Source organism: Dasypus novemcinctus, chromosome 11 (assembly GCF_030445035.2).
Source record: "Dasypus novemcinctus isolate mDasNov1 chromosome 11, mDasNov1.1.hap2, whole genome shotgun sequence".
Lineage (NCBI taxonomy): Eukaryota > Metazoa > Chordata > Mammalia > Cingulata > Dasypodidae > Dasypus > Dasypus novemcinctus.
The window spans coordinates 13455842-13597371 of NC_080683.1; the positions used below are offsets into that span (position 1 = coordinate 13455842).

General features: G+C 47.2%; 6 protein-coding genes and 2 pseudogenes across 8 annotated transcripts in view; 1 reads left to right on the plus strand and 7 right to left on the minus strand.

Moving 5' to 3' along the window:
- Nucleotides 1–3260: 3260 nt before the first annotated feature.
- TREML1 (triggering receptor expressed on myeloid cells like 1) lies at nucleotides 3261–13373 on the minus strand. The gene is made up of 6 exons (XM_004462858.5): nucleotides 8386–13373; nucleotides 7873–8205; nucleotides 5149–5233; nucleotides 4703–4788; nucleotides 4127–4179; nucleotides 3261–3778 (listed from the first exon to the last, which is right to left on the minus strand). Exons 1-6 carry the CDS (start codon nucleotides 8426–8428, stop codon nucleotides 3479–3481), a joined length of 900 nt encoding a protein of 299 aa, XP_004462915.2. The 5' UTR covers nucleotides 8429–13373; the 3' UTR covers nucleotides 3261–3478.
- Nucleotides 13374–17970: 4597 nt separating this feature from the next.
- On the minus strand, nucleotides 17971–22505 carry TREM2 (triggering receptor expressed on myeloid cells 2). The gene is made up of 5 exons (XM_004462857.4): nucleotides 22377–22505; nucleotides 20499–20849; nucleotides 19114–19204; nucleotides 18288–18481; nucleotides 17971–18193 (listed from the first exon to the last, which is right to left on the minus strand). The coding sequence occupies exons 1-5, from the start codon at nucleotides 22486–22488 to the stop codon at nucleotides 18177–18179; spliced, it is 765 nt and encodes a 254-aa protein (XP_004462914.2). The 5' UTR covers nucleotides 22489–22505; the 3' UTR covers nucleotides 17971–18176.
- An 8951-nt stretch (nucleotides 22506–31456) lies between these two features.
- Nucleotides 31457–37625, minus strand: LOC101416001 (mitogen-activated protein kinase 6 pseudogene; annotated as a pseudogene).
- Nucleotides 37626–43053: 5428 nt separating this feature from the next.
- On the plus strand, nucleotides 43054–47504 carry LOC101415566 (malate dehydrogenase, mitochondrial pseudogene; annotated as a pseudogene).
- Nucleotides 47505–51307: 3803 nt separating this feature from the next.
- Nucleotides 51308–62598, minus strand: LOC101415138 (CMRF35-like molecule 7). Its single transcript, XM_058306700.2, has 6 exons — nucleotides 61041–62598; nucleotides 60500–60832; nucleotides 59102–59177; nucleotides 57554–57672; nucleotides 55925–55977; nucleotides 51308–55053 (listed from the first exon to the last, which is right to left on the minus strand). The coding sequence occupies exons 1-6, from the start codon at nucleotides 61096–61098 to the stop codon at nucleotides 54829–54831; spliced, it is 864 nt and encodes a 287-aa protein (XP_058162683.1). The 5' UTR covers nucleotides 61099–62598; the 3' UTR covers nucleotides 51308–54828.
- Nucleotides 62599–65153: 2555 nt separating this feature from the next.
- Nucleotides 65154–75985, minus strand: TREML2 (triggering receptor expressed on myeloid cells like 2). Its single transcript, XM_004462855.4, has 5 exons — nucleotides 75829–75985; nucleotides 73416–73736; nucleotides 69691–70123; nucleotides 68523–68629; nucleotides 65154–68291 (listed from the first exon to the last, which is right to left on the minus strand). Exons 1-5 carry the CDS (start codon nucleotides 75893–75895, stop codon nucleotides 68197–68199), a joined length of 1023 nt encoding a protein of 340 aa, XP_004462912.2. The 5' UTR covers nucleotides 75896–75985; the 3' UTR covers nucleotides 65154–68196.
- A 46317-nt stretch (nucleotides 75986–122302) lies between these two features.
- On the minus strand, nucleotides 122303–127951 carry LOC101434746 (triggering receptor expressed on myeloid cells 3-like). Of its 3 annotated transcripts, none has more exons than XM_004462853.4 (4): nucleotides 127806–127951; nucleotides 126158–126511; nucleotides 122752–122871; nucleotides 122303–122428 (listed from the first exon to the last, which is right to left on the minus strand). In XM_004462853.4, exons 1-4 carry the CDS (start codon nucleotides 127909–127911, stop codon nucleotides 122412–122414), a joined length of 597 nt encoding a protein of 198 aa, XP_004462910.2. In that variant the 5' UTR covers nucleotides 127912–127951; the 3' UTR covers nucleotides 122303–122411. The 3 variants fall into 3 exon arrangements, with proteins under 3 accessions (XP_004462910.2, XP_004462909.2, XP_004462911.2); XM_004462852.4 differs by having other exon boundaries at nucleotides 122752–122928; XM_004462854.4 differs by lacking the exon at nucleotides 122752–122871.
- Nucleotides 127952–134037: 6086 nt separating this feature from the next.
- TREM1 (triggering receptor expressed on myeloid cells 1) overlaps nucleotides 134038–141530 on the minus strand; it is a 21319-nt gene continuing 13826 nt past the window's right edge. The window contains exon 4 of the mRNA XM_058306701.2: nucleotides 134038–139935. Within this exon, the coding sequence (XP_058162684.1) occupies nucleotides 139851–139935 (85 nt within the window). The 3' untranslated portion in view covers nucleotides 134038–139850. The remainder of the gene's footprint in view (nucleotides 139936–141530) is intronic.

Here is a 141530-nt window from a genome sequence, read left to right on the forward strand (position 1 = left end):
CTTTTTACCAGTTTCCTCCATGCTTTTATGGAGAAGAGGATTTTCAGAGGTCCTTACTCTGTCATTGTTACCATTCACTCTCAATGTAATTTTCTTTTTTTTAGGAGGTACCAGGGATTGAACCCAGGACCTCATACATGGGAAGGTGCTCAGTCACTGAGCTACAGCCACTTCCCAGTCAGTTGTTTTGTTTTTCATTTGTTTTGTTTTTAGGAGGTGCCCGAAATCAAACCTGGAACCTCAAACATGGGAAGCAGGCACTCAACCACTTCAGCTACATCTGCTCCCCTCAATGTACTTTTATTTGCATTTCCCTTAGATCAAGTGAAGCCTCTTTACTATGTTAAATTTCTGTTTTTGTGAGGTATGTGTATATGTCCTATGACCATATTTCTATTAAGTGTGTGTTTACTACTTGATTTGTAAGGGTTAGGAAAATTATCATATGAGTTGTATAATAATTCCTAATTTTGTTTTGTCTATTATTTATGATGATTTTGCCATGGAGAAAAATGTATCGGTCTTTTCCTAAAGTATGTTAATATATCCATCTTAATGTATCCATGAATCTTGTCTCTAGTGGCTTCTGAGTTTTCTATCATGAAAGGCTTTGAGATTACTTTAACTATTTCCCATGGTTTTTTCAAGTATTTTTAAAAATTAACTTTATCAAAATATAATTTACAGGGAAGCAGGTGTGACTCAGTGGTTGAGTGCCTGCTTTGCATGTACAAGGTCCCAGGTTTAATCCCTGGTACCTCCTGAAAAAAAAAATGTATATAAATATATATAATTTACCTACAAGAAAATTCACCCATTTAAATGATGGGTTTTGACCCCATGGACCCACAGCCACAATTATGGTAGAGAAATTTCAATTTCCTAAAAAGTTATTTCAGGCCCCTTTATAATCATTCTCATTCTCCAGCCCTAGCACAATAATATTACATTATTTTCATTTTCTTTGTGTCTATGGTTATTTCCCTCTTGTCATTTCTATTTTACCCTTCTTCTTGACTAAGTTAGTTAACTGTGGGTCTCTTTTTAGTTCATTTCATTTCAAAGAATCAATTCTTTTGTTTATGTATCTTTTTTTCCTTGTAAATTAAATTATTTGGAAATGATGCTTAATTCTTGTTGTTAAAGATATGAATTTTCCTCTGAGCACTTCTTTAACTGAATTCCAAAGGTCCTGATATGAAACAGTTTGTCTTCTTTTGCCCATCTTTGTACTTTCAGTCTTTAAAAATCACTTTGCATTAGGTGTGTCTCTTGAATACAGGCCACCACTGCATTTAATAGCTGAGTTATAGCCCACTGAGGTTTGCTGATATTACAAACATTTGGTCTTGGTTCTAGCATATTTTATGTTTTCACACCAACTGTGTCATCATGTTGTCTGCACTTTCTTTGCATTGTTTTGTGTGTGTGTTTCTTAAGATAATTTAGATGGTTGGTGTTTTCATTTTAGAAGTTATTTTTATAACTATGACTTTGGTTGGTATTCAGACTTTTTACAAGGAGTGGGATGGAATTAATATATTTCCCCTTTCTCCCTTTCCTCTATCACCCAATTGATTATATTATCTTCCTTCATATTTTCTTTTGTATATACTTTTACTTCTATCATTTTCTTAACAAGTTTTAAGTAAATTCAGTCCACACTAACTTTTTTCCCAGTGACTTCTATTTAGACACTACTCTGCACTTCTGCATCCTACCCCCTTCCAACCAGGCAGTCAATCCCTAGTCATATTAGCCAGGGAAAATGAGTTGATAAGTGGGCAGCCTGACAACTGCTGCCTCTGCAGAGGGTCAGAAGTCAAACGTAAGTTCTATCAAAGCCCGAGACTCTATCAAAAGAAGCTCAGAACATCCTGCCAGAGCTCCCTAAAAATAGAATCACCAGGCTTATATAGCTGGGAGCCCCGGGCACTGCCCCTTTTCCTTATGCTGAGGTACCTTGGCCAAGCTTGGGGCCCCTCCAGATTATGAACCTGGCTTCCCATGATTGTAAGACTAGATCTCTGAGTGCCTCGTTCCCTCCACTTAAGTCCCCTATCACCCTCTGTAGCAGTTTGATATTATTGATGAATTCCAAAAAGAAATATTGGATTATGTTTGTAAACTGATCTTTTTCTCTGGGCATATTAGATTATATTGGATTCACAGGTTTACTTGATTAAGTAATTATGTAACCTTCTTGTGCCAATAGGGGGCAAGTTCCTGCCAAAGAGTGGGGACTCACAGATAAAAGGCATGGCAAAGGACAGAGTTAAGGTTTTTGGTGTTTGAGTTTTGATATTGGAGTTTGATGCTGAAGCATTAAACTGGAGCCCTGGGAAGAGAGGCACCCAGGAAGCGTGAATCCTCAAAGCCATCTTGTTCCAACATATGAAAATAGACTCTAGTGAAGGAAGTAACTTGTGCTTTGTGGCCTGGTATCTATAAGCTCCTACCCCAAATAAATACCCTTTATAAAAACCAACCAATTTCTGGTATTTTGCATCAATGCCCTTTGGCTGACTAATACTCCCTCCACTTAAGTCTCCCATCACAATATGGACAAATATTTTCAAGTTGAACAGTTTCAGAGGAAATCCTAGTGGGGACATGAGATTCCACCCCCCACCCTCAGCCTGGACTAGCTTTTATACTTGACCATAGCCACACCCTTTCCATGTGACCCCCCTCTCCTCACTTACACCTGTCTGCCTTTTTCCCTATTGTGCTCTTCCCAGTCTCCAGAGTTCAAACCAAAGGGAACAGTACTGTCAGGGGGTCATCGAGTTGAAAGAGACATCTCTTATAAAACTGATATCTGCAAAGGTCTTTTATCTTTTTTTTCCTTTTCTGTCCTTACTCCTGTTTCTTTTCAGCCCCATCTCAAAAGCCCATTCCATCGTGGGCCTCCCTTAACTAGTTATTACACTCCCCCACCATCACAAGATCTCATCACTTGTTTACAAGGTATAGAGCAAAACATAGAAGAGTTTTCTAGACTCAAGCAAATGAAACTATACTTCAGGCATCATGAGAGAGGCAGGAAATACTTTTTGAAGAAGCCTCCTTGGTGCCCTTTGAATCGAATTATATTGTAGTATTCTGAGCAGGGAACAAAACCACTTCCCCATTGGTGGGACATGCAGGAGATCGTGCAGCACGCTCTGGACCAGTCTTTCCAGGTCACAGGCTATGGGAATAGTCAAACTTGAAGTCATTCCTTCTTCCCTCAGTCATCAAGAACTCATACATCATCATCATTTAGGGTTTATTTACTCCAGTGGTGAAATTATAGAGGAACCAGCATGGGGGCACTTCCCCAAGACACCCCAGTTATATCTGAGCCTTACTTTCCTGGACAGTAAAGTCAGGACGTCAGATTAGATCCTAAAGGTGCTGTGACATCTTAAGGATCTAAGCCCTGGGCTGTATGGATGAATGCACAGAACTGTGAGCATGCCGTATGTTGAGTAGCTTAGCTGGGTGGAGTCTGGCTATTAGGTGGATCCTGGACTGGCTCACAGGAGACCTCTCCACCCTTGTCCCCTCTGGGAAAGACATCTGTGACAGGTGTCACAGGGTTGGAGTAGCTCAGGACCTTAGGAGGTAGAGGGGATGAGGGTGGGGGTTTCCCTGATGAGGGATCAAGAGGTAGGCTGGTATAGGTGGTATCGTCAAAGGAGGGTGGTGAGTTGAGCCTAGCATATGGTACATCCAGTGGCACATCAGCAGCCAGTCCAGAGTCACTAATGCGGTGACCCACTGAGGAGGGGTCCTGTAACAAAAAGCAGGCAAATTAGGAAAAGAGGAATGCTTCCCTATGTTCAGTCCCCTTTGGTGTGAAGCCTGGGAACCCACTGGATCTGTCTTTCTCAAATTCTGAGTCTATCAGTGGGCAAGAGGGCTTCACCAGGCTGCCTTGGAAGATTTTTTAGCACAGAATTTTTCCCCAAGTCTAGGGAGGTGGAAGACCATTGGTATCAAGTTTACAGCATTTAGGAAGAAGGTTTGCACCTTTACTGGGTCTCAGTCCTTTCTTTACCAAATTCTGGAACCTGTCAGCGAGTGGGACAGATGGAAGATCTGGGGGATTTGGTGCTTGGGGTCTGCAGAGGCCTCTTACCGTTCCTGAAACTCTGCTATTCTGGAATCTGCCACAAACATCAAGTCTGTTCCCTGGCAGGACAGAGGACAATCAGCAATCTGCTTCCTGCGCTGGCTCACAGCGCATCCCTCTGTTCTTCTCAGAGCCCATTGGAACCTTTTTCCTGGTCCAGCCTGACCTTCCACCTTCCCACTACCAAGCCTTTACCCGCTCAGTGCCCTCGGTCTCCCCAACCCTCCCAGCCTCCCCGAACTTTCCTCACCCACTTACTGCTTCCACAGCTTCTTTCAACCTGCTTCAATACTCAACCCACCTCCCTAAACCCTGTCTCCCACCTCCTCCAGTCACCTGTCCTCCAATCCCACTGCCCCATCCTTTCCAATTCTTGTCTTTCCCAGGCCTCTGCCTACTGAATCTCCCCTCTTCTCCCCTCCATCCATCAGCCTGTGAATTCTGGGGTATGGAGGCCTTTACTAAAGCCCAGACAATCCTATTTGTAGGGGGAACAGACCTAAACTCCTGACCTGGTCTGCAAAACCAGTTGATAGAGGACCACGGCGCCCAGCTGTGATAGGTGGAGAAACAGCTGCCTACCTTTCCTTCTGACCATCACAACGAGCAGCACCACCGCCGCCACCAGCAGGCCCAGTAGGAGCACAGCACCCCAGATCAAGAGGATGCTGAGAGACAAAAAGGAACAGGCAGGCTTAGCCCTGACCCCTGAAGGGACCTGTGTGTCAGGCGCCCTGGAACATAGCAGAAGGGCTCACATTCTTGGTGATCCATGGCTGGGAGGAGATTTTTGGAATGGAATGGGGAGGGCAGACTCAGCCAGGGCAGAGGACATATCAGGCTATCCTGGCTGAAGACCCACCAGGGTGAAGGGAGCATTGCTGATCTGGGATGAGGTAAGTCTGCCTGGTCAAGTTCCCCAGGGAGGAAGGAACCATAAGGTTTCCCCTTTGAGTTAGTCCAGGGCTCTTAAATAAGTCATATCTTCATCCTTCCCCTGGCCACCCAAATGCAGCTCTCCTCAGTACCTCTTCTCATCCTGGCTGGGAGCGGAAGGGTCGTCAGCCAGACTGCCAGGGTCTTCCTCGTCCTCTTTCAGGTCAGAAGCTGAGTCTTAAGGAAACATTGAATGAGCACATACCCATTATAAGCAGACTTCTGAGGTTTGAGGGGCTGGAAATGTGGAGCTGAGGAAGGAGAGGTCCTGAGTAAGAGGCATGGTAGAAGAAGCTTGGGGAAGTCCTCATTCTGAGGGCCGGGGAATAGCACTGGCTCTTGATGACTTTACCTAGTTGTAAAAACACCCTCTTCCCCTCGACTGCCTTGCCCCCTCCCCTTCCCTGCATTTCTTCTTCATCTGTTCACCACACATCCCTCTGGTCTGATCAGGCTGCTCTGACTGTGTAGAAACATTCTAGGTCAGGGGTTCTTAACCAGGGGTCCAGGAGCTTGAATTGAAATTCAGAAAAAACACTGTACTTGTGGGGATGTGTCAGTGCAGGTGTGATAGATTTATTAAATAATACACAGGATAGTGTGGGCTTAGTAAGGGGTCCGCAGTTTTGACCTGACTGGCAAAGGCGCCAGTGGAGCAAAAAAGGTTAAGAAACACTGCTCTACGTAATGTGTCCACCCCTTCCTCCCCCAGAGCAGGTTCTTCAGCTCTCATCGTCAGTGGTGCCTCACTCCCAGTCATCGACCTCCTAAGCTTCTCCACATGCCTTTAACCCTGGGACCCCACCTGCAGGCTGGCCAAGCACCATTCTGAGCTCTGACCTCAGGACTTAAGGAACTCTGGGTCAGCCCTCATATGATGTGACACCAATTGACCCTTGCTTGGGCCCTGAGACTTGGTTTTGTGACAGGACTTCTGTCGTTCCTACAGTGTACTTGACTTCTGGCTTTGGGACTCAGTTGGTGTCTCAGGGCTTGAGAATCGGTCTTTGATACCTGGCCAGTCCTTCCAGACCTTCTGGAATGGGCTCCTTGACTCGCTCTTGAGAGATTCACATTCCTGCTCCCCACCCCATGCCAAATTAAGACCTGGACAATTCTGTAGCCCAAAATCTCACTGCACATGTCCTTCCCTCCTGGTGCCTCTGAAGCTAAATGCTCACTTGAGCTACTGCCCACACCCTCCCTGGACACAGCTCCACCTGCCTGCCTGAACATCCTTCCTCTATCGCCAGATGGGATCCCCAGCACCTGCCTTGTTGCAGTGGGGGGAGGGCTCCAGGGGCCTGCCTCCCTGTCCCCTTTTCCTAGTTTGTCTCATGATAGCGAAATTTACCTTTTAGGTAATTATGACCCTGAATTATCAGACCCCAAAGTGACAATAAGGAAAACAAAGGATTGTCAGGAGTAGTTTTATAATAAAAATAATAATCGTGGACTCAAAATGAGAGGGATTTCAATGACAACTTAGTCCAACCCTTTTGTTTAACAGATGTTAGGGAAAAAAACAACAAGAAAATGGAAAAGAACTTTCTTAATTTCATTATTTGGGGATTGAACACAATTTACTTGAGAAAAGAAAGACCTAAGAATGAAAAATAAAAAAATCAATATCCATAAGAAAAAGGTAGTAGCAGTCTCCAGTTCAAATAGCCATTTTCCCTCCAGAACATCTTTTACAGCAGCCCTCAATTTTTATGAAAAACGTTTTTAATACTTAAAAATATTCTCTTAATAAAGGCTTAGATATTAGAAAGGTATAGGCAGTAAAAATGAAACCTACAAAATATTTTCTATACGGAAAATAGGGTTGAGAATATTGGCTTAAACATGGATGACACCTTTTCCATTTTTAAAACTGAATACGGGTGGCGGACTTGGCCCAGTGGTTAGGGCGTCCGCCTACCACATGGGAGGTCCGCGGTTCAAGCCCCGGGCCTCCTTGACCCGTGTGGAGCTGGCCCACGCACAGTGCTAATGCGCGCAAGGAGTGCCCTGCTACTCAGGGGTGTCCCCCGCGTAGGGGAGCCCCACGCGCAAGGAGTGCGCCCCGTAAGGAGAGCCGCCCAGCGTGAAAGAAAGTGCAGCCTGCCCAGGAATGGCGCTGCACACACAGAGAGCTGACACAACAAGATGACTCAACAAAAAGAAACACAGATTCCCGTGCCGCTGACAACAACAGAAGCGGACAAAGAAGACGCAGCAAATAGACACAGAGAACAGACAACCGGAGTGGGGGGGAAGGGGAGAGAAATAAATAAATAAATAAATCTTAAAAACAAAAAACAAAAAAAAAAACTGAATATGTTTAAGTAATTCAGGAATTGAATGTACCCTGCCTATGGGTGAGGTGCATACTGGATGCTCAATGTAGACTTATAAAATTAAGTGAAGTAAAAAAATCCAGCAACTTAGCATTGAGCCCCATGAGACAGGAGTAAAAAACTGGAAGCTGTCCAGTTTATACGCCCAAATTAAACTTTGCTTTAAAACATTTCTAAGTAAAACCCGGTTTTATATTGAAAGTACTGAAAGAGGCCAAGGCCATGCGATCGGGAGGAGAACAGGCCATCTGTGGGAGACGTCCCAGCTTGGTGGGAGAGGAAAGAGGGCACTGCTGGCTGATTTATCTCAGACTTCCCAACCAGTACGGTTTCCGTTCCCTGCAGAGCAGGGAGAAGACGGTCTCTTCCCAGTTCCTTCACCCCTCAGGGACCCAAAAGCCCTGGCAGCGGTTGTGGGGGAGGGGTGGGATTGGGAGGGAAGGGGAGGGGAAGAGGTGGTCAAAGGTAACTCACCTGGGGGGAGCACTTGCAAAGCGATTCTGTGCACGGTCTGCGGCCCCATGGCTCCCTCCACCACGCAGCCATACTCCCCGGCATCCTCTTTCTCCAGGGCGACCATTTCCACCTGGAGCAGGCCCCCACCTAGGTCAGTGAGAAACGTTCGCCCGCCCTCCGGGGCTCTGCGATCCACGGCTGATGTCACCACGGGCTGGCACCCCTCTGCCAGGAACCGGCACCACACCTTCCGAGCCTTGACATCCTGGAGTCGATAGTGGCACTGCACCTGAATGGCGCTCCCCACGGGCGCCTGCAGCGCCTCAGGGAGACTGCCGACCGAGCCCTGGCCTAGGGAGGAGGGGGTGGGAAAGTTGGGCAGGAGCTGGGCACCCCTCCCAGCCCACCCACTACATAGAGGCCCTGGGACCTCGAGGACCTTCTGGGTGTGCGGCATCCCCCATAACGCGTTACTCCTGGGCACGTGGCTGAGTACAAGGGCGCACGAGTGCAGCTCCTTCTGAACCTTACCTGCCAGTCCCAGGAGCAGCAGCAGGAGCAAGCTGAAGCCCATGGCTCGGCGGTGAGGTGTCAGCTCTGGGGCTTGCCTGGTCAGTGACACAGCATTGGGCTAGGACAGGAAACATCTGCCTAGACAGTCACATGGGCCTCTCTGTGACCAGGGGGCGGGAGGCTGGGACTGGTGGGCACCTCTAAGGGTGGAGATAAGGAATGACTTCTAAGCCCTGGTCTGCTAAAGGCTCCGGAACTGACCCTGGGGGTAGGGTTGGGCAAGGCAGAATGGAAGATCAGAGGAAAGGCCTGGGGGCGGGGCCCAGCTAAGGGAAGCAGTGGGCGGAGGATAGTGGCCATCGGATGGCCATAGAGAGAGAGAAAAGACGATGGATTGTCAGGATCTTCCAAAAATAGGATGCAGCACTGCAAAGTAGGAAGGCAAAGTAACCTAGCTATGGTCCAAAGCCATTCTGATTGTTATTTTTTCCTGAGTGAAAGCCACCCCAAGCTTTCAGGAGATTGTCTTTCTCCCTGCTATACAACCTCACAGCTGGAAGTTACACCACGGTGGTGTGCCCTGGGCACATTTATTGTGCTGGGCACATCTCTGTGCTGTTTCAATCTGGATCCACATTCTTCAGTTCTGAATTATGCATTTCTAACAACCATATTTCTTTGATAATTATGCTTCCATTTACTTTTCTCCCCTTCTGTTTTGTGGTGCTCCTTAATTAGGATACTGAACCTCATCTCAATTTCATGTATTTTCATATTATTTCATGTATGTCAGCTATTTTCTCCCTCATTTTCCATCTTTTTCGTCCGTTTTGTCCTGCTTTCTGAGAAATTTCCTCAATTTCTTCTTCCAACCCTTCTATTGTCTTTTTAAAATGTATTCTTTAGTATTTCTAATTGACAAGCTCTCTTTCTTATTCTCCAAGTATTTACTTATAGCATTCTATTTTTGTTTCATGAATGCGCTGTCTTCTTTGTTGGGAGACAGTTCTCCATGAATATTTTTTTCACGTTTCTGCATGATCTGGGGCTTCTGAGCAGTGGCCAAGCTTTGTTCGAGGATGACTGAATAGCAAACCTGCCTTGAAGTGTGGATAGTGTATTGCTCCAGAGAGCTCTGCTTCCATCCTTCCGCCTCCTCCCTCCCCTGGAGATTTGTAAACTTTCTCTTTCTTCAAAGAGGCTGGGTCAGATTCCCTATGTAAGGTCCAAGTCTCATAATGTAAGGGCTCCTTCCTTGTGATGCAGCCCACCACCGGCACAGGTGTTATCTGGCCCTCATTCAGGTCATACTCTGGGGAATTGGGGTATGGAAAACCGGCAGAATGTGAGTGATGAAGTGTGTCCTAGCCCAGGGGTTTGGTGTAGGTATGAGGAACTGTGATAGGCTAACGCATTAGCTTGCACGTAGGGTAGAGTCTCAGGCTCTTCACAGTTTCTCAACATCTACTTCTCTAAATATTTCTTAATTGTAGTATTTTATTCTTATTTCACAAATGCACCATCTTCTCAGTTCTTTGAAAATTTTAATTAAAAAAATTTTATTCTCCCTGACATTATCCTGTTCCCTCCAAATATATGTATATGTATGTATACATATAGACACACACACACATATATTTGTTCTGATCTGTTTTTCTGGTTATAAGCTTTTCTTGGGTGCCTCTTGATTCTCGGTTGCCCATTTATGTTTAAGAGTCAGGCACTTAAAAGCTCTATGTTGGGGAGACTTGTTGACAGATGGGCTTCACCATACGGTGACCAGGTAAGGTCTTGGCCTTTTGGGAGGGGAAGTTGTGGAATCCGCATATATTACTGTCTGTAAAACTTTTCTTCTGGGTTGGCAAATTTCCCAGAGCTCTCTAGTCTGGTAGGGTGGTGGCTCAGTTTGGCCTCACCATTTTTATTTATTTTATTTTTTTTAGGAGGTACTGGGAATTGATCCTAGGACTTCATACATGGGAAGAAGGCGCTCAACCACTGAGCTATATCCGCTTCCCTGGCCTCATATTAATAGAATCTTCAAACCCATGTTTACAAATGGGTTCACAGCCACAGGACGAGAGTTAGGGCTTGAACATGTTTTCATGGGGAGCATGATTCAATCCATAATAAAACCACAGTTAATTTTACCAACCCCCTATTGATAAACACTGAGGCTCTTTCCAATCTTTTCTACTACAAACAAGGCTGCAATGATGGATGTCATCCATAGTATCATTCTGATCATTTCTGAGTTTATCTACAGGACAATTTCCTAGAAGTAGAATAGCTGAGAAAGAGGGTATGGAGTGTTTGTGATTTTGATAGATACCAACGATGTTCGTGAACACTTCTTTCATCTGCGCTCTTACCAAGAGGGTGCACTATCAAACTTTTTAATACCCATCCAATAGGGGAAAATGGCATTTCAGTGTAGGTTTTTGTTGTTGTTTTTTAGGAAGTTGTTAGAGGTTTGCGATAATTAACAAGCTGTAGCTCAGTTTCCCCTGATATGCACTGGGGAAAGGCTAACCCCATCCCCCATGAGCCTACGTGTCCAAGGGCACGGCACTTCCCCACAGGTTAAACAAATGGAAACCTTCCCTACCTGCATATCAGAGGGAGATAAAATCCCTACAGATTAAAGAAACATCTGCTCCTGCAGCATTCCAAGAAACCATCACTGGCTAACCCACTATCCTCTAGTTGTTATCAGGGAAAATTTTCACCTCTAGGGCTTCCTATTTGTCCTTGCACTTCACTCAGACCCTCAACTCCCTCCCACCAACTATCATTTCCCTGTCTGGGAAAGTTCTATAAATTCAAATCCCCCCTTCCAGGCATGGGCTGAAGTCTGTTCTTCAGACCCCCTCTGTTGGGAGAGCTTCTCAATAAATTCTTTCTCTGCCTGTGGCCATAGCAGTCTCCATGTCCCAGTAAGCACCATTTTTCTCCACCATATGGAGCTGAAACCCGGGACTGGGGTCATGCTGAGACTGACTAGGGAGGATTCTCCCCTCTGCCATGGCTGAATGTCCATCCAACCCCAGACATGGAATCTTGGCTGGGTGAGTTAAGGATTTCTCCGCTGGAGGAGCCTGCTGTCTCTCTCTCCTTTTCCGTTGTCCAGGACAACCCACTGGGAAAACCTAGCACCAGGGCAGGATCCTCACTGTTCCCCGAGGGTCATGGCGGGAGGTATGCCTGCGTCCTCGTGGGAAGAAACCCCTTGGCTCCAGAGACGTCTGGCTCCAAGAGCGGTTTCCCATTTCCTTGGAGATATCAGACCGATTCGGGGATGGCTGTCTCACTCAGAATCTCCCCTGTTCTAGAGATCCTTAGTCTCACCCCACCCACCTAAAATGGGGATTCAATTTCGGCCCCCCCAAAATCCACATCTCTGAGCTGTCTCCTTCACAACCTTAAACTCTGTACCTGAAAGGAAACATCAGACCCAAAAATCTCATTTTCTATTCGACCTCTGTGTGGCCGCAATGCCAATTGGACAATGAAAGTCAATGGCCAAAAAATGGTACTTTCGATTTCCAAATTCTCCAAGACTTAGAGAACTTTATCCAGTGCAATGGCAGATGGTCAAAGATCCCTTACATTCAGGCATTCCTTTTCCTTCTTTCCCTCCCTCCACCAATCCTGTTCTTCCTACCAAACTCTTCTTTCACACCAGAAACCTCCTCAAAAATCTTTCTCCTCATCACTTCCACCCCCTAAAACTACTGAAAACTCCCATTTTGATCCCTCAGATCACCACCCCAGTACCTCCTCCATATAATCCTCCGGGGTTATCTCTGGACTCGCCCTGCACCCCTTCTTCCTACCCCCCTTCGTCGCTGCTGCCTTCTCCCCTCCTCATAGGCGCTTGCAGAGACTTCCCCCGCTCCTGCTTTGCAGCCCTCCACCTCCCTCAGCATGCAGGCGCCTAACCCCACACAGACGCCAGCTCCCCTCTCAGCCCTCTGTGGGCTGAAAGAATAGCCAGAGTACACGTTCCTTTCTCACTCTCAGATTTAAGCCAGATAGAGAACTGGCTAATATCTTTCTCTTGCAGCCACTACATCATTCTTTCCACCTGTCTATCTCCAGAAGAAAAAGAACATATTTGGTTTGCAGCCCAAACCCTTGAAAATATCCTAAACCAACAAAACGCTGCCAGCAGCCCTGTCAGAGCCACAGCAGTCCCCCCAAAATCCTAGCTGTAAATCCTCCACCTTCCGGAGTTCCCAGCAGACACTCCACTCCAGGCAAGTACAAAAAAACCCACCAAGGCCACACTTCAAAAGCAAAAAGTCTGGGCACTGAGCCAAGCAGTGCCCGAACCCACAGCCTCCTCCAAGGCCATCACTGCTGTGCAAGCAAGAACTCCACTGGAAGCCTGACCGTCCCAGGCTTCTCAAGGCAAAAGGGCATCAGTCACCCAGTCACACCCAACCCCTGCTTCAACCTCCCAGGCCTTCTGGAAACAGCAACAGATGATTAAAGGTACCCCAGAAATTGTGCAGACCCCACACCCATCTCCACAGCGGAACCACAGGTAACTCTGACGGTAGCAGGTAAGCCAATTTCATTTCTTATTCATATGAAAACCACTTACTCTGCCCTTCCCCAAATCCTTAAACCTTTAACTCACTCCTCAGTCTCAATGGTCAAAGTCAATAGTTTCACAACCCATCTTTTACTGTACCCAGTAAAAAGCCACCTGTTCACCCACTTAATCCCTCCTCTGCTCCCCCTTTTTCCATCAAACTCTGTCAGCCCTAAAATCTAAAATACTAAAGTTCCTATGATTGCCGCCCATCACAAACCAGTCACAGTTCAACACAAAAATCCTACCCACATCCCATTCAAACCCCAATATTCTGACCCTCATGATACCCTACAAAGTATCAAACCTACAATACTCACCTCTTACAAATAAACCTTTAGCTTACTCCTGAACTTTAAATCTAAGTATACTCCTAAAAAAGTAACAATTCAAAATACACGTGTTAAATATTTGTCTATTTAAACTGCTAAGTTGAAGCTTAACTGCATTTATATTGCTCAGTGTTCCTAACTGGTTGTTGATTACTAAAAAAAAAATTTTCACACTGAAACCTGCTGCAAAACAGGTGCTTTAACTCATATTTGTCCAGTTCACATTGAGAGCTGCCAAGGGGTGATATATTACGGTAAGCTATCATAAATTAAAGTAACGCCACTGCTCCACGCAGTCGCCCTTAAAATTGTTAGTTTATTACAGAAATTAATATCCAATTATATCACTATCACTTTGTTTTCAAACTTGCTAAAGCTTTCTCTAGTATCTCCTTAGGCAAATTAAGTGAGCCTGCATTCACCTTCCTGTGAAAAAGCCAACAGTAAATCTTGCAGTGCTTTCCCAAAGCTGTGTGCATAACCAAATCGTCTATTCTGGCCTGGTGACAAAAATCTGACTGTGTGAAAAACCTGTAGCTATAATCCTATTTCATTAGATTGATAATATTGTGTTAACCAGGAATTCTTTTTACAAAATTGGGAAAAGTATCTTAAACAATAGCATCTATCTTAAAAGCCTGAAATGGGTAAACAATACAAAGTCCTGTCTATCACATTCTTAAAATGGTGTTTAGTCATGTAAAAGACGCCCCCCCCCCCCCCAGCAGGCTGATTTTAAAACAGTAACACAGGCTCAAGCAGTAAGGGGGTGGACCTTAACTTACCCTGTGAATTGGATGTTGCCGTTACCAATATTGGCTTTGGGTGGAGTTTGTGGCAGAAGCAACATTCTAAACAAATACTCTTTGGGTTGTAATCACAATTGTAAAAGAAACCAAATTACAATATAGCCCCTTAATAAAGTAAAAATTTTTTAAATTGTGTGCAGCATCCCACACCCTTTTGTAAGTAAAAGGCTTAACCTGTTAGTGTTTGGTCACTCTGAAGACTGCCACCTCTGTCTAAAGGTGAATTGCAGATAGAAAAAACAAGACAGGAACAATGGACTGCCATAAAACACCCTCTGTGGAGAAAAATAAATCTGTGAAAGAACATCTGGAGCACCTGCCAGCAGTGACAGGGAACTGTCTATCATGCCCCTGCCCCCTCCTCTAACATCTCTTGGGACTGTTAAGGCAGATGCCCTCACGAAAATCCAGAGCCACACCACTGAAACCCAAAAAGCAGCAGAGTGGCTCCACCAAAAAAGCAAATATCATGGGTACCAAACCTTGCAGTGCCTAGGTCAGCAGTTCCAACTGCCTGTCAGTCACCAGCAGCTCATGAACATCACCCACCAGCGTCCATCGTGCTCACTCCAACGACTGTGACAATTACCTCACTGGATGAAACATACTGGCCGAGCACAGACTCCAGTAGCACGATGGCAAGTGGATGACATCAGTCCCCTCCCTCTCTCCGAAGGGGCAAGGTATGCTGCAGACACTGCAAAGGGACTCTTGTAACCTTGTTACCGAATCCTTATAACAATGGACTAAGTCTAAATTACAAGTTAAAGTACCAGTTGCCCCAAGCCCAAAAAGGGAAGTAATAATAATTTGTTGTTACCTATGTTTCAAATTATGTAAACTGGGGGAAATGTGGTCATTTTGATCACTGTAACTATTCTATGCAGCTCTGCTGGTTGGGAATCTTAAATCCATGAAGAATCACTCAAAAACACTGTTATGAAACCACAGTTAATAATCTAAAATCTCTTATTCCAGTAAAACTCTGTGTGTATAAACCCATCAAATCATGTAATTTCACTGTCAACCATTAATGTCATCAATGTTCAATGCTGAGTGTATAATCTTATTATTCCTTCTCCTCAAACTCCTAGAAGTGATAACCTCACAGCCCACCCTAAATTTCATGGTTAATTCCTATCCTTACCACAACTATAACTCTCCTTCTCCTCCTATCAGCAGTCCACACATCTTCCATGCAATAACTCAGTTTATCCAGACAGTCATCCAAGTTGTTACCCATGATCATGCTTCTCCTGCTACAAAAAATACAGTGCCAGCCACCGAGCCAGAAGCCAAGATATTTCAACGTCAAAAGAGGAACAATAACTGAATCCCACAACACCTTCCTGCTCTCCCTCTCCATCCATATCAAAAAAAGTTGGGAATTTTAAGTCTCCCCTGCCCCAATAACAGATAACAGATGGCCCCAAACCCCCACCCCTGTCCTTAGTCCAACAGGATGTACTAAGCCCCTGTGCAATCATAAATGAAACTTGTTTTATGTTAACAAAACTGGACAGGTAAAAAAAAAAAACTCAAAACTTTAAAGGAAAATGTAAAAATCATTCAGATAGACCAAGACAACGCTACAGAAATCAATCATGATTATCCTCATTTCCCTCTTTTTTCTCCTCACCCCTAAATTCAATCCTTTTATCCATTATAATACCATTACTGATAGTAGTCTGCTTCTTCTTTTTAGTCTTTGTCTCTTACAGCTTCTTGTCTGATTCATACACTGAATCATACAGTCAACAACCCAAGAATACGTAAATGGTGTCTTTCTGCTGCGTGAACAAGATCAACCCCTGCGGGACCTGAAACCACAGCCCACTGCACAGGATGGAAGGGAACTTCTTTTCTCCGCCCTTTGACAGCAGGAAGTAGCCACATCAAGCCAACACCCCAAATCCCCTCACCCTCCCATCCTGCCCAGTACCATATACTCCAATACCCAGGGCCCCCTATATATACATATATAAACAAAGAGTTAGGAATGTTAGAGGTTTGCAGTAGTTAACAAGCTGTAGCTCAGTTTCCCGTGATATGCACTGGGGAAAGGCTAACCCCACCCCCCATGAGCCTACGTGTCCAAGGGCAGTACTTCCCCACAGGTTAAACAAAGAAACCACATAGAGACAGGGTAAAGGGAGACGGAAACCTTCCCTACTTGCATATCAGAGGGAGATAAAGAACCCCTTTAATCTCTACAGGGCAAAGAAACATCTGCTCCTGCAGCATTCCAAGAAACCATAACTCCCTAACCCACTACCCTCCAGCTGTTATCAGGGAATGTTTTCCCCTCTAGGGCTTCCTATTGGTCCCTGCACCTCACTCGGACCCTCAACCTCCTCCCACCAATTATCAGTTCCCCCCTTGGGAAAGTTCTATATAAATTCAAATCCCCCCTTCCAGGAGTGGGCTGAAGTCTCTCTTCAGACACCCTCCATTGGGAGAGCTTCTCAATAAATTCTTTCTCTGCCTGTGGTCATATCAGTCTCCATGTCCCAGTAAGTGCCGTTCTTCTCCAACAGAAGTACTGGGGAGTGAACCCAGGACCTCATACGTGGGAAACAGGCACTTCGCCACTGAGCTACATCCACTCCCCAGTAAAAGTTGGCTTTCTCATTTGTTTTTTTGTTTTTAGGAGTATCAGCAATTGAACCCGGGCCCTTGCACATGGGTAGCAGGCACTCGACCACTTGAGCTATATCTGCTCCTTCAGTGTAGTTTTAATTTACACTTTATTTTATTCTGAATGAGAATATGCATCTTTTTTCATTTTTTTTAGAGTAAAGAGCTATGCTCTCTTTACTCTAGACCAGTGATTCTCAACCTTGGTAGCATATTAGAATTATCTGGAAGACTTGAAAAAAGTCCTGAGGCCCAGACATTTTAAATCAGAATCTCTGCGGAGTGGAGCCCAGGCATTAGAACTTTTAAAAACTTTTCTGGATTCCAATGTGAAGCCACATTGTATCTGCTACCCTCAACCTGATGAATAAAGTGCCACTGTCCTGGGGAATGGGGACTCCTGAGTGCACAAGGCAACCTGAGTAATTTTGGAGTAGGGATGGGGGAAACACCTTTCATTTAAATCTCCAAATATGACACCATTTGTTAGTTAGAGCTCTTATTTATAACAAAGTTAAGCAGAAAAAGAGACTATGGAAAAGGATCTTGGGCATGGCACAGAAGCTCCAGGATGGCGAGAAATCCAGGTCTGGAAAACAAGGGACAAAGGGAAGCTGCAGAGGCAGAGCCAAAGCCACACCAGCCGGGCAAGGCCCGCGAAGCTGCAGCTACCACGGCTGACTCTGATGCACGAGAAACCCTCCGGGGTCACTCTTTACAGTATCCTCGGCTCCCAAATCACAAGGTGGGAGGCAGACCTGACTGCGGTTCTCCTTTCTGAAGTGCTGCACTCTATGTTTCGAGTTCTTTTCATTTCTCAGGAGGGGAAGGAACATGATGAATGCAAAGCTTTGGGGAATTGAACAGTTGAGTCACCTGGGAATTGGCTGAGGGGGAGGCAGAGTGGGGTGACCTGGGGCAAGAGGCCAGCGATAATCCAAGGGAAGGTGAAGGATGGGAGAAGGCAGGAGGGATGGAGAAGACCAGGTACTGGAGAAATTGCAGAGGAGAAGGAGGCAGGACTTGGTGATTACATCTAGGGAAGGCGAGAGAGAGAGAGAGGAATAAAAAAAAGGACTGCCCAGTTTGGAGCCCTTGAGAAAGGGGGAATTTGGTATCCTAAGACCCTAGGAGTGAGTGCTTCTGTCTTTTCCTCATCCAAAATGATTCTCCTGGCCCTGGAGCAGGAGACAAAACCATCCAGTTAAGCATGGAAGTCTTGGACTTACTTTTGAGAGTGTTTAATATCCAAGGCCCAGAAGTTGACAGACACCCTTGCCACCTCCCACCACCCACAAGCCCCAGGGTCCAGGGTAAGCGGGGTGCAGGCAGAGGGGCCTCTTGCCAGAGCACGGCGAGGAGGCGAGGTGCAGGCTGGAGCCATCCCGGGCTTGACGTCTGAGTCTCTCACCCGTCTGGGGCCCTCTCCGCTCAGGTGCCTCTCAGCTCTGCAACAGAATGAGTGCTCACAGGGCGCTTACTCGGCACCCCGCGCTCCCTGCCCGGCCCGCCACCCAGCGACCCTGCGTGCCGCAGGCTCACCTGTCAGGGTTAGGAGCTGAAGCCCCGGGGCACTGCCACAGTCGCGCCCCCCCGCCGGGGGTGTCCCCAGCTTCTGCCCATGCCGGGACACAGCCCAGAGGATGCTGGCTGCCAGAAGCTTGCTGAGAAAGATGCAGGCCAAGAGGAAGAGGAGGGAAGTGGCCGAGAAGGGGATTTGCTCTTCAGAGACGCTCCTTGGAGACACAAGGAGGACACACAGGAGGGCTTGAGGTGAATACAGACCTGAACAGACCCTCACAGAGGCGCCTCTAGGGGCTCTGAATCCCTAGTGTTGCGCTTTGGGAGACTCGGGGGAGCCCAAAGTCAGATGTGCCACGAACCTGCCAAGTGCTCTTAAACACACAGCCTTCCCTCTCTGAGCAGTTTTCTGCTGTGCACCATGGCATGGGGTGTGTGTGTGCACTTAGTGGCTCTATTTATATTTAATCACCAATGCACAGACATGGGTCAATCAGAACTGATTCCGATCCCAACCAAGAAGCAGGATTCCTGGGTCCCGGGTTTGCGTGCCCCTGACGCTTTGGCTATTGCCGCGTCGCGGCTGTGTCTCGGGCCGCGGGCGGGGCGGCAGGAGCCGGTTCAGGGCTCTCAGAGCAGCAGCGATTCACTAACTTCCGGCAGCATTTCATCGTTTCAACAGCCGACCCAGGCGTACCGCACGCACCGGCTGCTCGAGGGATATCCAGACCAGCCCGCACTCGGCCCTTTCACGCTCTAATTGGTTTGGGGTTTGTAGTTCTAGGACCCCCGCCCATCCGCCACCCCCCCCCCCCCCCAGAGGTCTTAGGAAGGACCCGCAGGGTACCTGGAGACGCTGTGCTCCACCTGGATTTCCTCAAAGTCCTCGGACTCCTTAGAGGCCCAGAGATCGCCTGGGTCCCGGGGGCCAAGGGCGTCTGCGGGGGAGAGCGTGCGTGAGCTCCGCGCCCCTCCCCTTGCGGCCCCCTGCGTGGGGGCAGGCTCCAGGTCCTGTGCGGGCCGGGGCGCTCAAGCTCTCCGAGCCCCCCTGTCCTCCCCCGGAGAGCGGGGCGAGCAGCGAGGCCTCCTAACGACGCTGTGGCCGGGGCTCGGCGCCGGAGCGGCTCAGCACCCCACGCCCATCCTCCCGGCCCGACTCCGGGTCAGGATCCGATGGAATAACGGGTGTGTCTCCACGTCCTAGGAAGCTCAGTCTGTCTACTCAACCTATGGGCGAGGGGAGGAGGATGGATTTCCTGACGCTCCTGGAAGTTGGCTGAACTTAGACCCTGAACGGACTAAAAATTCCTGCCCTTGCCCCGTGCCCGCGTGCTTTCTAGAGACGCGGTGGAGCTGTGGGCGAGGCAGTGCCGTCCCCCCAGCCAGGCGAGCTCTACGCTTGGCCTCGTTTCCAAGACGAGGAACCGTGCCGGGACCAGCATTTGGGAGAGGGGCGTGTCAGAAAAGGGACGGCTAAGCCCAGATCTCTTCTCCTGTGCGATGCATTCGGGTTCAGGGGACACGGGCAGACCTTTCCTGGAAGGGGTTCCCCGTGCAAAGCTCACGCGTGGGGAAGAGCCACCCTGTTTGGCTCCAGTCAAGCCCGGAATGAGGATCTTAAGATAGTTCAAGGGCAGAAGTTCAGCCTCAGGCATTGCTTACCCCGAACTCTTTGAACTCTCATACTCATGTGAGCCTCCTGGGAACACTGGGTCAGCAGGACATTGTCATCTCCACTTAAAGATGAAGACATGGAGGCCCAGAGAAATGAAGCAAATCACCCAATGTAACCAGCGAGTGGGCCTTTCTAGGGTTGTTTGTTGTTGTTGTTGTTTGGTTTGGGTTTTTTTGCACCAAGTTGTTACTTAATTTGTGATGGTGGGTTTGTTGGTTGGTTGGATGAGGGATAAATTCATCTCCATCTCCTATTTACAGGCCAACTACACTGTTCACATATTAGCCCCACGTCAAATGGATAAAACTGTTGGAGGAAGTAGAGCAGGCCATGGCTAGCTCATACAGGGCCTCGTACCAACCAGAGAAAGGTGTCCTTCCTGCAGGCAATGCAGTCCTGCCCAGGCAGCACAGCCTTGTGCCATGAGCAACCTGCACAACTGTCCATGGTGGTCCTGCGGGGGGGGGGGGCGGATAAGAATTCCCGAAAGCCGGAGGATTCCACAAATGCCAAAGACAGGAGCCCTGGCCCCGAGGTGCAGCCAGCTGCTCACTCACCGGCCAGCACCTCCACCACGACCTTCCTGAGGGTGTCGGCCTCACTGCCGTGGAGACTCTGGCACTGGTAGAGGCCCGCGTCGTCGGCTTGAAGGTTCTGCAGCGTGACGGTGAGGAGGCCGCCCAGGGCGTCGTCTGCAATGGCCGTGCTCCCATTGCGCCTCTTCAGGAAGGACAGCAGCCAGGGGCGGTGTGTGCTGACCACCCGCTGGCACGGGCCCTTCTCACCCAGCTGGCGGCACCAGGCCTTGCTCCTCCACCAATGCTTCGTGGAGTCGTAGGGGCAGGAGACGCGCAGGGACTGTCCCGCCACCCCCTGGAACAGCGTGATGTTGTGGGCACAGGAGAGTTCTGGGGAGGAGACACTCATTCAGTCCTTCACTCATTTACCAGGTATTTGTTGAACACCTACTATGCATAGTGAACAAAAGACAAAAATTCTGTGCTTTAGGAGTTTAAGTTCTTATTCAAACTGAGACACAACCCAGGAATAAACACAGGGGAAATGGGAAACAAGAAACAATCCTGAGTCCGGCTTGATCAATGTTGGATTTGCTGTGTATCTTTGGAGAAGTCACTGACCGTCTCTGGGCCCACGGCCAGAGACACTTGGTCTTGAAGTCCCCACCAGGTCTATTCTGCACACCTTCTCCCTATCGTGTGGGACTAAGACCTCCTGTCTCCTCTCTCCTCAAGAGAGCAGGGCGAGGACTCTTGCCCTCAAGCCTGGTGCTGACCCCACAGGGGGCTGGGCTGGCACCCCCTCCCCGGCCCTGGCGGGGCTTGCTTACTCTGCAGCTGCCCACGCTGATACTGGCTCCGCATTCTCTTCTTTCCTGGCCTTCGGCTTCCAGCTTCCCTATTTCGGGGGCTTTGTTCCCCTTTCAGGAGGGACTTGTCTTAGTGCTATTTTGGGGAGAACATGAGGCTGCTATTTTGGGGACTCTCCCCGGTGTGGGGGAGATGGGCTTAGAGTGACAGTCATTGCCAGTGCAGGGGCTGCAGGGGAGTCGCCCAGAGCCCTGTGCCTCAACTTCCCTTCTCCATTTCCTCCCTTCACCCCATCTCCAACTTTATGGTAACAGAAACTTGAAAGATGGGGTTGGGGAGTTTTTGCAGCTGCTTTATGGAACCGGAGAGAGCTGGTGGACGGTGTCCCTGTCTGCATGTCAGTCCATCCATCCCTCTGTCTCCAGGCAGGTCAACATACCCCACACACCCCTCTCCACCGCCAGCTAAGAAGCTGCAGGAGCAAAACGCCTCCGTGGTCATCTCTCCTACCACCAGATCTGCCCATTGCTCTGGGGGGAGCAGTGGGAAGAAGCACCCAAGAATCTGGGTGCCAATCGTTCCCCCTCAATGACGTAAGTCCTCAGCCTGTCACTTCTCATCAAGGGTTTGGGGCAATATGGACAAGAAGACCTTCAGAGCATGGGAGGGGGCTCCCCAAAGACACAGATTGCCACTCCCCACTTCCCTTCCTCCCTCCCCTGTCCCTCTCACCCTGCCATTCCTCTGGGCTAGCACTATGCTTTAGCAATGTGCCATTTTAGGGGCTCTTACCAGAGCCCCCCACAACTTCCTCCAACTGCAGTGAGTGCCGGAGATGCCACCAGCAGGGCTCCATCCCTATCGACAGGGGCCCCAGCCCTTACACCCCACGCGTGCAGGAAGAGTCTGACAGCAGGTCTGACACCAGGCAGGAGGGAGAGCATCAAGTATAGGGGGTAACGGGGGAGCAGAGGCGGGCAGGACAGGGAGCTCGGCAGGCTGAGGATTGCCCCCCTCATAATTTCCCTGAGCCCCCCCTCCCCATGACCATGTCAGTGCAAGGAAGGAGAGGGAAAGGAGGCGCCCGATGAGGGAGGGGGGTCCTACCTGTGACGCAGAGCAGGACGAGCAGCCTGAGGAGCTCCATGCCCCCCTTCTCCGGTGGAGGGTGCCCCGGGCCGGAGCTCGCTTTGCCCTTCAGTCGCAGAAAGGACTGCATCAGGCGCTGCCACAGGAACTGGGCTCCCGGGGTTGAGCAATAGCCAGGCCTGGGGTATGGCTTTGTGATTCAGGGAGGGAGGGCTGGCCGAGGGGAGGGGGGGAGAGGAGGCGCCGGCCACAGCTGCCCTGGCCAAAGGAGGCCAGAGGAGGCCGGACCTCAGAGGGGCCTCCGTGCCCTCCTGCCAGTGCGGGGGTGGCCTCCGCCCGGGCCCCTCGGGCATGCCGGGGCTCTCGATGCCCCTGCAGTGCCTAGCCCAGGGATCAGACCCTGCCCCAGCTGCCGTGCCGCCCAGCCTCGCGGGGACAGACCCCCTTAACGGGTCAGACCCCTTACCCAGCCCCTCCGAGTCCTTCCCGCTGAAGCTCAGTGCCCGTGGTGGGGCAGCCACTAAGAGCACGTCTCTGGAGCCAGACAGCCTGGCCTGAATCTTTCCTTCCGCACTTCTGTGTGTGTGGCCACATGCCCGTGGCCCTTCTGTTTCTCAGTTCTTAAATCCATAAAATGGGAAGAATGATAGTATATAGGGCTGGGAGGGGGGATAAAATAATTTTTGACATTGTGAAGTACTTTATTTTTTCAAAATACCCTTTTTTATTTTTCATTTTTTAAAGAAACTTAGATTACATGAATGTTACACAAAACATATAGGGGATTCCCATCTGCCCCACTCCCTAGCTCTCCTGCATTTTCCCACATCCGCAGCAACCTTCATTAGTGTGATACATTTGTCACAATTGATGAACACATCTTGGAGCAGTGCTACTAAGCATGGGTTATAGTTTACATTGTAGTTTACAGTCTCTCCAGCACATCTTTGCAAGTTATTACGTGACATACAATGACCTGTATCTGTCATTGCAATGCCATTCAGGACAATTCCCAAGTCCTGAAAACAGCCCTATATTACACCTATTTTTCCCTCTCCCTCCCTTTAGAACCTCCAGTGGCCACTGCCTCCACATCCATGATAAACGTTCTTCCATTGTTAGGATCACAACAAGTCTACAGCAGAACCACTGTAAGTCTATTCTAGTCCATCGTCCATTCCCCAATCCTGAGGGTTCTGTGATGGTGATGCCTTCTCTACCTCTAATTGAGAGGGGGCTTAAGTGCCATGGGGCAGATGGATGGGACTTTCTTGCTTGCCGTTGCAGACCCCCTCTATTGCTTGGGATGGTCATTGTCAGGCCTCTTCTCCTTCTCCTTTCAGCAAGCACTCAACATATACCAACCATTGCTATCATTATCCTAGGTAGCAAGTAAAAGGGAGAATGGACTGGCGGAGAGAGAGAGAAGCTCCCTTGCACAGTTGTGTCTTCTGTGAGCACATTGCTATTTTGTGCGCATGCACACACACACACCTTGAACTCCTGACCATCCCCTGGGACAGGACAGGGCATGACAGGGCAGGGCCCCATGAAGGCTGCTCCACGGGTGCAAAGGCACGGAGGTATGAAATGGCCCCGTGCGACAAGGTCGGGTGGACTTGGGGCAATTCCCTGGGGGCAGGCAATCGAGTTGTACTGGGATAGTAGCAGGAGAGACTTGAGAAGCCCCCAGATTCTCAGGGTCTACTTCTGTCTTCTCCAAGCACTTATTTCTTTCTTGTTTTATTCACTGACTTACTCCCTGTTGCTGTGCATCTGTCATCTGGACAGTGTGCTTGGAGATGGGGAACTCATGGCCAGCGTAAGACTGTTCTTCCCTTAGTCTACCTGAGGGTCTGGGGAGTGAGGGTCTCGTACCCCAGGAAGATCCTTCAGTAGGGGCCTTTCTACGGTCTTTTCTAAAAGTTAAGTTTATTGGAATACAGTTTACATCTGGTAAAATTCACTCCTTTTGGGTGTCAAGCTCTATGAGTTTTTTCTTTTTTTTTTACATTTAATCTAATTTTATGTATCCATGCTTGTCTTAGGACAGGGAATAGATCACTCAGTAAAAGCACATAATAAAAACAATATATATCTTATCATGTACAACTTTTTTTTTCACTTTTGCAGAGTTTATTTTAAAGATAGTTGGATTACATTAATGTTACACAAAAAATCACGTACAGCTTTTAAACTATAATAGTGTTGTACTTTAATTATTTCCATGCACACTAGTCTAACATTACAGTTTTCTTTTTAAAAAATAAACACAATCAAGACTTCTAGGAGCATTTTATATAAAGTAATTCTTAATTTTTCTTTGTAGATAGATCAAGCACCTTCAAAGTACAAATTCCTATATATAGGGAGCACTTTACTTAAAATGAACACTTAAGTAAATTAAGTATGTGGACAGCCTTAGAATAAGCTAACATTATATATTCAGCTAGGTAGGCAACAAACCATAGTGCCAAATGGAAAAAGTGTATTTGCAAATAAATTTTAAAAACAAATGTAACTTTCTATAATTAAATATAGAAAATATACTGATTTGCTAAAACAAATAAGATGGCATGTATTAACATTTCACTATAAAGAATGCATACCAGAATATTTATAAACAGTGAATGAATCTTAAGCATAGTTTCTATAATAAACGCTGGCTAAATTGAAGTGCATATTGTGAAGCACTATGGGTGGTATATGTTTTTTTAATGAATCAGTTTTATTGATACATATTAATAAAGCATAAATCCATCCAAAGTGTACAATCATAGGTACTTGATATAATCACATAGTTGTGCATTCATCACTTAAATCATTACTAAAGCAGTTTCATTATTCCAATAATAATAGTAATAAACAAAAAACAGACAAACAGAATTCTGATCACTTCTCAATCTCTCTATGCTTCCCCTGCCATACACAGTTGTTATTCTGTTTCCATCTCTCTAGTTTGTGTTTATATTTTGTAAAAACAGTCTTATATATGCAATATCACCCATATTTGTATGTTCCAATATGTCATACAGTGTTACATTTTTTAGCTTTCCTTCTAAGAGTATACTGTCCTTAGACTTTTCCTTTCAACCACTGTCATACCCATGTAATAGCTCTGCTGTCACAAACACCATGATGTGCTTTCACCATTTCCATTCATTTCCTAAGATTTACAACCTTTTTACCAATTCTGCACAGATTAACTCTCAGATTTCCATTTTCTACCTACATTCTATTTTCCAGTGACCTATATTCTAATTATTAACTCCATGAGTTTACATAATATATTTAGTTCATAACAGCACAATCATACAGTATTTGTCCTTTTGTGTCTGGCTTGTTTTACTCAGCATAATGTCCTCCAGGTTCATCCATGTCATCACATGCTTCATGACTTCATTTCTCCTTACAGCTGCATAATATTCCATTGTGTGAATACACCACAGTTTGTTTATCCATTCATTGGTTGATGGACACCTGAGTTGTTTCCATCTTTGGCAATTGTGAATAATGTCGCTGTGAACATCAGGGTGCAGATGTCTGTTGGTGTCACTGCTCTCAGCTCTTCTGGGTATATACCCAGTAGTGGTATTGCTGGGTCACAGGGCAAGTCTATATTCAACTTTTTTAGGAACTGCCAAGCAGTCCTCCACAGTGGCTGTACCATTCTGCATGCCCACCAAAAGTGAGTAAGTGTTCCTATCTCTCCACATCCTCTCCAACACTTGTAGTGTGAAATGATATCTCATTGTAGTTTTTTTTTAAGATTTTTAAAAACTTATTTCTCTCCCCTTCCCCTCCTAACCACCTCCCCCCTCCATTGTCTGCTCTCTGTGTCCATTTTGCTGTGTGTTCTTCTTTGTCCACTTCTGTTGCTGTCAGTGGCACAGAAATCTGTGTTTCTTTTTGTTGTCATCTTGTGTGTCAGCTCTCCGTGTGTGTGGCGCCATTCCTGGGCAGGCTGCACTTTCTTTCGCGCTGGGCAGCTCTCCTTACGGGGCGCACTCCTTGCGCGTGGGGCTCCCCTACGCGGGGACACCCCCGTGTGGCACGGCATTCCTTGCACGCATCAGCACTACGCGTGGGCCAGCTCCACACGGGTCAAGGAGGCCCGGGGTTTGAACCACGGACCTCCCAGGTGGTAGACAGACGCCCTAACCATTGGGCCAAGTCTGCTTCTCTCATTGTAGTTTTGATTTGCATTTCCCTAATGTCTAGTGATGTTGAACATTTTTTCATGTGTTTCTCTTTTTTCACCATTTGTATTTCTTCTTTGAACAAATGTCTATTCAAGTCTTTTACCCAATTTTTAATTGGGTAGTTTGTCCTTTTTATTGTTGAGTTGCAGGATCATTTTATATATCATAGATATGTGATTTCCAAATAGTTTCTCCCATTGAATCAGCTCCCTTTTCACACTTTCGACAGTCTTTTGAGGTGCAAAAGTGTTTAATTTTGATAAGGTTCCATTTATCTATTTTTTCTTTTGTTACTCGTGCTTTGGGTATAAGGTTTAAGAAACTACTGCCTGCCACAAAATCTTGAAGATGTTTTCCTACGTTTTCCTCCAGGAGTTTTATGGTTGTCACTTTTATATTTAGGTCCTTGATTCATCTTGAGTTAATTTTTGTATAAGGTGTGAGATAGGGACCCTCTTTCTTTCTTTTGGATAAGAATATCCAGTTCTTCCAGAACAATTTGTCGAATAGACTATTCTGGCTCATCGAGGTGGGCTTAACAACGTTGTCAAAAATCACTTGACTGTAGATGTGAGACTCTATTTCTGAGTTCTGAACTCACTTCCATTGGTCAATCTGTCTGTCCTTATGCCAGTACCATGCTGTTTTTACCACTGTAGCCAAGTAATATGCTTTAAAGTCAGAAAGTGAGAGTCCTCCAATTTCATTCTTCTTTTTAAAGACATTTTTGGCTATTTGGGCCCAAATAAATTTGATAATTGGCTTTTCCATTTCTGCAAAAAGGCTGTTGGGATTTTTATTGGGATTGCATTGAATCTGTAAATCAGTTTGTGTAGAATTGACATCTTAACCATATTTAGTCTTTCAGTACATGACCACTGAGTGTCCTTCCACTTATTTGAGCCTTCTTCAATTTCTTTTAAACAATTTTTGTAGTTTTCTGAATACAGGTCCTTTATGTCCTTGGTTAAGTTTATTCCTAAATATTTGATTCTTTTAGTTGCTATTAAAAGTGGAATTTTTTTCTGATTTCCTCCCCAGATTCTCAGCAGTAATGTAAGAAACACTTTTGATTTGGGTGTATTAATCATGAATCCATCATTCCAGGGTCCACAGGATAGAGGAATAAAATATGGATTAGAGTGGACTTACTGGTATTCTACTATAGAATTATTGTAACTGTAGCAATGGCAGAAATTATATCATTGATGTGGAGACAGTGGCCATGGGAGTTGCTGAGGGTAGGGAGAGGGAAAAAGAGGAGTGATATGGGGGCATTTTCTGGACTTGGAATTGTCCTGAATGATATTGCAGGGACAGATGCAGGACATTATATATCCTGCCATAACCCACTGAATGAACTGGGGGAGAATGGAAACTACAATGTAAACTATAATCCATGCAGTGCCGCAGTGCTCCAAAATGTATTCACCAAATGCAATGAATGTGCCACACTGATGAGAAAAGTAGTTGATGTTGGAGGAGTGGGATGGAGTAGGGTGTGGAGTATATGGGAACCTCTTATATTTCTTAATGTAACATTTTGTGTGATCTATGTCTCTTTTAAAAAAGACAACTAAATAAAAATTAAAAATAAAAAAATACATTAAAAAATTGTGTATCCTGCCCCTTTGCTGAAGCCGTCTATTAGTTGTGGATTTTTCAGAATTTTCTAGATCTAGGATCCTATTATCAGCGAATAGTGAAAGTTTTACTCCTTCCCGTTCTATTTGGGTACCTTTATTTCTTTATCTAGCCTAATTGCTCTAGCTAGAACCTCTAGCAAAATTGTGAATAACAAAGATGATAGGGGGCATCTTTGCCTTGTTTCTAATCTTAGCGGGAAATCTTTCAACCTTTCACCGGCTGAGTACAATGCTAGCTGTAGGTTGAGAGAGCTTCCTTCTAGTCGAAACTTTTGGAGTTTTTTTTTTAATAAAGAAAGGATGCTGTATTTTGCCAAACACCTTTCCTGCATCAATTAAAAGAATCGTGTGATTTTTCTTTTTCAATTTATTAATGTGGTTTATTACACTAATTGATTTTCTTGTGTTGTACCACCCTTGCATACCTGGGAGAAAACCCATTTGATCGTGGCATATAATCTTTTAATGTGCTTTTGGATTCGATTTGCAAGTATTTCATTGAGGATTTTTGCATCTATATTCATTAGAGATTTGGTCTGTAATTTTCCTTTTTTTTGTAGTAAGGTTTTTGATGGCCGTTTCAATCTCTTTACTTATGATTAGTTTGTTGAGGTCTTTTATTTCTTCTGAGGTCAGTGTAGGTCGTTCCTGTGTTTCTAGGAATTTGTCCCTCTCATCTACATTGTCTAGTTTTTTGATATATAGCTGTTCATAGAATCCTCTTATGATCTCTCTTATTTCTGCAGTCTGGTTATGGCCCCCTCTCATTTCTGATTTTATTTATTTACATCTTCTCTCTTTTTTTTCTTTGCCAGTCTAGCTAAGGGTTTGTCAATTTTGTTGATCTTCTCAAAGAAACAACTTTTGTTTTTGTTGATTTAAGAGTATGTTTTTAATCTCCATATATTTATGAATTTTCCCCTTTTCTGTCCATTATTGATTTCCAGCTTCATTCTGTTATGATCAGAGAAAGCGTTTTGTATAATTTCAACGTTTTTAAATTTATTGAGACCTGTCTTGTTGCCAACATATGGTCTATCCTGGAGAAGGATCCATGAGCACTGTCCTGGTCTACTGACGCCTAAAGCAGGTCCCTTGGACAGCTTTTGGCCCTTTCCCCATTGTTTTTGTGACAGAGTTGAGTCCTGCCTGCCTACTCCAATGCCATCTTCCCAGAACTCCCCTGGGTGGCCACATACTTTTGTTACCTTGAGGTAGATAACACATGTATACCAAATTTGGCACTCATTTCCAGCTCCTGCTTTTACCGTGTGTTTTAAGAAATGGGTACAGTATTAAAACTTGAAAATACTCATGACTGAAAAATGTTTGGGGAAGAAAATAGATGTTCTCCTGCAATTATATACAATCTCACTGTGTAAATTTCAAGGCAAGGCTTTTATTTCCTGTAAAACAGATCATTTTTATGAGAATGTTTTTCCTTGTCTTAGTGCATTTCTTTTGTCTCCTCTGGCTTTGCCTTATTTTACTCTATTTTCTTATTTATGTGTGTAAATGACATGGCAGTTAAAATGAAAATTATCTCACCTGTAGAAAATAAGTTTGGATTTTAAAAACCAAGAACTAATGAAATCCTTACTAAAACGACACCATCTGATTCAAGTAAAAAAAAATTACTTAAACACTAATAATAAAAAAGATAAAACACATTTCATGAAGAATACAAAGAGAAGTGTTTGCTGAGTGTTTTACTTCAGATGTTTCAGAATGCTGCTGTACTTTTATGAGGAAATTGAGGGGAAGATTTCATAGCAAAAGTTGTTAATGTGGCCTACATTGACTGAAGTGGTGACCCAGCTGGACTGTGAAACTGTGGGATGCCTGTGCATTCAAGCTGCTTGTTGTTTAGAAACCCTTCCTCATTTCCTCTCTCCTCAGGCTTCCCATTCTCTACCGCCTCAGTTTCTAGATTTCAGCATCTTCTTTCATGCTAAAGAACCTGTCCAAGTAACTGGTATAGGTGTTTTCCTTCTCAGTTTGTTCATCCTTCCTTACCTTATAACAAAACTGACTTATGAGAAAACAGTCCTCCCCACCACTCACAAACTGTCTGTCCCAAGAAGACTAGTACAAGGCTCTGAGCTAAATTTCCCATTCCTTTTTCTTCTTTTTCTTGGCTACTGACTTCGATATTATATTGGTTTTTATAAAGGGTATTTATCTGGGGTAGGAGCTTACAGATACCAGGTCATAAGGTATAAGTTACTTCCCTCACCAGTCTATTTCCACGTGTTGGAGCAAGATGGCTGCTGACATCTGCGAGGGCTCAGGCTTCCTGGGTTCCTCTGGGCTCAGCTCCTGTTTTCTTCACAAGGTCAGCTGTAGACTATGAGGCTCTCTAGGCTTTGCCACTCTCCACAAGGTCAGCGTAGACTATCAGGCAAATGGCTCTGTCTCTTTCACTAGGGCTCCAGCTTAAAACTTCAGCATCAAAACTCCTACATTAAGAACCCCCAACTCTGTCCTTTGCCATGCCTTTTATCTGTGAATCCCCACTCCAAGGGACAGGGACTCAATGCCCTAATAATGTGGCCCATTTAAAGCCCTAATCATAACTCAATCAGGCCCAGGAACAGATCAGATTACAAACATAACTCAGTATCTGTTTTGGGAATTCATAACCACATTAAACTGCTACAGATATATCAACCTTTTCAATTCTGGTTGAGACACTGAGGTATTCAAGTCATTTAAGTTATCAACATCAATAGGCTCATGTTGTGAACTAAGCTGAATAGTTCCTACAATAATAGAATCAAAGTCAAATCCCTGATTCTTTTCTTTCTTTTTCAGCTCATCGTTGTGATACTTCCTCTAGAGCTATCTAGGCTTTAACCAATTGATTTCTTTCACATTTTGACTTGCCTTTCTTATCAGATTATTTCTCTTTGCTTTGCTCTATCCAATTGGAAAGATCTTTATTATGAAAGCTTGGTTCATAATAGTGATTAACTTCACTCTTTTTCCAAAATAAGCTATCTAAATATGATGATGACCTCATTTTGTCATTACAAGTATGGTTACACTCCAGATCACAATATTTGTTTTCATGATGATCTTGGTACTGCCAACAAGGCTCAGTAGAGTAATTAGCATCAAAAGCAGGATCTTCCAGATACGTTTCATGATATCCATCAAAATACTCTCAAGGATTAACTTGTACTTTTTCTTCATCAGTGACATCATACAGAGTTCTTGGCTCAAGCTAACTTCCTCAATATCAAATTTGTTATGATAGGCCAATCATGCTCTGAAAACTGGCAATCATGGTGACTTTCCCACTTATAAATGTGACTGTGAGCTTCTCCATAAGGAAAATATCATCAATTTCATCTTCAATATGACAAGTATGACTTGAAATTGTCTCATCTATTGGAAAAGAATATATGAGCATGTAAGGATGGGAGAGAGCTCTTACTGCTGTCAACCAATCCATAGATCTAAATGTCAAAATCTGTTTCAGGAAAGAACTAACACCAATCCTGCTTAAACTCTTCCGAAAAATAGAATTGAAGAGAGCATTGCCTAACTTATTCTATGATGTCAACATCACCCTAATACCAAAGTCACATAAAGATTCCACAAGAAAATAAAACTACAGACCAATCTTGCTAATGAAACTGGATGCTAAAATCCTCAACAAAACACTTGGTAATCATATTCAACACCACAGCAAATGAATTATACACCGTGACCAAGTGGATCTCATCCCTAGCATGCAAGGATGGTTCAGCATAAGAAAATTAATCATGTAATATACCACATTAACAGATTGGAGGGGAAAATCGCATGATCATCTCTATTGATGCAGAAAAAGCATTTGATAAAATACAGCATCCTTTCTTGATTAAAGAACATTACAAAAAATAGGAATAGAAGGAAACTTCCTCAACATGATAAAGGGTATATATGAAAAACCCATAGCTAACATCATATTTGATGATGAAATGCTAAAAGCTTTCCCTCTAATATCTGGAACAAGACAAGGATGCGCACTGTCACCATTCTTATTTAACCTTGTGTTAGAAGTATTACTTGCTCAAGCACTTGGGCAAGAAAAAGATATAAAAGGCATCCAAAATGGAAAGGAAGAAATAAAAATTTCACTATATGCAGATGACATGATCTTATACATAGAAAGCCCTGAGAAATCTACAAATCTAGAGCTGATAAACAAGTTCAGTAAAGTGGCAGCATATAAGATCAACATGCAAAAATCAGTAGCATTTCCATACACCAATAATGAACAATCTGAAGAGGAAATCAAGAAAAAATGTTCATTTACAATAGCAACTAAAAGGATAAAATACCTAAGAATAAATATAGCTGAAGATGTAAAGGACTTGTATACAGAATACTACAGAACATTGTTAAGGGGAATCAAGGAAGACCTAAACAAATGGAAGAATATTCCATGTTCATAGGTTGGACAACTAAACATCATTAAGATGTCTGTCCTATCCATATTGATTTACAGATTTAATGCAATCCCAATAAAAATTACAACAGCATTTTTTAATGAATTGAAAAAGCTAATTATGAAATTTATTTGGTACTTATTTGGTAGGGCAAGGGGCCCCAAATAGCCAAAAACATATTGAAAAAGAAAAATAAAATTGGAGGAATCACACTACCTGACTTTAAAACATGCTATAAAGCTACAGTGGTCAAAACTGCATGGAATTAGCACAAGGATAGACATACTGACCAACAGAACTGAATTGAAAGTTATAATATAGATCCTTGCATATATGGTCAACTTATATTTAAAAAGGCCACCAAGCCCACTCAACTGGGATAGAATGGCCTCTTCAGCAAATGGTACTTGGAGAACTGGATATCCTTATCCAAAAGAATGAGGGAGGAGCATCATGTCATGACCTATATAAAAATTAACTCAAGATGGATCAAGACCATAAAGTTCCTAGAAGATAAAGTAGGGAAGCATCTACGAGATCTTGTAGTAGAAAATGGTTTCATAAACTTTACACCCAAAGCATGTAATGTAAGATAAAACAGATAAATGGGGCCTCCTCAAAATTAAAAACTTTTGTACTTCAAAGGAGTTTTTCAAGAAAGTGAGAAGGCAACCTACTCAATGGGGGAAAATATTAATATTTGGTAACCATTTCTCCGATAAAAGTCTAATATCCAGAAGATATAAAGAGAGCCTACATCTTGAAAAGAAAAAGAAAAACAACCCATTTTAAAAATGGGCAAAAGATTTGAATATACACTTCTCCAAAAGAAGAAATACAAATGGCTAAAAAGCACATGAAAAGATGGTCAGCATCACTAGCTATTAGGGACATGAGAATCAAAACTACAATGAGATTTTATCTTACATCTATGAGACTGGCAGCTATTAAAAACTACAAATGTTGGAGAGGATGTGGAGGAAAGGAAACACTCATCTACTGCTGGTGGTAATGTAGAATGATGCAGCCATTGTGAAGGACATTTCCTCAGAAAGCTAACTATAGAACTGCCATATGATCCAGCACACCTGCTTATGGATATATATACAGAAGAATTGCAAGCAGGGACATGAACAGATATATGCATACCAATATTCATTGTGGCATTATTCACTATTGCCAAAAGTCTGGAAGCAACCCAAGTGTCTATCAGTAAGTGGATGTGTAAGCAAATTATGTATATACATAAATGGCATCTTACTCAGCTGTAGGAAGGACTGCAGTATTCACACACAGGACAACAGGGATGGATCTTGAAGATCCTATGTTGAGTGAAGTAAGCCAGGTGCTGAAGGACAAATATTGCATGACCTCACTGATATGACTTAAGTAAATTGAGCAAATTGAAACTAGCAGTTTCACAGAGCTAGTGTCTGGGTTGTCAGGAGACAGAAAGAGAGTAGAGGGTGGTGAGCCTATGCTCAATATGGACAAAACCTATGACAAGGTGGAAGGGGGTGGTTGGGCGGTGGATGGGGTGACGGTGCAGTGGTGTGATTGGGTTCAGTGGCGCTGGAGTGGGAGAGTGAGTAAGGTTGGGGGGGATAGACTATTCATGGAACCGCGAGGATGGATGGAGGAAGGAACAGGTAAACTCTGGGGGATTTGCGGGTCTGTGGTTAAAACTACAACAGTGAGAATTTTCCTTTGGCAGTTATGGCAGGGGAAAGTTACTGGTGCGGGGGATATGCGAGACAGGATGCACCTGGGGCATGCTTCAGTAGAATAGGAAAGTGTACATCTTGTCATAGTCTGTTATCTCGCTGGGTGGAGACCCACACAATAAATAAGAAAATATTAAACTCCGATCCTGGAGAGTCCTGCTATGTTCTCAATTAGAAGGGCAAGACTCTCTCTAGAACACAGACAGTGCCTAATAAAAGAAAACAGACCAATATGTCAAGCCCTCAGTATTATTGCAAGTAACTATGAACCTTGTTCTTCAAAAATTGAAACTTAGTGTTTACCACAGGTTCCAGTGATGGGGGGTGGGTGGAAAATAGAATAGATGGAGCATGGGGCATTTTCCGGGCATTGGAATTGTTCTGCATGATCTTGCAATGACAGCTACAGTCCATTTTAAATTTCCTCAAAACTTATAAAAGTATATGGTACAAAATGTAAACCACTGGCCATGATTAGTAGCAGTGCTTCAATATTCGTACATCAATTGTAACAAATGTACTATACACGTTTAAAATGTTATTAATACGTGAGAGCGGGAGAGGGGAAGGGGGGTGGGTATACGGGAATCCCCTATATTTTCTGTGTGACTGTTCTGCAACCTAAAGCTTCTTTGAAGATAAAGCAAAAAAAAATAAGACACTGGGGGAATATACGGAAGAAATCATCACTGTACATAAAAGATAACATGATGATGACACAATGAAGAAAATATTTATTTTATTTTTTATTTTTTTATTTTTTTGGTATTTATTATTATTCTTTTATTATTTTGATTTTATTTTTTTGGCCTTGTTTTTGGTGAGCTTTTGGATCACAAAAAGGTCACAACTATGGCAGGGGAGGATCACTGGTGCGAGGTGTCCGTGATGGGGGAGTGTAGGAGGAGGGGCGCGCCTGGGGTGTGCCTCTAAGGCATACGAGTATGTTCAGGTGTTCATGGGGTGTGGTCTCCGTAGGTGGAGACCCACACAGTAACTGAAAGAACACTGAACTCCCATCCTGGGGAGTCCTGCTACATTCTCTCATAGAGCAGCAAGAGCCCCCTGAGTACACGGGCAGGGGCTCTTGATATCGATGACTGTACTTAGGAACCTTGTTCTTGTGAAATTGAAACTTGGCCTAGTGTTATATATTGCCTAAGAGCTACCTCCTGAAAGCCTCCTTGTGGCTCGAATTGGCCTCTTTCTAAGCCAAACTCAGCATATAAACGCAGTACCTTACCCTGGTGTGGGACATGACTCCTGGGGATGGGCTTCCTTGATTATTCCCAAGCACCAACTAGGGATGCTTTTGGAAAAAGAACTTGACAAAAAGGGTAAAATATTAAATACAAACGAGTTTGTATGGCCAAGAGATTTCAAAGTGAGTCAGGAGGTCATTCCAGAGGTGATGCTTAGGCACATCTCAGCAGGATCTCATTGACTGCCGTGGTAAACTGCCCCAAACAGCGGGACGCCTGAGGGCTTCAGAGACGTGAGACACTGTAGGCGGGGTAGACAATTTCAGGGATTTGGCACTCTGTCAGTGGGCCTGACTTTGGAATATATGCTCCCCAATGTAACAGAGTTGGACTTATTTATAATTTTCCTACACAGGGCTCCTCTGCCCCTTTTATTTGAACCTATAATTAGCACTATACTTGTTAAATAGATGTCCCAGAGTCTTAAATCTTTGATCTGTTCATGTGCCAGTTGAGCCCTGAATCTCGGTAGAGTTGCAACACCTACTCTCCAGTCCATCAGACTCACCCAGAACAACTAACAAGGAGATGATGATGGACAAAACCTATCCCAAAAAAACAGAGTATCTACACCTTCATTCAAGACAATTTCATCCATCTGCCCCATGGGATCTAAGCCCTTTCTCATTCAGAATCAGAGTAGGCATCATCATCCCCAAATCCTCAAGATTGAGGAATGAACAAACGTAAGGGGGGAATGCAACTATGGACTGAAATAGACTTATTATTATTTTAGCAACGAAAGAATTTGTATCATTAATATAAACGCATGGCCATCAGAGGTTCTGAAGGGAGGGAGAGGGGCGAATAGTTGTAACGTGGGGCATTTTGGGGGACACTGGACTTGTCCTGCATGACATTGCAATGATAGTACAGGCCATTATACATTTTGTCGAAACCTATAAAACCGGGTGGTACAAAGTGTAACTATAACGTAAACTATAGACCATGGTTAGTAGCAGTGCTTCAATATTTAACAAGTTTACCACACTAATGAAAGACGTTGTTAATGGAGGAAAGTGGGGGGGATGGGGTGGATATATGGGAATCCCCTATATTTTTGATGTAACATTTATGTGATCTAAAGTTTCTTTAAAAGTAAAAAAATTTTTTTAAAAAATCTGTTCCTGGAACTCCAGTGCTTCTTGGCTAATTCCTTGAAGCAGCTTAGGTAAGTTTATTTAGCTCAGCCATCTCATTTCTAAGGTAACCTGGAGTTACACTGAGAAGCAACTGAGGATCTTCCTCATATACAACAAGAATAGATTCTAAAATCAGCTGCATCTGTTCAAGTTCATGTGCACCTACAAAGAAGGTTTTACCAGACAGCATTTCAGCAAAGATGCAGCCTGCTGCCCACATGTCAATGGCTATTGTATAATTATTAGGAGAAAGTAAAGTAAAAGATGTGGAGATCTATGCCATTTAATAACCAATCTTTCAGAAAGATGACCCTTATGGGAATAATGGGGATCTATGGTCCATGCAAGACCAAAGTCACCTATCTTCACCACCAAGTCTTCAGTATTAATAAAAAAAGGTAGCTGGTTTGACATCTCTGTGCAGTAGATTTGCTGAGTGAATATACTTGAGTCCCTGTAGCAGCTGATACATGAAAAGTCTGGCATGCTCCTCCAGTAAAGGGCCCTGCTCCAGCACATTAGTCAAGTCTGTCGCCATGTACTCCTGAACAAAGTAATCTCTGTTCGGCTCAGTAGGAGAGCCCACATCATCTGTAAACTGGCTTCCACTGGAACCAAGAATTTCAAACACTTTCACAAGGTTATCATGGTCAAGTCTTCTAATTATTTTGATTTCACATACAGCATATTTGACACTCTGGGGAACAGTAAGGACAATTTTCTTGTGGGCTCCTCTTTCGTCACAGTCATTGTCTACTGCAGAAAAAACCAGCACAATGGTTTTAAGTCCATATACCTAGAGCCCAGATCAAAACCATGAATGTTCATGAGTCTTTTAAATTTCTCTGCCATTTTGAAATCCTTAATATTGCTTCCTCCTTTTGAATTGTTGAACTTGTGTAAACAAGGAAGAAAACTCTCATCAAAAGGAAAGGAAAAATAATTTTGCTTCCACAGCAAGATGGTTTCTTAATATTTATTGCATACGTCAATCAGGCTGTTGAGTTCCCCTTAGATTTAAAGCGCAAAATGCTCTACTCATATTGAGAATTTAAAAGATTGAAGGAAGTATCAAGGTCTACAGTTGGGGGCTGGTTTCTGGAGCTTTGACAGCAAGCACATATTACATGAGGATTTAAGGACAAGGGCTGTCTCAGATCTACCAGATTTCAAGGAAGAGCTGACTTACGCTATTTACATTATTTGACCAAACCAATTGCAAATGAATGTGGACATAGGTTTTGTTATGAGTGCCTCTTTTTGTAATTTTAATTTTTTATTATCTTTTTTAAATATTCATAAATCACACAAAATATTACAATAAAAATATAAGAGGTTCCCATATACCCCACTCCCCACCACCCCCTACTCCTCCCACATCAACGGCTTCTTTCATTAGTGTGGCAGTGTGCCTAAGAGTTACCTCCTCAGAGCTTCCATGTTGCTCAAATGTGGCCACTCTCTAAGCCAATTCAGTGTGTAAATGCATTACCTTCCCCCCAGACTGGGACATGGCTCCCGGGGATGAGCTTCCCTGGCACCAAGGGATTACTACCAATCACCAACTGGTGATGCAACGAGAAAAAAACCTTGAATAAAAGGGGGAAATGGTAAAGACAAATGCGTTTATATGGCTATGAGACTTCAAAATGAGACAGGAGGTCATCAGAGGGGTCACGCTTATGCACATCTCAGCAGGATCTCAGAGACAGCCAAAGTATCTACAACCCCACATAGGGGTGATCTTGATGGTTATGGAGACACCCAGGTCCTACAGTCATAACAGATGGCTCTGGAGTTCAGTACCTTGCAAAGCTAGTGGGCCCTACTTTGGAATTTGTGCTCCAAAGTTGGACTCAGATGTGACCTGTCTACACATGCCTCTTTGGTCACCTTTACTGAACCTGTGGTTGGCGCTGGGGTTGATATATGCTCAGGAGACTTGAGTCTCTGAACTGTCCATGTGGCCGCTGGGCCCTGAGCCTCAGCAGAGTTGCAATACCTACTGTCCAATTTGTTGGACTTACCCAGGTCAGCTAACAGGAAGTGAGGATGGTCAACCACCACACCAGGAAACCCAGAGAGTCTACAACTGCAAGCAGGAGAATTACATCCATCAACCAGATGGGATCTAAATCCCCTCTCGATTTAGAGGTAGAGTGGACATCGACATCCCAAGGTCCACAGGATGGAGGAATAAAATATGAATTAGAGTGGACTTACTGGTATTCTACTGTAGAACTATTGTAACTCTAGCAATGAAAGAAATTATATCATTGATGTGGAGACAGAGGCCATGGGAGTTGCTGAGGGTAGGGAGAGGGAAAAAGAGGAATGATATGGGGGCATTTTTGGGACCTGGAGTTGTCCTTAATGATATTGCAGGGACAGATGCAGGACATTATATATCCTGCCATAACCCACTAAATGGACTGGGGGAGAGTGTAAACTACAATGTAAACTATAATCCATGCTGTGCAGCAGTGCTCCAAAATGTATTCAGCAAATGCAGTGAATGTGCCACACTGATGAAAGAGGTTGTTGGTGTGGGAGTAGGGGGGTGGTGGGGAGTGGGGTATATGGGAACCTCTTATATTTTTTTAATGTAATATTTTGTGTGATCTATGTATCTTTTTAAAAAGAGACAGTAAAAATGTTTTCATTTAAAAAAAAAACAAAACCTGGAGCACATGTGTCTCAAGCAGTTGGGTACTCACCTCCCACATGGAAGGTTCTGGGTTTGACTCCTGGTACCTCCTAAAGAAGATGAGAAGATGCAATGAGTTTATGCAATAAGCTGATAAACAAACAGACACAATGAGTAGAGACAACAAGCAGGAAGCAGATGTGACTGAAGTGATTGGGCACCTACTTCCCACATGGGAGGTCCCAAGTTGAGTTCCCCATGCCTCCTAAAGAAGACAAGCAGACAACGAGCAGACACAAAGAATAGACAATAAGCAAACACAACAAGCAGAGACCATGAGCAGACACAGCCAGCAGACAATGAGCCGACAGATGAGGGAGCCATCTCAGGTGGAGTGGGGGAAAGAAAGAAAAAAGAAAAAAAAAGAAAATCTTAAAAAATATATCTGAAGAAGCATGCCAAGTATAGGCAGATGAAGATTTAGCAAAGATTACCTTTAAGTAACTAATATAGTAACATGAAAATTACATTGAGGGAAGTGGACTTCATGCATTGGATAGGGCGTCCACCTACCACATAGGAGGTCCGCAGTTCAAACCCTGGGTGTCCTTGACCTGTGTGGAGCTGGCCAATGCGCAGTGCTGATGTGTGCAAGGAGTGCCGCACCGCACAGGGGTGTCCCCCGCGTAGGGGAGCCCCACGTGCAAGGAGTATGCCCCATAAGGAAAGCTGCCCAGCACGAAAGAAAGTGCAACCTGCCCAGGAATGGTGCTGCATACACAGAGAGCTGATGCAGCAAGATGACCAACAAAAAGACACAGATTCCCAGTGCCACTGATAAGGATAGAAGCAGTCACAGAAGAACATGCAGCGAATGGACACAGAAAGCAGACAACTGGGGGAGGGGGGGGAGAGAAAAAAAAATGTATCCTAAAATTTGTGTACATTAGGAGAAAGTTTTCTAAAGAGATATATCCATAAAATCTTTGTTGTTGACTTACCTTTAACATACGGTCTTTGGTACTTTTCTATAATTTCATGTTTTCTCTCTCTTGGCTGTTAAAGATATCTCATGTGGTCTAAGATATATTTAGGGGATTTGATTCTCTGGACTGATAATATGACACCCAGGCCCAGAGCTTCAACAGACTTCAGCTCCTACACTTTGATTTATTGGACTTACCCCACTCAGCTAACATGGAGGTGAAGAAGGTCAACCACCACACCATGGAGCCTAGAGTGCCTACAACTGAAAGCACGAGGAGTGCATCCAGTATCCATGTGGAATCTAAGCCCCCACTTGACATAGATGTGCAATGGACACAACCAATCCAATGTCCACAGAGAAAATGTGGAATGGGTGTGGGAAGGGTAGCCATGGTGGCTGCTGGGTTTGGGGAATGGGAGGAAGAGATGAGATGTGGAGGCATTTTCGGGATGTGGAGTTGTCCTGGGTGGTGCTTCACGGACAATTACGGGACATTGTAGATCCCCCCAGGGCCCACTGGATGGAACGTGGGAGAGTGTGGGCTATGATGTGGACCATTGACTATGGGGTGCAGTGATGCTCAGAGATGTACTTGCCAGGTGCAATGGATGTGTCATGATGATGGGAGAGAGTGTTGCTGTGGGGGGAGTGGGGGGTGGGGGCGGTGGGTTTGAATGGGACCTCATATTTTTTTAATGTAATTTTTAAAAATAAATAAATTTTAAAAAAAAGATATCCCATGAATAATAAACAGCCAATAGTTTGGATCTAAAAAAAATGATTATAGTTCTCATAGTTCAAGAAAAGGGTAGCAACTCTGCAGACATTATAAGAAAACACTCAAGAAGCTCAAATGGAATGAAATGACATATGCCAAACAATTTAACATTTAGAAAAATGTGAATAAATATGCACACAGCAAGCTTCTCTGGACCTTTCCTCACAGTGCAGACACGTTGAGTGTTGGTCTGGTACTGGACAGCACTATTTCCATTTTGCTCCTTTTCTTCCTCTGTTACATTTCAGTAGGAAGCTCTGGCGGCTGTCGGTTAACAGAAGAGGTCTTTTGTTAGTGATCAGGTGGCTCCAGCTCACCACAATCACAGTCCAAGTCACCGTCCATTTTATCTGATACGAGACTTCTCCAACTCATCGGGAGTGTGGAGGGCCAGGGACAGCCCCCAGGGTCTGCTCTGGTGTCCAGCTATGCTGGCTGCAGCGGCGTCTCCAAGGCTCCCAATTCACTGTGGCCGATTTGAGCAGCCACGTAACCTCTATTAAGTTTTGACAAACTCAGGCAGTCGTACAACCACCTCTGCAATCAAAATATAGAACATTTCCATCAGCCCCGTAAGTTCCCTCAGGCTCCTTTCAAATCAATCTCTTCTCCAACATAGGCCTGGCACCACTGCCCCAACTTCTGATAGCCTTGCCTTTTCTAGAAGCACGAGCCTTTTGAGTCTGGCTTCTTTCAGTGATCCTAATGCCATCAACATGGATGAAGTTGCACTTCTCGGTAATTTATTCCTTTTTATTGTGGAGTAGTATGGCTGTATCACAGAGTTTACCCATTTACCAGCCAATGGGCATTTGGGTTGTTTCCATTTGGGGACAATTATGAGTAAAGCCATTATAAACTTTCATACACATATTTTGAGTGGACATGTTTTCATTTCCCTTGGAAAAAATCCTGGGAATGGGAGTGCTAGGTTTTCATATAAGTTTAAAAACTCTATAAAATGCTATTTTTAAACTTTATTTTTATTTATGTATTTATTTATTTATTTATTCCCTCCCCTAATTGTTTGTGTTCACTGTCTGCTCATCCTCTTTTAGGAGGCACAAGGAATATAACCTGAGACCTCCCATGTGGGAAAGAGGTGCTCAATCGCTTGAGCCACCTCCACTCCCTGCTTTGTTGTGTCTGTCATTATGTTTCCTCTTTGTGTCTCCTTATTGCATCACCTTGTTGCATCAACTGGCCACACCAGCCTGTCGTGCCAGCTCGCTCTCTTGCTTTTCTTCTCCATGGGGCACCGGGAATTGAACTTGGGACCTCCCATGTGGTAAGCAGAAGCTCAATCACTTGAGCTACATCTGCTTCCCTATAAAATGCTTTTTAATGGTTTACCAACATAGTCATACTATTTCTGTATCCTTTTCAACACTTGATATTGACAGTTTTTTTTTTTAAGCTATTCTAATAGTTTTGTGCTGGTATCTCATTATGGTTTTAATTTGTATTTCCCTAATGATTAGTGATGTTGAACATCTTTTTATTTGTTTCTTTGCCATTTATATATCTTTTTGGCAAAGTAAAAATTCAAATATTTTGCCCAACTTTCTATTATTATTGTTGTTGTTATTTGAGTTGTGAGAACTCTATAAATTCTGGATGCCAGCCCTTTATTAGATATGTGATTTAAAATATTTTCTTCCAGCCTGTAGCTTGTTTTTTCATCTCTTTAACAATGTCATTCAAAGGTTTGGAGATTTTAATATTGATGAAGTTCAATTTATTGATATTTTTTAAAGATTGGTGCCTTTTGTATGCTAGTAAACAATTTTTGCTCCTGTTCTCCCATAGGTGAGCTAGTCCACACCCACCTTCTCTCCTTGAGCAGGTCTGAATTTCAGGTCGCTTAATGGCCCTGCAGTCACCTGATGTGTTCTTCACCCTAATGGGCTCAAGAAAATTTGTGTTCTTGAAGTTTATCAGCTTCTTCTTGTTAGGGTAAGAATGATGCTTTTTCTAGCTTTCTATATTCTAGACAGAAGCAGAACCCAGAAGTCTCAAGACTTTCTGGCCATTTATGCTCCATTCCCTCTTACCCCTCCCTTTCTACCTGAGGAAAGAGACTTATTACTTTAAATCCCATAGCAAAGGGCAGGCACCAAGAAATATATACTGATTATTCACAGCATAAACATATCAAGTTCTCTCCTCTTTTTAGTTCATGCTAATTTGTGCTCAATCCCCTGATCCTCACATCTGAGCACAGAAACATTTCTGCATGACTCCCCTTGAAACCCAGGGTCCTTCCTTTGCCTTTGCTAAATCTGAGTTCAAAGAAAACCACTGCCTCTCATTTGAGTACCTCCATCATCACTTCTGAACCCTGTCATTCACTGATGATGGTGTAGCACTTTGATATAGTTATGCATTCCAAAAATAGATACTGGATTATATTTGTAATCTGGTCTGTACCTAGGTGTGATTAAGTTATGATTAAGGCTTTGAATGGGCCATGTCATGAGGGCATTGAGTCCCTGCCCACTGAGGGGTGGGGACTCACAGATAAAAAGCATGGCAAAAGATAGAGTTGAGGGGGTTTTGAAGTCAGAGTTTTAATGTTGGAGTTTGATGCTGAAGCCTTAAGCTGGAGCCCCAGGAAGTAAGCTCACAGAGGAAACAGAAGCAAGCCCCAGGAAGAGAGGAACGCTGAGCCCAGGAAAAAGCAAGCCCTGGGAAGAGAGGAACCTTGAACCCAGAGAGAAGCAAGACCCTGGAAGAGAGGAACCCAGGAAGCCTGAACCCTCACAGACGTCGGCAGTCATCCTGCTCCAACACATGAAAATAGAGGTTGGTGAGGGAAGTAACTTATGTTTTATGGCCTGGTATCTGTAAGCTCCTACCCCAAATAAATGCCATTTATAACACCCAGCAGATTTCTGGTATTTTGCATCAGCACCCCTTTGGCTGACTAATACACATGCCATTCATTCAATCACCATGTTGTATGTGCCGGTTGCTGTGCAAGAAAACTCAGGCCTCTTGGAGCCTTGTTCTACCTGCATATGATGATGACTATTGTTGGGGAAAGCCCCAGAACCAGAAGCACAGCTGGATACATGACAAACTCTTGACATCTAGTGTAGGCTGAGGTCTCACAGCTATGGGCATTCCTTTCCAGATTGCCAGGAGCTTCGCTGTAAACTCCCTATAGCAGCTGTTCCAAGTCTTCCACCTCCCCAAATGCACACTTCTACTCCCCACTTCTCCTTCCCTAAAATAAACCAAGATTTTCAGATCCTGCCCTTCCTCCCCCTCCCTCCCACCTCGAATCCAGCTGGCCTGAGCAGCACCAACTTCCTCTCAGGACCATGGCCAGCGCCAGCACCTTCTGCAGACAGGGGGGGTTAGTCGTTCTTGCGTTGAACAGGCCTCTCAATGCAGGAACAACTTGTACTCTATCAGGGCACACCAACAGCCAAACTTGGGAAAGCCCCCTGCCCAGCCCTGCCTGAGAAGTGAGATTGAGGTTGTGGTTAGTGGTAGACATCCCACCCTTGGTTAGGGCACCCACCACACACATCAGAGCCCACAAATGTCGTTTGCTGATAAGCAGCCACTTAACAGCAAATGACAAAGTTCCCTCTTTGATCCTGGCCTGCTCTTACTTAATCTCACCTCCCTGCATCCAAAGCCGCGGCTTCAAACACCAACCTCTATCCCAGCTCTGACCCGTCTCAGACAGCCCTCCTTCCTACCTCTCTCTTGGTATTTGGATCCCCATTCTCTGGGCCCAACAGAGGGAACTCAGGGCTACAGGCCAACGGGAGGCTCTAGCTGGGAACAGGGGAGGAGAGGCAGGGCCCTGGCACAGCCCTAGAGAGCAGGGCTGCGCAGCCGTCACAGGCTGCGGCAGGTGCGGGAAACTTCCCCTTCCCCTTGACTGGGTCAGCACGGTCCAGACTCTGGCCAGGAGAGGATGCTCCCCCTGCACGTGGGGGCAAAGCGGCCCTAGGTGTGGGGATTGGGAGGTTGGGGTGAAAGTGGAAATACAGAGTAGGGGTTAAGCACAGGCTTTGGCTTCTTACAGATCTGAGCTTGAACCCCGACTCTTTTATTTTCTGTGCAGCCCCCGGCTTCACGCCTTCACTCTCTGGAAATCCAAAGCCAGTGGCACACTGAGAGGTGCTCAAACAGAGGGTACTGTGTTCTTTTCCTCCCTCCTCAGCATACTTCTCTCTAAGATCTTCCTTCCTTCCTCTTACCTACCTCCAGCCCAGATTCCATTTTCCTTTTCTGAGATGACTTGGGAGCGTGGACCCAGCCTTCCTCCTGGGTCATCCCGGGGACTTTCTCACCTCTGTCCTCTGGCCAGCGTCTTCAGTCTTCACCCCCACCCCCCACCCCCTAGGCACCTCTCCCTCTGTCTTCACATGGGCATCGTCTCCTGTCCTGAAAATCCCCTCACTTGCCTCTGCTTCCCCTCCAATTGCTGCCCTTTCATGTCCACTCCCACAAGTCTTCCGTAAGCACTCTTTGCCCACCTCCTCCACTTCCTCCCACCCAGGAGTTTCTTTTTTTCTTTTAACTTTTTCATTACTGAAAATTTCAAACATACACAAAAGTAGACAAAATAGTGTAATAAACTCCATCAGCCAATCACCCATCCTCAAAAATGGACCAACACATGGTCTCTTTCTCCATATGATTTGGAAGCAAATCCCACACGTCATTTCATTTAATCTACAGCACGTTAAAATGGTTTTTAATTAAAAATAAACTTATAAAAATCCCAATTGTCTCAATAACATCATATTATTTTACATTTTTTAAACTGTAAGTTGGAACAAAATCTAAACTTTACTTAGCTGATATATCTTTTACATCTATTCTAATATATTAGCTCCACCCTCCATCTGTTTTCTTCCCTTGCAATTTACTTGTTCGAGAAACCAGAGTGGTTGTCTTATAGAATTTCTAACAGTGTAGAGTTTCCTGATTCATCCGCAGAGCATTGCTTAGCTTTCTCTTCTGTCCTCTGTATTTTCTATTGATTGTACTTAGCTGTAGAGGCTTCTCAGATTTCTCTGGCAAATCCTTCACTGGTGATGGCGTGTTCTCCCATCAGGAGGCACCTGGCATGCGGTGCTCTGTTTTTGTGATACCTGTAGCTGTTCTTGCTCAACACCTAGATTCATTCATTCATTTGAAGCTGCAAGTGGTGATATTCTAATGCAATCATTTCTTCTTCATGTATTACCCAGAATACTTCTATAAAGAGCAATTTACCCTCATCCACTGCTTGGATTGTGTAAGAAAAATGGGATAAACACTTTATCATTTTCATTTATGTTTTAACCATCGCTTGCAAACCTGCCTGCAGGCCTGGGCCCAGCCCGCCCACCATGCTCTTTGCCCTCGCCCGGCCCGTCATCGCTGCTCTCTGCCACGACTTCAGCATATAGCAGCCACGTTGGAGGAATCGGGCAGCCGCCAGGGCTCCTCTGAAGCACAGCCCCTTGGTGAGCCGCCGCACCCTCGACGACATGGTGTGCACCCCAGAGCGGCCGGTGACCTGAGCCACACGGAGAGCAGAGCAACTGTGCGAGGCTGCCTGGGACTTGAAAGGCTGCGACAGGGCGGTTATCCTGGCAGGAGTCCCAAGGAAACCAGGCATGACGCGGGACGTCCTGTTCAACACCAACGCCACGAGCGTGGCCACCCTGCCTGCGGCAAGTGTGCAGGCTTGCCCTGAGGCCATGGTGCATATCATTGCAGAGCTGGTTAACGCCACCATCCAGTCACAGACATTTACAAGAAGCGGGGAGTATACAACCCAATCACATCTTTGGAGAGACAACCCCGGACACTGTCAGCGCCAACACTTCGGTTGCAAAACTGAAGGGTTTGCATCCAGGCTACATGGACAAACTCGTCGTTGGTGGCCCTGCTGGGAAGACCATCATCCCCCCGCTCTCAGTGGACTTCCCTCTGGACCAGCCGGCCACCCTCGCTGGGGGGACCCAGGAGGCTGGCCCAGAGGTGGTGAAGGCGAAAGCTGGAGCTGGCTCGGCCAGCCTGTCCGTGGCGTATGCTGGTACCCAGTTCGTCTTTTCCCCTGTGGACGCACTTGATGGAAAGGAAGGAGCTATCAAAAGTTCCTTCGTGCAGTCAAAAGAAGCAGATCGTCCCTATTTCTCCACACCGACACTGCTGGGGGGAAGAGGCCTAGAGAAGAATCTGCGCATGGGCAAAATCGCCCCTTTTGAAAAGAAGATGATAACTGATGCCATTCCTGAGCTGAAAGCCTCAAGCAAGACAGGACAAGAGTTTGTCAAGAACATGAAAGGAGAGTACTGTTAAAGAGCAGTCAGTTTATTTCTTTACGTGTCACAGGAAAGCCATTTCACATACCTCTGTGTTTTAATTTGCTTTGATGATGTTTATTGAATTAACATGATCAGCCCTTCCAAATGGTGGACTGGTCTGTTGGGGCAAATAAAAGCAGTCTTTGGTTTTCTTTTACAAGTTCCCCTCTATAAATGTGCTTTTTCCCCCATTAGAGCTGGTTTCGGAGCCACCTGTTTTCATTACAAATCAGAGTGAAATGTTATTTCTGTTAGACTGAAGTATGGTGGTTTCCTCAGAAACTTCAAAGAAGTCCAAAATGTTTATTTCTGAAACAGGATAAGAGAGCCCATCTCTTTCCTGCAGACTTGCCCTTAAAGCTTCCTTTCACCTTCACGGCGAGAGCTGCTCAGTGGCTAATGCCATTTTCTGTCCCTAGTTCTGGGTTGGATTTCTGGTTAAGCCAACACCGCTGTCTTCACTGGTGCTGCCTTGGCTGGCTTCAGTGCCCCTCTGCATGTCATCCTTCTCCAACCCAGCTCTAGTGCTCAGTGATGGTGCGAGGAGAGCACAGGCGTGGGGGTAAACCAGAAGGCCAGCTCCCTTAGGGAGTCTGAGGACACAGCACGGTGTATCCTCAGTGCCTAAAGAAAAGACATGGTCCTGTAGTTTTCATCCTACCTGGAGGGGAGTGAGGTGTGGGGAAGGAAAAAGAGATTTAGTTCCTCTGAAGTAGAAACAGCTCCACACCTGGGAAGGCATTTTCTGGCAACAGGTGGTGGGTGACCTTGCATCGCAGGGTGAAGGGCAGGTGGGGGTGGGGGTGTGCCCTGTGAATGGAAACCCACAATACCTTTTTTTAAACTAAAGTGTATTCACTAAAACAGAAAAGGGTTTTAGCAAAATATATGTTGATACATCTTCGTTGCATACAACCTCAAAAGTAGCTAAAAAAAAATAAAGCAGAGACGGAAGAGGATGTGGCTCAACCAGTTGGGTGCCTGCCTACTACATGAGAGGTCCCGGGTTCGGGTTCAGGTCCCAGTGCCTCCTAAAGAAGATGAGCAGATGCCCTCACCTGCCTCAACGAGCAGATGCCTCAACGAGCAGATGTCACAAGCCAGCAGATGCCACAGCCCGTGAGGAGTGGATGTGGCTCAGCCATTGGACATTCACCTCCCATGTGAGAGGTCCCAGGTTCGGTTCCCAGTACCTCCTGGAGAAGGCGAGCAAACAATGAGCAGAGAGACCAGAGAACCATTGGGAGTGGGGGAGTAACTTTAAAAAATAAGTAAATACAGTAAATCTTAAAAAAAATAAAGCAGGGAGAAAATAGTTGATTCTCTTCCACTCTCCAATGGTGACTAACTGGATTTTAATTTTGATATTGTTATAAATGAATGATTTTAAACATATTTGATATGTTTCCATCCATTGGTGGTCCAGACAGTGGCTGTTTTTCTCCACGGCCACTATTCCACAGCTCCCGTTCTCATCCAGCTCCAGTCCCACGATTCTCTCTTGCTCTCTCAAGTCCAGGGCTGCTCGCTGTCCCCTGTCTTGGGGTGCATCACCACACATTGCCAGTTACTTTACCCCTGCCCACTCCTCCAGAGAGAATCTAGTAGCGCAACCTTTTCTGTGTGTGCAATATCTCCAGAAAGGAACTTGACTACAACTAACCCTTCCTTTTGCTGTTCATTTCACTCTTAGATGAGGGAACGGGGGAGTCTGAAGCTGCTCTTCCCAACAGGAAACTCATTTATTCCACAGATATTTTTTGAGCAACTATTTGTGCCAGGCACCACGCTGGGTTCTGAGGAAAGTGCAATAAACGAAAGAGGCAGTGCCTTTTGTTGCCAGAAATGGAAGGGCTGTTACATTGTGAATTTGTTGTGACTGGACTCTACACAGTCAATACCCTGGGTTGCCCGGGGAATAAGGGAGGCCCTCAAATGAGTCACCAGAGAGAATTTGGGACTTACATGGAGCTGATCATCTCAGCCAGACGGCCACGTGAGGGCTGCTGGTTTGAGCTTGGGTTGAGCAGGCAGGCTGCCCTTCAGAGCAGAATGGAGATGCAGGCTTTGAGCACAGAGATTTGCCAAGGGAAGAATGGCCCTGCCCTGGGTGGAAGCATAATGCCTTAAAAATAAGAGAAGGTTGCTCGAGAATGGCTGATCTGAAGAGAAATAAGCAGCTCCTCCAGGGAGGAGTCCCGAGGCGCACATGAGCCTGCCCCACAGAAGGTGGCGCTGTTTCTCCTTGACGCTGAGTCACAGGCTCTTCCGTGCAGCTCCTCCATTCAGCAAGAGTGCCGAGGCGAACGTGCGCCTACGTCAGCCCTTCCTAACATGGTTTAACTGGGAGACCCTTTAAAAATTACACAAATTTTGGGGACGTCAGCAGGGGCTCTGGAGTTATCATTTGTGCTCAGATTAGAGTAGAAAGCAAAGATAGTTCAAAAGACAAACTCATTGCTGCAAAATGATTGCTTTTTCAAAATGTTTAAACAGCATTTAAAATAGCAGTATAGAAAAGTTAAATAATTTTAAAGACCTATGGATTGAAATAAGACACAAGATGTAACAGCACTTATTAAGCAGATGACATACATCAGTATCAACGGTTATTTTGATAAATATTTCTTGTGCAGTTGAAACTCCATTCCTTCAAGCCATAGGCAGTCTCTCCCATGATTGCCTGTCATACACAAGGCACAAATCTAAAGGTAGAGTATGTCCATTATAGGAATGACTATTATAATATGTATTGAGAATTTTTAAGTCTTTAAAAAATATACTCAATTACTTTTATGTGAAAAACAAATAAAAATTTGCTCTCGAAAATTACATTTTTTTCCTATGATTATTATCATGGATTCTCAAAATTGGGAAAATGTGAGGTTATCCATCTCTATCATCTATTATCTATCAATCACTGCATATATGTGTGTGTTGTCAATAAAGCATTACAGACATAATATTTGAAGCCCCCTACCAATTTTCTGGGTAGATACGTATATAATTGAAAATTGAGATTTGAGTTTCTCTGATTCCTAGTGGAGTTGAACACCGTTTATATGCCTTGAGTTTTTAAATTTTCTTGCCTACAGTTTCCAATGAAAAGGGGTTTGCTTGTCTTTTTTATTGATTTGGATGATCTCTTTATAAATTCTGGGTACTAATCCCTTATCAGTTACATGCATTGCAAATGTCTTCTCCCCATCTGTGGCTGATCCTTCCACTTTCTTTCTGGTGTCTTCTTTGGTACTGAGGCTTTAAATTTTAATGTAGTCAAATTTGACATATTTTTCCTTTATGGTTTGTGCTTTTGATATCTTGCTTAAGAAATCTTTTTTACCCTCAAGTCATAAAAAACACACCTTCAGGGAAGCGGATATGGCTCAACTGATAGAGCATCCGCCTACCATATAGGAGGTCCAGTGTTCGAACCCAGGGCCTCCTGGCCTGTGTGGTGAGCTGGCCCATGCGCAATGCTGCCACATGCAAGGAGTGCCATGCCACACGGGGGTGTTCCCCGTGTAGGGGAGCCCCACGTGCAAGGAGTGCACCCCACAAAGTGCAAAAAAAGCACAGCCTGTGCAAAAAAAAGCACAGCCCACCCAGGAGTGGTGCCGCATATGGAGAGCTGATGCAGCAAGATGACGCAACAAAAAAAAGAGATATAGATTCCCAGTGCCACCGAGAATGCAAGCAGCCACAGAAGAACACACAGCGAATGGACACGAGAGCAGACAACGGGGGGGCGGGGGGAATTAATAAAATAAATCTTTAAAAAAAAAACACACTTTCACATTTTGTCTAAACATTTTATTGTTGTTTTGTTATTCACATTACTCACATGTTTTGTTATTGTCTATACATCTAGAATTCATTTTTGTTATGTAGCAATCTAATTTTACCTTTTCCCCAAATGGTTAGACAATTGTGTCAACTCCATTCATTAAATATTCTATCCTTTCCCCAATTTATAATATCAACTCTGTCAAATATCAAGTCTCCACATATACACAGGTGCGTTTCTTGACTCTTTCTTCTGTTGTACTGGATGATTTTTTAATTCCAGCATCATACTGTGATTATTAGAACTTTATAAGAAATCTTGGTTTCTGGTAGGCTAAGGCCACTCCCTTGCCCTGTGGTTTTGTTCTTTGAACTTGTCTTGGTTGCTTGTTTCTGATTGTGTATCACCACATAGCTAGCTTTCACAAAGCTAACAGGCTCAAAACAACAAACAAAAAATTTTAAAAGGCAAGTCACGGAATAAAACCTTTACACATAGTGCCGTGGCTGCGGAGTCAAGAAAGAGCATGTGGAGGCAAAGTGAGGGGTGGACCCCTTGGTAGGCGGACCAGCAGGGAGAGGTATGCCGCTCAGACCTCTGCAACGGGCCCGAAGCCTCCCGGGGACCCGGGAACGCAGGTGCCAGCACCAGCACGCCCTCGTTGTCCGCGCATACACAGTTCCTGCGGGGTCTGTGGCCTTGGGATGTCTTAGTCTCCATGGGTGCCTCAGTACTGAGACCAGGGAAATGGGTACATTCCCGAGAGCAAAACTGGAGAAGTAGCCCCAGGCCTTCGGTGGTGGCAGGAGACCTTTGCCTGGGGCAAGGTGGACAGGAGGCGGCCAACGTTGTTCATGGACACACTGGCAGATTGGTAGACTCTTCCTGTGAACTCCCCGGCTGGGTCAGCCACACCTCACTGCCTCCTCTCGACTCCTGGAAGCTTTTCTCGGAAAAGCCCATACTTCCAAACTTCTGGCACCCATAGCTTAGCTACGGCCACAGTTGCTTTTCTCATACATTTACCCACTCCCCCACTCCCCCCAGCCCACACACACACAATGAGATCATAAAGGAGCAGGGACCCAGAAGCACGTGGTTAAAATGCAAGACCTCAGCTCTACCACTCACTAGTTCTGTGACTCTGGAAAGTACTAACCCTTCTGTGTCATAGTTCCTCATCTGTAAAATGGGGAAAGTACGTATGCCCTAGGGATGTCCGAGCTAACTCTTTTCTTTTTTAATTTTTTTTTGTCTTGAGCTCTTTTTTTTTCCTTATTTTTTAATTTATTCTTTTAAAGATACTTAGATTACATAAATGTTACATAAAAAAATAAGGATTTCCATATGCCCAACTCCCCATACCTCCCACATTTTCCCACACAAACAACATCCCTCTTTAGTGTGGTACATTCATTGTAATTGATGAATGCATTCTGGGCCATTACCGCTAAGCATGGATTATAGTTTACATTGTAGTTTACACTCTCTCCCACACAATTCTGGAGGTTATTGAAAGATATATAATGGCCTATATCTGTCATGGCAATGTCCTGCAGGATGATTCCCAAGTCCTGAAAATGCCCCGTACTGCACCTGTTTTATGAGCTAACTCTTAATACATGTAGAGGAGCCTGGCACATAACGGCCACTCCATAATCGTCGGCTTCCCGGACTCCAGCTCTCGCCCCCTGAGTCCGGTGCCCGGCAGTCAGCAGGCATGCATGTATACCCGTCCCATGAACACGAGCCAGAAATGACTCCAGGGGCTCGAGGCTGGCTGCTGACGCGATGCAGTGCCTGCAAGGCAAGTCAGGCAGGAAACTCGAGGGGGAGAACACGCTGGAGACGGGCTCCCCCCGCAGCTATGCAGACTAAAAGCTAGGGGTGCTGTCGGGAACCTCGAAGGACCAGAGACCAAATGAGGCCGCAGACCAACCGATGACTGTCTTCCCAGAGCAAGGCCAGGCTCGGGGGGTGAGGTCAGGGTGCAGCAACTGCCCACCCTCTAGCAGTCAGATGCGACTGCAGTAGGACTCGGGCAGGAAGGGTTCAAGGCAGAGGCGTGGGGACACAGGTGACACAGAGCATACCGTTTCCTCCCCTGCTCCCTGCCTCCCTCAACCCCGAGACCCTGGCCCCACAGGTGCCCAGAGTCCATGCCCCCAGGGAGCCACAGGCTGGGGACAGAGCCACGTCCCCAATACTGACGACCCAGAAGGTAGGGGGTGGCAACAGAGATGTCCCAAGTTTCAGCAGCTTGCCCCACGTTCCTCCCAGGGCACTTTCTCCTCCTCCCAGACTGTCCTGCCAGACCACAAGCCACCCACCGCTCTGCTCTCCAGCCCCTCGCTCCCTTCCTGGCCTTCAGGTTCCAGCCTTCCAGCAACGCTGACGTCCCAGAGTGACCAGGATGTCGGGCAAGGTCCTGACAAAAAAAGAGCTGCCTGCGTGGCACGTGGTAAATTTCCTGTCCTCGGAGATCCTGAAGCAGAGACTGCGTGTCTTCAGGGGATTTTGTGCAGGGGCCGCTGGCATCCTAGTGACGCTGGCTGCGGGGGCCGTTAACACCCACTTGGAGAAGCGGCGGATCTGCATTTCCACGCCCTCTTCCCCTGTGATGTAGCAGGGCATCTCCCCTCCGCCCACTTGGCCTGGTTTCCCCGAGTTCAGAGTCGCTCCTTTGGGGCACACAATGAAAAAGGGACCCTGTCTCCAGAAGCCCCTGTGAGAAGGTACACGGGCCAAGCAGGAGACCGTCCCCAGCCCACTGTTCCACTGAGGGGCACTTAACAGATCGGACGCTGGTCTCCACGGAGCGCAGAGGAGTCGGCGTCAGCCTGGGGTAGAGCCGTCTGGGTGGCGACAGAGGAGGAAGCCGCTGCTCCCACCTGCCCTGGCGATGGCCGGGCTAGAGGAGACTCCTGAGTGGTGAGGGCACTGCTCCCCTCGCAGTGCTCCTTCTGGCAGGTGCAGTCACCTCGCAGCGCTCCTTCTGGCAGGTGCAATCAGGAGACTGGGAAGGAGACAAGGGTGGCGGAAGGGGAGAGCAGAACCTTCCAGACCAGTTTGGAGGTCCCAAGAGGACAGTTAAGGGAGGAGGGTATGAAGGAAAGAGTCTACTTGACCAGTAGAGGAACTTGTCCAATCCGTCAGGATTTCATCGAACCTTAGGAGGAAGGAAGTGGCAGCCACCAAGGGAGATGAGCACTGGGTACTCAGAGGCAGTGAATCACAAACTCATATCTAGTTGCACTCTCACCTACAGCCCTGCTCTCAGACCTTAGAGTGGAGAGCGGGCAGGCGCCAAGAAGCCATCGCTTGTACCCCCGCAGCCTGCCCACCTCAGCCAAAGTGTCTGCCCTCTGGGATGATAGACTTTCCTTTCCTTTGCTCACCGCCCTTGCAGGGGGTAATACTCCTTGGAAGTCTGTAGCCGTCTTCGCCACACTGAATTCACCTCATCGCTGGCGGAACAGCTCTGTGCCTCACAGATACTTGATAGGTGCTCACTGCCCCGTGAGTTCTGCCTTCAGTGCCTAGGCTCTCCCTCCAAGGCAGGTGACTGGGGGGGCCAGGGTCTCTTTCCTATGATGCTGGCATACTCCACAGACAGAAAAGGGTCCGGGGTGGGCCTCTGGGTGGGGTGTGTGTTGGCGTAGGTGGAGTCCTCAGGCCCGACGTGGCTTAGGTGGGTGAGCGAGGCGTAGTGGATGTCCCCGGTGTCCTCATCAAAGCCCGCCTGCTGACTGAAGGCCTGGGGATCACAGAAGACAGATGTGCTTTGTACAGACCATGGCTGGGAGCGAGGGGCCCCCCGGGTGCCCAGGGGTGGGTGCAGGGTGGGGACGGGGATGAGCTATAGATGCAGGACAGAGTATTGATCCCGCAGCGCTTCTGGGAATGGCTGGAGTCACTTTGGAAGGTAGTGAGGTCGCCGTCACTGAACATGTTTAAAAAGAGGCCAGGCAAGGCTACCCAAGAGCGGCCCATGGGCCAGCACCAGCGTCACCTGGGAGCTGGTTAGAAACGTGGGCTCTGAGCCTCCACCCCACACCTGTTGAGGCAAAACGGGGTGGGGCCCAGGAAACCGTGCTGTAACCAGCCCTCCAGGTGATTTTATGCACATTCAAGTTTGAGCTAGAAGCACTGAGCTAGAAGACCACCTGGCAGGGACGTTATTGTGGGAGAGATGACTTCAGATCCTCCCAATCCGGAGAGTCCACGATTCTAAGAGCTTCAGTGCCTAGAGATCTTTAGACAGGACTAATTACTCAAGGGAAACTCCCAGGGCCAGCCCCCGCTGAGAGGCGCCTGGGGGCCTGGGCTTTGTCCCAGGACGCTGCTCCCCACCGCTCTTGGGATCGGAAAATCTTCTCTCGTGGGAGTGACGGTAAAAGGCTGGGTCAGTCAACAGCTGTCTCTCTAAAGAATCAGGTTGGGAAACATGGGGATGGGATGTACGCCAATTAGCCATGAGGCAGCAGGGATGTGACCAACTGTCACCAGTGCATCAAAGATGGGAGGAAAGAGGAACCATGAGTCAGCATAAGCTGAGAAGTTAAACAAAAAAAGGCGGGGGGAGGGGGGGGAATCCCCAGGGCCCCAGTTTGGGCCGTGCTACTCACGGTGGCCTTCTGGGCTGAGAGATTCTCGTAGATGTGCTGAGGCTCCTTGCCACCTTGGAAGAAAGCAGTCCAAGGTAAGGGAGGGGCCTCTGCCTACCCAGGAACCAAGGAAATAAGGAGGCCCCAGGGCGGGGGCTAGTGGGGGGAGGATCCTGACTGGGCGGAAAGAACCCTGGTGGGGGGAGACCGAGGCTTGATCAGGAGACACGTCCCCACCCGGGGGTCTCCCAACACCCGGCACAGAGTAATGCCAGAGATGCTCAGGAGCAGAGCAAACTGACTACAGCTAACCTGCAGAAAACCGGTAAACTGAATCACCTATTCCAGCACTCCGAACACCAAAATCAAGTATAACACACGCAGGGCTGATGCGCGCAAGGAGTGCCCTGCCACGCAGAGGTGTCCCCGCATAGGGGAGCCCCACGTGCAAGGAGTGCGCCCCGTAAGGAGAGCCGCCCGCATGGAAAAAGCGCAGCCTGCCCAGGAGTGGCGCCACACACACAGAGAGCTGATATGGCAAGATGACGCAACAAAAAGAGACACAGATTTCTGGTGCCGCTGACAAGAACACAAGCGGACACAGAAGAACACAAAGTGAACGGACCCAGAGAGCAGACAATGGGGGGAGAGGGGAGAGAAATAAATTTTTAAAATGAATCTTTAAAAAAAAAGTAAAGGACAAACGCATTTGCTGATGAAGGTACATACAGCAAGAACTTTCAGACTTTTGGGACCAGGAACCACAATGAGAAACACATTTTACTTCATTACCCCTTATACAAGCTCATCCGCACACACTCACACTCCTGAAGCAAAAGAGTAATGAAAAAAAATATTTACCCTTTCAGTGTGGAAAGCACTGTGACGTTTTCTGTTCTATTTTGTTTTTGTAAAATGCTACTGCGACCCACTAAATTGATTTTGGAGTTTGAAAAATATGTACATAAAATTTTATAATCCACTTCTAGCTTGGGATTTTTACAGCTTGGAAATGAAAATCAGTGCAGTCCAAGATAACTCTGACCCATTCCCACATTTCAGTTTTGTTGTCAACAGATACATCAAAGGATTAGATAGTCAATAAGCACGCGCTAAACCAAGCAACCACACGAAACAGCAAGGAAGGCGACAGCAGTCATCAAAAGAGGCTCATCTAGTCAGTCCTGTACAAAGTGCTGCAGATTTTACATCCGATTAATGCTCAAAACTTTAAAATTTGAGGATTAAATGGTCCTTAAAGGGCTTTTAAGAAGACAAAATTTTAAGAGGATAGCAACAACTAAACAGCAAACCCCTTAATCATAAATTGCTTATTTAAATCATTCCATAACATCCAGCAACAGAGTCAGGTCGTTAGATGGCAAATATCTGATCCAGCATGGGTCCTGGAATACCCAATTTTGGGCAAACTGGTGCTGAGTTGAACTGGCTTTAGGTGAGCTGACCCTGAGCCTCTGTGGAGAATGGCCCACCCTGGCTCCCAGGGACGTGTGGCCACATCACGTCTCGGGCCTCAGTTTCCTCCCTGGTAAAACGGGCATGACGGGCCCCGACCCCATGGCTCTCTGGGTTGCTCTGTGAATGACTGAGCTCTCGGCTGGACATTCGGGGCCAGTGGCAGGGGCTCACCTTTCTCGGCTCCCCTTCGGGCTTTCCAGAGGTACAGGATCACGCCCACAGTTAGCGCCAGCAGCAGCAGGACGGCCACCACCACGGCTGGGATGATGGACGTCGAGTTGTCTGGAGGCCTTTGGAACAAGGACCTGACAGGTGAGTCACAGCCTAATCCAACCTGCCGCCCGGAAACCCGCTCCCGCGCCCCCCCCACCACGCCTGTGGTCACAAGCCCCCCCACTGCCAGCCTCTCCTAGGCCCCTCCTGCCGCACTGACCAGGGAGGTGCACTGCGGGCAGGCACTCTGCCCCTTTAGGCCACGCCGCCTTGGGCCAGTCCTTTCACCTCTCAGGGCTGGCTGCCTTCTCCGTAAAATGGGAACACTGGACTACGGGGTGCTCCAGGCCTCTGTTCCTTCCCTCCTGCCGAATGTCGTTCCTTAGCTCTCCTCTGGGCCCCTGTCGTGGGATCTGCACCCCTTCTCCCAGCACCCTTCTCCTAACTGTTCTCTGCCCCAGCCCCTTAACCTCGCCCCCTTCTCTGAGAGGGCCACAGGGCTCTCTCCATGAATACAGCATCGCTCGGCAAACAGCCCTGCCAGAAAATAGATGCGTTTCAGTAGATCCTTCTGAGGACACTGTCTTGAGTTAAAGGAGGAACCCAAGGGTCGGCTTTCTTATACCAAAGCAGGCTCTCAGCAGAGTGTCTGGGGTTGTCGAGGGTCAAAGCGGGAAAGAGGCAGCTCTGGGACACCCTCTCGGCTCCATCAACCAACACTGCCTGTTTGAAGCAAGGAACTGCTTTGCAAGAGCCCGCGGTCCACTGTCCACTGGGATGGTGGGTAGCCAGGGGGTCAAGAGAGGAGAGAGGCAGGAAGAGAAATATCTATCAGGCCAGGCACAGCCTGAGGCCTGGAGACCATCAGGCAGGGGGAGGAAACAAATCAGACAATGAGCTGTAACAATTACACAGTATGCCTTTTCCCAGCTCTCCCCCCGCCGCCCCCCCCCCATGGCTCTGGGAGAGTTCCCCTGCTTTTACTGAAAGACTGGGAGGGGCAGAAAGTGGGGAAGAGGACAAAAAAGCCCTGGTTACATGCCTAACACTTCACTAGCTCTTCACAGCCATGATCCGGTTTAATCCTCACAACAGATTTCCAAGACGGTTGTCCCAACTGGATGTGACTGTGTCCCCCAAGGCACTTTTGGCAATGTTTGGAGACAGCCTTGGTTGCCAAAACTGGGGAGGGGGGGTTGCTCTACTGGCATGCAGGGTCCAGGGATGATGCTAAACTGCCTACAATGCACAGGACAGTCATTCCCCCTCCCCCATAATAAATTATCCAGTCCAAAACGGCAATAGTGCTGAGGGTGAGAAACTCCGCTAGAAGGTGGGAATGTTATTGGCTCCATTTTGCAGATGAGGAAACTGAGGCCCAGAGAGATGAAATGATCTGAAATGACCTGCCTTGAAGGCCAGGTATCTATAGGAAGGTGGTGGGTGGGGGCATTGGGCACAGTGGGCAGAGGGCAGAGAGGACGAGGCAGGGGTGGGTACAAGTACCTGTCGACGGCAGGGCTGATGGTAGAGGCCCGGGCTGTGGTCGTCGCTCTGCTCGTGGTCGCCGGCAGGGTTGAAGCTGTAAGAGGAGACGGTGAGGGAAGCACGCCTGTGTGTTTGCTTCCGGTTCCAGCCCCCAGCCCTGGTCCCAGGAGCCTTCACGTGGCCCCGGACCACGTGAGACCCGTGAGAAGTGCCATCAACGCTGCAAACGAATGGAGGCGTTACACTGAGTTGAGCTGGGTCCCTCACAATGAACTGTCAGAATACACGCAAGCGGCTCGAGATCAGCTGTCCTGCTGTCATTTGTACGTTGGCTCTCTTCTGCAGTCTCTTCTGTTTTCATTGATTTAGAACATGTCATGCATTTTCAACCCGCAATGGCTGCCCCCGCCACCCCTTTTGTCTCCCCTGGATAAATTCCTGCTCTTTGACAAAGCCCACACGGGGTCACCTACTCTGTGGAGGCTTCTGGGAGGGCCCATAACCCTGGTGGCCTCCAGCAAGCCCATCCCTGCCTCCGCTGGGCCGGCACACTCCTAGGACACCACTTAGCGCCCTACGTCAGAGCCCTGTATTTATGTGCCTGTCTTTCCTGCTGACTGTGGGCTCCTCTGGCACTTGGTTGTTGGTTGCCTTCCAGGGCCTAGCCCCATGCCTCCCATGGGGTGGGCACTGAGCCAACGCTTGGGCAGTGAACTGCTGGACAATCGATCTGGGTCCCCCAGGCACCCAGCTGACCAAATGACCAGAGGAGGTCAGCAGCTGGAGGAGGTCTGGCCAGGTGCCATTCAAGCCCTGATCAAGACAGAAATGTGGGGGAGCTTTGCCACTCTGCAGTTGTCAGGAGGACTATCTGAGGGTCTCAGGGTTGGTGGTAACCCCAGACCTCCCATTCTGAAGCTCAAGGTCAACTGTGAGGGGCAGGACCAGGGTGAGGACACCCTGGTACGTCTCCCTGCCTCACTCCCTATGTCTCCTGGGTGCCCTTGTCTGTCTGATTTCTAGATGCCCACCCAGTTCCTTTTGGCCCATGTCGAGCACACTCCTTAAAGAGAAGGTTGGAGATTAGAGACAGGGGTATCGATACTCAGGAATGGGCCGTGAAGCCAGCTGTGTCCAAGCATGGGGAAGATTTGAAATCAATGCAATAAGTCTGATGAGGCCCGTTAGCACCAGCAAAAATATTAGGAGAAATACGTGTGATGTGGAAGGAAGAGCCCACCGAAGCCAAGTCAGATCTGGTTCTGTCGTTAACCAGTGGGGGACCCTGGTGAGGGGTTTTCTTCTCTGGGCTATGAGAAGTTTCCTGCTACCAGAGGGTTTCTAGGGTCCTTTCCAGCTCTAACATCTTGGGATCCAGGAGCCTAAGACCCACACACAAGAAGGGAAAGAACTCACCTGGAGATACTGTCAGATGGATGATCTTGAGAATAGATTGAGATGACCAAGATTTGATGACACATGAATAGGATCCCGAGTCCGTCTTCCTGAGCTTAGTCATGGTGACGGTGAAGGTGCCAGAAAGTTGATTATCCCGGATCACGTAGCGGGTCTCCTGAGCCACCAGCGGCCACCTGGAGGTGCTGACTAATCTGGTACACTCAGGTGCTGATGTCCACCTACACCAGATTTTCTCCCTGCTGAAATCTTCCCAGGACCTGTACTTGCATGTCACGGAGATTGTCTCACCCTCAGTCGCATGCAGGAACTCTGTTCTCTGTTCCCAGGACCCTAAGTACAAACCAGCAGGTCAGGGAGCCGGGCTTGGCCCAGCCGCCAGCGCAGGGCCGTGAGATGGGGCCTCCCTCAGTGGGAGCAAGGCTTTGTGCCTGCAGCCGGGGTGTGCCCCCAAGCCAGCGAGCCTCTTCCCACCCTCCCTCACCCGCCCGTCGCCCCTCCCAGCTTGTGTCCTTCCCTCTGCCTCCCCGCTGCTCCTCACCTGAGGCCAGGAGCACCAGCAGGACTGGGGGCAGCAGGCGTGCGGCTTCCCCAGCCATGGGTCCTTTTCCTGAGCTGGGGTGGGGAGAGGAAAATACCCAGGAGAGAGAAACGAGAAGCTGGGTCCGATTCAACCCAGCAACCCCAGCACGTCTGAGGTTGAACCCAGGACGGACCGAGGGAGGCCAAGTCTTGGTTGAAGAAGCGGGAGGCCTGGGGAAGAAGGGGTGGCCTTGGCCGGCGGCAGGGTCTACCTCGGGCCTGCAGAGGCCTCAGCCCTGGGACCCAGTGGAGGCTCCGGGGGCCTCTGTGGCTGCTGCTCGGCTCCCTGGTGCCCCGCCTCTTCCGTGGGGTCAGATCGTCCCCTTCCCACTGGGGCTGGAGGAGGGAAGGTTATGTCAGCCCAGGAGGAAGCTATGGTGAAACAAGAATGTATTTCTCCGCTCTGTCCCCTCCATTCTAGACTTCCTCCGCAGGCTTAACTTCCCCTCCCCACCCAAGCACGGGTTGAAGGTGAGCGATGGAGTCAGGCCCTTTGGAGGGCAACCGGAGCCCGAAGTCCATCGATCCCAGGAGAGGCCAGAGAGCCCGGGCTGCCGCGAGCTCAATGACGCGTTTCCACACTGGGAAACTCTGTGGGGGCCTGAGTGGAAGAGGAGAAAGATGGCGATTCATTTCCAGAAAGGAGGTGCAGAGAGGACGGGAAAGCTGGGAGGAGCGAAAGAGCCTCGCGGGATCGTCAGTGGGGAAGGCAGGAGGGGACAGGAAAGTCCAGATGGAAGGGAGAGAGGGAAAAGAAGAAAGGGGCATCTCAGCCCCCAGCTCACCGCAATCACCGAGTAAGCATTTGCTGAAAACCCACAGTCATCAAGCACATTTTAGAAAATGTATCATTGGGCTGTTTATAGTTAATAGATAAACAAAGAAAATAACAATGAAAAACAACCACAGGAAAACCTTAGTGGTGCATGCTGGGTTCTGAGACGGAGATTAGCCCCAGGGGGTTAACCCGTGCTTGGGGTCAAGGGCTTGGAGGGGAAGGGAAGGAAGCAGGCCTGGGCGGAAGAGGGGCTCCAACATGGGCCAAAAGGAAGCTCAGGCGACCTCGAGGGGTGCTCTGAAGATAGGCTGACCCTTCAGGACTTCCCCCAGCGGGCCAGCAGGTCCGGGGGGGCTCAGGGGGCTCCCCTCTGTGTCACTCAGCCAGGGGATGGGGGCTGCCCTTGGGGAGGGCTCTGACCTTGGCTAGGGGGCTTTCTGCCCTCCCTCCTCCCAGCGACAGGGTACGAAGTCCATCAGTCCCCAAGAGAGCAGCACAGCCTCCAGCACAGGGCAAAAATGCATCCTGCAGCCACCGTGGACGTCTGGAAACCTAACGCCTGCGGAGCGCAACGGCGGGAGCGTGCCCATCCTGTGAGCACGGGATTCACATCACTGTCCTTTTCTTCTGTCTCAACTAAAACCCTTCACGGCCACGTTCCATCTTCACAGCCTACTCCTTAGGGAGCTTGGGGTCTCCCCGACTACAACGGAGCAGGGTTCTCCTGCCCGTACCCCCACTCGTGCCTGCACCTCCCTCCCCTGGCCCGGCTGTGGATCTGGCCCCTGGAGAAAGTGAGACCAGGAAGGAGGAAGTGAGAGGCCAGGGTTTAGGGTGAAAAGGCCCCAACAGGCAGACCAGCCCAGAGGCGGCGGGAGATGGAAGACCAGGACCTGCAGCTCTTCCTCAGGCCCCTGCGTCCTTACCGCGGAGCTCACCCCGGAGCCCGGTGTGGCAGGTTGATGTCATTTATGAATTCCAAAAAGAGATATTATGTTTGTAAGCTGGTCTGTTCCTCTGGGCATGATGCCCTTTGATTGTTCAAAGGCTTTACGTTTGCTTGATTAAATCAAGATTAGGGCTTTGATTCAACCACATCATTAGGGAGACTTAGTTTGAGTCCCTGCCCCTGCAGTGGCTATATAAGCAGACACCCAATCAAGAAGACAGGAAAAGAGATACATAGAAGCAGACACGCGAGAAAAGAGAGAGCGCCATAGACTCTAAAGAGGATCCAGAGGCGCCAGAAGAGAGATGAGCCATTCGCCTGATCTTGTGAAGAGAACAGAGCGGCTGAGACTGAAGAAACAAGCCCAGGGAGAAAGACGAGCCCCATGCCAGCCCACAGCTGAGATCAGGAGACGCAGAGCCCCATGCCAGCCCACAGCTGAGATCAGGAGACGCAGAGCCCCATGCCAGCCCACAGCTGAGATCAGGAGACGCAGAGCCCCATGCCAGCCCACAGCTGAGATCAGGAGGCGCAGAGCCCCATGCCAGCCCACAGCTGAGATCAGGAGGCGCAGAGCCCCATGCCAGCCCACAGCTGAGATCAGGAGGCGCAGAGCCCCATGCCAGCCCACAGCTGAGATCAGGAGACGCAGAGCCCCATGCCAGCCCACAGCTGAGATCAGGAGGCGCAGAGCCCCATGCCAGCCCACAGCTGAGATCAGGAGGCGCAGAGCCCCATGCCAGCCCACAGCTGAGATCAGGAGACGCAGAGCCCCATGCCAGCCCACAGCTGAGATCAGGAGACGCAGAGCCCCATGCCAGCCCACAGCTGAGATCAGGAGACGCAGAGCCCCATGCCAGCCCACAGCTGAGATCAGGAGACGCAGAGCCCCATGCCAGCCCACAGCTGAGATCAGGAGGCGCAGAGCCCCATGCCAGCCCAGAGCTGAGATCAGGAGGCGCAGAGCCCCATGCCAGCCCACAGCTGAGATCAGGAGACGCAGAGCCCCATGCCAGCCCACAGCTGAGATCAGGAGACGCAGAGCCCCATGCCAGCCCACAGCTGAGATCAGGAGACGCAGAGCCCCATGCCAGCCCACAGCTGAGATCAGGAGACGCAGAGCCCCATGCCAGCCCACAGCTGAGATCAGGAGGCGCAGAGCCCCATGCCAGCCCACAGCTGAGATCAGGAGGCGCAGAGCCCCATGCCAGCCCACAGCTGAGATCAGGAGACGCAGAGCCCCATGCCAGCCCACAGCTGAGATCAGGAGACGCAGAGCCCCATGCCAGCCCACAGCTGAGATCAGGAGGCGCAGAGCCCCATGCCAGCCCACAGCTGAGATCAGGAGGCGCAGAGCCCCATGCCAGCCCACAGCTGAGATCAGGAGGCGCAGAGCCCCATGCCAGCCCACAGCTGAGATCAGGAGGCGCAGAGCCCCATGCCAGCCCACAGCTGAGATCAGGAGACGCAGAGCCCCATGCCAGCCCACAGCTGAGATCAGGAGGCGCAGAGCCCCATGCCAGCCCACAGCTGAGATCAGGAGGCGCAGAGCCCCATGCCAGCCCACAGCTGAGATCAGGAGGCGCAGAGCCCCATGCCAGCCCACAGCTGAGATCAGGAGACGCAGAGCCCCATGCCAGCCCACAGCTGAGATCAGGAGACACAGAGCCCCATGCCAGCCCACAGCTGAGATCAGGAGACGCAGAGCCCCATGCCAGCCCACAGCTGAGATCAGGAGACGCAGAGCCCCATGCCAGCCCACAGCTGAGATCAGGAGGCGCAGAGCCCCATGCCAGCCCACAGCTGAGATCAGGAGGCGCAGAGCCCCATGCCAGCCCACAGCTGAGATCAGGAGACGCAGAGCCCCATGCCAGCCCACAGCTGAGATCAGGAGACGCAGAGAGCAGGGAGCCTCAAGAGGGCGAAGGAAGGCTGAACCCTTGCAGACATGGCCTGGCATCTGCATCAACATGTAGCAACTGACATTTGGTGAGAAAAGTACCTCTGATGGTACCTGGAGCTGGACTCTTCAGGGCCTTGTGATTCTGAGCTTCTACCCCAAATACACACCCTTTATAACAGCCAACAGAGTTCTGGTACTTTGCATCAACACCCCTTTTGGCTAATACACCTGGCTATTGGGGTGAACACCTGTCCAGGTCTGCCCAGGCCTTTCTTAATTTTAGCACTGCAAGTCCTGCGTCCCGGGAACTCCCTCATCCCAGGCAAATGGGGACAGCTGGCCACCCTAACAGCCACCCTGCCCTACTTCAGGGCACAGCTAAAGACCTCTGCCTGTGTATTAGTTAGGGTTCTCTAGAGAAACAGAATCAACAAGGGATATCTGTCAATAGTAAGAGATTTATCAGAGTCTCTCACGCAGCCGTGGGGATGCACAAGTCCAGGTTCCGCAGGCAGGCTACAACCAGGAGCTCCAATGAAAGTCCAGTGAAGGTTCTTGGTGAGTTCTGGGAGATGCTGGCTGTCCAAAGACGAGCTGGGAAATTCTCTCTCAATGCTGAAATCACTTCCCCTTTTAAGGGAGTCAACTGATTGGGTTGTCACTCACTGCTAATGGCAATCTCCCTGACTGATGTAGGTATAACCAGTTATCTATGATTTACCACTGCAGTAAAGTCAAAGGTGACTAAAGTCCATAAATGCCCTTGTGTTACAGTTAGCCCAGTGCTTGCTTGGCCAAACAAACCAGGCACAATTACCTGGCCGAGGTGACACACAGCCTAACCATCACAGCCTGACCAGTGTCTGCCGCCTGGTGCCTGTCCATGTCCTCCGTCCGCTTCCCCAGCCGCCTTGCCAGCTGCCAGGGCTATCCTCCCTCAGCCTTGCAGTCTCCGTGCCTGCATCCCTGGGATCCCCTGCAGGCTTTGTTCACCAGCTCGCTCCCACCTGTGCTTCAGGCCTCAGATGGAGCCCTGCCTCCTCCAGGAAGACTGCCCAGCTGCCCTGAGCCTGAAGGACTTGAGCCCCCACTGTGTGACTGCACAGGGGCATCCAGCTCTGTGCCGCCAGGGGTTTACCCAACTGTGCCCCGGGCTTCTCTTTGCTCAGAGATTGCCAGCAAACTGCGAGCAGAGATGGCTTTCTCCATGTGCCCCACCTCGTTCAACCCTGAGTCCAGGGTATGTGGAATTGCTCTGCCCAGGCCTCTGACCGAGGAAGTCATTGTGGAGGGGGCTTCGGAGGTCACCCCACCCTCCTTTTCCAGCTGAGGAAAACGGGTTCAGAGAGGGACGGTGACTCGCCAAGGTCACCCCCCCCCCCCCCCAGTTCACCGGTCCCTTCCCCACTCAACAGGACGTCGCCAGCAGCGCGGAGGCCCCCGGCTTCCACTAGGAGACAGAGGACGAGGTGGGGAAATGGGCACCCAAGGGACTATATGCGCAGGTTAGAAAGAGTGTCACAACTGGAAAGCAACTTCAGGACCAAAAAGGCGGAGGCGTTTACTCGCTCGTACAAGGCTCACGTTATTTTGGTTTATCCCGAAAGCAATCTTGAGAGGTAGGAATTTTACTCCCCCCTTTCGCGAGAGAGGAAAGATGGGGTTAGGGACTTGCTCAGGGTCACACAGTGACAGAGTGGCATTGCTGGACCCGCTTCCCCCGGCTTCTTGTCCTCTGGCAAGGGGCGGCCACAGGCCCCAAACCGGGGCGAGCTCGTGGGGAGCTCGTCTCCCCGGGCCGCGTGGAGTCCGCGCCTGGTTACACACCGGTGGTGACCACTCACGATCGGAGGCAGGACCGCTCGGCAGGCCGCTCGCTGACCAGAGAGGGCGTCACTGCGCGCATGCGCCAGCTAGGGCAGGTCCTCAATTGGAGTCTTCCCTCTACTGCCCTCTCCTGGACACGGGGAGGCGGTGCCTCCCGCTGCGGTCTCCGGGAGGAAGCCCCGCCTTCCCCTCTCCCCGCTGCGGCCCAGGGCGGCCCCCCGCTGCCTGCCCACCGAAGCGCGGGCTGGTCATCCTCCCACCACGCTCACTCTCCTGCCTGGGAGGTCCCCGGCGCGGGGCTGAGGGTGGAGGCGTCACTGCCGGTTCCCAGCTGCTCTCTCCAGGGCGAGAAGGGCCGTCCTCATGACCACCGGGGCGGTTGAGGCCGAGCCTGGGCCACGGGTCGGTGGGGCAGGGGCAGGCTCCTCGGGCCACTGTAGCCCTGGCCAGAGGCTCCATGGACTCCATGCCCCCTGCCCCGGCCTGGCCAGTCTCTTAGTACTTCCGTCCTCCAGGCTGCGGATGGCTCAGGCTTGTCTGCACTGCCACACAACCCAGGGGGCGGCGAGAGCCCACAGGCTGTGGGGTCCACCTTGTCACTGGCCCGTGGCCAACGCACCAGTGACGGCGGGACGAACGCCCTCCACGCAGCGCTGCGGTCTTGGGGACCCAGGGCTTGGCCTCTCAGTCCCCTCTGGAAGCCAGCCCTGGAGGCCAGGATGGGAACTGAGAGGGGGCGCAGAGGTCACCCCCGGGAGGGCCGGTCCGCGGGCGGCGGGGGGCGCGTGGCCTCGGCGGCTCCCTGCAGGGTGAGTGCCCGCTGCAGCAGCCAGGGCAGGGCACGACGGGGGCCTCAGGACCCGCCCCGGGAGCCCTGGCAGCTCTGGGATCCCTCCAGGGCCCCCAGCACTAGTCTCTTTCCTTCCTCCGAGGCGGGCAACCCCTTGGGGCATGGCCTGCCCCTGGTGATCACTGCGCTAACTCTTTCTCCCCCAAGCTCAGGGAAGAAGGCGACGGGGCACTGAGGGAGGCTGAGGCCGCAGGGGCCCAGGGGGACCTGAGGCCAACGGCTGACTCTCTACCTGTAACACAACTGCTGGGGCTTCCCGGCCATGCCCTGCACCCCAGGGGCTGCATGCTCCCTGCTCCGGAGCCCCTCCCCACATTCCTGGCCATGCAGGAAAGTGCTCAGGACCCAGGAGATTTCCCCACGGGGTGGGCGGGCCTTGGGCCTCCTGGCTGGGGTGGTGACAGCCTTGGCACGGGAAGGCCTGGTTGCAGCATTGCCCAAGTCCCCACAGCCCGGCCTCGCTGCAGTCAAGAGCGCCTCCCCCCCGACCCCCCACTGGCCTAGGGAAGCGGACTTGGCCCAGCGGATAGGGCGTCCGTCTACCACATGGGAGGTCCGTGGTTCAAACCCCGGGCCTCCTTGACCCGTGTGGAGCTGGCCCATGCGCAGTGCTGATGCGCGCAAGGAGTGCCGTGCCACGCAGGGGTGTCCCCCGCATAGGGGAGTCCCACGAGCAGGGAGTGCGCCCATAAGGAGAGCCGCCCAGTGCAAAAGAAAGTGCAGCCTGCCCAGGAATGGTCCTGCACACACTGAGAGCTGATGACGCAACAAAGCCGGGCCCGCTGGGAGATGCAGCCCCACTCCAGAGTTAGGTGGTCCCAGAGCAGGCAGGCTTCCAGGGGGGCTCTAGTCTTCTAGGCATGTCCCTCCAGGGTCTAGCACGGCCACCGGGCATGCTGTAGCCTACAAGGAAGAGGGAGAAAGATGGAGAAGGGTCGTGCCCACCCGCCCTGCCCCGATGCTCCTGGGCCAGCCCCGGTCCCCCTCTGACCCCTGCTGGGTCCTGCTCTCAGACAGCTCTGCTGCCCCTGCCTGCCCACCCTCCACTGGCCGAGGGGCACACCACTTGGGGACTGGGTGTCATAGGCCTGCGCGAGGGAGGCATCTCGGGACCCGAGGGCGGGCTCTACTCACTCCCCATGTGCCTCCTCTTCCAAAACCCATAGAGCACGGCGACCACCACGGGCACAAGGAGCAGGATCAGCACCCCCACGAGCACGGCGAGGTCCGAGAACTGGTGCCTGCAGAGGCAGAGAGGGTGTGGAGGAGCTGAGCGGCCGCGGGCGCCCTGGCGGCACGCCCTCGCGGGGGACCGGCCTTCCCTCTTCCCGGGGACCCTTCCTAGGGCAGGAAAGGAGGCTCTCAGAGGTCAGGGGGGGAAGTCAGTGAGAAACGACCAGGGGAGTTTTGGAGGGTCTTTGGGGGAAAAGAGTTTGCCCTGATAGTCCCCAGGCTGGGGGGGGGGGGCTCTCCCCCAAATCTGCTCACTGGTCAGGACCAGGACAGAGATCAAGATGCTGGCTGTCCTCGCAGCCGTAAAGGCTGCCTCGGCCACCTGGGGCCCCCGCAGCAGGTGCAGCAGGTACAGCAGGTGCCGCGCCTGCTCCCTCTGCACAGGTTGCCTTATCTTCACTGTGCTCCAGACTTCTGCACCTTTTTTCCCGTTCTTTTTTGCTTTTGCTTTTTTTGCCTGAGGACTCTCTCTGGCCCCTGGAGCCCTCTTTGCCACCCACGTGGTAGACATCCCTCCGCCCATGCCCGCCAGGTGCCGGTGTGAAACCCCCCAGCTCCCTTGCCCTTCAGGGAGGACACTTCCGAGAAGCGTGACTGACCCTGTTCCTCAGTTTCCCCAGTGGTTGTGACTTGATCAAGAACTCCTCTTTAGCTTCCCTCCTTCCCTGACTCACTTCTCCACCCTCTGTCCAGTGTTCCCTTGTCCCGATAAAAACTACATGCACACAAACCCTCGTCTCCGGGTCTGCCTCTGGGAGAAATGAAAACGTCTTCCATTTTCCACTTGCCACCCCCTGAGCCTGACCCTTGTCCTGTCCCCTCTCCTCCCCATCCACAGACCTCACGCTGCTTCCCTCCTCCGCCCCTCTCCCCATGTGTCACCCTCTCCATCCCAGCACCCGGCTTCCCACTGCAAACCTCCCTCCCATGCAGCAACAGGGCCAAGTGGAGATCCTGGGGGCGAGAGGGGCAGGGCTGGTATGAGCTTTGCACCTTGAGGTCTGTTCCAGCACCAAGAGTGGTTGCTGTATCTGATAAAATGCTATTCGAGCCCAGGGCCCGTGGGTACCTGACGGGTGGTAGTTTGCTGAGATCAGATTTGCTGGTGCGGCAAATTCCTGCCGTGGGCGATCTGGTGCTCGGGTGCCTTGACGTGCCGGAGGTGGATGCCGGGCCAGCAGAGGAGGCTCTGGCCTTGCCGGGGGACTCGGCCACTGTCTGGGACCACACTGTCTTCCCAGGCCCCAGAGGGGTGGTGGAGGTGGCGGTACCAGGGAAGCTGTAGCCTGTCCCGGAGCTCGGTCTGATGGTCCCTGAGGCCGTGGAGGGCAAGGGTCTCGTCGAGTGGAGGAGTCCAGGTGTGAGCAGGATCCTACCGGTGGGGAAAGGTGCAGCAGGGCCCGAGGTGGTGGCTCGGCCTCTTGAGACCACAATCCCGGTCTGGAGGGCGTTGGCCCACCGCGGAAGAGGGGGGTTTGTCACACCCCTCTCAGTCGTGGGAGCTGAGGGAACAAGGGCAGAGGAACAGTCGCTGACCTGGGGGCTTCAGTGCTGGGGGCAGACCCTGACAGCCCACACGGGGTCTGGCTGCCGGGGGCTGGGGCTGCTGAATTCTTCTCCCCCCTTGATCTTGGGCCTGCTGACCGAGCAGGGTGTGGCTGTTCAGAAGGTGATGTCTGGAGGAAAGAGTCGGCACGGTAAAGAAGGAAGAGGCCTTTACAGTATCTGGAGCCTCTCCCGACAGTCCACCTGTCCCCGAAGTACCCTCCCGCCCCGTCTCCCTCTCTCCAATGCCACTGCTCAGACTCCCCTCATTGCTTCAGGTCAGAGAGATTTCTATAATATTTTGTTGAACAAGGACTTTTCCAGTAGTTCTCTAACTGCTGACTGGAGTCTAGAGAGGAGGACAAGGATGCGTCAAGGGTCCCAAATCACAAAGGAAGCTGGCTGGGGTCAGGGCTTCCTGGGGGCTTACGAGGAGACGCCTCAGCCATGAGCCCAGCCCCTTCTCGTCCATTTGCTGAACCCGGGTCTGGGACGGTGGAAGAGCGGGCAGTGGGAGGCATTGCGAGCCACCAGTCTGGCAGGGTTTCATGTTATGTCTATCTCGGCAGGGAATAAGAAAAGCAAAAAGAGGTGGCGGGGTTGGGGTGGGGGCTCCTACACCCCCTCTTGGGCACGATGAGGATGCTCCTTTGCTGAAGGCCAAGGAGACCCAGCATAAGCAGCTGTGACGTGTACCCCCAGGGGCACTGGTGAGGGTGGGGGGACGGGGAGACCGACCTGGAGCTGGACCCCCCACGTCAGCGTGCCCGGCACTGGGGAGGAGCCCAAAGGACCCTTCCAAGAACTCACACATAGGTGACTTAGGACAGCCCGCATTCGACACCCACCACCCTGAGGAACTCAGGTCAGGCCAAAGATGAGGGACATCCAGCAGAGAGAAGATTCCGAGCCTGGCCGTTCCAGGCAGAGGCACACCCATTTTCCTCTCCCCCCTTCCTGCCTCAACACACCAGGGAGCGCAGGACCCAGGAGGGGGAGGAACAGGAGGAAGTGATGGAGGGGAACCCCCTTTCCCCACCTCTTGAGGTGAAGGAGGGGGAGTCAGACCGCAGGCTGTCCCCTTCCCACTTGAGGGGCCTTGGCCTTAAAAACTGTCTCCAAGGGGCGTGGAACAGCACACTGCAGGAGGCTGGAGCTGTTCACTGGGCCGAGGACTTTTTATTTCTAATCCCTGAAAAGGTCTACAAAGTTGGAATCTCCCCTAGATTGTCATGAAGTGATACGAAGAGAGATCGGGGTAGTATGGCTAGAGGAAGGGAGGAGGAAAAGCAAACCACTTTACATTGTATCCCTGCAAATTAAGCCAGTTTCAGAAGCTTCTCGGGGCTGAATCAGAGCTGGAGAGGGCGGAGGAATTCGGTGCAGCTCTACAGCTTGGAGATCCACCCAAAGAAGGGATGTAGTTAGGTTAGAACGATGAAGGGTAGGTAATAAATTGTATAATTACAGGCTGCTTTCCTCCCTCCTCTTTTGCTGACTCCTCTTCCTATCATATGAATGCATGAGCACTTAGAGGCTTCCCTTCTTTTCCTATACTCTAGGCTGAGCTTTTATATCCTGTGATTTTAAATACATTTTTTTTTAATTTTTAAAATTTTAATGTCTTTTTTAAAGATACAGAGATCACAAAAGATGTTACATTAAAAAATATAAGAGGTACCCTTATACCCCATACCCCACACCTCCCAGTCTTCCCACATCAACAACCTCCTTCCTCACTGTGGCACATTCGTTGCATTTGGTGAATACATTTTGGAGCAGTGCTGCACCACATGGATTAAATACTATCGTAAAGAGCTGCTTTCAAATGCACATGCCGGCTCTGACCTCCTTCCTGAGCTCCGGGCTGGTGTCCTGCCTGATTTCTCCATTTTGCATTCTAGGAGGTGTCGCAAACCTGACAAAATGGAGCTGCGATTTTTCTCCTCCAACTAGCTCCTTTCTCCATTATATTCTTCCTGATAACTGGTCCCATCATTCCCCTAGCTGATCCAAATGACAGGCAGCCTCCCCTTCCCTCACCTTCCAGATCAGCAAAACATGCTGTTCCATGAGGAAAATGGTCATGCCTCTGATTGAACAGTCTGGAAAGCATTTATTATTTCACACGTGCTCTAATACCAAGACACCATTTCTTTCATATTGTCACCTGTGTTTCCAGACTCCCTGGCTACCCTCTACTGAGCCCAGACGCCCGTCTCTAACTCCAGCGCCCTTATCCTACTTGAGTCTCCCTGCCCATGCTTTGGTCCTCCCACCATCCCTCCTCCTCACCGCAGCCACTATAATCCTTTAAAAACAAGCCACAGCAAACCTCCCCAAACTCACCAATAGCTTCCTATGGTACTTAGAATAAATCCCCAACTCCATGTCACGGACTGCAGGGCTGCTGTTTCGACTCTCCAGTCTCATTTCCCATCACTCTCTCTCCTGCTCAGTATGGAACACCCACACGGGCCTTCCTTCTACAGCCCAAGCTCCAGCTCACCGCAGGGCCTTTGCACGTGCAGTTCTCCCCACCAGGAATGCCTTTTGAAACATCCAGATTTCTATGGGGCCAGAGAACTCTCATCCTTCAGGATGCTGCTTGCGGTGATCTGCTCTGGGAAGACTTCTCTGATCCCCGGTACTTCAGAAGCTCCCCCCATTACTGAGTTACTATCTCGTTCATCACACTTATATTTTGCTTAAGAACATTTCTTTTTGCCTGAAATTATTTGTCTGAAGATGTGCTACCGCCTGTCCTCTCCCGCAGGGCAGCACTGTGCCTGTTTTTGCTCACCATGGCATCCTCAGAGCCTAGAAGAGTGCCTGGCACAGATGACTGAATAAACAAAGCATAGAGAGTCCTGAATTTGAATCCCATCTCTGCTACCTGCTAATTCTGTGACCCTGGGCAAGATCAGAGCTACACAGGGTTTTTTGCGGGGTGAGCCCCTAAACTGGGGTGGACACCCCAGGATTCTAGTTATGCCGGGAGCAGAGAGCACACAGGACTTGTAAAATCTCACTTCCTTCACCTGTAAAACGATGCTAATAATGCCCATGATTCCTGCAAGGGAACTGTGAACACCCGGCGCAGACCGCCCACTGAGGCTTATTGTTCTCGGAGCTCCTGAGGCCCGAGGTTAGCAGAGCGCCTCCAGAGGAAGACTGCCCGGGAGGGGAGGGCCGCAGGGCAGGAGGGTGCCCCCTCCTCTCCAGCCCCCCAGCCGCAGGCCCGCTCACCTGCAGACACCTCCAGCAGGACGCCCATCAAGGGGTAGAGCGCCCGGGAGCTGTTGCGCATGCACCAGTAGCGCCCCGAGTCCTGGCGCCTGAGGGACTCCATGGTGATGGTGACCACGCGGGCCTGGACATCGTCCCGCAGCAGGTAGCGGGGCCCCCGCACCCAGGCCCGGCTGAACCCGAGCTCACACTTCTTCTTCCTGACCTTGCACCAGACCTTGCCCTCCGTGCGGTGTTTGCGGTTCGGGTAGGGGCACTGCACGGTCAGCGTCTCCCCCTCGAGGTGCCGCACTTTGGTGTACACGCTCTCGGCCGGGGGACCTGGGGAGACACGTCTTGTTGAGCAAGGCCTGGAGAGCGGAGGAAGGAGGCATGGGGAAGCCTGGAGCTCCTGGGGAAGGGAGAGGCGTTGGCCACTGCCCGGCCCGCCTGAGACTCACAGCCGGAGTGGGAAACAGGGCCCTGCCCACGGCGAGGGGCCAGTCTGATGGGGAGACCCCGGCCCTGCGTGCCATGAGCTCCCAGTGTTCTGGGGGAGACCCAGGCCCCTCCCCCAGGGAGCGCCCAGTCTGCTGGAGGATACCCCGGCCCTGCCCTCTGGGGGTTCCCAGGATGATGGGAAGACAAGAGGCCCTGCCTTTGGGAGCTCTAGACTGTGAGGGAGCCACAGGGCTTGGCCGTCAGGGAGCCCCCAGTCCAGGGGGAGCTCAGCCCTTCCACGAGTGAGCTCAGTCAGACACAGCCCCTTCCTTCTGGGGATTGTGAGCCCCTGTGGGAAAGAGCAGGCCCTGCCTTAGCGAGGCAGGGGCCCACGCACAAACACCAAGCGTTACGTGATGAGATTTCAGAGCTCAGACGTCTTGGGCAAATAGGAAATTCCAGTATTTGGGGGAGAAAAAGTGACTTCACAAATAGGTTCATTGCAGCAATCTTTTAAATAGCAAGCTGCCTCGGTTCACTCTCAGTGGAGTTTAATTTTAAAATACCTGATTTACACAAACACCACAGATTAAGCATGCCTAATGTACACCTAAAACTGCCAAAGGAGCGCAGACCGAAGGATTCTATGCCATCCACTGTTGGTCTACAACTAGCCGCCCGCTCTCCTGGGCACCGGGATTCCATGCTGGGGACAGCAGGTCTATGCGGTTCACGAGCCACGGTCCCGTGGAGAGAGCAGCGCAGGGGGCGAAGGAGGGAGCAGCAGGGGCTCAGCACCTACTCCTCTAATATTTCACTCCCAGAGCCTCCTGCAAACAAAAAGTAGTTTCTCCCCAGCAAGGCAAAGTGGAGAAAGCAAGCATTGTGGAATCGGAACAAACATGGGCTACCACCCATGTTCTACCACCTCTTAGCTTGCGAGCCTCAGTTTCCTCCCCGATCAAGTGGGAAGAATATTGTCTCCCTCACAGGTCAGCACCAGGACGGCGCTTAGAACACAGCAGGTGCTTAATGCTCGCATGCTCTTCCCAAACGCAGGGTGCTCCCGCCTCCTCCAGGGAGCCCAGCCCAGGACAAGACTTCGACTGCACCTCCTAACCCGGCCTCCGCTACCGCCAGACTCGTGGCTTTGTGTCAGGCAGCACCCCCTGGGCCCTTGCACATTATGCAGAACGCCCAAGTGCACTGATACAGGGTTATTTGATGGGCGAGAGGTTTGGGGGACCCCAGGAAGGGCTGCCAGGTTTCTCAGCACAGGGGAGGCACCTTTCTTCCCTGGGCAGAGGGGGGAACTCCCTCGCCTCTGGGTGGGTGGTGTGACTCCGGCAAGGGTCTCCAGGGCACTGGGTTCCTTTGTGGCTACACCGTCCCCACCTCACACGAGTGGGGAGGGGGTTTTTCCCACCCCACCACACCCAGAATTGAACAGGAAGTGGTAACTCGGTTGCCATGGCAGTGAGGGTGGCAGGAATGGGTGAGGCCCCTGAAGGAGCCCCACGTGGGGTGGGGGCGGACGCCAGGGACTGGCGCCCCTCTGGCCCCGGGCAGGGGCAGGATGTGGCATCAGCATTCCGAGAAAAGCACCCAGATGATGCAACGACTGCTGTCAGAGCCAAACAGGGCTTCCCGGGGGGGGGGGGGGGGGGCAAGAGGAGAGGAAAGCTGCCATCCGGTGAGGAAACTGAGTGTCTCTGGTTCAAACCCCAAGGGGACCTAGAGATAAAGGGGCCAGCACCGAGAGGGCCGGAGCTTCATCTGCGCTGGTGGGGCCTGAGGTCGCTTGTCCTGATGTTGGGATGCAGCCTTCTCGCCGGGGTCTGGTGAAGAACTCCTACGTCGGCCTGACCTCCCCCTCCTCTCCCAACCCCACAAAACATGAAGCCAGCAAAGCTGGGCTGGAGGATGCAGGCGAGGGCCCTGCACGCTCCCCCCACGCACTAACCCCCCCTCCCAAAGCCGCCCCCCCCCTCACCTGAGACGCCTCCCGGGAGCCACAGCGGCGGCAGCAGCAGCAGCAGGAGAGGGGGGCGTGGCTCCATCTAGCCGGGGGCGGCCGGGGGCAGGGCTCCCCCGGGGCCAGGCGTCCTGCAGCGCCCGGGTCAGGACCCCAGGCCGGCACGGGACGTGCCACCTGGGTCTGGCGGGGGAGGACCTAGGGCTCTGAGAGCGAAGTTGCCCATTTGGGGAAGTGAGGAAGTTGTGGCAGCCGCCGCCGGCAGCAGACCGCAGGGCCCGCGCAGCCTATCGCGAGGCCCGCACGGCTTCCGCGGCGCGGGCAGGTGCGGCCGCCCCACCCAGGCGCCCCCCGCCCCGCGAGGCCCGCAGGTCGCCGAGGCCCCGCCCTCCCCGAGGCCCCGCCCAGGAGCGGCTCCGGTTCCGAAGCAGGGGATCCTTCCAGAAGGCTGGCGTGAGGCTCCTGGAACCTCGGGCCCTTGCCTCTGGGGTCGTCTGGGCTCAGAGACCCCGGGAGCGCCGAGGGGGATTGCGCGCTCACCCTCGTCCGTCCACCCATCCATTCATTTATTTGCGCGCTCTGGGGCCCTGCCTTCCTCCCGGACTCCCGCTGTCTGCGCGGTCACGCCTGCTCACCCCGACGGGCTCACATGCTGTATTATTTTTATCACAGTGGGGGGGGGGGGGGGGAGATGCAAATCATAAGCCTCTGAGCCTAAAGTTTAGGTGCACGTGTGGTCAGAAGCACGCGCACCCACGCGCACCCACGCGCAGGGGGCTGCCTCCCGCTGTTCGCCGTCCGCGCGTCCCCATAGCTTTATCCCTCTCTGTCTCTACTCACCCACCAGCTCTCTCTAGATTCCTACTCCCTCTGGCAGGTTTCCTAAAGCCACACCAATGCTTCCTCTCACCCATCTCTTCTCAAGAAACCACGCCCCCAGCCCCTACCCTCCTGGCCCCCTCCTCTCCCCCTCCGCTTCCTCCCACTCAGCCCTATCTCGCCTCTGCAGCCTCCCGGCTCCGGCTCCGCTTGAAATGACCCAGCATTCCGCCCGGGACTCCGCCGGTCCCTGGGGATCAGGGGGGTGGACTTCTGACCTCCAGGAGTCGTGGCATCTGCTCCTCTGGGGTGTGGAGACGCACGTGGACCCCCACTCGCTTGGGCTGCCTTTTGCCTCCTTAGGTGGGACTTGGAGGAAGAAGTCCTCAAGCTTGCACCGCCACAGTCTTAGACTGAGTTTGAACCCCCAATCCCAAATCAAAGAGATTTTCTTTGCTGACTCCAAACCTGTATAGTCTCTTAACTCAGCCATCCGCCCGTCCGTCCATTCATTCACGCACACGTGTTTGTTCTTAGAGCCACACGCACGTGCTACGCACGGAGGGGACAGGAACGAGGCGCCGTTGTCATCTTCAGCCTCTCAGCTCACAGAGGACGTGTTATGCTTTCCTTAGTCACCCTTCCTTTTTCAATACTTCCGCCCCAGCGCTGCTCGGATCCCTGAGTCCAGAGGCCAGCTCCTCTCGCCAGGGCACGTGGTGTCCGCCTTCACCCCCTCCCCCTGACAGGAGGAGGGCGGGGTGGCTTCAGCGCTGGGGACCTCCTTTATCTCTGTGCGCCCGGGTCGGGGCTTCTGTTAGGCCCCCACAGTGTGTCCAGGCTGCGGGAGGCACTGAAGGGTGTGAGCGCCGTAATAGCAGTGTTGATAAGGGCGGGAGGCCCCAGACAGGGGTCCACTGGTGGAGGAAGCGTAACTGGGTTCATTCTTCCTTGAAGGAAGCTTGGAAGAATTTATCGAATCTTTAAAAATGTGCACATACTCAACTTTTAGGTATAAGATAGTTTAAGAGCATTGTTTTTTGTTTCTTAATATCTTTTCCCATTAAAATATTAAGGTCTAATTTACGTAGAGTAAAAATCACTCTCTTCGGTGGATAGTTCTGGGACTTTGACAAACCCATAGAGATTTCTAATCACCACCATAATAAAAGTAAAGAACAGTTCGATCACTCCCTCCAAAATTCACCTGTGCGGCTTTGTAATCACTGCCGTGCCCCACCCACAGTCCCTGGAAACCCCTGATTTCTTTTCTTTCCTTATAGTTTTGCCCTTTCCAGAATGTTAAAAAATGGAACAATGCAGCATGTAGCATTTTGAGTTGGCTTCTTTCACTTAGTAAAATCAGTGGAGTTGTTGTGTCTTGGGTATATCCGTGGTTTGTTCTTTTTTATTGCTAACTAGGAGTCCATTATATGGATAGTCTGCAATTTGTTTTTCCATATGCCAGTCAGGGAACGTTCAAGTTGGTTTCCAGTTTTGATTATTCCAAATAAAGCTGCTGCAAATATTTGTGTGCAGGTTTTATGTGAACATAGATTTTCATTTCGCTTGGGTAAATATAGAGTGGGATTGCTAGGTCGTATGGTAAGATCATGTTTAATTTTAAAGAAACTGACCAATTATTTTCCAAACTGGCTGTGCATTTTGCATTTCTACCAGCAAAGTTTCAGGTGAGCCACGTTTTTGCTAGCATTTTGGTATTGTTAGGTTTTTGTTATTTTGTTTTCAGTTTCTTTCCCCCATTCTTATAGGTGTGTTGGAATATCTCATTGTAGTTTTATTTTGTGTTTCCCTAATGCTTAATGATTTGTGTCTTTTATTGTGCATCTTTATGTAAGGTATCTGTTCAAGTCTTTCCTACATTTTTATTGGATTAATTTGTTTTCTCAATACTGAATTTTGAGAACTCTTTATGTGTCCTTATAAAAACTCTTTATCAAATATTTTCTCGCAGTCTGTGCCTTGCCTTTTTATTTTTTTAACAGTACATTTACATTTCAAAGGGCAGAAGTTTTCTATTTTGACAAAATTCAATATAGCAAATTTTTCTGGATCATATTTCTTGCATCATATCTAGGAAATTTTTACCTAATCCAAGGTCAAAAGATTTTTCGGTAGCTTTATTTAGATATAATTCACATAGTTCAAATTTGACCCATTTAACATGTACAATTTGGTGCTTTTTTTAGTATGTTCACTAAGTTGTTGGAGAGGATCAACTCCAATTTTTAAAGAAGTTCCATTGTGGGTTAAATGCTATCAAACATTTGATAGCAAAATGCTACAGAGAAATCGTTTGTGAAAATAAGTCAATTGATGCAGCCAACCTCATTGTTGTTTTATTTGAAGAAATTGTCACATCTATGTTCATTGGAGAGATTGATCTGTAATTTTCTTTTCTTATAGTATCTTTACCTGGCTTTGGTATTAGGGTAAGTTGGGCTTCATAAAATATGTTGGGTAATTTTCCCTACTTTTCAATTTTTTGGTATTAATACTTCTTGAAATGCTCGGTAGAATTCACCTGTGAAGCCATCTGGTCCTGGACTCTTTTTGTTGGAAGATTTGAAGACTGATTCAATCTCTTTGCTTGTGATTGGTTTGTTGAGTTCTTATATTTGTTGTAGCAAGTTGTACATTTTTAGGAATATGTCTATTTCATCTAGGTTGTCTAATTTGTTGGCATACGTTTTCTCATTATATCCTCTTATGATCTTTTTTATTTCCATGGGGTCAGTCATAATGTTCCCCCTTTCATGCCTGATTTTGTTTCTTTGCATCTACTCTCTTTATTTTATTTTGTCTTTGAAATGTTTTTCCTGTATTTTATTTTTTAATTTTTAAAAATAAAAACATCCATTTCTCAATTAAATGTACTGGATATATATATATATTTTTAATCATACAATATGCTACGCAATATATTTGGTTCATAGTAACATAATCATACAGTATTTGTCCATTTGTGTCTGGCTTGCTTCGCTCAACAGAATGTCCTCCAGGCTCATCCATGTTGTCATATGCTTCATGATTTCATTTTTTCTTACAGATGCATAATATTCCATTGTGTGACTACACCATGGTTGTTTATCCATTTATCCATTCTGATTGTGAATAATGCTGCTATGAATATCGGTGTGTAGATGTCTGTTCGTGTCACTGCTCTCAGTTCTTCTGGGTATATACCCAGTAGTGGTATTGCAGGGTCATGTGGCAAGTCTATATTCAACTTATTTAGGAACTGCCAAACAGTCCTCCACAGTAGTTTACCGTTCTTCATTCACACCAAAAGTGAATAAATGTTCCTGTCTCTCCACATCCTCTCCAACACTCGTAATTCTGTCTTTTTTTCTTTAAAATTTATTTTATTTATTTCTCTCCCCTTCCTCTCCCCCGCCCCCCATTGTCTGCTCTCTTGTGTCCATTCACTGTGCATTCTTCTGTGTCCGCTTGCGTTCTCGGGGGCACCGGGAATCTGTGTCTCTTTTTGTTGCGTCATCTTGTTGCGTCAGCTCTCGGTGTGTGCAGCACCACTTCTGGGCAGGCTGCCCTTTTCTCACACGGTGCACACTCCCTGCATGTGTGGCTCCCCAATGCGGGGGACACTTGCGCATGGCAGTACTGTGCATGGGCCAGCTCACCACACGGGCCAGGAGGCCCTGGGTTCGAACCCTGGGCCTCCTTTATGGTAGGTGGATTCTCTATCAGTTGAGCCACAACCGCTTCCCTCTCTGTCTTTTTAATAGTGGCCATTCAGATAGATGTGAAATGATCCCTCATTGCATTTCCTTAATTGCCTGTGATGCAGAACATTTTTTCATGTGTTTTTTTGCCATTTGTATTTCTTCTTTGGACAAATGTCTGTTCAAGTCTTTTGCCCATTTTTAAATTGGGCCGTTTTTCTTTTTATTGTTGAGTTCTAACATCTCTTTATATATCCTGGATACTAAACCCTTATCAGACATGTGATTTCCAAATATTTTCTCCCATTGAGTTAGCTGCCTTTTCACCTTTGACAAAGTCCTGTGAGGTGCAAAAGGGTTTAATTTTGAAGAGGTCCCATTTACCAATTTTTTCTTTTGTTGCATGTGCTTTGGACATAAGGTCCAAGAAACTATCACCTACCACAAGCTCTTTAAAATGTTTCCCTACATTTTCTTCTAGTATTTTTAGGGTCCTGACTTTTCTATTTAGGTCTTTGATCCATTTTGAGTTCATTCTTGTATAGGGAGTGATCTGGTAGTCCTCTTTCATTCTTTTGGTTATAGATATCCAGTTCACCCAGCACCATTTGTTAAAGAGACTGTTTTGTGCCATTGACATTAACATGGCAGGTTTGTCAAAAACCAGTTGACTGTATAGGTGAGGGTTTATTTCTGGTTTCTCAATTCTATTCCACTGATGGATGTGTCTGTCTTTATGCCAGTACCATACTGTTGACCACTATTCTTTGTAATATGTTTCAAGCTCAAGCAGTGAAATTCCTCCCATGTCCCTCTTCTTTTTTAGAATGCTTTTGTCTATTCAGGTGCACTTTCCCTTCCAAATGAATTTGGTAATTGTTTTCTCTAATTTTGTAAAGTAAGCTGTTGGGATTTTGATTGGTATTGCATTGAATCTATAAATAAGTTTGGGTAAGAGTGATATCTTCACAATATTTATTCTTCCAGTCCACGAACAAGGAATGTATTTCCATTTGTTTAGGCCTTTTTTACTTCTTTTAGCACTGTTTTGTAGTTTTCTGCATATAGGTCCTGTAGTTCTTTGGTTAAATTAATTCCTAGGTATTTGAGTCTTTTTGTTGCTATTGTAAATGGAATTTTTTCCCCTGATTTCCTCCTCAGATTGTTCAGTACTAGTGTACAAAAACATTAATGATTTTTGCGTGTTGAGCTTATATCCTGACACTTTGCTGAACTCATTTATTAGCTCAAGTAACTTTGCTGTGGATGCTTCAGAATTTTCTAAGTACGGGTTCATGTCATCTATAAACAGTGAGAGTTTTACTTCCTCTTTTCCTATTTGGATGCCTTTAATTTTTTTTCTTGTCTAATTACCCTAGCTAGAACTTCTAGTACAATTTTGAATAATAACGGTGAAAATGGGCATCCTGGTCTTGTTACCTGTTCTTAAAGGGAAAGCTTTGAATCTTTCCCCATTGAGTACAATGTTGGCTGTGGTTTTTTCATATGTCTTTTATCAGATTGAGGAATTTTCCTTCTATTCCTATCTTTTGAGTGTTTTTGTCAAAAAAGGATGCTGGACTTTGTTGAATGCCTTTTCTGCATAGATTGAGATGATCATGTGGTTTTTTCCCTTCAATTTGTCAATGTGATGTATTACATTGATTGATTTTCTTATGATGAACCAGCCTTACATACCAGGAATAAATTCCATTTGAGTGTGATATAAGTCTTTTGTATGCTGTTGGATTCAATTTGCAAGTATCCTGTTGAGAATTTTTGCATCTATGTTAATTAGAGAGATTGGTCTGTAATTTTCTTTTCTTATGGTATCTTTATCTGGCTTTGGTAATAAGGTGATGTTAGCTTCATAAAATATGTTGGGTAATTTTCCCTCCTCTTCAATTTTTTGGGAAGAGTTTAAATGGGATTGGTGTTAATTCTTTTCAAAATGCTTGGTAGAATTCACCTGTGAAGACATCTGGTCCTGGACTTTTCTTTGCTGGGAGATTTTTCACGACAGATTCAATAGCTTTAATATGATTGATTTAAGTTCTTGTATTTCTTGTAGTGTCAGTGTAGGTTGTTTGTGCATTTCTAGGAATTTGTTCATATCATCCAGGTTGTCTAGTTTGTTGGCATATAGTTTCTCATAATATTCTCTTATGATCCTTTTTATTTCTGCGGGGTCAGTTGTAGCTTTCCCCCTTTCATTTCTGGTTGTATTTATTTGCTTCTCTCTTTTTTTTTCTTTTTTAGTCTAGCTAGGGGTTTGTCAATTTTATTGATCTTTTCAAAGAACCAGCTTTTGGTTTTGTTGATTTTCTCTATTTTTTTTTTTGTTGTTGTTGTTCTCAATTTCATTTATTTCTGCTTTAATTTTTATTATTTCTATCCTCCGCTTGCTTGGGGATTGGTTTGCTGTTCTTTTTCTAGTTTCTCCAGTTGTTCATTTAAATCTTTGAGTTTAGTTCTTTCTTCTTTTTTAACATAGGCATTTAGGGCTATAAATTTCCATCTCAAGCCTGCCTTCACTGTATCCCATAAGTTTTGATAAGTTGTATTCTCATTTTCATTTGTCTCAATATATTTACTGATTTCACTTGCAATTTCTTCTTTGACCCACTGATTATTTAGGAGTGTGTTGTTCAGCCTCCACACATTTGCAAATTTACTTTTTTCCTACCTATTATTGATTTCCAGTTTCATTCCATTATGATCTGAGAAAGTGCTTTGTATAATTTCAACCTTTTTATATTTATGGAGAGCTGCATTGTGCCCTAACATGTGGTATATCCTGGAGAATGATCCATGGGCCCTTGAGAAGAATGTATAACCCGCTGAGTTTGGATGCAGTGTTCTGTATATATCTGTTGGGTTTAACTTATTTATCATATTGTTAAAGTTCTTTGTCTCCTTGTTGATTTTCTGTCCAGTTGTTCTATCTAATGATGTGAGTGGGATGTTGAAGTCTCCAAAAATTTTCCTAGAGATGTTTATTTCTCCCTCAGTTTTGCCAGAGTTTGCCTAATGTATTTTGGGGTACCCTGGCTAGGTGCATAGATATTTGTGACTGTTATATCTTCCTGGTGGATTGTCCCTTTTACTAATATAATGGCCTTCTGTATTTCATAACTTTTTTTGCATTTAAAATCTGTTTTGTCTGATACTAGTATAGCTACCTCTGCTCTTTTTTGGCTACTATTTGTGTGGAGTATCTTTTTTCAACCTTTCACCTTCAGCTGGTTTGTATCCCTGGGTCTAAGGTGAGTTTCTTATAAGCAGCATATGGATGGATCATGTTTTTCTGTCCATTTTGTCAGCCTGTATCTTTTGATGGGAGAGTTTAATCCATTCACATTCAATGTGTTACTGTAAATGCATTATTTACTTCCACCACTTTGTTCTTTGGTTTTCGTATGTCATATCATATTTTAGTCTGTCTTTTTACTCTTAGGTTATCCTTTCTGCTATTCTTTCTTCTATACTCTCCTCCAAGCCTTTCTCTCCTGTCTTTTTATTTCAGGTTCTAAGGCTTCCTTTAATATTTCTTGCAAAGGTGGATTCTTTTTTGCAAGTGCTCTTAGTTTCTGTTTGTTTGTGAATATTTTATACTCACCTTCATATTTGAAGGACAATTTTGCTGGATAAAGAATTCTCAGCCGGCAGTTTTTCTCTTTCAGTATCCTAATTGTATCATACCACTGTCTTCTCACCTCCATGGTTTCTGAAGAGAAATCCGCACTAAGTCTTACTGGATGTCCCTTGTACGTGATGGTTTGCTTCTCCCTTGCTGCTTTGAAAATTTTCTCTTTATCTCTGACATTTGATATTCTGAGTAGTATGTGTCTTAGAGTAGGTCTATTTGGATTTATACTGATTGAGATACAGTGTGCTTCTTAGACATGTAAATTAATTTCTTTCATGAGATTTGAGAAATTTTCAGCTATTATTTCCTCAAATACCCTTTTTGTTCCTTTACCCTTCTTTTCTCCTTCTGGAACTCCCATGACATGATTGTTGTTGTGTTTCATGTTGTCATTCAAAACTTCGAGCCCCTGATTTATTTTTCCCATCCTTTTCTCTCTTCAATTTCAGTTGTTCTGTCTTTGGTATCACGTATGCTTTCTTCTATCATTTTGAATTTGCTGTTGTATGCCTCTAATATGTTTTTCATCTCACCTATTGTGTCATTCATTCCCATGAACTCTGTTATTTTTCTCTTCAGGATTTCAAATTCTTCTTTGTGCCCATCAAATTCTTCTTTATGTCATTTACCTCTTTAAACATATTGTCTTTCAACTCATTAATTTGATTTTGGAAATTTGTGTGCATCTCACTGATTACTTCTCTGAAATCCTGCATCTCTTCTGGGGCTTTGATATATTCCTTTTCTTGGGCCATGTCTTCCATTTTCTTAGTATGGCTCATAATTTTTTGCTGGTGTCTAGGCATCTGATTAGGATGTTATTTATTCAGATGCTCAATTTCTTTCTCTTTTGTAGGGATTTAGTGGCAGGAGGGTATGTGTTACTATTGCTCTTTGATTCTTGGCTCAACCTGAATTGTTAGGATTGTTCCTGCTGGTTTCTCAAAACTGGGCATGGATCAAGTAATTGGTTGTAAAGTCGGTTCTTAGGGCATGGAGGAGGGAGGCTATAGAGGCCCGAAAAAGCCTCTCCTGCTTATATTTTTATTTTCTCATGTGCACTTCTTTTATCTGCCAGTAGGTGGCACTCTTTGGCAGCTCTCAATGTCTAGTCTGAGTGTATTTGTTGCAACACAGATGGGATCAATGTGATAGAGCTTCCTGCCTGAAGGCTAGAAGCCTTGTAATTCAGACTTCCTCTGAGACAGTTTTCCAGCCCTCACTGACAGCCCCCTCCCTTTTCCAGGCTAGGAACTATTTCCACTTCCCTCTGAATCCTCAACAATCCCTTCTGATTTATAGAGCAGGAGAATGGGAGGGTCATATATCTTTAGCCCTTTGCAGACTCCCAAGTCAAACAATGGTGTAGCCCCACCCAGCCAGGAAGGGCTCCTGGAACACAGCAGACCGAATTTGTGGGTCAGAAGCTGAGTCAGTCTGAAGCTGACTGTGTCTCTCCCTTTTCCTAGTTTGGTAGATCCCTGGAGGTCCCTTTGTGTGTAGCCGCAGGCCCAGAAGCCTGAGAATTCTAAGGTGTAGTGTAGGGGAGAGTGTCGGCTGCTGCAGCTGCTGGTTTCAACTCACAGTTCTGTAGTCGTGATTTCCCTCCTTTGTCCCTTTCTCCTCAGGCAATTTCCAGCCTTCTGCTGGTGTCCTAAACCATAGAAGATCTTTTTCTAGACTGTTTCAGTCGGTCCTCTAGCTATTTTTCTGGAGGAGAAGAGAGTCCTGTGTCTTTCTATTCTGCCATCTTCCTGGAAATTCCTCTCTTTTTTTCCTTTGTTAGTGTTACTAAGGATTTGTTAACTTTATTGATTTTCTCGAAGACCTAGCATTTGGTTTTATGGTTTTTTTCTATTGTTTTTGTTGTTGTTCTCAATTTCATTTATTTCTGCTCTACTCTTTATCATTTCTTTCTGCTTGCTTTGGGATTGGTTTGCTGTTCTTTTTCTAGTTTCTCCAGGTTTTCAGTTAGGTCTTTGATTTTAGTTCTTTTTTAATATAGGCTTTTAAAAAATTTATTTATAGAGAGTTATACATTTCCCTCTTAGGACTGCCTTCACTGTATCCCATAATTTTTTAAAGTTGTTTTCTCATGTTCATTTGTCTTAAGATATCTACTAATTTGCCTTGCAATTTCTTCTTTGACCCACTGATTGTGTAGGACTGTGTTATTTAACCTCCATGTATTTGTAAATTTCCCCCGTTCCTGCCTATTAGTGATTCCCAGCTTCATTCCCTTATGATCAGCAAAGGGGCTTTGTATAATTTCAGTATTCTTAAATATATTGAGAGCTGTGTTGTGGCCCAACATGTCGTCTATCCTGGAGAAAGATCTAGGAGCACTCGAGAAGAATGTATAACTTGCTGATTTGGGGTGCAGTGTTCTGTATATTTCTGTCAGGTCTAGGTCACTTATCATATTGTTTAAGTTCTCTGTTTGCTTGTTGATCTTCTATCCAGTTGTTCTATCTGTTGATGTGAGTGGCATGTTGAATTCTCCGACTATTATTGTAGAGACATCTGTTTCTCCTTTCAGTTTTGCCAGAGATTGCAAGTTGGTTCAACTTCCTCTGGATATTTATGATTGTCCCTATTTAACTGCTCAAATCAGGGCTGAGGACCCAGTAATGAGGTGCGGGCCAGTTTCCAAGGGCCTTGGGGGGGGCAGTAGAGGCACCTGCTTGCCTCTTTCATTCCTTGTTTTTCCTTTTGCCTGGGCTTTTCAGGTCTTGCCAGCAGATGGCGCTCTTTGGCAGTCCTCTCAGCTCAGATGCGAGAGCTAGAGGGGAATGCATTTAGTGTAACTCCTTAGGAAGGTGGTGCAGCAGTGTCCTCAGGGCTGGCCAAGCCTCACAAACTTTCTCAGAGGCTGTTTTCTTCCTTGGCCAGCTGCACCCTTCCTCCCTCTGCCTCCTCAGCAACCAGTCATAGGTTGCAGTAAGGAGTGTGTTTGAGAAGGCAAATTATCGTTAGCTCCATGCAGGCTCTCAGGGCAAACAATGTTGCAGCCTGACCCAGCCCTGAAGTGTGCAACCCCTCCAATGTAGCAGACCACTGTTCACTGGCCAAAATATGAATTTGCTGTAGGCTGTGTCCCTCCTCTCCCTATTCTTCAGGAAGAGGACACTTGCAACCCCCTCAGTCCACAGCCACTGCAGTCCACAACTGCTGTAGTCTGCAGATTGCTGTTCGTGCCAAAAGTGGCGGGATGAGCACCCAATGCTGATTCTGCAGCTCTACTCATGGGATTTTTCAGCCAGCGGAGACCCCTTCCTTTCACCCCTCTCTCTTCTGGGTGATGTCTCATCTTCCCCTGGTGTCCTGAGCCCCAGAGTAGCCCTTCAGACAGTCTGCACCTGTCCTCTAGCTATTTCTTCTAGGAGAGAAGTGATCCCTCTGCCTCTCTAATCCATCTTCCCAGAAGTCCGGAAGTAGTGTATTTTAAGTCAAGGTAGGGAAGTGGATTTGGCCCAACGGATAGGGCGTCTGCCTACCATGTGGGAGGTCCAAGGTTCAAAGCCAGGGCCTCCTGACCCGTGTGAGGAGCTGGCCCATGCGCAGTGCTGATGTGCGCAAGGAGTGCTGGCCTCTGTGTAGAGGAGCCCCACACGCAAGGAGTGCACCCCATAAGGAGAGCCGCCCAGCGCGAGAAAAGTGCAGCCTGCCCAGGAATGGCGCAGCACACACCGAGAGCGGATGCATCAAGATGACACAACAAAATGAGACACAGACTGGGTGCTGCTGACAAGAATACAAGCGGACACAGAACACACAGTGAATGGACACAGAGAACAGACAACTCGGGGGAGGGGCGGGGGTGGTGAAGGGGAGAGATATAAATAAAATATAAATCGTAAAAAAAAAAAATTAAGTCAAGTGCTGGAAACTGAGGCACAGTGGCCTCACGAGGAAAGACGGTGCTGTCTCCATGGCTACGCTGCCAACCTAAGGAATGCGGTAATTAAGAGTTCCCGGCAAATGGGATGAAGCTGTTAAAGGCTGGAAGAAAAGATGAGCACATACCTTTTGTAGTGAATAGAACACTTAGACTTTGTACCTTGAGATAAGATTTTTTTTTAAATTCCTTAAACTATGGGTAATGCTGATAGTTAACTGCATGTTGCCGCTTGTTGTCAGGTAGACTGGGATATATAGAGAGCCCCTTGTAAACAATTAAGTTGTCTGATGAGTCTCTACTTGCAGACCCCCTGATCCCAGCTCTCTCGTTCTTTCTTTCTCGTTCTTTCTTTCTCTTTCTTTCACTCTCCTTTTTCTCTTTCTCTCATTCCCGATACCCTTCGGGTCCAAATCTCCAACAGTCAAGGTAGACTGGGATAGTTAAAAGGGGAGAATGTAATACTAAAATTACTCAACTAACCCAAAGTAAGAAAACTATAAGGAGGAACAAAGGAACTGAGAACAAACAAGCCAAATAGTAACAAATAGCATGATGGCAGAATTAAACCTAAACATATAAAAAAAATTACACTAAAACTAAATTTCTAGACTTTTGTGGTGATGAATGCACAACACTGTGATTATACTAAAAGCCATTGATTGTATACTTTGGATGGATTGTATGGTATGTGAACATATCTCAATAGCACTGCTTTTAAAAAAAACACTAAATTACTGGAGAAAATTCTGCTTCTGACCAAGATGAAGTAACAAGAACAAAATTTACTATCCTACCTAAAATAACTAAAAAAAGAAAACAAAAAACAAAAACCAGACCAAATGTATAAAACAGTTGTCAAGACATTGGATATCCGGTGAGAAAAGGACAGTGACCCTGGAGTTGATAAACAAATGAGTTGAGTCCTATGATTGCCCCAGTTTACTCTCTGGTGAAAGCTTCCAGGCCATAGCACAGAGAGAGGAAATGGAGGAAGATCCCAGTGGATTCTCCAAGTTTAATAGATTAAGTTGCGTGTCCAGGGAGACGGATGCAGCTAGAGTTTGTAGGACCGAGCCCTGAAGAGAGCCACGCAGAGATGAAGAGTAATCGGATGATACAGTGGGCATTTCTACAGATCCCTACAGATATTAAGAGGATAAGAATAGAATATTACGAAGACCTTTATGTCTATTCATTCAACAGCTTAGTTGAATATACAACTTACCAAAACGAACACAAGACATTTTAAAAACACGAATAGCCTTAATTAAAGAAATTGAATTTGTAACACAAAATCTCCCCTCCAAGAAGTCCAGAACTAGATGGCTTTTTAGGGGTAGATGCTGAGCTAGTTTTTGGTTCCCTGGAGTGGGCAATGTTGATTCCGCAAGTGGTCAGTTTGGGGGTGGGGAAGGGTCAAGATGGGAAATGTTACTGGCTTTTGTCTGGGTTCTTGACTATGCTACAGAAATAAATTTCAAGAGCACGTCAGGTGAGTTAGGCCAGAAATTTATTCAGGTAGAGAGGGATGAGAAATAGGAGAAAATAACAGATCAGGGGTCCCAGGTGGAGAGGAAGGGGCTGAAAAGTGGTAAAGGGGGCTGGTTTACAGACTACAATTCCCCATTTATAGATCCCCAGGTTCCTTGCATGGTGACCCTAGCACGGGAGAAGGCAGAGCCAGGGTCCAGAGGTGAGAGAGCCGCTCAGGCCTCAGGCTCGCTTTTTGAACTATTATCCCACCCCTCTGCTACTGGCAGGGGAGGGGTTCCAGCTGTTTACCGTTTTGATTGATTACCCCACCTATCAGTCCCCCACGAGGGCCAAGGACAAAGTCCTTGGGGGATATCCGGGGAGTCTCCTGCTTCCAGAGGAAATCTTACTCTCAGTGGCAGAACCTTGGGGAGGGTCCTCCAGCAGCCGTCTCGGGAGGATCAGCGTCCACGTGGACTCTCTGCCAGGTTCCAGGTCCATCTATTGATTCCTTATCTACTAGCCTGCTTCAGAAGTGGAGCTCAGAGTGATCCGTTCTGGGGCGAGAAGTCAGCGCAGTCGAATCCAGGGCTGGGAGCTGTCTCCAGCAGCCTTGGGTGCGGGCGGGGGGAGACCCGTGAATGTGGCTCAGTGCACGCAACGGTCCTGGGTCCTGGGTGCTGGGCTGGGCTGGCAGACTCCGAAACCTCTGTCACTGCTATCCCCACCACGACCCTGAGGAGGGCGGAGGAGGAGGGAAACTGAATTGAAGTGAATCCTTTCTCAGATCCTCTTTCCCTCCCCCGAAAGCCGGCCTCTCTTATCCTGTCACTTTCTCTTCCCTTTCCCTTCTCCCTTTGCTTGCTTCCAGCCTTGCCCCTATTCTTTCCCCCTAAACCTTCAGCACTGTGTGAAGTAAAATAAAATAGTTGCCTTCATTGGGTGTTGCTGGGAGCGACCTCTTTCCAAGAAATGACAGGGTCTTTACAAAAACAATTGGCTACAGCCGGCTTTCCATGAAAATGGAGTGTGACCTAGGGAATTGCAGTTAAGAACTCCGGTGATAAGCTGGGCTTGGTCCAGAGGAGACAGCTTATCAGAATGGGCAAGCTTCCACACTAGTCAGTGTCTATCTGCTCCCTTCTTTGTGTAACAAGGAACTTTAACGTCCACTAGTCATTGTCACCACCCCTTGAAAATTCCCTAAAAGCCTTTACAAGCAGCTGTGACCAGGTGGCTACTGAGACTCTTGTAGAGATCTCTTTGCTCACAGTTTTTCTCTCCCGAAGTACCCTCTTAATGCTTTAATTTACACATGGTAAATAGTTCCTTTCGGACACCAGGACTCTCAGCCTTTCCCTCCGGCCTTTCTGGCTCTCGCGGGAGGCGGAGCCCTGGGCAGGGGCAGTGGGAGGCGCTTGGCCCGTCTTTCTCTAAGCTCTGCTCCTTTTGAATGGGAGCAGGAAACCTCTGAGTGACGGCAGAGATCCTGAGAAATAATGGGCACTTAAGCCAGACTCAGTCACAGCTTCTCCCGCCTCCGCGCTCGCTGGCTCCCTGGCCGTTCTCCTGGGGCAGAAGCTGTCCCCAGCACCACCGCACTGCCCGCAGGCCGCACTCACCCAGAGCCCGCAGCGCTGGCACAGCAGGCTCTTGGTCACGAGGAGTCCACGCAGCGCGGCGACCAGGAGCCCGGCACACCAGTGGAGGGGGCGGGGGCACCCACTGCGGGGGGGAGGCGGACAAGGCAGGGGGCACCCTGGCCCTGGAGGCAGAGCTGGTTCTACAGGGACCCACCCTCGGCCGTCTAGGAAGAGGCCTGAGAGCAGACTCAGCACTAGGAAACCCAGCAGACCTGGACGGAGGGAAGGGCTGGTGGGGGTAGAGGTAGGGACCAGAGTTCAGGGCGGCCGGAGGGCCAGCGGCAGGAGCAGCCCAGCCAGGCTAGAAAGGACAGCGCCAGAAACAGCAGGTGACTCAGGCCCAAAGAGGAAGTTCAGTTTGCTGGGGGAAGGGGTAGGGTGGCGGGGGAAGGCCCAGGATCAGAATTGGCCACAGCAGGTGCCGGGGCCCAGGGGCCGGGAGTCGGGAGCCCTGGGCCTGCTCCTAAGCGGCTGGACAGGGGTGCGCCGTGTGTGGGCAGCACTTCCTCAGTGGTGACATCTGCACTGATCGCCGAGACGCTCTTGGCTCTGACATCCCAGGAAGCCCCTTGCTCGCACGTGTGAGCAGTCGGGAAGGAGGCGGCACTGTGACAGTGCGTCCTGGACAACAGCTCGTTCAGGCTCCTCCGTGCCCCGGACCAGCACCCAGCGACTTCCCGGCCTCCCCATTTTACCAGCTGAGACGGTGTAAAGTGACATTTCAAGGCCGTTTTAATGCACACTTCCTCAATGACTGATGAGTGTGAACCTCACCTGTAAGCCTTTTATATTTCCCCTACTCCAAACTGCCTTTCACATTCTTTACTCATTTTCCACTGGGCCTCCAGTTCTTTCTTATTTAGTAATATTAGCTCCTTCTGCATTGCAGGCAGTATTTCCATGCTAGTTTTACACATTTTCAATCAAATTTTCCAAGTCTGACATCTGCTTGGTAACTTTTTTCCCATGGTGTCCTATATGGAATAGGATTCTTCTATCTTGATACAATCAAGTGTTTTATTTTTTTTCCCCTTCTAACTTGTGCTTTTGAAGTTGCATAAGGAGTTTCTCTTCACCTCTCGGCCACACAGATATTCTTTGGCAGTTTTTTTCCCTATTAATTAAAAATTTTCCAGATGTGTTTTTAATGTACTCGGAGTTCATCTTTGTATGCAGTGTTAGGTAAGGATCCAGTTTTGAGGTTGTTTGATTTTTTAATATGTGCTGCTGATTTTCTCAAGGATATCTACTGAATCATAGGCCCTTCCCCTCTTCTGTGGTGCTTCCTTATCATGAATTACAGCCCCGTGTCGAGGCTGGATCTGACTAGAACGCTTAAGCCTGTTCTGTTGCACCATTTATCAGTCATTCTCCTATGGACACCACCCTGTTATCAGCTGTATTACTTAGTAGTGTATCTTAACATTGGGTAGGACAAGTCCCATCTTCTATTTTTGTTTTTCCCAGTTGACCAACCCTTTCCACATGTGTGGTGGAAGCCCCTCTCTCTTGGTCTTTGATGTCACTTTTCCTTCAGTTCATCCCATCTCTGTCACTAGCAGTCTAGCCGACATACTTCTCTTCATACAAAATTCTAAAAAAAAATCTCAATTTTCTCTGTAGTTCAAGGGAGTCCAAGTGACCAAACAAAAGGATTTTCCACAGATCCTTCCTAAAGAAACATATGTCCATTCCTGACTTCCTGGGACACGACAGACTAGCTCTATGTTGGGCCACGCCCTGTCTAGCCAAGGGCTGCTCACTGTTTAGCTGCTCCTTGCTGAGTCCCCTTCTCTGGGGACTCCCTTCCTGGAAGCTCAGGGAGCGCCCTGAGGGTACCGCTTCTGGTTCTTGTTTTAGGGCACTCTATCTGGATAGGCCAAGAATTTTCCAAATTATCCATTGCTATTTCCTTTGTGTATAAGAGCTCATTTCTCAGTTTATCCCTTTCCTCTCGCATTTTAAGCTGCAAGCAGAGACCAAGCTGTACCTTGCACACTTACCATGCAGACCTCCTCAGCTAAATATCCAAGTTCATTGCTTCCCAATTCTGCCTTTCACTTGATATCCCAACACCATTTCCCCATGCTTTCTGCTCTTTTATAACAAAGATCGACTTTCCTCCAGTTTCCAATAGCACATTCATCGTTTTCTTCTCAGGTCTCTTTGGAAGTACCTTTAACTTCCAACAGTCTCTTCAAAGCAATATAGACTTTTTCTATCAAGTGCTTCAGCATTCTTCCAACCTCTATTCATTATCCAATTACAAAGCCAGGTCCACATTTTTAAGTATTTGTAATAGCAGCAAGCACCACACTTTCTGGTACCAAAAACTGTCTTAGTTTGCACGAGCTGCTATTACAAATACATACATTGGGTTGGCATAAACAACAGGAATTTATTGGCTCCCAGTTTTGAGGCTAGAAGAAGTCGACAATCAAGATGTCAGCGAGGCTGGCTTTCTCCTATAGCCTCCTGTGCTGGCTACCAGCAATCTTGGAGTTCTTTGGCTATCTTTGCCTCCTATCACATGCCAATGTCCTCTCCTGTCTGGTTTCTGTGACTTCTGGACCGTCTTTCTAAGACTCCAGTGATCTGGATTAAGACCCACCCTCATTCAGTTGGTCCTCACCTTAACTAAAAATACAATATTCAAAAGGTCCTATTTACAGTGTGTTCACACCCAAAGGAAAGCATTGAGGTTAAGAACATGTTTTTTTCTGGGGTACAAACTCTATCTACCACATCTTTATAGAGTGGGTGTGTGGTTATTTTCTTTTCCTTCAATGTTTTTTTAATCATCTGTCTTTTTTCATGATCAGTCTTGTCAGAGGTATGTTTATCTTATTAAACTTTTCAAAGAAGTTATTGGTTTTCTTATCCTCCTCCATTGTTTCTCCATTTAATTGATTTCAGCCCTTACCATTATTATTTTCCTTCTTTTTATTTCTTGGGTTTGCACTGTTGCTTATTTTCCACCTACTTGAGATGAGTACATAGCTCATTTATTTTTAACCTTTTGTGTTTTTTGACAAATATATTTAAAACTACAAATTCCTCTTCTAAATATTAGCTATGTCTCATAAATTTTGTATGTAGTGTTTATAATATCATATTTTATCATATTATAATATGATTTATAATTTACAATAATATATTAGGAAGCAATATATTATTTAGATTCAAAATTGTTATTTAAGCTTCACTTCTCTTATACCTTCTTAATTTTATTGTATTATGTTTGGGGAATATATTCTGTAACATATTAATTCTTTGGAATTTATTCAAGCTTCTTTTATGCCCTTTGTATTAGTCAGGTTCTCTAGGGAAATCAACAGAATCAACAGGAGATATCTGTCAATACTAAGAGATTTTATGTGTCTCTTACATGACTGTGGGGATGCACAAGTCCAGGTTCCGCAGACAGGCTGCAAACCAGGGCCAATGGTCCAATGAAGGTCCTTGATGAGTTTCCAGGAGATGTTGGCTATCCAAGATGAGCTGGAAAATTCTCTCTGAATGCTGAAGTCACATTCCCTTTTAAGGCATTTAACTGACTGGATAAAGAATCACTCATTGCTGATGGCAATCTCCCTGACTGATGTAGATGTAATCAGCTATCTATGCAGTAAAGTCACTGGTGAGTGAAGTCCATAAATGCCCTTGTATTACAATTAGCCCGGTGCTTGCTTGGCCAAACAACTGGGCACAATTACCTGGTGGAGTTGACACATTAGCCTAATCATTCCAGTCCATGCCTTGTCAACTAGACAACCATACACATTACCTTAAACCATAGTTAGTCTCTAAGTGAAAACAATGACAGGCATGAATATATATATAACAATGTTGAACCTAACAATGTTGAACTCTCCTACATACAGCTGGAAATACATTAATTCCCTACAGAATAGGATACAAGTTCTTGGGTAATACTCATTCTTAAACTTGACATTCTCAAATATTATGACATGAAATTAATACAACTTGTCATATGATAAGGGAAAAGGTTGGGGAAGAAAACAAGAAATTCGTTTTGTGTACATATACAATCATACTCATAACGAAACAAGGAAGGAAGATTCATACCATTACAGTCCTTGTTTCTGTAACTACTCATGTGGTCAAAGTTCGTGTTTATCACTATCTTCCTCCACTACCCATTCCATGTTCCGGTTACCCTCAGGAAACACTTCAACTGGCCGTGGTTCTTTGCCTGGTGGGGTGACCCAAACTTTCATTCCTGAATTCTGGGCCATTGTTAGCCCTGCTTGGATTGGGTTGTTGCAGTTTTCCATTGCTTTAATCACAGGACATGGCAGTAGAAAGATGCAGTCCTATTTCCCCTTGATAGTCAGGATCAATCACCCCAGCCAGTACAGTAATTCCTTTCTTTGCCTGTTACTTCAGAGGTAAGAGGAGCCCAAAGTGGCCAGGTGGTAGTCTTAACTACCAGTTCAATGGAATCAGTGTTATGTTCCCTGGTAGCAGCACTCTTCCTTTTAGGACTAAAACCTGTAGACCAGCAGAGCTTGAGGTTTCAGGGACAGGAAGCAAAAATTTTCTTAGTGGGTCATGAGGGATAATAGTGAGTGGTGCCACTCCCAGTTCCACCCCTTGATTCCTGGACCCATGAATCCTGGTTTTGGGAAAAATGGTACCCTAGAGTGGACGCTGATTTAGAGCATACACAGCCTCCTGGAGAACATTGCTGCAGCCCTGCAAGGTATTGCCACCTAGTTGGTGCCGTAATTGAGTCTTCAAAAGGCCTTCCCACCGTTCTGTTAATCCAGCTGCTTCAGGATGATGGGCAACATGGTAAGCCCAGTGAGTTCCCTGGGAATGTGCCCATTCCCACACATCATTTGCTCTGAAGTGGGTTCCTTGATCAGAAGCAATGTACTGTGTGGAATGCTGTATTAGTCAGCCAAAGGGGTGCTGATACAAATTCCAGAAATTGGTTGGTTTTTATAAAGGGTATTTATTTGGGGTAGGAGCTTACAGATACCAGGCCATAAGCATAAGTTACTTCCCTCACCAAAGTCTATTTTCATGTGTTGGAGCAAGGTGGCTGCTGACGTCTTCAAGGGTTCAGGCTTCCTGGGTTCCTCTGGGCTCAGCTCCTCTGTTTTCTCCACAAGGTCACCTGTAGACTATGAGGTTCTCTAGGCTTTGCCTCTTTCCACAAGGTCAGCAATACACTATCAGGTGAATAGCTCTGTCTTTCTCCCTGGAGCTCCAGCTTAAGACTTTATCATCAAACTCCAACATCAAAACTCCAACATTAAAAGCCAACTCTGTCTTTTGTCATGCCTTTTATCTGTGAGTTCCCACACACCAAGGGGTGAGAATTCAGTGCCCAACTGATGTGGCCCAATCAAAGCCCTAATCATAACTTAATCATACCCAGGTACAGACCAGATTACAAACATAATCCAATATCTATGTTTGGAATTCATAACCATATCAAACTGCTACAAATGCCATGGCAGTGGATAAGACATTCAGTAAGTCCATGGATGGTAGTTTTGGAAGATGCATTGTGTGGAGGGAACACAAACCCATATCCAGAGTATGTGTCTATTCCAGTTCAAACAAATTGCTGCCCTTTCCATGGTGGAAGTGGTCCAATGTAGCAACCTGCCACCAGGTAGCAGTCTGGTCATCTCAGGGAATGGTGCCATATTGGGGGCTGAGTGTGGGTCTTTGCTGCTGGCAGATTGGGCACTCAGCAGTGGCTGTAGCCAAGTCAGCCTTGGTGAGGGGAAGTCCATGTTGCTGAGCCCATACATAACCTCCATGGCCACTTTGTTCATGAGCCCATTGGGCAATGACAGGAGTGACTGGGGAAAGAGGCTGAGCATTAACCACAGAGCAGGTCATCTTATCCACTTGATTATTAAAATCTTCCTCTGCCTAAGTCATCCTCTGGTGAGCATTCATGTGGGACACAAATATTTTCATATTTCTTGCCCACTCAGAATGGTCTATCCATATACCTCTTCCCCAGACCTCTTTGTCACCAATTTTCCAAGCATGTTCCTCTAAGTCCCTGACCATACAGCTAAACCATTGGCAACAGCCCATGAATCACTGTACAATCACACCTCTGACCATTTCTTCTTCCAAGAAAAATGAACAACCAGGTGCACTGCTCAAATTTCTGCCCACTGGGAGGATTTGCCTTCACCACTATCATTCAGGGATGTCCCAGAAAGGGGCTGCAGTGCTGCAGCTGTCTGCTTTCAGGTGGTACCTGCATATTGTGCAGAATCATCTGTAAATCAGGCCCGAGTTTTCTCATCTTCAGTCAACTAATTGTAAGGGACTCCCCAAGAGGCCAAAGCTGTGGGCTGGGAAAGAGAAGGTAACATGGCAGGGGTGTGACCATAGGCATTTGGGCTACTTCCTCATGTAACTTACTTGTGCCTTCAGGACCCACTTGAGCCCTATCTAGTATATACCACTTCCACTTTATTATGGAGTGCTGCTGTACACGCCCAACCTTATGGTTTGGTGGGTCAGACACTACCCAGCTCATGGTAGGAACTCAGGTCTCACGGTAACTTGATGGCCCATGGTTAAGCATTTAGTTTCTACTAAGGCCCAGTAGCAGGCCAAAAGCTCTTTCTTAAAAGGAGAGTAGTTATCTGCAGAGGATGGCAGGGCTTTGCTCCAAAATCCTAAGGGTCTGCGTTGTGATTCTCCTATAGGGCCCTGCTAAAGGTTCAGACAGCATCTCTATTTGCTACTGAAACTTCCAGCACTATTGGATCTGCTGGATCATCTGGCCCAAGTGGTGATGCAGCTTGCACAGCAGCCTGGACCTGACGCAGAGCCCAATCAAAACCAGCACCTTTTCTAGTCACCTGGTAAATGGGCCAGAGTAGCACACCCAAACGAGGAATGTGTTATCACCACAATCCAAAGAGACCAACTCAGCATTGTGCCTCTTTTTTTTTTTTTTTGGTCATAGGAGGGGCCAGATACAACAGTTTGTCCTTCACTTTAGAAGGGATATCTCGACATGCGCCACACCCCTCAACGCCTAGAAATGTCACTGAGGTGGAAAGACCCTGCATTTTAGTTGGATTTATCTCCCATCCTCTCTGAGGCAATGCCTTAGCAATAAGTCTAGAGTCTTTGCTACTTCTTGCTCACTAGGTCCTATCAACATCTAACATCAACATAATGGACCAGTGTGATGTCTTGTGGGAGGGAGAGATGATCAAGGTCCCTGTGGTCAATATTATGTGCCATAGGACTGGAGAGTTGATATACCCCTGAGGCAGGACAGTGAAGATATACCGCTGGCCTTGCCAGCTGAAAGCAAACTGTTTCTGGTGGTCCTTACTAATGGCAATTGAGAAATAGCTTTTGCCAGATCAACAGCTGCATACCAGTTACCATGGGATATGTTGATTTGCTCAAGCAATTATACCACATCTGGGACAGCAGTTGCAATTGCAGTTACCACCTGGTTAAGTTTACGATAATATAATGTCATCCTCCAAGATCTGTTTTCTGCACAGGCCAAATAGAAGAGTTGAATGGGGATGTGGTGGGAATCACCAGCCCTGCATCCTTCAAATCCTTGATGGTGGCACTGATCTCTGCCATCCCTCTAGGAATCCAGTATTGTTTTTGATTACTATATTGCTAGGTAGGGGCAGTTCTAGTGGCTTCCATTTGCCTTTCCAACTCTAATAGCCCTCCCTTCACAAGTCAATGATGTAGTGTGAGAATTCTGCCAGGTATTGAGTACGTTTATTCCAATTATGCATTCTGGAACTGGGAAATAACCACAGAATGTGTCTGGGAACCCCCTGAACTGACTGTGAGATGGACCTGAGCTAAAACTCCATTAATCACCCAATTTCCATAATCCCTTACTCTTACTCGTAGGCCACATTGATCTTTTGGTTCACCTGGAATTAACATCGCTTCTGAGCCAGTGTCTAATAATCCCTGAAATGTCTGCTCATTTCCTTTTCCCCAATGCACAGTTATTCTGGTAAAAGGTCATAGGTCTCCTTGGGGAATTGTGGGAGGAAGATTAAGAGTATAAATTTTTGGCAGTTTAACAGGATCCTTCCCCAAGGGGACCTGGCCTTCTCATTCAAGAGGCTCTGGGTCTGTAAACTGCCTCAAGTCTGGGAATTGATTAAGGGACCAAGAATTCTCTGTGTCTATAATTTGAGTTAAGGATTTTGTTCACTCTACCTAGAACTCTTCTATTTATACAGATCTAGAAAAAAATAAGTAAACTGCCCATCTATTTCACTTCTAGGTACCACATGGTCTCTTAGCCAATGCCATAACTCTATGGGACTCAGACTATTTTAAGGGCTGTTTTGAATCTGTCTTTCATTGCAGTAGCCATGCCCACCTTGTCTTTGGCAATTAATTGCCAATACTTGACCTTTACCAGACCAAGATCCAATAATTCCCATAACGTTTAAGGATTCTAATTCCATTACCGCCCTCCCTACAGTAATACCTGGACTACAGAGAAGAGCAACCACAGAGCTCTTCAGGGAAGATGGAGTTAGTCTTACAAATTTATTCCTCACAGTCCTGGTTAAAGGTGTGTTCTCTGGACATTCCTGGGGCAGGTGGGCAGTTCTCAAATGGTAAATCCATTTTAGAATTCCAATCTCTCAAGCCTTGAATTCCCTCTTCTACTGTGTACCAGAGCAAATCAGGCATCTCAACCTCAGACGTGCTAGGTTATCTTTTGGTCTATGTTTCAGTCAGTCACCAAACAGTTAGAGCCCTTTCTAACCCCTTGAGCTACAGCGTTGAATCCAGAATTTCTGCTTAGTGGGACCATATCAAAAAATTCAGCCTGATCCTACTTTATATTCCTTCCACCATTATTTCTTAATATCCATTCCCACACATATTCCCCTGATCTCTGTCTATATAAGTTCTTTCAGCATATACTGATCTTCCTCAAGGGTCACACTTTGTATTTCACCTTTGGGGGCTTGCTGTGATTTTAGTCTACTAATAGGTCTCTAAGGCAAGAGCGGTGGTGGGGGTGGGTGAGGAGAAGGATTAGAAATACCTTGTAAACTACTGACCTCAGGGTGTTCCTTTAATTTTCTTCTGGTGAGACAGGATCAATTTCTTCAGGTAGTGGTTGGAAGGCAGATTCTTCAGGGCAGACTGGAGGCTTATCAGTGCATGCTGGAGGTTGTCTGGTACCTGCCGCAGGGCTGGGAGGAGGTCCAGACTCCCTGGGGCAGGTCAGAGGCTGGGCAGTGCAGGCTTCAGTTTGGATGGTACCCACCTCAGGGCTGGAAGAGGTCTGACTCCCTGGGGCAGGCTGGAGGCTGGGTGATACAAGGTTGGCAAGGTGTGGTCTCCACAGGGCAGGCCATCTCAGGCTTATCTGGTAAAGTCTCAGCAGAATTTAGGGTTCCAATGTTCCCACCAATACTATCATCATCCCATATGTCTCATTCCAACCCTCTGGATTCCACTCTTTTCCAATCAATGATTTCACTTTAACTGCAGAAACCCTGCGGGGTTGAAATTTTAGTTTCCTTTGTAATTCTGCTACTCGTACAATGAGAGTCTGAGTTTTGTTCTCAGACATTTCAAGCCTGTGGCTACAGGAGATGAGATTTTCTTTCAGAGCCACTTGGAAACTTTAGCATCATTCATGCGTGTTTAAGTTTCAAATTTGAAAACTTTAATTCATCTCTTTCTTTTGTAACAGTATCCAGAATATATAGGAGGAGCCAGCCAATATCATTATACCTTTGGACTCCACAAAACTCTATTAAAAACCTCACTCAGATCCTTGCTTCTTGTAAGCGTGGAAGTAGGGGAATCCAGTGATGCTATTTTGTGTATCTCCATTGCCATCTCATGCCATGGAATGTTAGCGGCCTTTCATTACTGGAAAGGGAGTCATTAGTACTCTTTAATCCAATTAGAGTAGAAAGCCAATTACAAAACTCCCAGCCATCCCATGTTTAAAACTCTGTTCCTCAAGAACCGCTCCCAGTACCAAGCTGTATTAGTCAGGGTTCTCTAGGGAAACAGATTCAACAGGAAATATCAGTCAATAGTAAGAGATTTTATAAGTCTCTCATGTCACCATGAGGATGCACGAGTCCAGGTTCCACAGGCAGCTACCAACCAGGGGCTCTGATGAAAATCCAATGAAGGTCTTTGATGAGTTTCTAGGAGATGTTGGCTATCCAAGATGAGCTGGAAAATTCTCTCTGAATGCTGAAATCACTTCCCCTTTTAAGGCATTCAACTGATTGGATAAAGCATCACTCATTGCTGATGGTAATCTTCCTGATTGATGTAAATACAATCAGCTATCTATGCAGTAAAGTCAGTGGTGACTAAAGTCCATAAATGCCCTTGTATTACAATTAGCCCAGTGCTTGCTTGGCCAAACAACTGGGCACAATTACTTGGTGGAGTTGACACATTAACCTAATCATTACACCCTTCTTATATGGTCTATTTCTATGAATATTTTCCATGGTTTTGAAAGAATGTATATTATTGGCTTTATTTATGTAGAATGTTATATATATGTATATATACACATATTTTAAATATATTTATGTATTTACTTAGCATGTTTTATTACATAGTCATATATTTATATAGTTGAAAACATTTCTAAACATGTAAATACATATATTATGTATATTGGCAAATATTTATTTTAAAATATAATTTATTATATATTTATAGCATACTTATACATCTATATCATAATGTATATAATGTATGTGTACATACGGTATAAATATATATACAGTGCATATATATTAGCATAGTACCCAAAATCTATTAACTATGTGACTTAGAACTTAGATTCCTCTGTTAATTTTTGTCTCATTGATCTATAGGTTTCTGAGAAGGATGTGACTATGCAACTGTAATTATTAATTATTTTCTTCTCCCTGCATTTCTGATAGTGTTCTTTTATGGCTATGTATTTGGGTACAAATATTCTTGATGATTCTGTTTTCTTGTTCAACTGTGACTTTTATCAGGGTGTACTACATATCTTTCTCCTTTAATACTTTTACCACAAATTCTATTTTGTCAAATATTAATATTGCTACTATAGTTTATTTTGTTCATATTCATGAGATATATATTTTTCTAACTTTTTGTTTTTAACTTTTAAAAATATTTTGTAAGTGTATCTCTTGTAGACAGTATATTGTCAGATTTTTTTTTAAAAATCCAAACTGAGAGACTCTGTCCTTATTTGAGGAGTTTGACCCATTTACATTTATTGGAACTGATTTTATATTAGGTCTTATTACTGCAATCTTATTTCAAACTTTCCATTTTAAAAAATTATGACTCTGCTTTCTATCGGCTAGCATTTTCTTTTGCTTGTTTAAAGAATACTCATTCTATTTAATTAATTGAAGATCCATATTTATATTGATTTATTCCCAATTGCTTCCTTAAATTTATCAATATTTACGTATTGCCTCTAATGAGACAAACACTTAAACATCCTTTCATGACCTCTGATCTCTCCTCCTCAAAATGAATATATTAGGCTTTTCAATCTGAGATCTTTCGTTTTTCTTTAATTCTGAGAAATTTATCTCCATTCTTTCTTCACATATTTTCCTTTCTACCTTTTCTCTCCCATAGACCTTAATGCCCCTATGTTAGCACATCTATTTTATTCTTCCTGACTCTTAACTTCCCTTTGATTGTTTTTAATCTCCTCATCGTTTCTAAACACTTTCTCACTGGCAACATCTATGCTTTATTTATTAGATATATTGTGGTATTTATTTCAATTCTACTATTTTTCACAACTACCATTCCCACTTAGCTCCTTTTAATGGCTCTCATTCTTGCTTCACATAGTTTCAGTCTTCTCTTCTCCTTTTAACTTCACTGATCATATTTACTAAGAATTATTATACTGTCATTTCCCATAGTTTTTCTTCAGATGGCTTTTATTGTTCGGCTTGTTGTCATTCTTTTAAGATAGTGGTAGTCCTAAGATGTCTAGTCCTTTTGGTTTGTGAATTCAAATTCCCCTGGGATTATGAGATACCCAGTCTGGTAATGGTTGATGTGGAAAACCTAAAGGCTAAATCCTTCCAACCAAGTTTTTAAAATGGAGAGATAAGCTCCAGAGCACAAAACACTGCATATCCCCAATTGTTGCCATTTCATTCTCTGGTAAATGTACTCTGAACTCTTTGGGAGAGATCCCTTAATTTGTAATACACCTGCTTAGAAATTTGGAGAAGGAAGAGATTGGGGAATAAATATCTGCAGATGGCTGGTCATCTCTTTTCATCAACAATCACCATCTTTAATGTGCTCTAAGTGTCCCCTAGAGCACCTATTACCTGGCTGCTAAAGTCTGTTTCTACAGTGAAGGGGAAACCATGATGGTCTCAAGACCCATGACAGAAAGAGTCAAGAGCAGAAACTAAAAGTATTCTTCTAACCATTTCCTTGCTCATGCCTCCAGCCACCATCATCCCAGGCTGCAATCACTCCCTCTACTCTCACCACTCAACACATAGCAACGTAGCATCTAGTACTCACATGGTTTTTGTTTTGTTTTGTTTCATTCCAGAAATCCATGTTTTCTTGTTTTTTCTATAGTTCCTCCACAGTTGATGACCTGCACCCTCCTCCCCATTCTCTCTGCTTCACTTTGTATCTGAGCTCTGGGAGTCCTTCTGAAGTGCCCTGTGCCTCAAAAGTCTGGGGAAAAAAATCACTGGCTTCTTCTGATTTTGAGTCGACATGAACCAATTGGCCATCCCTTCCCAGGACCCTCCCTCCCGTTGGTACACGTGACCTACCTGGACTCAGAGTCATTAGTGGAAAGTGGACTGGAGATCATCTCTGGACTTGTGATCAGGACTAAAGAGGCCACAGTGAACATACTGGCTGCCCAGGGGACCAGAATAGAGAATGGGATTGGTCCTCAAAAACCTCCAAAGGAAGTGAGCAGGGAGGCCATCCCCGTATGGCCCCTCAGGCCAGGGGTGATTGAGGCCTGAGATGTTAACCAGCTAAAGTCCAGGCAGGCACTGGGCTCAAATGAGAGGAGACTCTTCTAGAGCTAGTGAGAAACAAGAGGAAGGCCTGGGACATGCAGTTTCAGGGCCTGCAAAGCAGGTTTGCCTCTTGGACCTTCAGTCCACTGTCATGACAGCATGGATATCTTCATGATCAGATCAGAGCATGCAAATCTATCTCCCTGAGCCTTAAGTTCAGGAACCCCAAAAGTAGCTTCCCACCAGTCCAGGCCCAAGGACTCAACCCACCCTGCCCCCTGAAAGATCTCCCTGGTCTCCTCTTTCCTGAATCTGAGACTGCCCCCAAGGTTCCTGGCCACATCTTTCCTCCCCCACTAAGAGACCCCAGACCCACCTGATGTTGATGGAAGCTAGTTGGGGGTCCATGTAAATAGAGTGGTTGGGGCTAAAATGAAGAGAGAGCAGATAATGACTGCCCAGAAACCAGGAGAGAGGATGAGATTTGGTCCCCAGCAGTGAGAGAAAGTAGGGGACTCAGAGCCATTCCCACAGGGTCCCTTAGGCCAGGGGTGACCTGTTCTTAAAGTCTGCCCACCCAGCTTCAGTCTTGAGGGGAGGGAGCCACTCCCAGGGCTTTGGGAGGAATGGGGCTGGGGGCTGAGACTGATTAAGAAGGACATTTTGAAATTCGGGTATCCCAAGTTTTGCAAACTACCGAGCTGTGTGTGTGTGTGTACGTGAGAGAGAGACTGAGAGAGTAAGAGACAGAGGATCATAGAGAAACCCTGGGTTCCTATCCAGTGAACTCCAGGCATTTCTCCTCACCAGTTGGAGCCAGGAGGCAAGGCAGAGGTGAGAGCCCTTTTCTGGAGACAGGGTGTCTTCCTCTCCCTGGATCAGAGTGGGACGGGCACCAAGACCTGACTTGGTCTGGCATGATGAATGCATGGGAAAGTGTGAGTTGCCTTTCCTCTAAGGCCTCGGGGGTGGGGGTCATTCCCTCAAGAAAGGATCTCACCTGAAGACACCAGCAGGCTGATGTTTCTGAAAATAGTGATCAAGTTCCTAAAGCATTGTAGCTTCCACACCAGTAAGATCCTGAGACCTCCTCCTTCAGGTAAATCATGGTGATGATGAGGAAGCCAGGATCAGCATCATCCCATATTGTGTATCTATCTAGAATTCCAAGCCACAGTCCAGGGCTCAGAGCTGGTGACTAACAGGGCACACCTAATTGGAGATCTCTCCTGACACCAGGATTTCTTCTCGTAGGGCCCCTTCTTGGGTGGGCACTTACATCGCACAGAAAGCATCTGCCTGGCCACAGCATGAAGCTCCTCAGGTGTGACCCCCAGGAACCTGGTCAACGAAGCCTCAAGCCAGGGTCCTGCTGGACCCAAACCACCCCTCCCACAGGGCTCGGGAATTGGTTTCCTGCCCACCCCAAGCAGCCCTCAGGCCCCAGAGCCCTGTTCCCTACCTCACCCCCCTTCCATCTCACCCAAGGCCAGAAGCAACAGTTGGACAGGTGGCAGGAGCAGGTATGGGACGCCCCAGGCCATGTCACCCTTCTCTCTTTCTGGAGATGGGGGAGAGAAGGCAAGAGGAGGCCTCAGAGGAGAGAGAACTAGAAGCTGGGTCCAATTCTTCTGCAACTTCTCAGCATCTCTGAGCTGGAAGAACTGGGGAAATGGTTGGCCGGAGAGATGGGCTCTGTGGGCAGAGGGAGAAGGTCTTCCCAGGTCTGGAAGGCTGCTGCCAGCTGCAGGGTCTATCTCCGGGCCTGGAGAACCTCAGCCAACCCCAATTGCTTGGCTCCCTTGTCCCAATGTCTCCCCATCTCCACCACTTTGCACCATCTGCCATCACATTCCTTCACTCTTGTTATGGGAAGCTCTGAGAAGGCCCAAGAAGAAATCCTGGTGAAATAAGGGCCCATTCTCCTCTTTCTCTAGGCACTGTCTTTGAGTTGTTAGGGGCCCTGACCAGCACCTTGAGTCCCACTGGTCCTCAGGGCAAGGCAGGGACCTCATTCCCAGGCAAATATGGTGGGTCAATGCTGTGCTTTAGCCCTGGGTGGGTTTTTTTTTTTTGGGGGGGGGGGGCAGGGGGGAAGGCAGAGTTTCAGTTCCAGGAACTGTAAGGATGGTCACTGGGAAAGGTGGGGGGCCAGAACATCTGGGAGGAGAGAGAGCACTGAGTAGTGATCATCAGAGGGGCAGGCCATAGGGGATAGATCAGTTGGAGGTAGAGAGGGAGCTCAGAGCATCTCTTTCTTCAGCCCCTGCTCCTTAGTGGCAATCGATCAATGTCTGTTGGATGAATACATGAGTGGAAGGAAAAAATGGATAGCCTGTCATTTTAACAATGTGTGCGCAAAAATGTGTAGAGACAACAGCTAAAGCTGGAGCAATCTGAGCAACAAAATAAAGGGATATTGGTTTATAACCCAAAGTATAAAATAGATATCCACAAGCCCATACTGATAGGAAGAAATGATTGCTTAAATAAATAAGTGGATGAGAATAGAGAAGTCTCCTGGCAAAAGAATGCCAAATGATTTATGTAAGTACTGTGTCCCCTAGGAAGTGGAGCTAATTCCCATTCCTGAAATGCAGGCTGTGTGTAGTGACTTCTTTCCAAACAGTACAGAATGGAAAAGGGGAGAGGAGAGTGACTTTACAGGGAAGAAACCTGACAAACACTCCCTCAGTCAAGGGGACCAAAGTCAACATCATCAACATTAGGTCATGTGGATGGTACATACCCTTGCTATGACGCGATGAGAATGGCACGTTGTCTCTGCTGACTTCCTCCCCCAAACCTAAAACCCCAGTCTAACCAAGAGAAAAATGTCAGACAAATCCCAACCGAGGGACATTTTATAAAATGCCTGACCAGTACTCTTCCAACCTGCCAAGATCATCGAAAATAAGGTAAGCCTGAGAAACTGTCAGAGTCAAGAGGAGCCAGAGGAAACTTGACCACTAAATGTAATGTATCCGGATAGGATCCTGGAACAGAAAAAGGATGCTAGGTAAAAACTAAGGAAATATGAATGAAGTATAGATTTTAGTTAATAATATAATGTATATCTTTGTACATTGTTTAAAAGGCAATTTTTGGAATATCCTAGAGCTTCAGGTTGGGAAGAACATTTTATTTTATTTATTTATTTATTTTTTAAAGATTTATTTATTTATTTAATTTCCCCCCCCCCTCCCCTGATTGTCTGTTCTTGGTGTCTATTTGTTGCGTCTTGTTTCTTTGTCCGCTTCTGTTGTCGTCAGCGGCACGGGAAGTGTGGGCGGCGCCATTCCTGGGCAGGCTGCACTTTCTTTTCACGCTGGGCGGCTTTCCTCAGGGGTGTACTCCTTGCGTGTGGGGCTCCCCCACGCGGGGGACACCCTTGCGTGGCACGGCCCTCCTTGCGCGCATCAGCACTGCGCATGGCCAGCTCCACACGGGTCAAGGAGGCCCGGGGTTTGAACCGCGGACCTCCCATATGGTAGACGGACGCCCTAACCACTGGGCCAAAGTCCGTTTCCCAAGGGAAGAACATTTTAAATGAGACCCCAAAGACATAAATTGTAAAGAACGGATGGATCTAATTACATTATCAAATTCTGGCACCCCCGGTATCACTAACATGACCTGTTGATAAGACAAAGCTTGAGTTTTTTTGCTTATGGCAATAGCGGAGACTACGTCTTCTGCAAATTTTTGACAGTGGGTTAGAGGGGGTGAGGCAAGGTCAGAATTTATTTAGGATTGGAAGCTTGGTATAAGGCAAATCTTCCTAAGCAGGGGCTAGATTCGGATTGGCGAGGAATCAGGATACAACAGAGCTGCAGGATTGGTGGTAACAGCAAAACAAGGATTTTTAGGCAGGGAATCGATGAATCTTAATGAAACTATCTCTAGATGCTTTTTGTTGAAGAGTTGATAAAATTTTCATGATGTAATGAATAATCATTTTGATTGCCATGAACAATCAAACCATTTGCCAAGACAAGAAATTCCTGGAAAAATAAAGTAATGCTAATAAAGACAGTGGAATAGTGAAGTCATATTCATATAGACAGTAAGGCATAGTTTGGGTTTTCTCCTGAATATGAGGATAAATGGTTTCAGTTCTTAACATTAAAAAAATTTTTTTTAATGCTTTTCAACAAACCATACTATGGACAAAAGTGTGTAAGAGAAGAGTCCCACAGGATGCCCCGGCCACTTTACACGTATCCACACAGTATCCACACAGGCCACACAGGCAAAGGCTTGGCACACAGCTAGTCTGAGTCTTGGCGATCACTCTGTGATCCCCCTGCACATCGTGAGAGAACAGGGGGGGCTGTGAGATGCTGCTCCGAGACCACTTCCCACTCCCCTCCCGATCTCCCCTGGGAGACAGTTTCTCATCGCCTCCTGGTTTCTGATGAGTTTTGAGGCTTCTTGCCCACTGCCCTCAGAGTAGAGCCACTGGCCATAAAACAACTTGGCTGCAATCTAGATTTGGCTCCTCAGCAATGGGGTATCATGCAACTCTCACCACAGTCTCCAAGCCCTTTCATTTTGACATGTGGGACGAGGACCACAGAGGGCTGGCACCTTGGGCTAATCTTCCTTTCACTGTCACTATAAGTGATAAATTGTCTGAATCTTAAAGTGGCTCATTGTGCCTTTATTGGCAGAATTAGTCAGGCCTTGACCTTGGGCTGGCCTTGTCTTGCATGTGTTTGACAAGTAATAAGTGGCAGACTTAGAAGTGATAGTTGCCAAGTCTGTACGTGGCCATGTATTAATAGCTAAATGAAACAAGGGGTTATTAAATCAACAAGCAAAAATGAAATCCAACAGAAAAGTGGTCAAAAATAGGTGATACACTGGAGTAAAACTCCAAATGCTTAATAAACCCATAAAGAGATGTGAATCTCATTAGTTATCAGAGAAATACTAATTTTAAAATGTTGAGATATCACTTTGAACTCATCAGATTGGAAAGAACTAGAAAGCTGGATAATACTCAGTGTTGAGAACATGAGAAAGAGGGAATCCTCAAGCTCTGCTGGGAGGAATATAAAATGATCCAGCTTTCTGGAGAACAATCTGGGGCTTCTAAGCAGAATAAACGTGAATAACCCACACTCCGTGCCCCACTCATGGATATACATATTACATTATGGTTACTTTTTTTGTGTTTTATTTAGGAAGTATTTCCCTACTTCAAGGTCATATTTCCTGTTTTCTTCTAGGAGCTATACTTTTTTCACTTTTCATATTTATGATCCATTTTGTGTTATGGTATGAGAGAAAAGTAAGTTTTGTTTTGTTTTGTTTTATCTGTATAGGGGTCCAACTAATCCTCATCATTTGCTGAAAAGGCCATCCTTTCCCCACTGAATCACAAAAATGTCTTTGTGGAAATTAGGTTTTGAACCCACTGAATCTGTTTCTGGACTCACTATTCTGTCCCATTGTCTGTTTGGCTTTGTGTCAACCTGGTATGTACTCTAGAAAAATGCTTTTATTGGTCTTTCAGGGGACATGAAGGGGGATGTTATTAAATTTTTTTTTTTTTTTTTTTTTTTTTTGGTAGTAGAGTTGAAGCAACTTAGGGCTGCTATAACAAATGACCACACACTGGGTGATTTAAAAACAATGGAGCCTGTGCTCCTGAAATAAGAACAAGGTCTAGGAAACAGACTTTGGCCCAGTGGTTAGGGCGTCTGTCTACCATATGGGAGGTCCGCGGTTCAAACCCCGGGCCTCCTTGACCTGTGTGGAGCTGGCCATGTGCAGCGCTGATGCGCGCAAGGAGTGCCGTGCCACGCAAGGGTGTCCCCCGCGTGGGGGAGCCCCACGCGCAAGGAGTGCCCCGGTGAGGAAAGCCGCCCAGCGTGAAAAGAAAGAGCAGCCTGCCGAGGAATGGCGCCGCCCACACTTCCCGTGCCGCTGACGACAACAGAAGCGGACAAAGAAACAAGACGCAGCAAATAGACACAGAGAACAGACAACCAGGGAAGGGGGGGGGGAAATTAAATAAATAAATAAATCTTTAAAAAAAAAAAAAAAAAAGAACAAGGTCTAGAGCTGCAGGGTGCCTGAGAGTTACCTCCTGAGAGCCTCCGTGTTGCTCAAATGTGGCCAGTCTCGAAGCCAAACTCATCATGTAAATGTATTGCCTTCCCCCCAGTGTGGGACATGACTCCCAGAGATGAGCCTTCCTGGCACTGAGGGATTACTACCAAGTACCACTTGATGATGTAACTAGAAAATGACCTTGAATAAAATGGTCAACTCGGACCAGCAGAATATCTCAATCTACATATAATACCAGGAGTTAAAAATGCTTTTTGACCTGAATAAAAGGGGGAAATGGAAAGGACAAATGAGTTTATATGGCTATGAGTCTCCAAAAAGAACCAGTAGGTTATCAGCGGGGTTGCCCTTACACACACCTGAGCAGAGTCCCAGAGACAGATAAAGTAAATACAACCCCAGGTACTGGTTCTTCTGAGGGCTACAGAGACCCACAGGTTCTATGGTCATGGCTGATGGAGTTCAGTGCCATCTCAGTTGGCCTACTTTGGAGTTTGTGTTTCTGTGTGATGGAGCTGGACTTAGATGTGATCTTTGTCCACAAGTCTCTCTTGTTACTTTTACCGGAACTGTAGTTGGTGATGGGGTTTAATGTATACCCAGGGGACCTGAGTCTCTGGACTGACCATGTGATAGCCAGATCCTGAGCCTCAACAGACTTCCAACTCCTACACTCGGGTTTATTGGACTTACCCCACTCAGCTAACATGGAGGTGAAAAAGGTCAACCACCACACCAGGGAGCCAAGAGTGCCTACAACAGAAAGCAGGAGAATTGCATCCCGCATCCATGTGGAATCTAAGCCCCTTCTTGATATAGATGTGGAGTGGACATGGCCATACTAGGGTCCACAGGATGGAGGAATAGAGTATGGATTAGAGTGGACTTAACTGATATTCTATTCATGAACTATTGTGATTAGTAATTGAAGAAAATGTGGCATTGGTGTGGAGAAAGTGGCCATGGTGGCTGCTGGGGGTAGAGAGTGGGAGGAAGAGATGTGATGTGGGGGTGTTTTCGGGACACGGAGTTGTCCTGGGTGGTGCTGCAGGGACAGTTACTGTACATTGTATGTCCTCCCATGGCCCACTGGGTGGACTGTGGGAGCGTGTGGGCTATGATGTGGACCATTGACCATGAGGCGCAGCAGTGCTCAGAGATGTATTCACCAAATGCAATGAATGTCTCATGATGATTGAGGAGGTTGTTGTTATGGGGGGAGGAGTGGCGTGAGGGGTTGGGGGGGTATATGGCGACCTCATATTTTTTTAATGTAACATTAAAAAAATAAATAAAGACAAATAAAATAAAATAAAAACAATGGAAATGTATTCTCTCACAGTTCTGGAGGCTAGAAGCCCAAAGTCAAGATGTCAGCAGTCATGTTTTCTCCTATGACTCTAAGAAGGTGTTCTTCTTGCATCTTCCCAGCTTACAGGAGTGGTCAGCCAGCCTTGGTGTTTCACTGGTTGAAGATGCAGAACTCCAGTCTGGACCTCCTGTCTTCACTTGGCCTTCTTCCCTGTGAGCCTCTGTTCTGAATCTCTTGTCTTCTTAGAGGGATACCTGCCATATTGGATTAAGGACTCACCCTACTCCAATACTACCTCATCTTAGCTAATTACTTCCCCAAATTTCCAAATAAGACCACATTCTAAAGTACTGTAGAACAACACTTCAACAGAACCTTTTTTGGAGGGGGACACAATTCAATCCATAATAGATACCTATGGTAAAAGTTGGGGAATGCCCCAGCGTGGGACATGACACCCGGGGATGAGCCTCCCTGGCAACGAGGGACCACTATCAACTACCAACTGATGATGCAACTGGAAAATGACCTTATATGGAAGGTTCAATGCGGATCAGCAGAATATCCATGTCTACATAAAATACCATGAATTTAAAATGCTGTTTGACCTAAAGTAAGGGGGAAATGGAAAGGAGAAATGAGTTTATATGGCTACAAGTTTCTAAAAAAGAGTCTGGAGGCTGGCAGAAGGATTGCCCTCATGCACAACTGAGCAGAGTCAGAGAGACAGATAAAGCAGATACAACCCCCAGATATTGGTTCCTTTGAGGGCTAAAGAGACCCATGGGAGTTATGGTCATGGCTGATGAGGTTAACTACCAGGGCAGATGGCCCCTCTTTGGAAATGGTGTTTATGTGTGATGAATCTGGACTCAAATGGGATCTCCCTTCATAAGACTTTCATACTAATGTGCTGGAGGTGCAGTTAATGTTGGGGTTTAAGATATATTTAGGGGATTTGAATCTCTGGACTGACAATGTGATAGCCAGGTCCTGAGCCTCAACAGACTCCAGCACCTACAATCTGATCTATTGGACTTACCACACTCAGCTAAGATGGAGTTGAAGAAGGACAACCACCACACCATGGAGCCTAGAGTGATTACAACTGAAAATGGGAGGATTGCATCCAGCATCCATGTGGAATCTGAGCCTCCTCTTGACATAGAGGTGCAATGGACACAACCAATCCAATGTCCACATAGAAGAGGTGGCATTGGATTGGGAAAAGTGGACATGGTGGACGATGGGTATGGGGAAAGGCAGGAAGGGATGAGAGGTGGAGGCGTCTTTGGGACATGGAGCTGCCCTGGATGGTGCTTCAGAGGTAATCACCGGACATTGTAAATCCTCACAGGGCCCACTGGATGGAATGGAGGAGAGTATGGGCCATGATGTGAACCATTGTCTATGAGGTGCAAAGGTGCCCAAAGATGTACTTACCAAATCCAGTGGATGTGTCATGATGATGGGAACGAGTGTTGTTGGGGGGGGGGAGAGGGGGGGTGGGGGGGTGGGGTTGAATGGGACCTCACATATATATTTTTAATGTAATATTATTACAAAGTCAATAAAAAAATAAATTAATTAATTAATTTAAAAAAAAGTTGGGGAATGGATTTGAGGGAGGAAGGTAGGAAAAATAAACACGTGAAATGAAATGAATGGTGAAGCATTTCCACCGATGACTGTGTCATCAAATAAGAAATATGTCAACACAGTTTTGGGCACTTGAAGGTCTTTTTTAAAAAGCTAAAATAAAAGCAAAGTGTGTTTGAATTCTTTGTGTACATTTAACCTCCCCATCTACCCTGTAGGTAGGTGTTACTTCACAACATAAATAAGGGGCCTGAATCCAGCCTGGGAGAGGAACTGTTTTATCAAAACTTGCATAGCCTGTAGGGAGTAGGACAGGATTCCATGCTGGTCAGCTCCTTACCCAGTTCATTCAAGCAGGAAGATATGATTGGGTGGAAGGAGGCTGGATGGAGGAGATTGGCAGGAGCATTTGATTTTAATTGAGATTAAGTCAAAGTGGCACAGTCAAGAGGTGGTGATAGTCTCTAGATAACCATACAGGTAAAGGAGGAAGAGTAAATGACTCTTCAAGCCACAAAGAGGAGCCTGGTCCTTGAAGACCAGCCCCTACCCTCAAAAGACCAGCCATTGGTTCCAAAAACAATACTTGCTGATTTTACAAGGTGTTGATGTTTACAGGATGCTAAAATGAATTATTTTCACTGAGGTAACTACCATGGAAACTGAATTTCCAAGTGTCAATGAACAATTAACAATTGTTTTGGTATCCCAGGAATAAATTAAAGAAGATTGAGGGTATATAGGACTTTTCCTAAACAGACTGAGGTTTCCAAAAAAAAAGGACCATACAGTCTGAACAGGAAAAATAGGAATTTATTCTCTAAGCTGTATTAGTTGAGGTTCTCTAGGTAAACAGAATCAGCAGGAGATGTCTGTAAATAGTATGATTATAAAATTCTCACATGTGACTGACCATAGGGATGCATGAGTCCAAATTTTACAGGCAGGCTGCAAACCAGGGGCTCTGATAAAGGTCCATGATGAGTTCCCGGGAGACTTTGGCTATCCAAAATCAAGCTGGAAAATTCTCTCTGAATGCTGAAATAACTTCCCCTTTTAAGGCATTCAACTAGTTGGATAAAATATCACTCATGGCTGATGGCAATCTACTTGGTAGATTGTAGATGTAAACAGCCATCTATGCAATAAACTCATTGTCCTTGTATTACAATTAGCCCAGTGCTTGCTTGACCAAACAACTGGGCACAATTACCTGGTCGAGTTGATACATTAGCCTAACTATAACACTTTACTCCTTGTCAACTCAACAACCATACACATTGCCTTGAACCACACTTCGTCTCTAAATAAAAACAATAACAGACATGCATATATATATTTCCACCTAACAATATTCGACTGTCCTGTGTTCAACTGTTCAACTGGAAAAGCATTAATTCCCTACAGAATAGCGTTCAAGTCCTTGAGTAATATCATTTTTAAACTTGACATCTTTAACTACTATGGTATGAAACTTATACAACTTGTCATATGACAAGGGAAAAGGTTAGGGAAGAAAGCAAAGGTACTCATTTTATGTACATATAGAATCATACTCAACTAAACAAGGAAGAAAGATTCATGACCATTATAGTCCTCATTTCTGTAGCTGGTCACATGGTCAAAATTCATATTTATCACTACTTTCTTCTACTACCCATTCATGTTCCCATTACCCTCAGGAAGCACCTCAGCTGGCTGTGGTTCTTAGCCTGGCGGGTGACCCAAACTTTCATTACTGAGGATTCTGGGCCATTGTTAGTCCTGCTTGGCCTGGGTTGTCACAATTTTCTGTGGAATTTAATCCCAAGGCATGGCAGTACTAAGGGGCACCCTAGAGGATCTCCTGTATTCCAGGCAAATTCTTCTTTACCCCTATTATGTCGAAGCAGTCCTATTTCCCCTTGATAGTCAGGATCAATCATCCCAGGCAGTACAGTAATTCCCTTCTTTTGCCTGTTGATTCACAGGTAAGAGGATCCCAAAGTGACCAGGTGAACTTTGAACTGGAGTCTTAACTTCCATTTCAATGGCATCATTGTCCTCCCTGATGGAAGCTCTCCTCCTTTTGGAAATAAGACTTGTAGACCAGCAGAGCTTAAAGTTGTAGGGACAGAAAGCAAAAATTTTCCTAGTGGATCACGAGGGGTAATAGTGAGTGGTGTCACTCCTAGTTCCACCCCTTGATTCCTGGACCCATAAATCCAGGTTATGAGAGAAACAGCACCCTAGAGTGGATGCTGATTTAGAGCATACACAGCTTCTTGGAGAACATTGCCCCAGCCCTGCAAGGTATTGCCACTTACTTGGCACTATAATTGAGTCTTCAAAATGTCATTCCACCATTCTATCAATTTAGCTGCTTCAGGATGGTGGGGAATATGGTAAGACCAGTGAGTTCCATGGGACTGTGCCCATTCCCACACATCATTTGCTGTGAAATGGATTCCTTGATCAGAAGCAATGCTATGTAGAATGCATGGTGGTGGAAAAGACATTCGGTAAGTCCATGGGTGGTAGTTTGTTGGGGACGCTTAAGACAGCACTTGCCTTCAGCAATATCAAAGAGCACATAATGGCTGCCAGAGCGGATACAGTAACGGTCTACAGTATACTCAGCCTCCTTCACAGAAGAAGGTTCGCGCCCTTTCTCGCAGTTACCGCCCAGCCAACGCCTCAGGCAGTCATTGCGACCACCAATCAGTAATTGCCTCCTAACCTTACTTCTGCCATTTCCCTCAGTAACAGCCAGAACCAATCACCTTACCTCTGCCACTTCCCCCAGCAACAGCAGCTGCCAATCCCAGACTGCCACCTATCCTTACCCGCCACCCCCGCCTCCTCCCTAGAGTATATATGCTCAGCCCCTTCAATAAAATTTTGCGGCAGCGGCAACAGCAGCAGCAGCAGCAGCTTGCAGCTTGATCTGAACTCTGTCTGGCTGTCATCCTTTGTGTCTCTTGTCCCATAACATTCCTCCCTGACCGGTACTCGAGCCCCCGTCAGTGTCCCGTGGGCTGGGATGACCTTCACAGTAGTTTTGAATGAAGAATTGTATGCAGGAAATGCAAATCCATATCCAGAGTATGTATCTATTCCAGTTAAAACAAATCACCACCCTTCCTTGATAGAAGTGGCCCAATGTAATCAACCTGCCACCAGGTAACAGAAAGATCACCTTGGGGAATGGTGCACTATTGGGAGCTGAGTATGGGTCTCTGTTGCTGGCAGAGTGGCACTCAGCAGTGGCTGTAGCCAAGTCAGCCTTGATGAGGGGAGTCCATGTTGCTGAGCCCATGCATAACATCTATCCCTACTTCCATGTCCACTTTGTTCATGAGCCCACTGGGCAATGAAAGGATTGGCCCTGGGTGTCTCCATAGCCCTCAGGAGCACCACTACCTGGAGTCGTATCTACTTTGGCTGTCTCTGAGACCTGCTTAGATGTGCATAAGCACAATCCTCTGATGACCTCCTGACTCATTTTGAAGTCTCTTAGCCATATAAACTCATTTGTCTTTACCATTTCCCCCTTTTATTCAAGGTCTTTTTCTAGTTGTATCACCAGCTGGTGCTTGGTGGTAATACCTTGGTGCCAGGGAGGTTCATCCCCGGGAGTCATATCCTACACTGGGGAGGAAGGTAATGCATTTACATGCTGAGTTTAGCTTAGAGAGTAGATACATTTGAGCAACATGGAGGCTCTCAGGAGGTAACTCTTTGACACCTTGCAGCTCTAGGCCTAGTTGAAATTTCAGGCACACAGGCTCATAAGCATAGTCATCGGTATCAAGGGTCTGTCACTGGACCATCCTAGAAGAGATCTTGCCATGCCCCTCACGCCTCAACACCTAGAAATTTCACCAAAGTGGAATACCCTGTAATTTTTGTTGGATTTACCTCCCATCTTCTCTCATGCAAATGCCTTACCAATAACTCTAAAGTCTTTGCTACTTCTTGCTCACTAGGTTCTATCCACATGATATCATCAATATGGTGGACCAGTGTGATGTCTCGTGGGAGGGAAAGACCAGCAAGCTACCTGCAGACAATATTGATACAGGGCTGGAGAGTTGATATACCCCTGATGCAGGACAGTGAAGGTATACCACTGGCCTTGCCAGCTGAAAGCAAACTGTTTCTGGTGGTCTTCACTAATGGCAAATGAGAAAAAAGAATTTGCCAGATCAATAGCTGCATACCAGTTACCAGGGGATATGTTGATTTGCTCAAGCAATGATACAACATCTGGGACAGCAGCTGCAATTGGAGTCACCACGTGGTTAAGTTTAAGATAATCTACTGTCATCCTCCAAGATCTATCTGTTTTCTGCACCGGCCAAATAGAAGAGTTGAATGGGGATGTGGTGGGAATCACCAGCCCTGCATCCATCAAATCCCTGATGGTGGCTCTGATCTCTGCCATCCCTCCAGGAATCCAGTATTGCTTTTGATTTACTATTTTGTTTGGAAGGGACAGTTCTAGTGGCTTCCACTTGGCCTTTCCAACCATAATAGCCCTCACTTCACAAGTCAGGGATCCAATGTGGGGATTCTGCCAATTACTGAGTATGTCTATTCCAATTATGCATTCTGGAACTGGGGAAATAACCACAGAATGGATCCAGGGACCCACTGGACCCACTGTGAGATGGATCTGAGCTAAAAGTGCATCAATCACCTGACTTCTATAAGCCCCTTACTCTGACTGGTGGTTAACAGTGAAGTTTTGTGTCTCCTGGAATTAATGTCACTTCTGAACCAGTGTCTAATAATCCCCTAAATGTCTAATCATTTCCTTTTTCCCAATGTGCAGTTACTCTGGTAAAACAGCAGTAGGTCTTCTAGGAGAAAACTGGGAGGAAGATGTAACAGTTTTAATTTGACAGTGTAACAGGAGCCTTCCCAAGGAGACCTGGCCTTCTCTTCATTCAAGGGGCTCTGGGTCTGTAAACTGTCTCAAGCCTGGGAAGTAAGGGACCATGATTCTTTGTGTCTGTAATTCAAGTTAGGGTTTTGTTCACTTGACCTAGAGCTCTTCTGCTTATAGTGATCAAGTTGGAATTTAGTAGACTGCCCATTTATCCAACTTCTACTTAGCCCATGATCTATTAATCAATGCCATAACTCTATGAGATTCAGACTATTTTGAGTGCTGCTTTTAATCTGCCTTTCATTGTGGTAGCCATGCCCACTCTGTCTTCGGTGATTAACTGCTGCTACTTGACTTTTACCAGCCAGAAATCTCATCATCCCCATAATGTTTAAGGATTCTAATTGCATTACAACCCTCCCTACAGTAATATCTGTACTACAGAGAAGAGCAAACACAGAACTCTTCAGGGAAGTGGAGTTAGTCTTACAAATTTATTCCTCACAGTCCTGGTTAAAGGCATTTCTCTAGAAATGCCTTGTAAGCTACTGACCTCAGGGCCTTCCTGTACATTTTCATCTGATAAGACATAATCCCTTCAGGCAGGAGTTGAAAGACAGATTACTCAGGGCAGGGTGGAGGTTGGACAGTGCATGCTGGAGTCTGGCTAGTACATGCCTCAGGGCTGGGAGAAGGTTCAGACTTCCTGGGGCAAGTCAGAGGCTGGGTAGTGGAGGCTTTAGTTTGGCTGGTACCTACCTCAGGGCTGGAAGGAGGTCGGACTCCCTGGGGCAGGCTGGAGGCTGAGTGATACAAGGTTGACACTGTGGGGTCTCCATAAGGCAGGCCATCACAGGTATATCTGGCAAAGTTTCAGCCATATTTAGGGTTCCAATGTCCCCACCAATATCATCATCCCATATGTCTCCATCCCAGTCCTCAGGGTTCTACTCCTTTCCAATGAATGCCTTCACTTTAACAGCAGACACCCTGAAACGTTGAGATTTTAGTTTCCTTTGTAATGCTGCTACTCATACAAAGAGACTCTGAGTCTGGTTTTCAGAGATCTTAAGTCTGTGGCTGCATGAAACAAAATTTTCTTTCAGAGCGTACATAGAAACGTTCTCATCATTCATGAGGTGTTTATGTTGCAAATCTGAAGACTTAGTTGATTCCTTTCTTTTTTAACTGTATTCAGATAATCTAGGAGTCAGCCAACATCATTTGAGTTCACCTTCTGTTAAGGTGTTGAAAATACTCTCACCCAGATCCTTGCCTCTTGTAAGTGTGGAAGGAGGGGAATCCAGTGGTGATATTTTGCATATCTCCATTGCCAGCTCATGCCATGGACTGTTAGTAGGCTCTTGATTATTGGAAAGGGAGTCATTAGTACCTTGAATCCAATTAGAGTAGAGAACTGTAGGAGTTTGATATGGTTATGAATTCCAAAAATAGATATTGGATTATGTTTGTAATCTGATCTGTACCTGGGCCTGATTGAATTATGATTAGAGCTTTAATTGAGCCACATCATTAGGGCATTGAGTACCCACTCCTTGGTGGGTAGGGATTCACAGATAAAAGGCATGGCAAAGGACAAGTTGCGGGCTTTTAATGTTGGAGTTTTGATACTGGAGTTTGATGCTGAAGCTGGAACTCCAGGGAGAGAGACTGAGCCATTCACCTGATAGTCTACAGCTGACCTTGTGGAGTAAACAGAGGAGCTGAGTCCAGAAGAACACAAAAGACCTGAATCCTTGCAGACATCGGCCGTCATCTTACTCCAACATATGAAGATAGACTTTGGTGAGGGAAGTAACTTATGCTTTATGGCCTGGTATCTGTAAGCTCCTACCCCAAATAAATACCCTTTATAATGCCCAGAGTTCTGGTGTTTTGCATCAGCACCCCCTTGACTGACTAATACAAGAGCCAATTGCACAACTTGCAGAACACTTCAGAAATCCCATGTTTAAGAGTCTGTTCCTCAAGAACCACTCCTGGTACCAAGCTGTATTAGTCAGTGTTCTCTAGGGAAACAGAATCAATAGGAGATACCTGTAAATAGTATGAGATTTTATAAAATTCTCTCATGTGACCGTGGATGCACAAGTCCAAATTCTGCAGGCAGGCTGCAAACCAGGGGCTCCAATGAAGGTCCTTGATAAGTTCCCAGGGGATCTTGGCTGTCCAAAGTCAAGCTGGAGGGAAGCAGATGTGGCTCAACTGATAGAGCATCCGTCTACCATATGGAGGGTCCAGGGTTCGATCCCCGGGGCCTCCTGACCTGTGTGGTAAGCTGGCCCATGCACAGTGCTGCCGTGTGCAAGGAGTGCCATGCCATGCAGGGGCACCCCTGCGTAGGGGTGCCCCATGCGCAAGGAGTGCACCCTGCAAGGAGAGCTGCCCCACATGAAAAAACACAGCCCGCCCAGGAGTGGTGCCACACACATGGAGAGCTAATGCAGCAAGAAGACACACACAAAAAAGAGACACAGAGTCCCAGGGCCTCCAGATAATGCAAGTGGATGCAGAAAAGCACATAGTGAATGGACACAGAGAGCAGACAACAGGGGAAATGGGGGAGTCCACTCCCATCTCTTCCCCATGGGCCTTTCTATCCTAAAAGGTCTGGAAAATTAAAAATAATTTCCAGACTCCCTTGCAGCTAAGATTCCAGGTATAATTTAGGCTCCACGAGTCAAACACTATTTGTGTGCAACTTAAATTTGGAGCTAAACTGAGTGAAGAGAAACACTTCATTTCACTGGCATAGATGGTAGCTGCGATGAGTGGTTTTAGAGCCAGAAGTAGTGCTGGTAGCTTCCTGATTTGGGCAGTTTTCTGATTCTTCGGGTTCCTAACAGTGGCCCCTTTAGTGGCCATATCCTGTGGTGTGGCTTTGAAAATTTTTCCTGGAAGGTCAGAGCAGGGTCTGATTATATAAATCATTTAATAATATATATATATATAATATTATAGTATTCTATATGTATACACATCTACTTAAAATAGGTAGATTGCATTTTGTGGTCTGCAACTGAAACTTAGCTGATGCAGGTCCCAAGGGAATAGATGCCATATTCCCAAGAGCATTGGGAGATCACTGTGTAGTCTGCAAAAACTAAACCCCTTAGCTGCTTTTAGTCCCTCAGCCACATTAAGGGTGTAAAATTGCCAGGAGCTTGACGTTTAGGAGAGAATTTTTGGAGAGAACTGGTGTGCTGTGAGGCAGGGTGGGAGCGTGGGGTGTACGCCTCCCTCCCACTTCAAGCCTAGAGGCAGGAGCTTCAAGGTCACGACTTGGAGCGTTTGCTATGTGTCCCCCACAGTTTGGGAACTAGCAGACTGGTATCTGACTCAAGCCCGAGAACCCTAGTGGGCAGAGACCGTGGAAGACCAGCTGCTGTGGCGGTGGAGGGAAGGAGAGGCAGAGGCACAGGATAGACCAGGGCTACACGAGTTTGTTGGGGCGAATGGAGTGGGTGAAGAGTTTCCTACTATCAGTTGTGAGAAAGCTGGCGTGGGTTATCTGAGATCCTGCCCAAAAGGGCTGCGTGGAGGTAGAAGCACTGCCATGGAAGAAAGCTAGAGGTGGGTTACCACATGCTTGGAGATGATAGAAGGAGGCAGCAGCAACCAGCCAGTAAAGAGACGCAGTTGTTTGTGCCAAGGAAACTGCACACGAGCGATCGGGGGCCCTGTGAAGACCCCACGGCAGTGCCCTACGACCCCAGCTTTAAGCTGCCTGACCAGCGGGGCCCGTCAGGAAGAGGTTTCCTGTGCCCTGACTCTCCCTCTTCCACTGCTCAATCCTGGAGGCACCAGAAGCTGCCTCTGGAGGGTGGAGATGGCAAAATAAAAAAGAAAAGCCAACGTGTTCCCTTCTGTCTCTCTGAGGTGCCAAAATCTAGAGGATCAGGGGAAGAAGCTTTCACTTTAAATGGAACCCTTTTCCCGTCACTCATTACTGAACTGAAGCTAGTTTGGGAATAGACTTTTTACTATTTAAAAATGACCAGAAAAGTGGTGGGTTTTGCCACAGATTTCATCCAAGGGACAGAGACGGCCCCAGCAGAGTGAGCCTGAGAGGGCAGAAGGGGCACGATACACGATATTCTGTGCTTTTTAAAAAATGAGGTACTGGGGATTGATTGAACCCAGGACCTTGTACATGCAAAGAAGATGCTCAACCACTGAGCTACACTTTCTCCTGAAGGTACTTCGGAATTAGACTTTGTAAGGCCCAATTTTTCTATTTAACGCAAAAATCGGTTGCCTTTCCCTGGGTCTCCTTCTTTGCCACTGTTTTCCTTCTACCCCAGCTCCCAGTGCTTTCCTGCTCATCACTGTTTTTCTCTCTCTGGGTCAGAGAGGGGCTGGGCAGAGAGCTCACAAAAGGAGTTTAGGAAGCCTTTTATTTACCACCAACAGAAAGTGGGGTGTGCTGTTTAGTAGGGAAGGAGGGCGTGCCGTGGGCTCCTGGAGAAGTGAGTCCGCCACCGGGGCTGCCTCAGGACGCTGCCTCACCTGAGGGAGAGAAATGGGCAGAATTTGACAATGGCCTAAGCCAGGTCTGGCTGGACCCCACCCTCCGGCCTCCGGAGGAAGGCTGGGATTGAGGAGCAGTCAGGACTTCTTCCTACCCCCCTCGCCCCCAGCTCCCCTCCATGCTGGGACGTCTTCCCCAGCCCCCCCACCCATGCCGTGCCCTGTCCCAAGGCCTGCTCGGAACAGAAGAGGACAAGCCACGGGGCAGGCGGGGAGACAGTCCGTCCACACCAGGGCCGGCAGCCGCTGCCTCCGACCCCTCGCTTGTGTCCACCTCTAGCTTCGCGCTGGCCTCCACTCACCTGAGGCCCAGGTTTTCCAGACCAGGACAGAGAGCACTGAGAAGACCAGGCCCTTACTCAGGAGGAATCCGCAAGTCAGGACAACCCCCAGCACCGGCAGAGCTTCCGCTGCCCTCCTTCCTGAAGAGTGATGGCTGCCGTCACGCTCGGCAGCCCAGCCTGCCCCCAGCTCCTGGCCTGGAGAGCAGGCAAGAGGGTGCCCTTGGAAGACTGGCCTGGACCTTCCCACAATCCTCAAGCCTGGCCTCAGCCCAAGGGAACAGAGCTGGTTTCCTGCCCCTACGCACCCTGCACTCTTCCACTCAAGGGGCCCGGGGGAGCCTCCAGTGCTCCCCATTGCCCGCAGGACACGCCCACGCGATTGCCTGGCATGCGAGATCCTCTGCGACCTGAACTTCTTATCCTGTTTTAACCTTATCTATCTTCTCTCTCCACTCGGCCAAACCATTTGCCCACTGTCGGTGGGTTTCCACGCCCTGGCACAGGATGCCCACCCCTGCTTCCACACTTTACTCCTCTGCTACCTTCAAGGCCCCTCCGGGTCGTGCTCCCTGGCGCCCACCTCCAGCCCCCAGCCCCTCCACCGGCTCTCGTGTCTCTTGGCTCTTTTGGTACTTTGCGTCGGCCCCAACGCTGCCCCGCTTCTCTGCCCCAAGGTGCTTGCTGATTGCTGATTACTCAGCTTGCGGTCACAGGCGGGCCACGTCCCCCAGGGATGATGCCTTTTCAGGAGGAGGAGAATAAGCCCCCGTGATCTTACTTCCCTGACCCCCAAGTCCTCTCCTCTGGGGCTGGTGGGCAGCACTTTTGTTGCTTTGAAATAGAAACACCCGAGCCCGGATTAAGGCGTGGGAAGGGAAAGAGACACAAGGGTCATCCTGCCTGCTCAGATCCGAGACTCCCCAGCCTCCCTGGAGCAGGAGTCAACCCTCCTGCCTCCTGACTCGTGGGGAGCTCACATGTGGGCTGTGAGCCTAAGACCCCAGCAAACTCCAAAGGGCTCCTCTGCTTGGCTTTGGCGTCTGTGCCGTGGCCCTTATTCTGACACAATTTGTGTTGAATCCAGACTGGCTTTTAGGGTTGGCTCTCTTTGGGATGCACTGTGTTCTGGAAGAGATAAAAGCTCTTGAGGGCCTTGGCTGAGGCCTGGCCCCTACTGGGTACCCAGATAATGCTTAACGGTGGGACGGCATACCCTGAGATGGTCGGGACCTGTGCATACCTGGCAGACTCACATCTGAGCAAGGGAGTGACCGCCAAGGGGTTTGGAACACGTTTTCCTGAACAGCTGAGCAGCTCTCTCCAAGTTCATTGCCTGCGGGACTACACTCTGGCTGGGGGGTCAGAGGTGGCCAGCCAGTCCAACTTCCCAGGGAAGAGGCTGGGCAGGGGATGCCCACAGACACACGGTGGACAGCAGTAGGGCCAGCGCTGGGACCCAGGGCTCCTACTCCTCTTCCTGTCTATTTCTCGGGCATCTTGCTGATATCAGCCTTCAGAGCCTTTTCCAGCGAGCCTGACCTACTCTCAGCCCTCTGTGCTTCCATCCTGCCCATCACGCCAGGTTGGCCTGCCTGCCACCCCCACAACAAGTCCTTCTGCTCTTGTGACCCATCCTGGAGGTTGTCCATTTGGCAGGGAGCCTCCCACCACTGCCCTCCACAACCCACCTTTCTCTCCCCTTAAATTCCCATTCCAGGGCTCCCTTCCCGCAGAGGGTGCTGGATGGACAACATCCATCCCCCCAGATACCCTGCCACTACGGAGGCTTCTTTCTGAGGTCAGCCGCTGCCATTCCTCCCTCGTCCCCCTCACCTGGAAAAGTGAAAAAAACAAACAGAAGGATTTCCCAAGACGCACTGTTGAAGGAATGTTCACTTATTTCAAGGCAGGCCCAATGCCACCCCAGAAAAGAAAGCCTTCTCCATTCACCAAGTTTAACCTAACTGAAACACAGCCCCTGGCTGCCCCTCCCTGTCCAGACGGTCTTGCAGGCTCTGCAGAAGATTATAGGCTTGTATTCCCTGCGACACCAGTCATTCTTTCAGGCAGGAGCCCCGTCCAGTAAATCATAATAGCTGACACTTAACTAGCTCAGCCATTCTCAATTATTTCCCCTGTTGGCTTTATTAAGACATGAGTCAAAGAACCTGTGTGTAACAATTAATGGATTCAGATCAGGTGGGCATTAGCCCACCCAGAGTGGGCAGACTTTGTCAAGAGTAAAAAGAGACCCTTTATTTTGCACACTCACTGAATACAGAGACACCCACGGAACTGAATGCCACAGTGGGGACAGCTCCACCGACGGGGGTTTGCTGGGGCTTTGAAGAGGAGGGACTTGCCCTCAGTCGCCCAGGACATTTGGGGCAGAGAGGAAAGAATTCAGGCCCTTCCCCTTCGCCTACAGTGGCCCCGCTTTCCTTCGTACAGAGCAGCAGTTTTGGTACCTCCACAGCACACTGCCGCCGAGTGGGTCCTGATTAAGAGGATGTGCCCAAGTGGGGGGTCCACGGAGCCGCCTAACTGACCGCACACAGCGTCTCTAACCAGCCTGTTGGCTGCTGCCTCTGGCTGCGGGGTTCTGGGGCACCGGGCAGTGATTTTATTCCATCCCGCAGACTCAGCGTCTTCCCTGCAGCCCTGCCTACAGCCCTGTGGAAGAGCAGTGTCTTGTGGTAGCGGAGGCCTGTCCGACTCACTGGCTTGCAAGGAGGTTTCCCGAGGAGCTCGAGGCAGGAGTGCTGGGCCCCATCTTCTCAGCTCCATCTCCCCCCAGGAGCAAACAGGCTTCCCGATGAAGGAGGAGGTAACGTGAAAGGCCTTTCGTTTGCTTTCTAATGGCTGTTCCTCATCTCCTGCTTCTTAAACTCCTTGAGAAAGGGGACAAGCTCTCTGTTGGCCAAAGTGCGCCCGTGTTTTCAGATTCACGACGGACAGTCGAATCAGCTGGGTCTCCGTAGGACCCCAGCCTAGCCACTTCTCTGCGGAATGACACGGTCATTGAACCTCTTTGAGCCTCACTTTCCTTACTGAGCCCTTGCTTCACAGTAAGGAGATGAACAAGTTAGATGCTTAGCACAGAGGAGACGCTCAGCTGCGCAGTTCCTGCCCGGCTGGTTCTCCACCTGAGAGTGAAATACAGACCTTCAAAATCATCTAGTCCAGCATCCTTATCTTCCAGGTAAGAAAATAGAGGCCCAGAGAGAAGCTGTAACTTTCTTGAAGTCCCTACCCGAGGGAGGGGAGGACATTGAACTCCTGATTTAGGCCTAGAACTTGTCCCATCTCTCCACACCGCCTCTCCAAATCGGTCCCTCACGGCAGAAGGGACCCCGTGCCCTCGTCCGCCGAGGAGGCCGGCCCCAGGTGAGCCCCTCCCCGCCCCGGGCTCGCTGCTGCTCACCGTTGCACTCCACCAGCCGAATCCGGTCATGCAGGATGACCGAGTCGCGGGGCGAGAGGTCGACCACACACTGGTACAGCCCCAGGTCCTGCTTCCCGAGCTCTGTCTTCGTGACCCTCACCATGGCCTCGGTGGGATAATCCTCCAGCAGGTACCACCCGGTCTGGGCCTGCTTTTGACTTTTGTCTCCAGCTTCCACACGCACCAGTGTCACCGGGGGGCCCTGGCTCCCCACCCGCTGCCAGGCCTTGGCGCTGGAGGAATATGTCACAATGTTGTAAGGGCAGCGCACGGTCAGGTTCTCTCCTTCTATTAGGCACTGTGGCTCCTCCTCTACACCAACAGCTTCGAATCCTAGAGAGAGGAGTCCAAGTGGCTTCACTGAGCAAACGTTGCTACTCTTGCCCCCCCTGCACCCCCAGCCCCGGGCTGCGCCCCAGCCACAAGACCATGCCCCAAGGGTACTAATAGCTTCATCAAGCACTCAGGAGTACTTTAAGATTTCTGTCAATAATTTTGAAAAGGTTCAGCTCTGTTTATAACTTGTTATCTATATCAGCCATGCACACATACAGTCAATAAGGCAAAATACTAATGGTTGCATAATCTAGGCGACGAATTTATGGTGGCTATCCTTCCTACATTTTGTACGTTGGAAAATGTTTCATGATAAAGAGGTTAAAAAGAGAACTTCAATCATTTTACTGCCTATTTTCCATTCTACTTGTGGTTTCCCCAGAAATGGCCCTGGTAATACAAAACTAATACTTTGTATTAGCTCCTGATGTCACCCAAACTGAATGCTCATCCCACAACTCTCCACCCATTTCCATCCCATTCAGTCCCAGAGGGCAGTCCACCTGAACAGGGCCAGCCGGCATTAATCTCTTTCTCCCCTCAACTCTCAATACCAACGCTGTGCACTGAGTTACATCATCATCTTCACCACCACCATAGCCACATTATATCTTTAACTGAGCACTTACTATGTGCAAAATATTGCACTTTACATCAGTCTGGTGTTTAACTTACACGCCAACCCTCAGAAGTAGCTACCATTATTTCTATTTACAAATGAGGAAACTGGGGCTCAGAGAGGTTGGGGGAGTTTCTCAAAGTCACATATGTAGAAAGTGGCAGAGACAGAATTTAAACCCAGGTCGTCTGAGTCTAGAACCCTTCTTTTCACACTCTCTCTCTCTGCCTTGCTGTAGTGACTTCCCTTGTATTTTGTCTTCCCACTACCATCTGGCCCCTCTTTAGTTTTTTCCGTTTTCCTCTACTAATGTTCCCTCAGCCCCTGGGACAGAATATTCCTTCAAAGGGAGACTTTGTCTTACACTTCTTTAGATCTCCCAAGGCATCAGCACAGGGTTAGGGGATTGCTCGGCTGACTCCACATGTTTTTCTCAACTTCAAGACGCGGTAGAGGAGCCCCCAGCTTCTGTTTCATTGCCCAAGCCCTGCTGGGTCAGGGCCAGGGTGGGCCAGCCCAGTCTGCATTTGTGACCTCGCTTTTCCCTGTCCTGCCTCTAACACATACTCTGATCCCATTCCAGTCAATCCTAAAAAAAAATGGGAGAAGACTCCTCTTAGCAGGTACCTCCCTTCAGCTGTCCACATCCCTCTCCTCCCTGCTTCTCCTTACCTGAGACATAGAGCAGCAGCAGCAGCAGCCGCGGCCACCCCTGGAGCCCTGTCCCATCCATTCTCTCCCCCTTCCCTGACCCAGTCTGCCAGCCATCCCAGGGCATTGTCAGCTGCTACCGGATGTTGCCCCACAGGAAGGTTTCCCCAGAGAGGCTCAACCTTGACCCTGCAGTTGAGAAACCCCGAGGGAAATATGCAGAGGGGGCCAGTAAGGAAAATGCAGAAGGTGAAGAAAAGAGAGATCATCGCCCTTGTGACAGCTTCCTTCCATCTCCTTTACGCCACCGCCTTATTGAGAAATGCTCAGCAGCTTCCCGTGTTCCACCCTGGCACGTCTAGAATCCTCGGGTGGACTTGCAGGACCCAGCTATCTGGTCTCCCACCTCTGCTCCACTCACTGCCTCAGCCCACCAAAACGATCTCATCCCTGGCCATGGACCACTGCGTCCCATGTCCCCTCAGGATGTTCTCCTTGTCTGGAATGACACTGCCCATCCTGCAAGGCCAGGTCAAACCTTCCTGCGACCTGCCTTCTTTAATCTTCCTCTATACCAGCAGCTATCAGGTGCATGGAATCACTTGGGAACTTGGTAAACTCACACCTGCCTGGGGCTCCACCCCAGAGAATCTGGTTTGGCAGGGAGGGATCCAGGCATCTACTTTGTAACAGGCAGTCCATGGAATTCTGAGGCAAGTGGTGGAAATAGCCCCGGAGTGCAACGCTCTCTCTTGGGTCAGATGGGCCCCGAGGCAGTCCTCAATTCCTCTGCCTGTGTAGGAGGGGTGTGCTTCCCTGAGCTACCCAGTCCAGGCACAGGCCTGGGACTATCACAATTAGAAAGTCCTAGCAGTAACCACTATGGACTGAAGTCCTACTGTGCGCTGGGTGCTTCACTCAGTTATCTCATTTAATCCTATCAACCCTGAGAGGTTGTGTAATGGATATGAGGCATCTTTTGGCTCTCCAGCACCAGTTGCCTTCTCTGTTTGAGGGAAATTCCCCATTGTGTGGGTCTTACTAGGATGCTGCTCTCTACTTCCCTTTCTGTTAGGGAAGGAGGGAAATATTCTTTGTCCCTTCTCCCTGGAAGCCGTGGTAGAGGCAAATGACTTGACCTAAGTTGGACCAAGTGCAATTCTGCTCAGGATTCTGACTCTTGAGGGTATGATGCAAGATGTAGAGCCTGTTGGAGATGACTCATGTGGAGGCAGTGAAAGCATTGGGAGTCCAGCAATAGCATGGCAGTGACAGTGGCTTCAAGTGTCCAGGACAGCGGCATCAGTGTCAGCATCACCAGACTGCCCCATGGTTGTAACCCTAGCTGTGGCCTCTGATGCCCACTGTCTTTTGATTTCTGCCATTTTCCAAACCTGGTCCTCTAGCCTGCTTACCAACTCTGTGAGCTACCACTATCCTTCCAAAAACCCTTCTCCTATTTAAGGCAGCTGGAGTTGAATTTTGTTATTTGCATCAAAAAACATGACTGGTGTTGACTGGCATGATTATGCCAATGAGGCAATAAGGAATACTGAGGCCCAGAAAGATTCACTGAGTCACTCAACGTCAGACATTCTGCAAAGACATTGCAGAGCTGGGATTTGAACCCTGCTGTTGTTTGACTCCAAGGCACAGCACTACTCTACCAGACAGGAAACAGTTGGCTCCTTGAGACTGAGTAAGTGAGTTCAGTGAAGGTGTGGGCAGATTTGGAGAAACCAACCAGGGCTGCTGCACCCTGGAAACAGTGGTGAGTCATTACCACCCCCGGGCCTGAAGGGCCAAGAGGATGGAGCAGTTGCCAGAACTTGGAGAGTGTAGCTCTTTGGCAAGGGGCCTGAGGTGGCCTTCAGTAGAGGGACACAGGCATCCCTTCAATGCAGCAGGAAGCCTGGAGGAGAAAATCCTTGCCTCACACACTTCCCACCTTCTGCTCTCCTCTCAGTGTCACCCATTGGTTGAAGCCAACCATACCTGTGGGTAAAGAGTCCTGTCGATGAAGCCACATCAATCAGGTACCCAGGCATAGAGCAGGGTAGAAAAGGATGGAGAGTGGGTCTGCAGGCACACACGGGGCAGTATCCAGCACAACCACTTCACTTCAGAGTTAGCGTGTATAATTTCTCAGGCAAGTTAAATACATTGGACTTACCCATCACTTAGTCGATAATCAGGTGAAACACACAAGCACACTAAATCGTAGTTGGTTATTTCAGGATTAATGTAAGAATGTGTCAAATGGTAAGGAGCATGTTGAGTTCTTGGAACAAGATCTCCCAAACAAGCTTGAGAACCATCAAGAGAGAACCATATGCAGTGATTCAGCAGGTCTGGAGGGGACCCGAGAATCTGTGTCTTAAATCGGCACTCCAGGAGATTCCTGTGTGCATGGTGTGATGCAGCCCTGGCATATTCTGCGTCTCCTAGGCAGCATTTAACTATACTGTCTGGCTTGCTCTGGTCTTATTTGCCAATTCTACAAAGAAACTGCTAAAATGCAGGCCCCAATCCAGGAGCCTCAGAAACCAAACACTGGATGTTGTGCAATCACTGCCACTAAGGGGCCCAGTTCCTTTTCTTTTTTTTTTTTTAATTTTGTTATTTTTAAATAAGCTTTAGATTGCATAAGTGTTGCATTAAAAATATAAGGGATTCCCATATGCTCCACTGCCTCACCCTCCCCCAGTTGCCCACATTAACAACATCCTTTATTAGTGTGGTGCATTTGTTACAACTGATAAACACGTATTGAAGCATTGTTATCAACCATGGACTGCAGTTTACATTACAGTTTACACTCTGTCCCACACAGTCTTGTAGGTTATGACAAAATATACAGTGGCCGGAGAGCGGGAGGGAGCGCGAGAACGGGCGCCACTGGCAGACGGTTAGTGCCTGTCCTCAGGGCCAGCGAGGGCACTTGACCGTTTACAGTGAGCCAGGCCGCTAGGAGCAGGGACCCCCACCCTGCAGGCCCCCTGCAGTCCCAGGAGTGCATGCGCGAGCTGGACGCAGGGCCCACCACGGTCCTGCCAGCTGCCTAAAAAGCATCCGCACAGCTCTCCAAGAAAGACCCACGTGGACCCCAGGCCCGGCTGAGCGGTCACGCGATCCTGAAGGAGGGGTCTGGATGTCAATCTGGAGAGATTGCGACAAAATTAGTGCTTCCTCAAGGTACAACTGCGGGTTTCTAACAGTGACCTCGGAAGCTGTGGGAAGGTAAATGCCACAGCTTCCCCTGAGAACAACTGGCCACAAGGCAGAGTTCCCAAGCCCTGTGTTCCCCTAAACGCATGAGCCCTGAGCCCATGTTCCCTGAACCCCCGCAACCCACACCTCACAGACCCACGTACCCCGAGTCCACATGCTCCCGGGCCTCTGTTGCCCAAACCCAGTACTCCCGGAAATCAGGCATTGCCCTAGCCTGCTGGGCTAACTCTAGGAGTGCGAGGGTTTGGGGGGGGGGGGGGGCGGAGGGGCCCAAGGAGTGCAGGCTCAATTTTCTGGACCCCCCCTTTGACTGAGTTTGGAGGAGCACACCAGCTGACTTGGGGGGAGCCTAGAAAGAGAGGAGAGGCGAATGTGCTGAGAGAGCCTGATTTACCTAAGCGCCCTGGGATAGGAAACTTGGTTGGAGAGAAGGTGGAGTCAGAAAACTAACTAGCCCCTCTGTAGCACACCTAAGGGAGAGGGACAGTAGGTTCTGCTTTGCCAGCTTACAAAAGCATATTCGTGGCAAGAGGTGGGTGCTCTTTCTCAAGAAATTAAGAGACTTTTTTTTTTAGGAGAGTTGGTTCACCAGGGACCCCTTTTGAATCTCCTCCGGGAGCCCTCACACAGCCTGCCTGCTGCCCTGGGAGTGGGGAGAGAAGGAAGGAAGAAAGGGGGAAGGTCAGACTCCTAAGCAGTTTATTCAACTGCAAAGAGGATTCCTTCCTTGAGGACTTGTCTGGTCTTTCTTGTTGGCTTTTTTTCTTGTTTCTCCTTCTTCTTTATCCCTCCATGGCCCTTTTATTTCTTTTTTTTTTTTTTTTTTTCCTTTCTCTTTCTCTTGCTTGCCTTTTTTTTCCTTCTTTTCCTTTTTTTTCCCTTCTTTTCTCTTTTTTTTTTTATTAGGTGCTGCAGGCAACAATTCTTATTTGCTGTGCTTCCTCATCCTCAATTTCCTGCTTCCTGTGTATACTGATTTTGGCTACAAACTCTATCCCCTTTCCTTTACACCTTTCTACCCTCCATCATGTATTGTTTCTCTTACATTCCACCTCTTTTCATTTAGCCCCAATATTTCTGACTTTTTACCTCTAATACCTCTATTCTGTTTTCTATCATTTATTCACTCTTTATATTATTGTCCTTTTAGTTCATACTATATTCTTCCCCATATTCAGTTTACTATCCCATTATAGGTACTCCATTTTTTTACTGTTATAACCCCACATAGCTTACATGAATTCAATATCCATTCTCCTAGATCTCACATTGTTCTTCTGCTAACATCCACTATCAATACTACTATTATCTCTTTCTTTTCTTACCCCTTTTGCTGGCCCTAATATTTTTCTTCAAGGGAACTTAGCCAACAACAAGGAAATAGAATAAGAAGAACAAAGTGACAAAGGGAAGACTTAACATGCACACAAAAACAACACCTAATTGAACCCTGCCACAAAAAAACTAATCAACTGAATAAACCCATCAAGATACAATGATGACCAGACAACAACAAAAAACTACAAACCATACTGAAAATCAGGAAAACATGATCCAATAGAATGAACAAACTAAAAACCAGAAAGAGGAGTGGAACACCAAACAACTAATTAAAGCTCTCAAAACATGTATCATGGACCAATTTAATGAAATGAAGAAAGAGATTAAGTATATTAAGAAAACACTTGGGAAGCATACAGAAGAAATTGTAAACATGCACAAAAAGATAATGGATATGATGAGGATAAACAGCACAATCCAAGAAATCAAAAATACGCTCAGCAAAAACAACAGATTTGAAGAGGCAGAGGAAAGAATTAGTGATTTGGAAGACAGTACATCTGAAATCAAACAGGTAGTAGAATTGATTGAAAAAAAGAGAAAAAATCCAGCAGGGACTTAGGGACCTGAATGACAAGGCAAAACACACAAACATATGCATTATAGGCATCCCAGAAGGAGAAGAGAAGGGAAAGGGGACAGAAGGGATCTTGGAGGAAATAATGGCTGAAAGTTTCCCAAACCTACTGAGGGAGATGAATGTACATGTCCAGGAAGCACAACACACCCCAAATAGCATAAATCCAAACAGGCCTACCCCAAGACATATACTTGTCAAATTATGCAATGCACAAGACAAAGAGAAAATACTAAAAGCAGCAAGAGAAAAGAGAACCATCACCTACAAAGGAGGTTCCATAAGATTAAGTCCTGATTTCTCATCTGAAACCATGGAGGCAAGAAGGCAGTGGTATGACATAGTCAAGGTACTAAAAGAAAAGAATTTCCAACCAAGAATATTCTATCCAGCAAAACTAGCATTCAAAAGTGATGGAGAGTTCAAAATATTCACAGATAAACAGAAACTGAGAGAGTAAGCCAACAAGAAACCTGCCCTTCAAGAAAGGTAAAGGGAATTCTGCAGGAGGAAAGAAAAAAAACAGAAGAGACAGAGTTGGAGGAGAACGTAAGAACAACTAAAACAACCAAAAGAGGTTTAAAAAATCAGACAACATATGACAAACACAAATCCAAAGAAAATATGGCTGATATAAGTAATTCCTTGAAAGTAATTACACTGAATGTCAATGGATTAAACTCACCTGTTAAGAGACACAGATTGGAAGACAGGGTAAGGAAATACGACCCATCTATATGCTGTCTACAAGAAACACATCTTAGACTCAGGGATTCAAGGAGATTGAAAGTGAATGGCTGGAAAACAATCTTACAGGCAAACAATAACCAAAAAAGGGCAGGAGTAGCTATATTAATATCTGACAAAATAGACTTTAAATGCAAAACTATTTTGAGAGACAAAGACGGACATATCAGTGAAAGGGATATTCTTTCAAGAAGAAAGAACAATCATAAATACTTATGCCCCTAACAAGGGCACCTCCATATATTTGAGGCAAACACTGCAAAAACTAAGGGAAAGAAAAGATGCCTCTACAATTATAATGGGGGACTTTAACACACCACTGTCACCATTGAACAGAACATCTCAAAAGAGAATCAATAAAGAAAAAAAGACTTTATTTTATTTATTCATTTTTTTTAATATTACATTCAAAAAATATGAGGTCCCCATTCACCCCCACCTCCCCCACCCCACCACTCCCCCCACAGTAACACTCTCCCCCATCATCATGACACATCCATTGCATCTGGTGAGTACATCTCTGGGCATCGCTGCACCCCATGGCCTGTGGTCCACACCATAGCCCACACTCTCCCACGTTCCATCAGAAAAAAAGACTTTGAACAATATATTAAGGATCTGGACATCATAGACATACACAGAACATTACACACAAATACAGCAGGATATACATTCTTCTCAAGTGCATGTGGATCATTCTCCAAGATAGACCACATGCTAGGCCACAGAGAAAGTCTCAATGAATTCAGAAAGATTGAAATTATAAGAAACAATTTATCTGACCACAGTGGAATGAAGCTAGAAATCTGCAAGGGCCAGAGACCCAGATTTGGCACCAAGATATGGAAGTTAAACAACACACTCTTAGAAAAACAGTGGGTCAGGGTAGAAATCTCAACAGAAATCAATAACTACCTTGAAACTAGTGAAAATGATAACACAACATATCAAAACTTATGGGATGCAGTAAAAGCTGTACTGCGAGAGAAATTCGTAGCCATAAATTCATACCTCAAAAAAGAAGAAGGAGCTAAAATTGAAGAACTAACTGCACAATTGGAAGAATTAGTAAAAAAACAAAAACAAAAAGCAACAAAAAACAACTAACCACAAAAAAAGAAGGAAGGAAGAAAGAAATAACAAAGATCAGAGCAGAACTAAATGAAATAGAAAATAAGAAAGCACTTGAAAAAATAAACAAAACAAAGAGCTGGTTCTTTGAGAAGACTGATAAAATTAACAAACCCTTAGCTAGCCTAACAAAGAAAAAAAGAGAGAAAGTAAAATACACAAAATAAGAACTGAGAAGGGGGTATTCACCACTGACCCCACTGAAATAAAGACTATCATAAGAGGATACTTTGAAAAACTATATTCCAACAAGAAAGACAATTTAGAGAAAATGGGCAAATTCCTAGAAACACATAAGCAGCCTACATTAATGAAAGAAGAAAATGATGATCTCAACAAATGAACCACAAGTAAAGAGATAGAATCAGTCATTAAAAACCTCCCAACTAAGAAGAGCCCTGGGCCAGATGGTTTCACAGGTGAATTCTACCAAACATTGTGGAAAGAACTAACACCAATCTTGCTGAAACTCTTCCAAAAAATCAAAATAGAAGAAACATTGCCTAACTCATTTTATGATGCCAACATTACCCTAATACCAAAGTCAAACAAAGACACCACAAGAAAAGAAAATTACAGACCAATCTAATAAACCTAGATGTGAAAATCCTCAACAAAATACTTGCTAATCTCATTCAACAACACATTAAATGAATTATACACCACGACCAAGTGGGTTTCATTCCTGATATGCAAGGATGGTTCAACATAAGAAAATCAATTAATGTAATATACCACAAAAACAGATTAAAGGAATAAAAACACATGTTCATATCTGTAGATGCAGAAAAAGCACTCTATAAAATACAGCACCCTTTCTTGATAAAAACACTGCAAAAAATAGGAATAGAAGGAAACTTTCTGAACATGATAAAGGGTATATATGAAAAACCCATAGCTAATATCATTTACAATGGTGAAATCCTAAAATCTTTCCCTCTAAGATCAGGAACAAGACAAGGATGCCCACTATCACCCCTCCTATTTAACATTGTGTTAGAAGTACTTGCTCAAGCCTGAGGCAAGAACCAGATAAAAAAGGGATCCAAATAGGAAAGGAAGAAGTCAAAATCTCACTATCTGCAGAAGACATGATCCTTCTAGAAAGCCCTGAGAAATCTGCAACAAAGCTTCTAAAACGTATAAATGAGTTCAGTAAAGTCGCAGGTTATAAGATCAAGCCACAAAAATCAGTAGCATTTCTGTACACTGATGATAAGCAATCTGAGGAGGAAATCAAGAAACAAATACCACTTACAATAGTAAATTGAAAAATCAAATACCTAGGAATAAATTTAACTAAAGGTGTAAAAGACTTATACACAGAAAACTACACAACACTGTTCAAGGAAATCAAAGAAGACCTAAATAAATGGAAGAATATTTCCTGTTCATGAATAGGAAGACTAAATATTATTAAGATGTCTATCCTACCAAAACTGATCTACAGATTCAATGGAATCCCAATAAAAATAACACAATATTTTTTAATGAGCTAGAAAAACTAACTATGAAATTTATTTGGAATGGAAAGAGTCCCTGAATAGCCAAAGACATACCTTACTGAAAAATACTAATAGAAGAAATTGTATCATTGATGGGGAGAAAGTGGCCACAGCAGTTGCTGAGGGCAGGGAGTGGGAAGAAGAGATGTGATGAGGGGGCATTTTTGGGACTTTGGAGTTGTCCTAAAAGTTATTGCAGGGTCAGATGCTGGACATAATATATCCTGCCATAACCCACTGTATGTACCAGGGGAGAGTGTGAACTACAGAGTAAACTATTATCCACATGGTGCAGCAGTGCTCCAAAATGTGTTCACCAAGTGCGATGATGCCACAATGATGGGGGAGGTTGTTGGTGTGGGTGGAGTGGGGTGGGGGGAGGGGGGTATAGAGAAACCTCTTACATTTTTTATAACGTAAACTTTTTTGTGATGAATGTATTTTCAAAAAAGTGCAATTTAAAAAAATGATGGGGGTGGGGAAGTGGGGCGTGGGTTATATGGGAACCTCATGTTTTTTTTAATGTAACATTCTATGTGATCTATTAACTTTAATTAAAAATTTTAAAAATTAAAAAATTTTTAAAAATGGTTAAAAAAAAGGTATATCAAAAAAATACATATATCTATACTGTGGCCTATATCCGTAACCACAATGTCATGCAGTACAAATCCAATGTCCCAAAAATGCTTCCATATTACACCTCTTCTTCCCTCTCCCATCCTTCAGAACCTCTGGTGGCTATCATATCAATGATAACAGTTCTTTCGTTGCTAGAATAACAGTAAGTTTAGAGTAGAATAATGAGTCTACTTTGGACCATTGTTCATTCCCCAACCTTGAGGATTTGGGGATGGAGATGCCACTCTGCTTCTAATTGAGAGGGAACTTAGATCCCATGGGGCAGAAGATGGAACACTCTTGCTTGCAGTTACAGACACTCTGTTCCTTGGGATGGGCATTGTTTATCATCATCTCCTTGTTAGTTGTTCTGGGTGAGTACAATAAATGGGAGAGTAGGTTTTGCAACTCTGCTGAAATTCAGGGCTCAACTGGCACATGGATGGACCAAAGATTTCAGTGTCTGGGACATATATTTATCAAATATAGTGCTAATTATAGGTTCAAATAAAAGGGGCAGAAGAGCCATGTGTAGAGAACCTAAAACTGAGTCTCACTTTGGTACACTGGGGAGCATAAATTCCAAAGTCAGGCCCAGTGACACAGTGCTGAATTCCTGAGCTATCTGCCCTGCTTACAGTTTCTGGATGTCTCTAGAGCCCTCAAGAGCCCTGCTGTTTGAGACACTGTTTACTGTGGCAGTCAATGAGATCTTGCTGAGACTGCATAAATGTAACCTCTAGAATGACCTCCTAACTCACTCTGAAATCTCTTAGCCATAAAAACTCATCTGTGGGGGTGAGTTCTGGGAAAATGGCATCATTGTAGGTAGGCACTGCTCAGCTCTTTCACAAAAAACAGCAGAGCAGGTGCAAAAATCTGCCTGGGTAAGCTCTTTTGGGAATCCACAGAGCAGGAGACTGCAGGGCATTATTCAAGAGGGAGCAGGACAAAGAGACAAAGTGCCCAAGAGAAAACCATGAGTTGCTCACATCTGTGGCTGGAAGTGGGCAAGTAAGCCCCATCTGCAAGGCAAATAGCCTCTATGGACCTGCTGGCTCTCGGTAGCCAGCTGAGTGGGAGGAAAAGGGGTCTGGCAAAGGGTAGAGAGTGGTTTTCTTTTGGTAGGTTTGGCCACCTGAGTGCTCTTTAAATCTTGAGGACACCAGCCGGCACTGAGGTGGCCCCGGGGAAGGGGGGTGGTGATCTGCTCAGGTAGGCTGTCACACCCAGCCTCCCTGGGAGAGAGGAAATTGGTCAGAGAGCGGGTGGAGACAGGCACCTAACTAGCCTGACCTACAGGGCCCGGTTCCTTTAGACAGGAAAATAGATGTGCTGAGATGAGCTTCCAGATCGAGGGTTTCTCAGAGACCCTTTCCAGAGCACCAGGATGAAATGAATCCCCTCAGACACCTTCTAATGGGATCACAAATGCAGGATCAGGAGTTCTCTCTCTGGGGTGGATGCCATCCTCCTGGGAGAGTTCAGAAGAGCCGCTCTTGGGGAAGTCCTCTCAGGAAGTAGGCTCAGGAAGGCATGGCTGGATCTAAGCACGCAGGGTATTTTTTTTCACAGGGAGTAGGGGGAAAGTTACGCAGATTGGAGGAATGTGTTTTCTTAATGCAAGACAGGTTGTGTGTGATAAGGTGTCTTTGATCTTGGGAAGTTTAGGATAAACTGCCCTGGGCTGTTGCTCAACTGGAATGGAAAGACCCACCATCATTTTCCCATCCATGGGCCCCTTTCTCCTTTAGAGCCAGAAGAAGTCTGTGAATAGGTAAAAAAATCTGTTGGAAGTTACAAGACACAGGTGGGCCTGTACTGCTAGTTCATGGGTAGGGGGAGGGCTGGGGGACAGCCTCCAGAAGCCCAAATGGCTTCTGCCACTCCACCGTCCCTGCCCCTTGTGGGATACAAGGAAAAACGTGTTTCTAGGCAGAACTCCTGGTTCTTCTATTCTCTAGGGTGCTTCCCCTTCACCAGTAGGCGGTGATTGATTACCTTGTCACTGCTTCCCTGTCTTCATGGGATTGTTCTGAGCAGCCAGTGATAAAATGCACCCAGCATGTCCAATACTGTTTATTGACCCTATCCTAGAGGTCCAGTCTCATTCTCCCAGTATTTCCTCAGGATGCAACATTCAGAGTCATGTGGTTTCTCTTTCCCAAATATGCACTTCTCATGGTGGTGTCTTGTCTTCTCCTTGTTCCGTAGTTTTCAGCACCCCTTTCGGGGAGGTCCACTCCAAAAGGGCCCCAGATGAAGGAAGAGAGTCAAGTGCCTGATTCTAGAGGCCCCCAGGGCCGGGAGGGCAGGGCAGTTCTGCAGTGCGCGCCCTGACCAGGTCAGGCCAAGACTTGATGGTGCAAGCCAGGCCAGCTGCAGAACCATCAGCAGTGCCCGCTGCACCTCACCACCCCCAAGACGGCGACCTGGGAGGCATCGACACTGTCTTTAATGCAGGGGTTCTTCACCTTTTCTGTTCCACGGACCCCTTTGCCAGTCGGTGAAAACCACAGACCCCTCACTAATTCCACACTATCCCTTGAATTATTTAATAAATGTATCACACCCGCACCAACACGTCCCCACAAGAATAACAATGTTTTGAATTTCAGTTCAAGCTCACGGACCCCTTGTTAGAACCCCTGCTCTAACGGGCCACTGGAGTGAAGGGCCAGGGCACGGCTAGGGCTGTATCTTTTCAGGGTGCAAAGTGCACACCCAAGGCGACAATGAAATGAGGGGAGGAAGCAGGACAGGGAAGGTGGGCGCCGGCACCTGAGAAATGACTGGTGAGGACAGAGTCAACGTATGCCCTTGCCACTGCCCCCATACCCCGCTCTTCCCACACAACTGCCAGACGTGGGCGGATGGCGGTCAGCGTCCACTCCTGTGGGTTCTAGGTCCAGGTCATCTCCGGGCGACGGTAAACAGGACGGCGAAGACCAGGCTCTTGTTCAGCAGTGCACACAGCCCGATCGGGAGCACGGAGGTCCTGGGGGAGAGAGGAGCGTGAGGCCGCTGCGGGCACATTTGCTCTACAAAGGGCCTCGTGCGCTCCCCCTCTGCTGAGGTCCTTCCTGCACCTTTCCCCACGCTGACCGGCTCAGGGCCGGAGGGCCCGGCCAGGCCAGGCACCCAGGGAAAGGACGTGGGCCTCTGCCCTCAGCATCCTGACCTGCTTCCCGGGAGACTCGCCTCACCTGTCTGGCCTTGTCTCCTCGTCATAAACGGAGAAGAATCCCATCCTCGTCAAACCCTCACCGGGAACGTTTATAGCACTCGGCAAAATGATTTTTTAAGTACTGTGTAAAAGGCCTTGGATAGGAGAAAGAAGAACGGATGAGTGGGCAAAGGAGGCCTGTCTAGACTCCGCAGATACGGAAACAGATGATAACAGAGGTAAGCTAAGTAGGAGACAGGCACAGAAAGAGAAATGCCTGCCAGGGGAAATGCGAAGGCCAGGAACAGAGCTAGTGCTGTGTAAGCATCGGGCATCGAGCGAAACAAGCAGCCCAGCCGGGGAAGTTTAGTAAGTAGTCCGGTGGCATCTGGCTAGCAATATAAAGAAGAAACAATCTTTTCTAAAATTGATTTATAAATCTTCTAAAATGCCTACAATATCGCAAAATAACCACCCCACTTTATTTACTCGCTAAATAAAATGGAAAAAAAAAATCATAGAAAAGCGACCAGAAAATAGAATCAAGCATGCTTAAGAAATAAAGCAGGACAATAATTTTTAAATAGCGCCATTGACCTATGCAAAGCTACAAACCAGCAAAGAGGGAAGAGGTGTGTGGGGACATAGAGCAGGGGGCTGAAATCCACCCCCAGCCTCCTGCCCTGCCCTGCATCACAACAAACTCCACTTCCAAGGCTTCCTCCACCTGGACCCGCCCCCAGTGCCCTGCCTTATCCCCAGGAGTCCTTGGCCTTGTTTGGGAAGGGGGCTCCTGGGACGCATCCACTCCCAAAGGCCAGTAAGGGCATCTCGTTGACCCAGGAGGCCGTGCTCAGGCTGCCAGACTCCCTAAGTGCTTGGGGGTTCATGTCCCCTGAGGGCCACCCTTCCCCAAATCCTCCAGCTCCCCGCCCGGTTTGGGACAACCCACCCAGTCGCCGTGGCTCCCATGCAGGACTGAGCCAAAATTACCCCGCGGGCCTCACGTGGGATAGGGGACCCCTGCTTGGCCTCCTTCCGTTCCCCTTTCCCCGTCCCTACTGGCAGGACCTGGGAACACCTCCTAAAGCATTTTCAGGAGAATTTTTGCTCAGGGTCTGCTTCTGGGGAACCCACCCTGAGACAGGATGGTAGTGGCTTCTTCCTAGGTGCCTCGCCACCCCCCAGGTGGGCTTCTCCGCTCTGCCGTCTCCTGAGCAACCAATGCCCTGGATGAAATTCCCTCCTTTTCAAACAGCTGGAGTGGCTTCTGTTTTCCTGACTGACCTCGGATTGATAGAATAGTTTCCATTATAATAAGTTAATAGATAAAGAGTTTATACAGGCTCCAGGAGGAATGTGGGCAAAGCTATACCCTCAATTTTTGTACTGGAGAATGAAAGTGGTAAAAGAAGGAAAATGTTCGC

What these genes read in the sequence shown, in the direction of transcription:
- TREML1 (XM_004462858.5), bottom strand. Translation starts at nt 8,428, where the DNA reads ATGGGCTTCAGCTTGCTCCTGCTGCTGCTCCTGGGACTGGCAG. An exon ending in TTTGCAAGTGCTCCCCCCAG is followed by an intron (nt 5,234 to 7,872) that starts GTGAGTTACCTT and finishes TGTTTCCTTAAG; the next exon opens with ACTCAGCTTCTGACCTGAAA. An exon ending in ATAGCAGAGTTTCAGGAACG is followed by an intron (nt 3,779 to 4,126) that starts GTAAGAGGCCTC and finishes TTTTTGTTACAG; the next exon opens with GACCCCTCCTCAGTGGGTCA.
- TREM2 (XM_004462857.4), bottom strand. Translation starts at nt 22,488, where the DNA reads ATGCAGTCCTTTCTGCGACTGAAGGGCAAAGCGAGCTCCGGCCCGGGG. An exon ending in CGTGGTGGAGGTGCTGGCCG is followed by an intron (nt 19,205 to 20,498) that starts GTGAGTGAGCAG and finishes TCTCCCCCGCAG; the next exon opens with ACGCCCTTGGCCCCCGGGAC. An exon ending in GTGGAGCACAGCGTCTCCAG is followed by an intron (nt 18,482 to 19,113) that starts GTACCCTGCGGG and finishes TGTGTCTCCAAG; the next exon opens with GAGCGTCTCTGAAGAGCAAA.
- LOC101415138 (XM_058306700.2), bottom strand. Translation starts at nt 61,098, where the DNA reads ATGGCTGGGGAAGCCGCACGCCTGCTGCCCCCAGTCCTGCTGGTGCTC. An exon ending in ATCAGCCCTGCCGTCGACAG is followed by an intron (nt 57,673 to 59,101) that starts GTACTTGTACCC and finishes CTTGTTCCAAAG; the next exon opens with GCCTCCAGACAACTCGACGT. An exon ending in TCTCAGCCCAGAAGGCCACC is followed by an intron (nt 55,054 to 55,924) that starts GTGAGTAGCACG and finishes TGTGATCCCCAG; the next exon opens with GCCTTCAGTCAGCAGGCGGG.
- TREML2 (XM_004462855.4), bottom strand. Translation starts at nt 75,895, where the DNA reads ATGGAGCCACGCCCCCCTCTCCTGCTGCTGCTGCTGCCGCCGCTGTGG. An exon ending in GCTCCCGGGAGGCGTCTCAG is followed by an intron (nt 73,737 to 75,828) that starts GTGAGGGGGGGG and finishes GTGTCTCCCCAG; the next exon opens with GTCCCCCGGCCGAGAGCGTG. An exon ending in AGCAAACTACCACCCGTCAG is followed by an intron (nt 68,630 to 69,690) that starts GTACCCACGGGC and finishes CTGCCTCTGCAG; the next exon opens with GCACCAGTTCTCGGACCTCG.
- LOC101434746 (XM_004462852.4), bottom strand. Translation starts at nt 127,911, where the DNA reads ATGCCCTGGGATGGCTGGCAGACTGGGTCAGGGAAGGGGGAGAGAATG. An exon ending in GCTGCTGCTCTATGTCTCAG is followed by an intron (nt 126,512 to 127,805) that starts GTAAGGAGAAGC and finishes TCCTCTCTCTAG; the next exon opens with GATTCGAAGCTGTTGGTGTA. An exon ending in TCGGCTGGTGGAGTGCAACG is followed by an intron (nt 122,929 to 126,157) that starts GTGAGCAGCAGC and finishes CCTGCTCTCCAG; the next exon opens with GCCAGGAGCTGGGGGCAGGC.